Source organism: Hippopotamus amphibius, chromosome 2 (genome assembly GCF_030028045.1).
Source record: "Hippopotamus amphibius kiboko isolate mHipAmp2 chromosome 2, mHipAmp2.hap2, whole genome shotgun sequence".
Taxonomy (NCBI): domain Eukaryota; kingdom Metazoa; phylum Chordata; class Mammalia; order Artiodactyla; family Hippopotamidae; genus Hippopotamus; species Hippopotamus amphibius.
In genome coordinates, this window is record NC_080187.1 from 79,954,007 (window position 1) to 80,098,185 (window position 144,179).

Sequence of the window (144,179 nt, forward strand, 5' to 3'; positions counted from 1 at the left end):
ATATAAATGATAAGAAAGTGAAACAGCCTTACTGCTGACAGGGAGATAGTTTTAGTGGTCTAGCTAGACGGTCAAACCAGCCACAACATTCCCTTAAGCCGAAGCCTAATCCAGAGCAAGGCCCTAACTCACTTCAATTCTCTGAAGGCTGAGAGAGTAGAGGAAGCTGCGGAAGAAAAGTCTGAAATGAGCAGAGGTTGGGTCATGAGGTTTAAGGAAAGAAGTCATTTCCAGAACATTAAAGTGCAAGGTGAAACGGCAAGTGCTGATGTAGAAGCTACAGCAAGTTATCCAAAAGATCTTGCTAAGATCATTAACGAAGGTGGCTACACTAAACAACAGATTTCCAGTGTCGATAAAACAGTCTTGGGACTTCCCCAGTGGCACAGTGGTTAAGAATCCGCTGGCCAATGCAGGGGACACAGGTTCGATCCTTGGTCTGGGAAGACCCCACATGCCTTGGAGCACCTAAGTCCATGCACCACAACTACTAAGCCTGTGCTATAGAGCCCAAGAGCCACAACTACTGAGCCCGTATGCTGTAACTACTGAAGCCCGTACACCTAGAGCCTGTGCTCCACAAGAGAAGCCACCACAATGAGAAGCCTGCACACCGAAACGAAGAGTAGCCCCCACTCTCCGCAATCACAGAAAGCCCATGCATAGCAATGAAGGCCCAACGCAGCCAAAAAATTAACTAATTAATTAAAAAAGAAAAGTCTTCTATCAGAAGAAGATGCCTGCTAAGACTCTCACACCTAAAGAGGAGAAGTCAATGTCTGGCTCCAAGGCTTCAAAGGACAAGCCAACTTTCTTGTCAGAGGCTAATGTGGCTGGTGACTTTAAGTTGAAGCCAATGTTCATTTACCATCCTGAAAATCCTAGGGCCCTTGAGAATTAATACTAAATCTACTCTGCCTGTGCTCCTTAAATGCAACAACAAAGCCTGGTGACAGCACATCTGTTTACATCATGGTTTTCTGAATATTTCCAGCCCACCATTGAGACCTATTGCTCAGAAAAAGATTCTTCTCAAAATATGACTACTGCTCATTGACAATGCACCTGGTCACCCAAGAGCTCTGATAGAGGTGTACAATGAGATTAATGTTGTTTTTATACCTGCTAACACAACATTCATTCTGCAGGCCATGAAACAAGGAGTAATGTAGTCTTTTGAATCTTATTATTTCATAAATACATATCATAAGGCTATAGCTGCCATAGATAGTGGTTCCTCTGATGGATCTGGGCAAAGTCCACTGAAAACCTTCTGGGAAGGATTCACCATTCCAGATGCCATTAAGAACATTCATGATTCATGAGAAGAGGTCAAAATGTCAACACTAACAGGAATTTAGAAGAGGTTGATTCCAACCTTCACAGATGACTTTGAAGGGTTCAAGACTGCAGTGGAGGAAGTAAATGCAGATGTGGTAGAAACAGCAAGAGAGCTAGAATTAGAAGTGGAGCCCGACGATGTGACTGAATTGTAATCTCATGAGGAGTTGCTTCTTATGGATGAACAAAGAAAGTGGTTTCTTGAGATAGAATTTACTCCTGGTGAAGGTGCTGTAAAGACTGTTGAAATAACAATGAAAGATGTATAATATTACATAAACGTAGTTGATAAAGCAGCAGCAGGGTTTGAGAGGATTGGCTTCCATTTTAAAAGAAGTTCTACTGTGGGTAAAAAGCGATCAAACCGAACTGCATGTTGCAGAGAAATCACCTGTGAAAGGAAGAGTCAGTCAATGTGGCAAACTTCATTGTAGTCTTATTTTAAGAAACTGTCACAGCCACCCCAACCTTCAGCAACGACCACCCTGATCAGTCCAGTCGCCATCAACACTGAGACAAGACCCTCTACCAGCAAAAAGAATATGACTTGCTGAAGCTTCAGATGATGATTGGCATTGTTTAGCAATAAAGTATTTTTAATGAAAGTATGAACATTGCTTTTTTAGACATAATTCTATTTCCTTTGAGGTATTCCTATATAAGAAAATTAATCATACGTCAGAAAAAAAAAGATAACAGTAGATTCTTCACAGATGATTCTAAAATATCTTCACTGAGAAAGCACAAGGAGTTCATTTCAGATGTGTAATTGTAAATGTCCGTCTCCCTGAAACAACTCACTCCTTCACATTACCGCATATATAATTTTTTTTCCCTGAGTACCAATTACAGGATTTCCCAAAGTATGTTTTCCAGATCACTCGCTCAACAGAATGGTTATAAAATTTTCTTGATAAAGAACATCAGTTTAAAATGAGGGAGTGGTTGAACCATTCCCTAATTAATTAGCTTTTTTCACTGCAGGACTTCTCGGAGTTTTTTATATGCTATTATATACTGTGTTACTCTGCATTTCCAGGCTTATTTGATGATGGAAGCCCTTTCTTTTTTTTTTTTTTTCATGGAATGCCTTTGACTACTATTATAAGGAGTGTGTATAATAATTTTGCAGGTTTGGGGTTGAGATTATTAGCATAGAAAGTCACTGGCTGTTTTTCCAAAGACCAACATCACCAGATACTTGACTTTCAGGGAAATGTACAGCAGGATAAAAATCTATTGTCTTGGTGACTGCAATGTTATCCCCATCTTTCCACACCAGCACTCTCCACACTAGTGAGCCACATTAGCAGGCTGACTATCTGTCAAGTAATCACAGCATATTCATATAATCACAGATATTCATGCTGGCCACTCACACCAACATGTTCCCCTGAAAACATACCCTAGATGTGAAAAGTAACATCCTTTTCAATTTTTATAATGGCTTCTCTTATGTTTGCTTGCAACATACTATTACTGTGCTGAAAGATTGTTGCTTATGTCCTATAAATCTTCCTGCCTTCTCTCAGTGGTTACTTTTCCTACAATGACCAGAAAACTTTTGCCAAATTCTGTTCTACTGAGAAAAAAATTCTCTCATAGATTCTCTTTAAAAAAAAAAAGTCTAGTTTGGGGTTAAACTTTTGTTGTTGCTGTTTAACAAACAAAAGAGTGAGAGTTGAAATACCACCTATTTGGAAAAAAGACTTTATTCCTACAAGATGTTATGTGACAGTCATTTGCTTGGAAACTGGAACCATCACTGAAGTGACCAACACTTTTTATTTGCCACTTTGTACTCAGTTTTTATTTCTATGATGCTGCCATTTAACGAGCATGATCTTTATGCAAAAGGTATCACTGAGAACTTTATGTTTACTGTCTCAATTTATCCTCACAACATCCCACATGGAAGTTATTATTAGCCTCATCCGAGGAAACCAAGTCTCAGAGAAAAGAAGCTTATAACTGAAAGTCCCAGTTATTAAGTCGTCTTTGAACATGTATCTGTCTGATCTGAAAGACTGTGATCTTCCCAGGATACTAAGCAGACGCCGATGTCGTTGTTTCTAACAACCCCTTAGAACAGCAACATTTACTAAGGGGTTGTTAGAAACATATCACATGTTATCACAGCATTTGATAAGAAATGGAAGGATCTTTCCCATTCCAGTCAGAGATGCCCTTCCTCAAATCTTCTAACAAAAAATAGGGAATTTAAGCTTCTTAAACTGGGCCTGAACCAATGGACAAAGAGAATGAAATAAAAACAGAACGTCCCCAGGAAGAACAGAGGCAGAGTGACATCCACCTTAGATCTTAGAGACTCTGCATCCAGCTTATTTTAGAGCCAACGGACCTATACTGCTTGTTATAATATTATTTATGAAACTAACTTTCTGCAAATGTAGTACAGTATGTCCTTATAAAAGCACCCAGGTTTTCACAAGAAGACTCATACCAACAAACTCTGTTTAATAAATCTTGGCTGTGAAATGAAATGCAAGAGAATCACTATGTAAGAAATGCTCCTTTATCAGCAAATGTGCTAACTAGTCAGGTTGCATGGTATCAGTGTTAATAATCAGGCACAGCTGAAAGGTCATGCGAACTAGAAAAGCAGCAAGGCTACTACGGCATGAGTTTGTTAAATGTGACTTTCTCTTTTAGAAAAAACACTGCTATCAAATATCAAATATCTTGGCTCTGTGACGCCTTAATCCATTTCTCTGCTTCACTTGATCTACCATGTCTTGGTCATGGAATGGGCAAGACAATCTATGAGTCTGAGAATAATCGGACTTTAACACCTGAATATTTGAGGCTCCCTATAAAAGAGATTGACTTGCTTCTACTCATCAGAACAAAAGATGGAAACAAGAATTAACATTTAAGCATGTAGTGTATGCCAGGACCTCTGCAGGCATTTTGATCATGTTATTGTATTAATCTTCACAATGTTATAAAATAGGTGTTCTGCAAATGAGAATTACTAATGAAGTGATACCCTTGCTCCCTAGATTCCTCAATCTGCCGGAGTTCAAGCAGGGTTCAACCTGAGATTTGCTGGCTTCAAGGACTGTGCTCCCTCCACTACTCACTCTGCATCCCTTGGATTATCATCACTGTCCTGACCATCCTGTAGAATCAGAGAATGCTTTAAAAGTTAGAGGGGACCCCAAAGATTTCCTAGATAACAACCCCCACCCCCATTTACACACGAGAAATTTTAAACCCTTAGAGGATATATAACATGACCCAAATCAAAAGCTTCTTGGTGCCAGAATGGGAAATTAAGCAACTTCTTGATGCATACCCATCTTGTACTTTTACTATTTCCCACGGATTTCCTTGCTGTCTTTTTAAATGGTGGTTAGAACCAGGTTTACCGCATTTCACGAATCCAGAGGAAATTGTTCATGTTACAGTACAGCATCCCAAGTCAAAGCCATTTGTCTTTTGGTTTATGCATTTGTTTTTAATATAATTGTAGTAAAATACTCATTTTTTAAAAAATAGCTAAAGTGAAAAAGTGTTTGCATGAAAACTGCTGAGATCATTATTGTATGCATAAGACCCTATCCAAGGTCACAGGGATTAGACTAGGGTATTCAACGGTCTTCCCTCTGTCTAAACTTGACCCCACCCAGACATCTTGGGCATCTTTCAAAATCCTGTTTGTGTATCACTCTTTTCAGGAAGTATTGTAAAGAATCACTTCACCACAGTTTCCTCGACTCCAAAATTAATTATGTCATACTCTGGTTACTTCAGCATTGTGTGTATAATTTCATTATTCTACTTATTGAACAACACTGCAATTTATTTTGTTTGTGTGCTTACTCTCATTGTCAGAATGTACACAGTGAGTGTATTTTATCTATCTCTGTGTACTCGGAACCTAATACAGTATTTAGCTGTATAGGTGCTCAACAGATGTGTTTAAAACGAGTTGAACTAAATTGAACTGGCCTGCCTTGAATGGAACTGTACAGAATTTAATTAAATTTAATTGGCAGTTGTTACCATCTGATTAATCTGGTTATATCACTAACATCCCAAGTCTTGCTGAATTCATAAAACACTTTAAGTTTTTAGAACTACTTTACTGAGAAAAGAATTTGTTGACTTCTGTTTGCAATGTTAGAAATGCATGAGTGAAAAGAAGGATGAGAGGGACCCAGGACAGAGGGTCCTCATACTGCTGTAAGTTGGCTTACTCAGGTAAGAACCTAAGGTTTTCTTCACACTTTAGCCTGACACTCTAGCTGGATTATGATAAGCACTAGAAGCACAGTGAGGCACAGAAGCAGAAAATTAGACATGCCACACATCTAAATAGAGCACAAGAGAGAAAACCTAAAGTTCCAAAGAAAGCAATGTAGAGGAACTCTTCACTTTGGTCTCTCACTGGGTAGACTGCCAAACATTCTTGTCAAACATCTTCCTGAAATTATTCTAAACTCAGTTTTAATACATTTTAATGGTTTTGTTTCAAAATATAATACTTTAAAAATATATATGTGACAGGTAAAGTCTGTAAGTTATTCACCTAAACCATAGGCAAGTTTTATAAGTTTCTGGTGGTTGTGAGGGTCAAACTACATGGCAAGACATTCTCATTCTACATAGCTGCAATGCAAATGCCTCACTGAGAGATGACAGAGGACATGTTGCATGAAGAAATAGAATATGTGATCAACCATAGTGAAGCAGAAAGGAACCATGCAATTAGACAAAAACAAATCCAGAACCTTGGATGCTTATGGTATAGAGATGGTGATGGAGATATCCTTTATATGGCTGTAGGAGAGGAAATGCACTTCTAGAATTTTTAAGGCTAAAAAGGCAAATTCATGGCCTCCCTTTGCCAGTATTATTATGAAGCTAATGGAGGATTAATAGATGTGGTGGAGATAAGCAGCTTGTAAATGAGAAAGTCCTGTTCAGAAGAACAATAATCCCTGTAGGAGTAAAGATCCAGCACCATGAATCATACATCATTTTAAATTTATAAATTATAGATGGACAGATGAAATTTTATTTCAAATCTGGGATTTGGGTTAGTCACAAAGATATATCTCAGTAAGTGCTGATATAAGACTAGAATGACTAAGTTGTAGTTTATAAAACTTAAGAATTTCAGACACAAATTTTTAAGATTTTCTGAGATATCTAAATAGTGCCTAGACATACTTAATCAAAAACATGCTCTTTTGAATATAAACTTTAAGTGTATTACTTAACTGTCTTAATACAGAGCTACTCTTTTGCATTCTTTAATTTTTTTTTCTATTGCAATCACTTCTACGTCTTAAATTTGACTGTGGGAACCATGAGATTACAAAGACAAGGATGCAAAGTTCCTGATGCTAGTAGAAGTTATTTTCAGAGTCAAATTCGAGGAGAGAATAAATCTCTTAAATTTTACTCTGCAGTCTCAACATTAAAGTGATATACACGCCACACTTACTTGGTGCTTTTATTCAAGAAATAAAAAAGGAAGCCAGCAAATGGCTCTGACATTCCCTACTCCTAAAAAAAGTGTTTCAGTCCCTGCAGCATATCTGCTAAGAAGAAAAATATAAAAGTCCAGTCCATAAGGTTTAATGATTTGATTTTTGAGGAGAAAGCAAAATAAAACATGGTGATTCTGACTCTCTTAAAACACACGACTATAATATGAAAATTGGCTAAATTAAGAAATAAAGCGTGTTTTATTGGGAGGCAGGATGGTATTGTAGCAAGGGCTGGGGGAGATGGGACCTGCAATACAGACTTGGGGAGATATCTGCACAGAGGTGATAGCTGAAGGCAAGAGTGACGATGAGAACTCCAAGGGCGAGATCTGAGAGACATGGCCTTCGATTCTCAGAGCAACGAAGGGTGAGAAGCGGAGCACACAGACTCAGAATGAAATGCTGTAGCTGCTGTTTTCCACAATGGCAGGGGGCAGAGAAGGCGCTTCACGAGGCAGCTGATCTCCTCTTTATCCCTGTTGAGTCAGAATGCTGAGCCGATTCCCGTTCTGCTGATGGCTCCTACATAGCTTCTCAGTGACGTCGGGCTCCTACGTCCCAGAAAGCGTGCACCAAACTCAGACACGCAGAGAAATGCTGCAGGAATGACCTAGGAGAGAAGAGCAACGCTAAGCTACCTGCCAGTGTCTGAGGCAAACCACACGACCAGACAGTTTTGTTGTCTCTAACTCCTTCTTGCCGTATCGCTAATATTTAGAATGTTCGCTCTTTTTAAATCAATAAGGCTTTTCAAAAGAATGGCTACACATGTCAACATTTTTAATTTTGTCTTTTTTCACGCATAAAAATCTTCCCTTGAACTTGACCAAGAAAATCATCAGGCATACAGAGCTTTTATGTTTTGTTAAAACAGATGTATTGGTGTATTTCTCTTGACATTTCATAAATATAAATACATACATATATACATGCATACAGGCATGCCTCACTCCCCTCTTTCCAGGCTACCTTTCCCCACTACTAATGAATAGTGAGCCAAATATCATGACTTTTATAACCACTTACCATGGTTATAAATTTCAGCATTCATTCATTCATTCAACAAATACTTTTGTGTCAGCCCTGGCTGCACAGGAGCACCATCTGGGGAGCTTTCAGGCTTCTAAACACCCAGGCACATCCCAAGGCAGTTACATTAAACCCTCTGGGGTGGGACCCAGGCATCAGCATTTTTAAAGCTCCCCAGCTGAGGCTAAGGGGAAGAAACCGAGGCCATGAAAGTTGCTCAAGGTCACAGAGCCAGGAGGTGGTAGAGGTCAGGAGTGATGCCACTCCAGGACCCCTCCCTGCAGCTCCATTCAGGCCTTCCATGGGACACTCCTCAGCCACGTCTCTCTGATCCACAGCTTCCATCCTGACCACGACCCCAGCCCCTAGACTGGCGCCCTCCCTGCAGCTCACACTCTTCCTGCCTCGGCTGACAGCCTCCATGAGCTCCACACTCAAAGGTAGTGGAGCTGCCCCAGGGAGCTTCCTGAAGCCCTATCCTAAAAAAATAAATAAATAAAACAAAAATAAATAAATAAATACTTTTGTGAGTCTTTATTGCTAGGTCCATGAAAAACAGGCAGACAGTACCCCTGCCCTCAAGTAAACTCATTCTGGAGTTTACATTCAGAAAATACATCTTTCTTCTAATAACAGTATATATATTATGATAAAAAAAATAAGAACAAAAAAACAAAAAGGAAGGATAAAACAAAGTTTATTATTTTTCGATGTGAGAAGAAAACAAAACATTCCTTAAAATTTTGCTGCTGTTTCAGATCATTTTGTTTAGTTTAGCAGCAACATGTGATTATGTTTAAGTCTCTAGTCCTCTAATTATGTCTAATAATTGAGTAGACATATGTCAACATGACCCTGATTGGACAGGTTACCCTATAAGACATCACACAGATTCAAAACAGCACTGGAAACATTAATCCTTCTTCCAACAAGTATTTTGACTGTCTTCTATGTTGCAGGCATTCTTCTAGATCTGGAGATTCAACAGTGAATAGCACCCTGGCATCTTGAAGCATAAGGCTCAGTGTTGGAGCTCAAAAGCTAGTCAATGTCCCATGGCAGAGACTGTCTTTAGGAGACTAGCAGAACTAGTATAAACAGTAGCCTCCCTAAGTGACATCACTTTCATCCCCTCCCATTTTTCCATATCTCCAGATACAAAAGTCACAGAATGCTAGAAACGAAATGTTCTAGAATGTTAGAGTTTTTCCAGATTATCTATTCTAATGCCTTTTATCTGCAGGTGTGTGAATGAGGGTCAGAGGTTTTAACATCCAAAGATTATTCAGCAGATTATGATAGTGACAAGACATCAGAAGAATATTCCTTCTGTGTATGCATGTGTGCATACATGTATGTGCTAAGGGAACACACAAAGACCATGTTGGCTCAAAAACAAGTAGCCCTCTCCACTTCCTTAAAACCTATTTTCTGCGTTTTTCCCAGTAATAAGCTTGCTATCTTACTGTTCAGAGGATTTCTCATTTATCACTAAATTCTCCTTTGAGCCCTTAGACTTGGCAAACATTGAAAACCCTGCAAAATTTTTTCATCTCTTGATGTCCCTTCCATAAATTAATTAAGATAATTCATTTTCTCCCACATTTCCCGTAATCCAGAAAATGAGAATCAAATGTAATTTTTTAAACTCAGTAAAAAAAACCCTTTGACTTCCTCTTTTACGATTGCCTGTTTTTGATCCTCTGAAAAACACAAGGCAAACTTCCAACACAGACAAGTTAATGTTATATCCTAACTATATCTAAAATAACTCAATCATACTCATTAATACAAAGATAGTAAGAAGCCCCCACATTTAGTCTCAAACAACATGAGGTCATGAGCATATGAGGGAATCATGTACTACTAGTCATTAATCTTAATTTCAGAAATTACATTGGAAGATTTCATTCTCTCTTCCTATGTCTAGACAGGCAACGAGGAATAATCTTTTCAGCTTTAATTGCATTCACTCCTATGACTTCATAAAAAGGACAATTCTAGTCACTATTTGCAAAAGAGAAAAAAGATCATATGTAACCCTCATTATCACATTACAGTTCTCAGCAACCTTAATATCTGGGCCTCCATGGGAGATATCAGAGAAATATAAAACAAACAAAAATCATATTCTTAATGAAAATCATAGTGTTGATCAAGAAACTGTTGATCACCTGCTCTGACTACAAAGGTGTGCAATGCAGTTTCCCTCAAGCAGCTTAGCTGCTTTTTAAAGATGGAAGGTGTATTACTCTGTGAGGGCTGCCATAAGAAAATATCTCAAATTGCAGGCTTAGGACTTCCCTGCTGGAGCAGTGGTTAAGAACCAGCCTGCTAATGCAGGGGACACAGGTTCCATCCCTGGTCCAAGAAGATCCCACATGCCGCGGAGCAACTAAGCCCATGTGCCACAACTACTGAATTTGTGCTCTGGAGCCTGCATGCCACAACTACTGAGCCCACGTGCCACAACTACTGAGCCCGCATGCTGCAACTACTGAAGCCCCAGCGCCTAGAGCCCATGTTCCACAACAAGAGAAGCCACTGCACTGAGAAGCCTGCACATAGCAACAAACAGTAGCCCCCTCTTGCCAGAACTAGAGAAAGCCCGTGTGCAGCAATGAAGACCCAACGCAGCCAAAACAAACAAACAAACAAAATAATAAAAAATTGCAAGCTTAAACAATAGAAACTTATTTTCTCACAGTTCTGGAGGCTGGAAGTTCAAGATCAAGGAGTCAGCAGGTTGGGGTTTTCTTGAGGCCTCTCTTCTTTGCTTGCAGGTGGCGACCTTCTCACTGTTTCCTTGAAGTGTCTTCCTTCTGTGCACATGCATCCTTGGTCTCTCTCCATGTATCCAAATGTCCCCATCTTATAGAGACACCAGTCAGACTGGATTAAGGCCCACCCTAAAGACCTCATTTTAACTTTACTTCTTCAAAGGCCCTATCTCCAAATAGTCACATTCTGAGGTACTAGCAGTTAGGAGTGAACAATACATGGCATTGTATGTAAGTGTAATAAAGCATAATACACTACAGTGACTCAAGAGAAGATGCTGGCTAGTACACTGGTCAGGCTCTGCACCAGGTAACAGAGTAACTGGAAAGGAAGGGAAATAACATTTATTGATTACCCATTATGTGACAGTATCTGTGCTACATACTTTTTTTTCCCCACATATGCATTTTTTTTTTAATAAATAGAGCATATTCATGGCTTAGATCTTAAATCATATTACAGACAAACACTTCTAGGCCCAAACAGGTAACAGTGAAGCTGCTACTGCTGGAAGGAATGTGGCCCCACATGCACATAAAGCCCAAAGAGTGGAGACCTGACCCCAGAGCCCAGCAGACACCACCCCCCTCTAGGCTGGACGCTGGACCAGAGGAGAGCAGGAGACTCGGGGACATTCATGCACCCAGCACTTGACCCCTCACCTTCACGCTGCAGAAGCCGTGGCAAGTTGTGTTACTGTCAGATAAACTAGAGGAAGGTTTCCTGATCATATTAAGTGAAACTCTCCCATTGTTACCAATCATCCCTGGGCATTAGCTACAAAACAGTATCCACTGATAAATACAGAATATGAGAACAGCAAAGAGGAAGCTACACAGGTCATCTTGTTTCTTCAAACATCAGAAGTGTTCACGTCACAGCAGTGGATGGACGCCACCTCCCGCAGGCATAGCCCAAAAACTTCCTGTTGGCTTTTGCACCAAACAAGGCTCCCCACACTGCTGGCGTCATCTGCTGGGCTGTGAGGTCCAGCCGGCTTTTGAGGGTATTGGAAACCTTGATTTTGCGATCCCCATTATGTATCTCAACCCTGCCAGCTATTTCCTCAGGTAGGTAGGCCTCCTGATCAATCTGGACATCAGCATCTCTTTCAGTGGTGATTTTATACATGGGGATTTGCACTGCAGCCTTCACCAGAGGGAAATCCTGTTTCCTGCAATGAACGATTGTTCCAGGTGCCAATAGCTGGTACAAACCCTGGAGGACAAGCCCATCCAGCAGCACTTGGTACCTGATTGTATCTTTTACCATTTTGCTCAGTCTATATTTTGCTTCATTTAGTAGGTCTGTGATAAGGTCATCCATCTCTCACTCTGAGGTCTTTGAGCCTCGTTTGATTTATCAAACTGGGCACCTGAATCTTCTTCTGTTGCTCAATCTGCTTTTCTTTCTTCTCATAGTATTCCATAATCTTCAGTCTTTGGGTTTGCACAAGATGACCTTTTCTCAATGTTGAACTCTTCTTCTGCCTTCGTACCTCTTTATTCTCCTTCCTCACTGGCTTCTTGTTCAATAAAAGCCATCATGTGCTCAATCTGCTTCTGCACGTCAGCACCACTGAGAGCCACGGGTCTAGTAACGTGAGGCAGCAGGTGACCAGCCAGAGCTCAGGCCTGATACGGACAGTGAGTGACCGGGAGAGGAAAGCTGGTGCAGCTGCAGGCCTCCTCCGTTTTGTTGTGCTACATACTTAACATGTGCGATCATGTGTAAAGCCCATGGAAATCACAATCCAACCAGTTATCCCCATTTTATAAATGAGGACACTGAGGCTCAAAGAGAGCAAAAGACTTCCCTAGGTAATGCAGCTAGAAGATGGTGGGCATTTTAAGAATTTAGGTATGTCATCAGTGCTTATCTGCCTGCCACAAGAATATAGTTCCTCCCTGGTGTTAGTCCTGGTTTTGCTACTCACTAGTTTTTCTTGGACTCCTCACTTACCTGACCTGGAATTCAACTTCCTAATCAATAAAATAAGAAGTGTCTTCATCTACTGTTTTCATACTTTCTTATTATATTGTAAAAGTATTATAACCCATTATATGCACTTCAGAAATTAGGGAAAAAAAGGAAAAAACTAAATGCAATATGCCACCCTAATAAAAGCACCATAAATCTTCTGGTAAGATTCCTTTCTGGTCCCATCCTCCTAAACAACATAGGAAGGTAGAGTTTCCTTCTTGCGTCATTTCATTTTTGAAGCAAAGCAAGTGGATATATCATTATGGCACCCAGATCAGATTAGCAAAATAGAAGAAGAGAGACAAAGAGAACAATGACATTTTATGAGCCCCTTCATCTTAGCTATTTAGAAGCTTTCTTTGTCTTGTGGATGCCTATCCGTGAGACAGGACTAACCTGTGTCATTTACACACACACACACACAAACACACACACACACACACACCAGACTTTATGAAAACACAAAATGAATGGATTCTAAGGGACAAGAGGAAAGAGCCTAACTATGAAGGAATAGCCAAATGGTAAAGACAAAGGGACATCAAGGGAGGGGGAGAAGAGAGCAGCCGGGACAGAATGGACTCCTTGGTCTCCATCCAAGTGAACTCATAATGGACCTAAAAGTGACTTGAGGCAAAAAGCAAAGAATTGTATTGCACCGTACTCTGGCCACTGCATGTGCATTTGATCATCTAAGACTTTCCAGCAATGAACTGTACGCCCTTCCAAAAATTAAGGGCATGGCAAAGTGGTCATGTAACATACCTTGGAGACTAGGAGTAGATATATACCTATATATCAAACGTATAAATATATATACAAGTTTGTGACTTGCCTCTGCTTTTGTCATTTAGCAACTCATAAGCATATTTAATATAATTATAGTCTTCATAACCCTGATTTTAATGCCTGCATAATGTCCAACTGAATAAGCACACCAACCAGTTTATTTAGTCATTATTCTATTTTTAGATCTTTGACTATTTCTACCTTGTATGCTGGTGTAGCAGTGTGCTCGGGGAGGTAGCCTATAATTTTTAAGAGAGGAAAATATCCTGTAAAAGTTGTTAGCAGCTCCTGGGTGAAAATGTCAGTTATCTTAGAGAGAACCTCAGTGTGGGGAGGGTAAAATGAATGACACTTCAGTTTACAGTATAAAGCAGCAAGCATCCCAGCCAAGAATATGGCAGATTTTTTTAAAATGTATGAGCTTCTAGGATTTAAAATACAAGTAATTGCTGGAACTAGGGAGCACGTCTCTCCCACAAAGCTCTAAAATTTTACGTAGGAACAGCAAGTCTTTTAAAAGAAGAATCTATTCCCTAGGACGGTTAATGTTAATGGAATCTATCTAAAGGCAGATCATGGGAAAGTATAGAGAAAATCTCCAAGAAAAAAAATGTGATACTCCATACTGGTAAACGAGGCTAACCTCAGGCTCTAGAATGTAGTAAGGAAGGGCTGGTTCTGCAGCATTTGGCTGATACTGGCACAGCCACTATAATGTGCCTTGAGAATAACTGCTGGGTATATGCACTGAATAAGCCGGTCACTAAGAATTGAAACATCTGGGAACCAATATCTACTTTGATGTGAAGCAAACACATTACAGGAAAAAGTGTCTTCTCTCCCTGCAGCAAAGAAAGAATTGCCAAATTGACAACAACTGGGTTCCTTCTTTGTCATGATGATTCCAGTAGTGCTCAAGACCATGATTTTGGACTTCGTATTTTCAGAAGTAACTCCATGTCACAGGGACAGCAGTTATCAGCCACAGAGAACAGGTCCTTTGATGAGTCGAATAGATTTTTTTTACAGGTCTTTTTCAGTGAAGTTATAATAACAAATTCTTTGGACTAAATAAATATTCCTGGAGACCTTGAACTTGAGAGAGGAACTCTGAGAAAGCAGCACAGGAGCTCAGGTTCACCGGATGTGAATGTTTAAAGGAAATCTGACCTTATTTTGTACTCAAACTGGCAAAGCAGGACATGGTAGTTTTCACTCTTAAAAATGGCAATGCAATGAGCATCTTCCAAAAGAGTTTGCCTAATGTGTTTTAATTTGCCTTCATGATAAATTCCCAGAAGCTGATAAAAGTAAATTACTGTGTCTAACTCTAGGTGTCTAAAAAAATGTAAATCCAAATAAGTTGCAAAGATAGTACGTGTGAAGGTTCAAGGAAAGAGAACCACTGAGATAAAGAATCAGAAGAAACATGCCTTTATAGAAAATGGGGAACCTGAATATAGATAATAAGCGAGGATTTAGAAATGGTGAAGATGTCCCATCTCACTAGAACATTCATTCAGTCATATAAGTAATTAGCACTTTTACATGCCAGCAGTTGTTCAAGGTACTGGGGGGACAAGGAATCATGCTGATTTCAATTAATTAAAAAGTTAGCAAACAAAGAGAACTACAATCACTGTGTTCATTGGTCTTTATTCTTGCAGGAAAATATGTGTTTGTATATACATATATATGTATATATACACATGTATATATATAAAATTTTATTCACATATGGAATTTAGAGGGGCTTAAATCAAAGCAGACTTCATTCATTTTTTTCATTTAATCATTCAACATTTACTCAGTACCCTGGGCCAGGCACTCTGACAAGTGCTGGAGACCAAGAGAGAAATGACAAAGTTCCTTTCTTCACCATTTGGAGATACATACACTATTTGTGTAAATGTATAAATAAATATTCGTGTAATATATTTTATAGTGGGCTCATAAACTCACAAATTTCTACAGACTTATAACATTTTAAAATTCCTCTCCCTTTTATCCAAGTAATTAGCTCTTTTATAGTTTAAACTTCTACACAAAAGTTGTTGGATTTCCTTTTTTTTTCCTTGGGATCCAGCCTTCTAGGATTGTCATTTGAATACATCATTAGCCAAAAAGTTGATCAATATGAAAAAACTGCCTGAAGGCAGCTTTGAGAAGCACTTGCTATCAACCTATATTAGTTGACCCTGAAGGGTAAGACCAACATACTGACCTTTCTCATTTTAGTATCCAGATGATTAGATATGTTTCATATTATTTAATGTTGTTATCTAAAGCATTAAGAAAACCCAAAATCAAAAGAACAGCTAAACAGATTAGGTAGCTTCAAATTATCAGTTGACTCCTTCCTCCAGAAACTGAGAAAACAAACACCTTTCTGTCTGTATTTTGAAAAAAAGCATTTATTTACCCCTCACATTTAGACACTGCTAGACAGGATTTAGTATGCTATATCTTGTAACTGCCAGGCTATGTTGGCCCAAAGGAAAAGATAACAATGGTTCAGAGAAGATGAAACCTTCAAATCAAGCCAAAGGACCTCTTTATAATACTACTACTTATTAAGTTGATCAGAATACACCACCCAGTATTTCTCAGGCAGCCTAACGTCATATGATGTTAGCTTACTCAAACCTAACTCACCTACCACAGGAAAACTGGGCAAAATCTCCACTTATTTTTCTCCTTTCTGACAGCCATATAGCCAATAATAGTCTCTTTATAAGCTTGATCCTATCTCTGAATCTCCTATTTTTAAAAAACCATAAGGCTTACCTAGAATTCTCTCCTTCAAGTAAGATTTATCCAGCTTGTGTTCTTTAATAATGCCTAAGGTCAAGCACCAAGTTTTCTTTATTTCAATTACCCTCAATGTGCCTGGCATACAGCAAGTGCTCAATAACTATTTGTTGAATTGATTTATATAGCTTAAAACTAATCTGTATTGGTGATTGAATTTGCCCGTTATATGCAGATTTTTAATCACATCTAGGGAGATATCTGACCTAAAGTAATTGATTCCTAAAGGTCACCTGAACTGATTCAGCTCTTAATACAAGTTGTTTCATGTTTATGTTTTTTGAGCGCCTTTTAAGTAATCTGAGTGTCAGCAATGAAAAAGTTCTAGAATTGTTTGTTGACATACCTTTTACTCTAAATTAATAAACCACCAATCTAAGATAATGCATCTATCCACTTCATTTTCCTCCCTTCTGAAAGAGTTAACCAATACTATATCCTTAATATTCATGTTAATAGAGGAATGAAAGGTCATTTAGCCAAGAATTCGCTGAGATCAAACATAATTTAGATAAGAGATCAAAACAATAGAGGACTTCTGACGCACAAGTTATTGCTTTTCAATAATGAGCCCAAATCCTCCCCCACATCACTCTCAGGGATTACTATAAACACTAGGAATTCATCACAAGCATAATGTTTAGGGGACTGCCACCAGGTTCTGGAGAATGGCACCTCCACTATCCTCTAAAAAAGTTTCCACTGCTATGATCAGAATGAATTAAGATGTAGACGCACGGGGAGAATTACAATTATTCACTTCTTCTGTACCAGTGTTGGGAATGAATATCACTTTTTCTGGAAATTTTATTGCATGTTAATTTACCTATATGACATTAAGTGACAGGCATTCTGGAAGGCCAGCAGAGAAGTCAAATGGTCTTGCTTATCTCTTGGGGGATCCTATCACTCTGCTTGGAAAAATTACCAATTCTGCCCTTCAAATGTATTATTTAGCATAAAAGTAGAGCTATAAGCAGTAAAGAAAAACACTTGTTTATAAGCATATTGTAAGCAGTTCCATGACCTGCACTTTATTTCATAATAACATCTTTGATTCTAAAGTAGTGATGTCCTCAAGGCTACAAGTAGAAGAAAGTGACTTATTAACATACAATCTTAGATACTGAAAGAGAAAGAACATATCGTTGTAACAGGAAAGATATTCTGCTGTCTAGTCATCTTACATCTTACACATTGTTTTCATAGTTTTCAAAAAGTTTCCAGTATTTTAAGACTAATTTCACCTTTGACACAGAGTGTGATTAATAATGTGTCACCACTAGAATTATTTTAGGGTATCTTCCAATCTCTCCCACCCCAGTATACACAGATGTACAAAAAATATATTTACCTATGCTTCTACTACTTTAGAATGCTAGCTCAGGAAGTCACATCCCAAACTTGGTAGAGCCCAGGTGACTGTCTCCTTTTAGAATGCATCTAATTTCAACATAAGTGAACATTAATTATCTTCCGCCTCCAATTGACACAGGCCAATTCGTACTGAGAGGCAAGGGTGGCAAGGCAGAAAGGGTGATCAATAGCCTGTTATACAGGGCCGCAGGAAATCTGATCCCCAGAGAGCTCAGAAAGCCAAAGAGAGCAAGAAGTTAATGGGGGCAAGATAGCAAATCTACACTATAATTTAATTTGCAAGTTGAAAAACTGTGAGTATTTTGCCAAGAAGTCTTTTATCCCATTTTCTCCAATAGCAGATATCCGTGATTACGTCTTTCATCCAGTATGAACTGGACACACATACAGAACACAGCGCTAAAACCCAAGGGGGATTTTAATTTGACAAATATTTTTGTGATTTAATAAAATAAATTATTGTTCCAGAAATGTGCGGGTTGCATGATAAGAGTCAAAGTATCATTTTATTCAAAAATGATCATATCAGAGCCACATCTAGAAATGAGATCAACCTAGATTCAAACAAGATTAATCAAAATATTCTGGGTATGGCCATATTTACTGGTCCCTATTCTTACTGCCAAGGATGCAGAGATATAAGATAAAAGAGATTGTCTAAGCCCTCAATAAACTCTCAGTTTAAAGAGGAAAACAAGTCAAAAAGGTTATAAATAATAGACTATGTGCACGTCTAAATTTGTAATACTTATAACTGTGTCACCTGTTTCATCATAAGAATCACAGGAGATAATCCATGTAAATTATTTAGCAAAATTTCTGGCACATAGTAATTTTAGAAAATATGAGCATCAGATGAGGATGCCAGCTATGATGACGATGATGACGATGATGATATGGTGGTGCCACCATCCCAAGAATCTATGGGAAAACTGAGGACACTAGATGGAGATCAGGAACGGATTGCATGATGTTTTCCCCATACAGCTTGACTTAACAATTCCATTTCCAGGATCTATCCTACAGAAATACACATCAGTACAAAGATATAGTTTAGACAGATAAAAGGGAAGAAGGGAGGGAGGAGGGAGAGAGAAAACAAGATGTTAGGGGACTACATGAGAAGACTATGGATACAGATACTCTTTGCAGCATTTTTTGTAATGTAGAAAAATTATAAATAGCCTATATATAGTAATGGTTAAATAAATTATGGTTAAGTTCATACTAGACTGATAGGTAGCTCTTAAAATAAACAGGGTAGACCAAAGTGCAATAACATGAAAGGGTCTGTAAGACATATTAAATGATCCAATTATATAACAATGAAGCTAATCTCTCTCTCTCTCTCACACACACACACACACACACACACACACACACACACACTTAAATGGTAAATGCACAGGAAAAGCTTTCAAAGAATTGGCATCAAACATACAGAGGGAGGTATGGAGAGAGGCCGGGGATAGGAAGGAAGAACATGGAATGGATATTTGCTTTTTACTTTACATATTTTTGAATTGTTTCAGTTTTGTAAAGTATACGTGTTTCTTTGAAATTAAAATAAAAATTTACTCTGGGATTTCACTGGTGGCACAGTGGTTGAGAATCTGCCTGCCAATGAGGGGGACATGGGTTCAATCCCTGGTCCAGGAAGATCTCACATGCCGCGGAGCAACTAAGCTCTTGCGCCACAACTACTGAGCCTGTGCTCTAGAGCCCGCGAGCCACAACTACTGAAGCCTGCCCGCTCTAGGGCCTGTGTGCCACAACTACTGAGCCCACATGCTGCAACTACTGAAGCCCACCGCTCTAAGAAGCTCACACACCACAACAAAGAGTAGCCCCCACTAACCGCAACTAGAGAAAGCCCACACACGCAACAATGAAGACCCAAAGCAGCCAAAAACAAAAAACAAAAACAAAAATGTACTCTAACTGGAAAAAAAGATAATAATCTAGATTAATGCTCCTGACTCTCTGCTCTGGTTGCACAGCCTTCTCCCTTCTTCTGTGGTAAGTGCAATCCTCCTCACTTTTCAGGGCCCAACTCAGTCATCAGCATACTTCTTGATGTTTAAGTCATAGCTACTCTAAATTTTAAATAATAATTCTAAACTACTTTGAGTATGGGGCACGTGGATGCTTTAAACTTCCCACCCGTTCCACAAACACCCAACACCAGCATCTCATCTGTGCTTCTGCAGGACTATGAAATTAGAGCACTTTATATTGTATCACAGTCATTTCTCAGACCAACCAGTAAACTTATTCATCTGAGTCCTCAGTATTTATTAAAGAGGATATTAAAGAGAAATGTGCCTGCCAAATGCAACTGAGAACAAAACAGAACTAAGAGGAGTCATCTCTGACTTTCACCCTCGCTTCACCTAATAAGTGGTGTGGGAATGTGAGCTATTTCCATAATTCATAGGCATCCTGTGATGTGCAAGGTTATTTTTGAATTTGTTTCTTCTGTAAGAAAAGATTTCATTCCTAAAATTAGATTGTGAATCTACTTCCAAAGCCACTAATCAAACATAAGTTAAAGCTACTTAAATAAGGGAGAGAAAATTCTAGAGCTCTAAAACCATTAGAAATAGGTCACCGAAAGCTTCAATAAAACTTCAGAAAAGGTTCCGATAAAAAAAGGTATTCTCATTAAGAAGCTGTAAAGTAATCCCGCCATCAAACAGGAAAAAAAAATCACATATGCAAAAGCAGCAAAATACAGTCTATAAAGTCATTTAACGAAGCAGAAATTTGTATCTGTGCCGTATCTAATGCACTTCTGGAAAAACCTCGGCATATTCACTAATTATGAACCATATATTACACAGTTATTATGGGTATTATTCAGCAATAGAAGATTTAAAGTTGGTTGTCTCCCTCACCATAGTTAGCAAAGAAATATTGGCACATACATGATCTACTTAAATAGGTTAGAAAATAGGAGGGAATTTACTAACTAGCCCTTTAATTATGCAAACAGAGTTTCCATAAATCTGAAACTGAATTCCATGACACCCACAGATTTCCCTATAATCTAGCTGTAAATAGTAATTACAGTGTTCAGAGTAGAAACTGCTGTATTTGAGGTTGCAAAGCAGTCTCTATTATTATCTCCTGTATTAAGTCATTTGATAACTGTCTAAAACTTTCCTAGTAGGGTGATTTTTATTTTCTTTGAAAGTCAAATTTTTCTTTATTTTCAGGAAAAGTGTAAGAAAAATTGGTTCAGCCATTTTCAAATTAAAGGACAATGGGGAAGGAAATTTGCCATTGAACTTTAAAGCTTTATATTTAGCAGGTCCTCCGTGGGTTGCATAATCAGTCCAAGACCATGGATTAACAATCAAAGGGAGCTCAGACACTGACCTACATTAGAGAAACCCTACACATGCAACCAAGAATGCATCACCCCCAGAGAACTGAAAGCCTTTTGGGTAACCTGCTAGCTAAGCAGCACATGCCCCAGTATTATAGTGCTAGGAACCAGGAAAAAACTCATCCTGAAAGGCACCACATTAAACGTGAGAAAAACAGCAGGAGTCCTACCTAAACCAGCATTAGTTTTCAGACCTAGTGCTGCAAGGCAACGATCATTTAACAATTGTTATGCAAGTTTAAATCTATGGCTACTTTAGGAACCACATTTGATAAGGCATTATGTTCATCCTCAGAATGTTGAACACACAAGTTGCCAAAACTGGACTGAGCCACATCAGAGGAGGATAATTTCAACTATCTTGGAGCTTTACACCCAAATGTTTCAGTCCCTTCAGCCTGACATAGGAACAAAACAATTTATGTTGCCACCAAAATCCACTCCTCCTCCTGTGTTTCCTATCTCAGTGAAGAGACCCTTTATTTACCCAATTGATTGCTCAAGCCAGAAAATTAAGCATCATCTTTGATAGTTCCCTCTTCACATCTTGCATATCTAATCACAAATCTTCTGAATTTCCTCATTCATTCATTTCTCTTCATCCCCACTATCACCAGCATATTTTGGACCACCAAAATCACTTCTCTGGATCTAGAGAATCTAGAGGAAGGCTCTTGAGTCTTAAGACCCCATCTAAAGCCTTATATCTAATATTATACTCAAAATTTTGTATTTTTTTTCTTAAAGAAAATCCCAGAATATATAATCTGTGGACCCTATAAAACCTATATCCTCTGCTATCTGAATTACTGCAAAAGCCTCCAATCTCCTTAGCAATGTAGATGAAGTGGTCTTTCTAAAACACAAATATGACCAGGTACTTCCAATGCTTAAAAGCCTCCAGTGGTGGCATGTTTCTCTTAGGATTTTGTCTCAACTCCTTAAACTTAAATTTTATGTAGTCTACATTCATCTTATGATCTACACACAACTTCTCCAGCTACTATACAGCCCTACTCTCTAGCATACCAGAATGTGTCCCCTCACGACTTCCCATTCTCTCTTCTTGAGAGAACAGAAACCAGACTTGCTTCCTGTTAAACCAGCTGCACCCAGCACTACTGTGTCACTTAGTAGGCATTTCATAAGTATTTATTGATGGAATACATAAATGAATGATGAATGCATACCACATCACTGGTCCAAATCCACACACAGGGATCAGAAACCTATGAGGGATCTAGCAAGAAAAGCACTGACTGATTCCTGGGAATAAATTGCAGTTGACGTCCCATATTTGTGAGCAATTACACTGGAAAGAATTTTTGATGAATCATATATCAGAGGAACAGTCATTAAATCTCACTCTAAGTTTCTCTTTCCCTTAGAAATCTGCTTTTTTTCCCAGTTTCCTATTGCTTTGAATGTAATGCCTGATATACCAGATTTTTCCTAGCTGATATTGCCCTATCTACCAAACAGTGACAACACACAAAAAGTATCTAATCCAAGGCCTGAACACAGATGATGCAAGCTACTATTTTCTTACAGATTTTTTCCTACTCATTCACCAACACGTAATGTGGCTAATTCAAAGGTTTTTCTCATCCATATTTCCCTACCTCCTCCAAATACATTTTTCCCTACCTCCTCCAAATGTCATCATCTTGACAATTATTTTCTATATATTAATACTTATTTAGATTATATCTCATGATGATATAAGAATTCCAACAGCTGACTACAAAATACCACAAACTTTTTAATATTCATTCCTATAAAAAACATTCATTAAATACTCACGTTAAGTGCCAGGCAGTGTAAAACAAGGTACATAAAAGAAATGTATATTGTCCTACAAGCCTTTTCCCATGTAGGGACATAATTTCATCATGTTTTATGCCACTCAATAAAATTCTTAAATCCTTTTATATGGTTCCTGCACATCTTCTTGGTAAATGTTCCAAATATACATTGAGTATACATAGATGGATAGAGATTGATTTGAATGTTAGAATTAGGATTTAGGTGGAATATAGGTAGGTAAGTTGGCAGATAGACAGATAGACATCTAAATATTATATTCATTACATGATTATTAAAATTTCACATACTTATACATAAATTAGATTTGACTTACAATACAGTTTTTAACCATTGAATTAATATAGTTCTTAATAGCTCATGGGTCAAGGCTTCTCTGCAATTTTTTTTTTTTTTGGTCAATATTTTCTTAACTCTTCTTGCTTTTTTCCTCTTCTAGGTGAAGTTTAATATGATTTCATCAAGTTCCAGATAATGATATTGAGATTTTAGGGTAATTACATCAAGTCCGTAAATTAACTTATGAAGAACTGGCATCTCTGACCTTACATAGTATTGATGAGACTTAATAAAAATGATCAGGGACGTTCCACCATTATCTATGCTTTTTAGTAGTGTATTGAAATCTCCAGATTCTACAAAATATTAACATGAACAATCTATCCATTTGATTGTTGATTAGCCAAAAAATAAAGAAAAGGGAAAAAATTACACTGTCAAAATAACACACAAGTTAATTTGATATCCCTACATGAAAAGCCCTGCCAAGTATACAAAGGTACCAAATATTTAATACAGTTCACTGGCTAGAAGAAGCCACACTTACACAGAATTCCATGGAAGCAGGAACTTTCTACCTGGCCTTCTCTTCATAGAAGAGTGAATGCTTACAAGCACTTCACTCCCAATCCCAATAAAGGTGGTCTAGTTCCTTAATACCAGAATAGAAAATAGTTAAAATCTCAGATACAAGTGTGTTTTAACTCTGAGGGTTTGAAGGAGAAGAATAAATCAAACCAGTGAGAATAAGCAGAGTCAGATAAGAATTAAAATTACCTGCTCTGTTTTAGTAGCCTTATGATTTTGAATATATGCAAAGTGAGAAACAGTAGCATATTGGCTTGTAAGTACTTTGAGAACAGAGATATTCTCTTTATTCTACCACAAACTTACATCCAGAACGTGCCCACACAGAGTCAGAACTCAGAGATTTTTCTGAATAGCCTGGAGGTAGTTTTTAGATCCTAAATCGTATTTTCTGAATATTCAAAGTGAAAATATTGTAGGTGGCAGCTTACCTTTTGATTGGCATACATATTCCACCAGATAAGAATCTCTTTAAGGTCAAGATCCCTGTCCTACTTATCTTTTCACCACCAGCATTTAACACTGACCAATCTTGCACACATTAAATTAAAGTAGTGAGAACAACGGCATCATCCCTAGAAATGAAGGTAATGAGTAAATGTGTGCATGCGTATATGTCTGTATATATGCGTACTTACATGTTTTTTATTGTATCCCAATGTAGAGATACATGTGACCAGTGTGAGTTTATGCTTTGAAAAGTGTGAAAATAGTTGGTTTGGAATTAACAAAGTTACTGACATTTAAAAAGGCCAGTGCTAGAGAAAAAGCACATTATTTTTGACTAAGTTGTAGGGTGAGCCGTTAACAATTATGTCTGTGCACATACCCACACAATTGTAGATGTCAGAATTTTTTTAAAACTAGTTAAGAAGTACTAGTTGACCTTTCCCTATCTTCCTTAGAGTGCACCTTTATTAACATGCCCTTCGAAAACTGCAAACTACACAGAGATATGAAAACAGTGCTCTCCCAAAGAGTTAGAAAGGGATGTAAATCATGGATGGCTCTAGCCTCTGGCAGATTCACTCACACCTTGCTCTTTGCATAGCTCTTCCTTTATTGTCAACTCTAGAAAGAAAAGTTAAAAAAAAAAAAAAGATATTTGTAATTTTGACCTACAATTTTTAAAAAACAATAAACTGCCACTGTTCAGAGAAACATAAAAATGATAGCATTGACATCACCATATCACCACAGCACAGGCACAGAAGATGGCAGAAATGACAATACGGCCTAGGAAAAATGGGTGCAAGGCCTCTGGGCAAGCCACCATTGTGCATTCTGTACACGTTATCATCATTGAACAAAAGGTTTGAGTTCATAACAGTGTTTAATTTGGAAAGCAAAGTAGCAACACCAAAAAAAAAAAAAAATCTAAAAGATGACTATTCCATGATGGAGTATCTGATGGTAATATGACCTTTGTTGTAATTATGTTTTAGCTAGCCATGGAAAAGCTCTTCACAAAACAAAAGATTCCAACAAGCACCGAAGTGGCCATGTTCTTCTACAGACTTGAGAAGCATCGTGTTTTTACAATGCCAAAATTGCTGCTATAAAATAAGGGAAGCCTCCTTCTTTCTTCCATATTCCATCAAATGGAAGAGATGTCATTGCTAGTTAAGTCCAGGTACTGAGAATGATACTGGGCTCAAGAGAGAATAGTGGGAGGAATATTGAAAAGAAAAAATGACCTACATCTCTGTGAATAAATCACTCTATATATCTGCTATAACTACTCTCTTCTCTTCAAAACTGCTGTAGAATGTTCTTGTCCTAACCTCCTTAAGAAGCTAGAGTACTACAAAGTTATTTAAGAAAAGTCATCCTACATATCAAATATGCTCAAGAAAAATGGCAGGTAAGTTGGGGGAAATGCGGTGATGTATAAAAGGGCAGTCATAGAGAGCACAGGTGTGTGAAGAAAGAGTCATATCCTCCTCAGGCCATGGTCTCATTTGTTTTCCATAAAGCAGAGAGACATGGGATCAAAAAAGCATAAAAAGGTAGTATACTCCTATCTCACAGCACACACAAAAATCCATTCCAGGAGGACTGCAGTGGTATATATGAAAGTAAAAACAATAAGGCTTCCAGAAGATAATGCAAGTGAGTATCTTCCCGATGATTTTGAGGTTAAGAAATATTTCCCAAACAGAGGACAAAAGGTACTAACAACAACAAAAATTTAATAAATCTGACTACATTAAAATTAAGAACTTCTTTTCATTAAAAAATACTATTAAGAAAGTGAAAATCAAGCCACTGGCTGGGAGAAAATATCTACAACACATATAATCAACAAAGGACTATTACTGAGAATAAATAAAGAAATCCAAACTATCAATAAGAAAAAGAAAACTAAATAGAAAAGGTGGGCAAGAGGTTAAGAACAAGAATTTAACAGGAAAGGATATCTGAATGTCCACTAAACACAGGCAAGGAGGCTTAACCACATGAGCAGTCAAGGAAAGGTAAAAACATACCTCTATAAACTCATCACAATTCGAATGAAAATAGTAAGAGTTGGCTAGTCTTAGGAGCAACATGCAGTCACACACTACTGGCAGAAACAGAAAACCATTTTGGATATCTGCTTTGTATTATCTACTCAGGTTAAAGATATTATACCTAGTGACCAAGTAACTTAACATGTTCACATATTAGGCAAAAGACATGGGCAAGAACACTCTTGCAACATTATCCATAATGGCTGAAAACTGGAAACAACCCAGATGCCCATTAACTTTAAAATAAACTGTGATACATTCATAGAATGAAACATACTACAAAATGAACAAACTATACCCACATGCAATAACATAATGAATCTTACAAACATAATTTAACAGAAGCCAGTTACAAAAGAATACATTATAACTTCATTTACACAAAATTAAAAAAAAAAAAGTAGGCAAATCCAATCTATGGTGTTAGAAGTCAAAATAGTGGTTACTTGTGGGAAAGAGGGAGTGTTCAGTTACTGGGAGGGACCTGAGTGGAGCTTCTAGGGTGCTGGCAGTGTTCTATTTCTTGAGCAGGGAGGAGGTTTCACAAGTGAGTTCATTCTGAGATATTAATTCCGCTGAACACATTATTTCTGCACTTTCCTATGTGTGTTATACTTCAATTAAGATGCCGAGACCAGCTCAGCGACTCGAGGTGAGTGACGGGTGCCGCAAGCTTGAAGAAGACACAGACACAGACTGAAGAGAAAAGTGGGACCGGGGGGCTCAAGACCTCTCAGATCAACAGCCCTGCTGACTCATCCCAGGTTGCTTTTATTGAGTTCGTGGGCTAACATTCTCAGGTTACACTCATAAACAATCAAAGGCCTCACATGACTGAGGCAATTATCTTTGTTTACTTCCTGGGTCCGAGTTGAGCAGGTGTGGATTTGAGCTGGGTGTGGAGAGCAAAACAGCCCTGGGGGCAGGAGACCTCTCTCAGATATTAGGGGTCTGTGCCCCACCCCTGTTGGCCCCTCTGCGGCTGTGCCTGTCTTAGGTTGTTCCTCCTCTGAGGAATCTTACCCGTCTTTGGCTAACCAGCCATCCCTCAGGACCAAACAGGGTGATATTAGTCTCCACGCCCCGCACCCTCAGCTCCTCCACTGCTCAAGCAGGACATTCTGAATCCCATCGCAAAAAGGTTCCAGAATGTCTTCCCACATTAAGAGGTTCTCTTTTATTTTTTTAAATGACCAGATACATTTTTTTTTTTTGGAGAAACAAGAAACAAGCCATTAATATACTCAAATCCTATCAAAAGGCCAGCTCTTTATCAAAATAATCTAATCTTTAAAAAAATTCAAGTCTGAGCAATGTCCTTTTAAAATCAAGATTGACTGGTTTTAAAGATGAATAAAGTTACAGATTGGGTGATCTGTCCAAAATGTAAAGGTCAGTAAGTTCCAGGACTGGGGTACAAGAACCAGGTTCTACTACTCCATGCCCAGCACCTTGTGTATCATTACACAATTGCTCTGAAGTTTAAGAGCAGGATTTTGCTTCACATCTTGAATCCACCAAAAAATTGTGTTTAACAGGATAGATATGCTCGTCTCCACTGTGCTGCCAGGGAAGTACGCATGTTGAAAGGTGCATGCTGATGAAAATGTCCCTCCCAAAAAGCCTCAGGGCATCTGCCATGCCCCTGGGGCCCTTCTGAGGACATCCATTTCTGGGCTTTGAATAACGTGACCCTGAGACCTGGCCTCTGCCATATTATAGTAGTTAAAGGAATGATTCTGAAGTTAGAGGGAGTTGAGTTTGAGTCTTAGCTCCTCAATATGTAACCTCTCTGAGTCTTATTTCCATATCTATAAAACAGGGATATGAATAAACCTGCCTCCTAGGACTGAGATGAGCAGTAATCTGAATCCTTGACATCAAGTAAATTAAAATACAAGTAAATAATGTCCTTGGTACTGTTTCTGGTTTTTTTTTGTTCTAATCCAGGTGACTACTTGATACAAAGACACACAAAGACCACTGGCCTTTAAGGTGGGCCTGGTATGAGAGCTGGGGGCGAAAGAGGCACTCTGTCCTGTGCGCTGATGGGTCAATCCAACCACACACTCTCTGTGGCAGGGATGAATGCAAGATGTGGGAGAGCTGGAATTCAGTAAGGGCAGAAGTTGAAAATCCACATGAAGCAAGAAAAATCCATAAAGTGATAGGAGCTAAGTAGGCAGAGGCCATGAAGGAAGGAAGTGAGCAGAGAAAACTTTGTTGACAGCACCAATCAGAGAAACTGAAAGAGAGATGATTTAGATAACAGGCATGGCAGGGCACAAAAGCAGTGAGCACCAGACACTGAGGGAAAAGTTCTCAGACTCACAATAATCGGAGCTGCTGTGTGGGGAGTGCAGCCTTCCCAGGGGCAGGGAGTGAAGCTTAAGTTCCCTGTGAGGTCTCCTCTGTAGCTACTGAGAGCAATCTCAGACCACTGCCCATTACACAACGAGGCTGAGCACATCTCTGCACCCAAAATCCCTTCAACACCTGAAACACCAATTAGGAGAGAAAGTTAAAGCATATGTCTTAAATCCAAGTAAGCCAGAGTTAAATTAAGCAGAAGGATAAAGGTCCAAGTTTATACAAGAAAACACTTAACTTTAACCTAGTGAATGTTATTTGTAATCTTCTTAAACTTGTCAATCAAAGACTGATTGGTCAGTGAGAAATTATTTTTAAAGCTAAAGAATAATTTATAGATCATCTTAGCTGTCCATACAGAGTAAACTTCTGGAATTGGTCCACTCAGCCACAAACTGAGGCATTGCCAGTAGGTCCTCAAGTGGAAAACACAACCACAGGAAGAAATATATAGTCTTTGAAATCTATCAAAGATAAGCCAATCTGAAAAGTAACAGTAAATACCTCACATGCTAAAAGATTTAGACTTAGACCAAGGCTTTGACTCCAAGTACAATAGAACTACCACATTAATTATTCATGCTTTGTTTATAACAGGAAAACTCATGAAAAAAATAGAGATAAGCAGTTTCATATATAATGAAAACACGAGAAAATCTAAAAGCTATTGCTACCAGATAGTGTAATGCTTGAATCACAGGGGCTCAAGTTTTTAATGTTATATAGATATTTCCTTAGGCTAATATTTCAAATAATATTTAAGCTATGTAAGTTCCTTTGGCTTTCATCCCCCACCAAGTAGGTAATGGAAATATGGCTGGACATCCAGAAAAAGTTGATCTGCAAGGTTATTTGAATAACTGGAGGTTAAATGTATTGTGTCATTGCTTTCAAAGTGAGTAATATAAATTCTCCTCTAGATTTTTCTTAGAAGCATTTTACTATTACAGACACCATTTGACTACTGATAATTCCAGGGTCACATAAAAAAATCATACGTGCTACAATTTGGAAAAAAAATAGCAGTAGATTGTGAACAAGGGCTGTGTTCATTTTGCTGCATTTAGAATAATGTAGGAGTGCCTGTAACAAGTAAACAAACAGTGGACAGGCTTTGTTCTGCTGGATTTAGATTAACCTTTACAAGTAATGCAGAATTAGATTATGAAAATAAATTGAAAATGGCATCTCCTTAGACTCACTTTGTACTCTGCATTTTCTTAAGCTTTTATGTGACTGTCAAATATTAGTTCAGGGCTCCATTTGTATTTGTAGCATTTTATCTTTTTTCTGAAAAGATAAGCACCAGTCTTCAGAGAAAGCTTCTGACTATTGGATACAGAAAACAACTCTTTCCTGAATGGTTAATGTTTCAAATATGAGCACAGATACCAGATGGCAAAAGGGGAAAAAAAGAATTCAAGTTGTTTCATTGTTCAGTGATAAGGATTTTTCCATCTGCTGGTTCAATACTAACTTGGTTTACATTCACTTAGAGCCAATACAATTAAAACTCTATTTGAAGTGAAATGTTTCAGAAAAATAAAACTAGAAACCTGAGAAGTCCTTCTCTGGGTTACATCTATCCCTCAAAAATAGCTAAGCTTTTATGTAGTGTACAAATGTGACCGAAGGAAAAAACAAAGATATCAAATACATTTTGAAACATTCTAAAGTCACATGCACTTAAATAACTCCAATGAGGGCTATAGGTGATTGAAATGTAAGTGGGCATCTGCCAGAATTAAGAGCCATGGTGAAATGAAAGGAATCTAAAGTAATAATATACCCGGGTAATCGTCGCAAAGGATGAAATGGGAGGCTACTGGTGAGTGAACAATATGGTAGCCGTTGACAAGGAAACAGATTTGAATGGTGAATCCACTGAGACCAAAGAGCAGGGGATGAGGCGAAATGGTACAGCAATCACTAGCAACAACACCTCAAAGGACAGCAGAGGTCTTACACATCAAGTGGGTGTAAAGCAGAAAGGAGTACCCTGAAACAACTTGAATTTGTGAGAACAAGCACCAAGTAAGCACCATAAGCAACGAGAGCGTTCTGGGATCCCTCCTAGCAAGCCCACCCACCATCCTTTGATTTGAGGACACTTTCCCCACAATCCTTTGATAGAAACAGCTCCTACTCAAAATACGATGTTCGTGATATTCAGAAGTGGTTTTCCAGGGTAACCTTCCCTTCTGTCCTGAAAGTACTGTTACACTCGGTGTCAGTCCTTTGGTGATCAAAACTCCTCAACGATGAGGGCCGTGAATTACTTCTGTACTCCCGATGCTTAGCACTTAGCATATGAGAGATGTTCCACAGATATTTGATAATCTTAATAGAACTGATCCAAGAATTCCACCTTCTAAACTGATATTGCTCTGTTAATGGGCATTCCCTTCAATCAGAGGAAGCTTATGAAGATCAAAGAAATATATATGTTTATCCCTATTTTGTGAACTGCTCACAACAGTGTTAAACCTAAATTTACTCTTAATAAATGAGGACAAATATCACAGATGAAAAAGAAAAGTTCCTCCAAGCCTGTAGCTTGATTCAATTTGTTTCCTTCTTTGCTCCTTTATCACTGGGATACTGTTCTCCAAAGAGAGGGGCACAAAAAAGGGGGGGGGGGGGGCCACAGTCCACACGTTAGCAAGGTCAGTCATGAAGTTCAGGAAGAAAATATTAGAATATCGACTTCTATTCATTTTTCATCTCATCTTTTTAAAACATTTTAATTCTGTGCATGATTTAGAATACATGATGTATAAATCCATTAATCCATGCATATAATTTATAAATAATTAAGCATATCTGACATGTGAAGAACTGAGGGCACAATAAAGAGAGTTTAAGACCATGGAACCCTGAATTCTGACAACCAAATGAGAATGAAAGAAATATTTACAGAATTTAATATATATTTTTGATAATATATTTAGATTTTGTAATTACTACTTTAATTGCTTTCTAAGTATTAAACTATAATTGTGTGATACATAATCTGGTTTGAAATGCTACTTAGACACAAAGCACTCAATCAATAATGTGGGCCAAATACATGCTTGTTGAACGAATGAATGATGAGTGAACAAATGAACATTCTGCCAAGACTGGAAAACATGGTGATAAAACGAGCTATCAGTAATGTGGTATTTTCCAAAGTAATGTCCATTGAGCATTAATTCTCGAGGAGCTTTATTTTAAAAAGATTCAAGTTCAATTAGTTACTTTGTAAATGCTGCACACTATAGTACACTCTTTCAGAATCACAGCATAGATGAGTATGCTAAAGGCTTTGGGAAATACTGCAAAGCAGAAACGACTGTTTATTTCATCATTTCCCATTTCCCTCAATTATGTGACCAAAACACTTCTCCATCCATAATATCCATCGATTACTCACAGGGAATAGTGTTCCTCAGAAGGCATATGGTGAAATCCTATTTTAATGGGATTCAACCTGGAGACTGGAGACTCGACTGAATATGGGGTCATTGGTTATTGGTTGTATATCAAGCTAAAGGACAAATCAAGCCATTGTACATGCAAGTCTGTACTATGTAATGTCATTAGCAACGACTTGGATTGTAGATATAAGCAAGGATGCTCACTAAATTCCCTACTGTCGTCTATAAGGATGACCTTCACAAGCATGTTCTTTAGAGGAATTTGTTTTTATCTCAGATATTTAGATAATTTAAATACACAGAATCCTTACAAAAAGGGGAGAAGGAAAAGGAAAGGACTTACTTAACTATTTACTATGTATCAGGTTTCATGGTAGAAACTTTAATTTTTTTAATATTTAAATTTCTGAACAACTGTATTGGCTAGATATTGTTTTCCCCTTTTTACCAATGAGAAAGCTGAGAATCAGAGAGGCACACACTAGTAACTGATAGAGCCCAAGGTGACCAGGTTTCCATCTAAATTAGGACACTTTTGAAAATGCCCCATAATTATTCTGGGACAACATTTTTAGCCTAACTTGCTCTCTTCCAACACATGGTACGGAGACATGGTTTGAACCCAGATCTCCCTAACCTATCTTCTTTCCATTACATCTTATTGATTGAGATGAGTGGAGTTTAAACAATGTGGGAAATTCTTTCACAATGTATACATATAGCAAATCATTGGGTTGTATACTCATAATTTTGTTTGTCAATTATACCTCAACAAAGCCTGAAAAAAAAGAACATAGTTTAAAAACTGCTAGATAAGTCATTCATAAACAACAAAAAAGAATATAACAGGACAGCTTTAAAAATATTTTAGCTGCATAAATAGAAAAGGAAAAAGGATAATAAGAACATCAAATAAAATTACATCTTCCACCAATGCAAAACTGCCTTTAAAAAATCCTAACATGAAACTAGGCATAACCTAATAGCAGTATAAGGTAAAATGGCTGAAAATAATCCTTTATACCAGGTTTCACATCACTTAGACTCTTTTAAAATTACTATGTTGCTTTTTTATTTTACCACATATAAGGAAGATGTCAAGAAACTGGAAAAGATCCAGAAAATAGCAATTAAAATGGCTTAAAGGGTTGTAGCATAGAAGTCATGAGAAAAAAAAGTAAATGAGATAGAATTATGTAGTCTAACATGGAAAGTCCAAGAGATAACTTTAAAATTGCCTTCAGGTGAATCAAAAGCTGCTGAAAAGAGATCTTCATCACCAAGAGAATAAAACAAAAGGGATGAGCTTTAATTACAAACTGTGAGATTTCACGTGAAGAATTATGTCATCGTGGTAAAGACTATGAAATGCCACAAGTTACAAGGAGGCATCTCCCAGACACTTCTACTTCAAAGAAACAGTCACCTGCAATGCCTTATTTGATTATTGCTTTTCTTAAAGGCAGAGAGGGAGAGACAACGATCACCTTGCCTCACATAGGACCTCACAAGGTCCTATGATTCCTTGCTGTGATTTTCCTGATGTTAAAGTCTATGTCTGATATAAATCATTGGTCATTCAACCTTCCCCACCAACTACAGTGCAAAGCTCAAATACCTTATGATGTTATACAACTGTTTATTCGTTAGGACTTCCCTGGTGGTCTGGTGGCTAAGACTCCGTGCTCCCAATGTAGGGCGCCTGGGTTCGATCCCTGGTCAGGGAACTAGATTCCACATGCCGTAACTAAGAGTTCACATGCTGCAACTAAAAGATCCCACGTGTCACAACTAGGACCCGGTGCAGCCAAATAAATAAATAAATATCTTCAAAAAAAGAAGTCTATTTGTGCCTCTACCTACTCTTTCAGCATAATAAGCTGCTACTCCTTCAACACCTCCTGTGCCTCTGCCACAGTACCCAGAAAACCACAAGGCGCACTCCAAACCACCAAGTCCTAACATGGTTCCTTGCCTTTACACGTTATTTCCTCTGTACAGGATATAATTCTTCCTCCCAACCTTTCCATCCTCCCACCCTGCCAAGCCTTCAATCCATCCTACAAACCATACTCCTTTTCTAAGATAAAAATCAAATGCCTTTTCTCTCTTGCTTTAGCAGGTGATAAAATTCCTCTTCTCTGCATCCAATTCCAACATGCAAATTTAGTTTCTTCTTTCTGTGCTCTCAAAGTACATTTTTTCCACATTTATCATGGTACATGTCACATTATTCTTAAAATTCTTTACTTGCCTGGCACCCTGAATAGACTGTAACCTATCTGATGGATAGGATAGGAGGGGCTGGGAACAGGATATAGTTTGGCCTCATTCTTTTTGCTTCTCATCTACCTAGCACACAGTAGGCTCCATTTTTGTTGTTGTTGTTGAAGCCATCAATTAACTACCTGTTGCCTGCAAAGAAATAGTCAACATTCAAATTGCTGCTCTGGATACCATACCTAGGGACTTCTATTGGTCTTTAAATCCAATTCACTTAGACTTGTTTTCCAAGTTTCTTCGAAAAGCATTTTTACCTTCAAACAATAGAATCAATAATGTATGTTTAAATGCTCTGGAGCAAACATGTGTGTCTGATCTACTCTATCAAAATCACAGAAATACCCAGAGCTCTGGGAGTAAAATAGTGAAGAACATATCTGTATAAAAAGGGTGGTTAGAAAGTGTAAATTTTCTTCTCATCAAATTAGTTCCAGAAAAAGCCTGTGGGAGGCACACAGGCATCCAGATCCCCCTTCAGCTTTATTTGTACATGAATAAGGACAGCAGGATTTTCCATGAGGAGAAATAGTGCATAAAAATATTTTATTATTAATACAGACATAAAGCAATATCAGACATCTTAAATACAACTGGTCTCTTGTTGCCATTTGTAAGATGTTTGCTCTTTGATGTAAAGTTAATTTATTTCTCAACATTTGCAACATTTGTTAAAGCATTTACATTTTGACGAAAATGAATAAATATATCAAGTGCAAGAATGTATACTTTAGTATTTACTTTCATAAGACAATATACTTTCAAAATATTTCCTTTTAATTTAAACATTTTTACTTCTATTGGATCTATTTTAGATTAAATTATTTTTAATTGGACACTTCAAAAGGCAAGGAGGAATTACATATTTATGCATTTTAATGCATTTGACTTCTTTTGACTCAATGTAAATTGTCTTTTAAAGAACTAAAAAGAGCTAAAACGTAATAGGTTTGTTCTGTGCAGCTAAAATGACTTCAAATTTCTAGCAGTAAACCAAGAAGTAGAACTCAGTTCCCTAATATTAGTCTCTTAAATGTCTTCAGTCTTTTCCTTTTGATTGCCACCTTGATATCAGCATTTAGACTGGCACAAATTCCTCCCTTATTTAATAACAGACTAACACAGAAACGTGTTGCATTCTGATTATTTCCCTAGTTCTCTCTGCCCTTTTACAGACAACCTTCCTGATCCCTGTTTTTCCTCCCCTCAACTCTCTTCAGCTTCTTCTGTTCCACTGAATTTCTTCCTGTCAAAGATGCCAACAACCTGCTCATTACTAAATCTGAAGTTGTTCCACTATTATTTTCTTAACTTGAACTCCCTCCTTCTGAAAGTGGAATCTTCTTCTAATTGTTACCATGCTATTCTTCTCCCTTATTTTTTTTTCTTCCAATCTTAATTGGAGTATAATTGCTTTACACTGTTGTGCCAGCTTTCTGCTGTACAACAAAGTGAATCAGCTGTATTTATACATGTTTCCCCATATCCCCCCCCCCTTCAGCCTCCCTCCCACCTTTCCTATCCCACCCCTCCAGGTTATCACCAATCATGGAGTTGTAACATAGGTGGCTGGTGGGAAGCTGCTGCATAGCTCAGGGAGATCAGATCTCCCTTACTTTTCACTCTTCAGTCACATACCTGGGCTTCTCTGTCCATGCTCATCCCTGAAATGTTGTGCCTTTCAGAGCTCCACACTCTTCCCACTCTCATATCTTCTGCAATTAATTATTGGAAAACTTCCCCAGTGAATTGCTGAATTCCCATCCCAGGCCCCTCCCACATGGAATGGGCTTGTAATTTGCTTGGACCAATAGAATTAAGTGGAAATTACACTGCAAATGCTAGGCCTGTGCTAGAGATCTTATAGCATCTGCTTTCCCTTTTTTGCTTCCCTGAGGTGCCATGTAAGGAATTTCGGGCTATCCTCCTTGAAGATGAACGACCATATAAAGAGAAAGGCCATGCAAGATGAAAGACCATGAGACAAGAGAAAGGTCTAGCCAGCTCACATCCATTCCAACTGTCCTAACCCACGTATCAGACATGTGAGTAAGGCTATATCGGATCATTGGTCCCATCTGCACCATTAGCTGACTGCAAATGCATAAATAAGACTGGTCAACACCATATGAAACAGACAAGCTGCCCAACCGAGCCCAACCCAGACTATGGAAATATGAGAAGAATTATGAATGCTTGTTTAAAACCAAGTTTTAAGATGGCTTGTTATGCCGCAATAGTTAACTGATACACCATCCACAGGCAATCACAGTCCCTTCCATGGCTTCACTTTCCGTCACTGCCCCAAGTCCTCCAAATCCAGACCTCTGGTTTGGCCTCTCCTGGAGTTCCAAATCCAAGTATAAAACTGCCTAGTAAATTTTCATGCTTGAACGTCTATAAAACTCTCAAACCCCACATTTCTAAAAACTAGTTTACCTTACCCCTCAAAATACCTGTTTATTCTCTTGCATTGTATTTCTCATCGAATGGCATTTTGGTTTACAGTGTTACCCAAACCAGAGACCTAAGATTACCCTTCACTCTTTTTACCGTCTTTTTCCTCATCCAATTAATTATTAAATATAATCATTTCTAACACTGGATATTCACTATCCTCTCTCTCTTAGAGATGTTAACTTCATCATCTGCATGACCTCAGAATCCTATCATCTCGCAACTAGATGATACGAACTTCTCTCAGAGCCTTCTGTTATCATTTCAATGCATCCTCTCAGTAAAACCAGACCCCACATTTTAAAATCTAATCAATCTAATCAACAATCTAGTCAATTATTTGCCCACTTAAAACCCTGCAACATCTTCCTCTCACCTATAGAATGAATGAAAGTTTCTTAACAGAGCTAAAAGTACCTCCACCGCCTGACACTCGTCTATCTCTCTACCTTCCTCCGCACCTCACCACTAGCATCCAATGCTTCTGCCCTCGAGGTCCATACACATTTCTGTACATATTTCCCTCAAGGTCCATACAGGATTTCCTTCTTCTTATGGATGATTAATAATTCCACTATATATCACATTTTCTTTATTCATGTATCCATTGGTGAACACTCAGGTTGTTTGCACATCTTGGCTATTGTGAATAATGCTGCAATGAAAATGAAAGTACTAATCTCTCTTCAAAATCCTGACTTCATTTATTTTGCATAAATACCCAGAAGTGGGATTGCTAGAACATATGGTAGTTTTATTTTTAATTTTTTGAGGAAACGTCATACAGTTTTCCATAGTGGCTTCATCAATTTACCTTACCACCAACAGTGCACAAGGGTTCCAATTTCTCCACATCCTAGCCAACACTTATCTTTTGTGTTTTTTTTTAATATAATAACCATCCTGACAGGTGTGAAGTGATAACGTCACTGTAGTTTTGATTTGCATTTCTCTGATGATTAGTAACATTGAGACTTTTTTCATATACCTGTTGACCATTTGCATAACTTCTTTGGAGAAATATCTGCTTAATCCTTAGCCCATTTTTTAATTGAGATATAGTTTTGGTTTTCGACTGTGTGTGTGTGTGTGTATGTGGGGGTTTTTGCTATTGAGTTGTAGGAGTTCCTTATATATTCTGGATATTAACCTTTATCAGATATATGATTTGAAAATATTTTCTCCCATTCCATGGGTTGCCCCTTCATTCTGCTAATCATTTCCTTTGTTGTGCAGAAGCTTTTTAGTTTGACATAGTCCCACTTGTTTGTTTATTTTTGTTTTTGTTGCCTGTGCTTTTGATGTTATTTCTATAAAATCATTGTCAAGAAGCTTTCCCCCTACATTTTCTTCTAGGAGTTTTATAGTCTCAGGTCTTATGCATCTGTATTTTTCCTTTAATGGTGACTCTCTTCCATTCAAACCATAAAGCTAGAGTTCCCCATTGTCCAGAGAAAGCATGTCATAAAAGAACCAGATAACAAAAACTGCATATTCTAGACTTTTACTCCTACTAGATGTCAGACAGAAAATTCAAGGATGGTTAATGATAGACCCAGGTTGTAGAGGCAAATATTATCTGTTTACCCAGACTAGATAGAAATCCCAGGAGTCTGAAACTGTAGGAAAATAAGAGTTGTGTAGAAATTTTAAGTAGGGATAGGGAAGGCTTAGAAAGAAGAGCAATAAGAGGACATACTGGTGTAGGAATCATGCATGAGATCCTGCCTCATGTCTTCACCCCTAGGTGAGCTCCAAGGCATAAGAGAATTATAGCTTACATACTCTTTAACCCCCTGGGTTTGGGGGATTCAGGAATAGAGACCACGTAAGTCCAGAGTCCTGTGTGGTTGTCCTGCAAGTTGCCAAGCACTACAGACTGCTTATGACAACCTGTCCCTGGAATAGTACAGAGAAGCTACATGAAGTCCTTTGGCAGATGGGCAGTCTGACAGGGCACAGGAAACAGTCACACATTTTCCCAAATGAGTAGAGTGGATATGGCTCTGAATGCAAGTGGACCACAGAAGCGGCATGAGTTTGGATGCTCTATTAGTTTCCTAAGGCTTCCATAACAAAGTTCCACAGCCCTGGTGGCTTAAAACAACAGAAATTTTATTTCTTCAAAAGTTCTGGAGGCTAAAAGTCCAAAATCAAGACGTCTTAGGGCTATCTTTCCTCAAAGCCTCCGTGGGAAAATCTGTTCCATGCCTTTCTTTTACCTTCTGGTGTCATCAGAAATCCTTGGCATTCCTTGTATAACTCCAGTCTCTTGCCATCATTGGCACATTGCCTTCTCCTCTCCTGTCTTCACAGATAAGAAGGCACTCACTAGTCATATTGGATTATGGGTTCACCCTACTCCAAGATGACTTCATCTTAACTAATTACACCTACAATGACCCTATTTCCAAACAAGGTCACACACAGAGCTACTGGGGGTTAGAACTTCAACATATCTTTTTGAAAGACACAATTCAACCTATAAGAGATGCCCCAGAAGATTCTAGTGAGGAAGTTTGGTCATGACCAAGGACCAAACAGGACTGCAGTACCTTGTGTATACCCACTTAAAAGAAAAATGGCCCTGAATCAAATATCTTTCCCAAATACTATGCTCCAAAGCCCCTAGAACTTAGACCAATTCTTGGAAAAAGGAGAGAAGTTAGAGAGGAAAATCCTTAATTAAATGAGTTTAACACTGAGATACCTGTGCTTATCTTGAATTAAGATTATTTTTTATTGTTGCAATCAGGCAATATAAGGGCTCCAAAAATGAAACTAAATGGAGGTAGTGAAAAAAATGTGTTAAAATTCTGGCACAATTAAATTTGTTAAAATAAATACCATAACATCATAAATCCATCCATTGTAATAATCCTTGGTGGGGGAGATATGTTAGTCTTCTTAAATCAAGAACTTTATAAAGACCACAAAGGGATTAATTAAGAGTGGCTAATGTAATAAAAACTACATACAAATAATTTACTTAAACAAACTAAAATTACAAAGCAGTTCTTATATTATTTTTTAATTCCACTTCATTAAAGAATTTATGACCTTTAATGCCTGGTGTGACTAAGAAAATTTCCCCTCTGCTCCTTTGCTTTCTTTGTTCAGTTTCTGCCTTATCAGCTTTCTCAGTATCTCTCACGGTTCACTTCCAACAACAATATATACCATCAAGATTCTACTTTGAAATGGTATAGTTTTTATATTTTCTCCATGAGAAATATAATTCTTATCAGACTTTAGACAAAAATATTTGTTTTCCAATATGCCCTGAAAAACGCCTGTCAGCAGCTTTTATGAACCTGGCAATGGCATATCTCTATGCTCAGCACATAGTGATTTACCTTCTGGTTGAGCAGCCCATAGTTCAGGGGTTGGAACATGACTTCATATAGAAGTGTGGCCTTCATCTGAACGCCAGCTCTGCCACTCACTAGCTGTGTCACCTAGAACACATATTTAACCTTTCTCTGGCCTAGTTTTCTTGCCTATAAATTGTGCCTACCTCATAATGTTGTTGTGAGAATTAATTATTTTGTTAACACTTATAAAGTACTAAGAATCAAAGCCAATTAAAGTAGTAAGCATTCGACGTTTGTTGTTATTAAGAATGTAAAGAGTTCTTTCAAATCATTAAGAAAGAGACAATCTAAACTGGGTCAAAATATCAATTCCTTATCATCAGTTAATGATATGGCATTATCTAATTAGAGACTCTTAGGAAAGAAATTAGCATTGGATAGTTATTAATTCATCTCTTGTCTCAAAGCAGAAATGTGACATGTTTCCACCTATTACCTACTCTAAAAGCTGGTGATATTTTGGTCATGTCTTCAATAATGAGCTGAATATGAAATTAATTAATTAATTAAAATATATCAAAGGTAGGAGTAGGCATATCACAAAAGAGGAAACTCAAATGACCAACAAACAATGAAAATATACTACCTCAATAGTGGTAAAATACCACTACTTAAGTAAAATATGCAAATTAAAACAAGATACCAAATTTTGCCTATTGGAGGACAATGTAAAACTCAGACAACGTTCAGTGCTAATGAAAACCTAGAAGAACTTGCACACTCATTGATTACTGGTGAAAGTGTATATTTTTATATTGTCACAAATTTAAATAGTGATATTAAATTTTGAATATGTAAATACCCTGAGTATTTTCATTTCTGGGATTCTAACTGACAGGGGGGAAAAGAAAGAAAAAGAAAATATCAGCAATGTCTAATAGTCACAAATCCTTACCCAAAAATAAGTCTAAAAGGTTTATAACAATCTCTGTAAACAACTAGAATGCCCATATGCAGGGAAATGGTTGCCTAAATCATGACATATTAATACTATGAAACACTAAGCAGCTATTAAAAGAACAATGTAGATCATTATGCATTAACTTAGAAATGGGCTTACAATATGCTATTAAGCAAGAACAGCAGCTCCACGTTAAGGAGCCATATTATATACATATATACATACACACATATACACACACACACACACATACACACACACACACATATACACACACACACATATATATTTGTTTGTATTAATAAATGAAATAGTAGATTACAGTTATTACATTAGAGAATGGGATTAGAAAGAGAAAGTAAGAGACTATCAACATCACTTTTGTCTATGTATTGTTTGGATTAGTACAGCAAGCAGGTATTACAATTACATTTCAAGAAACTGAAAAAATTATGAAGAATACAGAAAGAAAGAAAAAAATGAACGTGTAATAAAAATTAAAAATCAGCTACTATACAGACACTTTTCTCATGGCACAAAGGAAGTGTTCGTTAGTTACCTACAAAAATGTTTCCAAAATATTTAACAATGGAAACGAATTCATACATACAATTATACAGTTCTTTTAAAAGTGTAGTGCAGAGTTAAATCAATCCATGTGAAGTAAATCCCTTTATGCTCACTGCATCTATCCGCAAAGGGTTACGTATCACCATGGCGCAATGGAAATGGGGAACGTACACTGCCGCAAGTTGGAAATGTAGTTAGGTTTTTTTCTCCCTAAGAGGAAAAAGGAAAATTAAATTTTCTGAACATTTATAACAGGCCTTGGGGTAAATGCTAAAATACTGCCTAGAGTAGAGGAAGGAACCTATCACAGCGGATAGAGGCACAGCGCACGGCAATATTTCTTTGCAGGAGGAGAAGAACGGGAAAAGCCATGCCTCAAGAATAAAGGAGCTGAGATCGGATCAGGATTTGAGAAGCAGAAAACAGAGGTTATCAAAAAGCATATTCAATATTTCTTTACTTCACTGATGCTAAGAAGGACAGTTTTTCACCTTTTAATATCTCTGAAATTGAGTCTTAGTGGCATGTAGCCAGGGCTGGCCAGATGACAGTTTTGATGTGGTTGTCACTGCCTTGATTAAATTTATTCACATGGTCATCATTTCCATTGAGTTTTGCGCATTTTTGGTGCTACAAGTGTTGAGTTTAATTCCCATTTAAAATGTCTCCTATAGGATTACAGTATGATTCAGCATTGAAGCAGAAGTCATTACATACACAGAAATATACAGAAATAGAGCAGTAGGGAATAAATTTGATTTAGTGAAGCAAATATTCAACATATCAGGAATGACTTGAGCCCCATGTTTTCTTAAAAATAATAACCATGTGTTTACAGACCTAAAAAAGAAAATACTCAGAAACAGATGAAGCTGTATTGGGTTTTGTTATGGAGATGCACACAAAAGGGATTAGCTATCACATGCCAAGCAGAGGAACTGAAAACAAAATAAACTGCTAAATCCCTTGACACTGATGAAAGACAATGAGTAGCTGATGTAAATGATTCATGCACCATGCAGGACTGTCTTTAGGGCATGATGTCATAATTCAGTTGACAGTATTTTTTTCCTTAGTAGAACATAGTCCAATTTTGTGTCTCTCAATCAATGGCATCATAGATTTAATAAAATATGGATAAACATATATTTTTCAATATTGAAAATTAAAAGAAAAATTATTGGTTTCATGATAAGAAAGAAAAAGAGGAGGGAGAGAGGGAGGAAGGAAGGGTAGGAGGAAGGAAGAAAGCTGGCCAGAAAAAATCTTGTAGGATGACAGAAACAAAGAGTAGTATTTCATAACTAAGCAGAGAAAGAGAGGTGGGCATGTGGGCACTGCAATCTCTTGGGAAAAAAGAAAGAAAAAGTTTGAGAAGCATTAGTTTCAGATACTCATGTTACATTCCCGGTTCTTCTATTTATGTTTTACATGTCTCTGGGTAAGGCACTGAACCTTTCTCAGCCTCAATTTTCTCCTCTACAAAATAGATATAATAATGCCTACACCAGAGACTTGTGAGGATTAAAAGTTGTATAAATACATAGTCTATCAGGCACTTGGCTTGCAAGTGCTCATTAATGCTAGTCCCTGTGTTTTCTCAAAGGGAGGTGCCATCTTTAAGTGAAATCTTGTTTGGGAGGTTTATGTCATCTGTCAATAAGAAGCATAAAGTGTTAAAACTCCAACCTTGAAATGTGAGAATTTAACATTTTAAAACTGGGTAGTGTGCTGATTTGAGTAATATCTTGATTTGATATGATGCCTCTTTCTTGATGTGCTTTTTTAATCTCAAATATTTTCCTGAATATAATTCTTCTCTTGGAAGCTGCCACTAGGTGAGCAACAGTCACCCTCACCTGCTGTTTCTTCTAAAATAAGGAACTGGGAGGCAGCCTGGGGAAAAGACCTCCTCTGTCAAAAGTGATAAATCAGAGTGTATTTTTTCATTGATATCTTAATTTTCATCTCTAATTATAACTTAGAAAAGACTTTGGGAGGCAAAATCAAACCAAGAAAAAGTTTATTTTTATATATTTGAGAGGAAGAGATTAATGTCCAGGAAAAGTAGAGGACACCCATCCCTGTTTGGCCTGAGTCCTTTTAGTCTATGTTTAATTTCAGCCATTACCCAGAGGTGCTAATCACATAAATGTCAAAATGTCAGAACAAATAAAATGTCACAACAACACAATAAATTGGTTATGTTAAAGCACATAAAGTCATAAAGTTTTTTAACAGTTTTCTAACTGTCCAGATGAATGACTAAACTCTTCTTTCCAAATTCTTATTGCAGAGGGATATTTATGTAGGATTGTGGACAAGGATTACGACTCTCTCTAGGGACCGTTAGAGGCTATTGCCTCCATTCTCCTGTGATTCATCTTCCTCTGAGGGTTCTCCCACCAGGATTATTACAAGAGGAAAGGGGCATTCAAGGATGTGCTCTTTCTTTTACACACTGGACTAAGAATGAAAGAAGAGAGAGAGCTCATACTTTTGGTTCACTTACAATCACTAAAACACACTAAAACTTTGAAGAAACTTTACCAACAAAAATTAGAGCAAACAAAATGTAAATAAATTATAAAGTGAAAGAAGATAAAGTGCAACTCCTTTCTATTTAATTTTACAGACATACTATCTACTAAGTGCTGTATGCACGTTGTCCATAGCTCAAAGCTTAATGGGTAAAGCAAGTATATAAACATATATTTAACATCTAATATTGTTAGTACTAAAATAAATGTGTGAAAATGGTTATACTCCTGTGCAAGCATGTTTCAAGGGTCTCTGGCTCTACCTGATTCCTATTCTAACTTGAGACATGCATTTTAATTTAAAGGACTGCAAAGTTTTCAAGGCACATGCTTAACTCCATCACTTTCTGAATCCTAGTTCTCCTCCACATTTAAAGTATCATTTCATGTACAGCATCAACAATCCCACTCCTAGACATATTTCTTTGCAGTCAAAATGAAGGCTGTATTTCTATTCCAGTTTTCTCCCAACTTCATAGTGAGGAAGTAGAATATAACAGTTAAGAACACAGGCCTGGGATTGAATCCAGCTTTCATTATTTAACAGTGTGACCCCAGGCAAATTATCTCACTTCTCTGAGCTTCAGTTTTATCCTTTGTAAATGAGGCTAATAATACTTACCTCTTAGGTTTATTTGTGAGGATTAAATGAGATAATGGATAAAACTGATTTACTGAACCTATTGCATGATGAGCTTTCAGTAAGAGTTTGTAATTTATTATGTTACTTTTCCCCAGTTAATTAATCCAAAAACAAGCTCATCATACAAGTAAGGCCTTGTTCTCCCTTCTTAGAAAATGCTATTATCTTCCGTCTCATGCAATAGTACTACACATTAATCATACCATTTGCATAACAAGAGCTACATAACTACTATTTCCTGGTTGTTACTTAACCCATACCAGGCATTTACTGAAAATATTCATCAAGTTTTGGAGGAAACTACTTTGCTTGAAGACATTTAAACCCATTTATTAAGAATAATAGCAATCACCTATTGGGAAATCCTTTTGTGCCACTCCCATATGGTCTTTCAGAAATTTGCTATTTCCCCATTAAGAGGTGAATTCATTTCCCTTCCTTTTGTTGTGCTTTTGTGACTGATTCAACAAACAGAATGTAGCAAAAGATATGTCACATGACTTTTAAGGGTTGGTCACAGAAAACAATATGGTTTTTATCTGGCTATTTCTTGGGATGCTTGCTTTTGGAACCCAGCCATTATGTCAAGCAACTCCATGGAAAGACGATGTATAGGTATTCTCACCACAGCCCCAGTGAAGGTTTCAGTAACAGCCAATACTAATCCCCAAACAAATGACTAAATGAACCCTGAGTTGGCTACAGTACAAGCTTTCAAACTAATGCAGCAGATTCTACGTGGAACAGAGATACACTGTCACCACTGCCTCCACTGTCCACCCTTCCACTAACCTCTCCTTTTCACACTAGCTATTTCTTCTCTAAATCTAGTTCTTTATCACTTCACATCTACTGCTTTTCAAAAAGGTCATTATTACCTTCTCTGCTCCCCTCTACTCCCCTAAAACCACCCAACATATAACTAATAACAGGTCAATCCTCCTGAAATGTTCATTTTTATCCTGTCATTTACCTATTTCAAAAAATTCAAGAGCTCCTCACAGTTGGGTACAGTATGTCCAACTGCATACTCTCCAAACTCTGCCTTTATCTCTTGAATCTTGTCATCATCTCCTCCCTATATGAACCTCCTGTTGCAGCCATTTGGGATTGTTCTCTGTCCTTTAACGGGACCTCACAAATCTGAGCCCTTGCTCATAACATCACATGCTGTAAAGCCTTCATCCAGTGGTATGCAAGACCTAGCTCAAAGAGGCTCATGACAGCCAATTTTTAAATATTTAGAAATGTTTTCCAAGTCAGTTGTTACATCATTAACAGCTTGAAATTGGCCATGTAGGAAGAAGTATTTACACCAAGGAAAATGGAAAACACTACAAATCAGGACTTGGTAGAGGGGGAGTGGGAGCTAGTTTACCAGCACACCATTGACCTCAAATCTCCACATCATGTACTCAAATCTATCCATAGTTTGGATCCCTGATGAAGTGGAATCCAGACCGTCTCTGGTTGCCCAATGTGTACCTTTGCTAGACTCTGAAAGTCTCTGTAAACTTATTATTTGTCCTTAAAGTCCCACTATTTATAGAAGATACTTCCTCAACAATATGGCAAGACAACTGAGGAAGGTGTCTGGTTTTGGTTTGGTTTCGTTTAGACGTGACTTGCAGCATCTAGTGGCATGCCATGTATACTGTAAGTATCTGAAGACTCAGAATAGGGCTGATATATGGAATCCCTTAAGGATGCTGTAGAAATTCCAGAAGTAGGTCCCTAAAGACTTTACCACAACTTTCCCAAGTAAGAAAGACAGTTGTTCAGGGAAGTTAAGTCTATATAATATTGACTCTTTCAAAAATAAATTTGAGATTATTGGCTTACAAACACACATATATACACAAAACAACTTAATAAAATACAAATAGAAAACTCAGGTAAAGAAAAAATGTATTTGTACCAACTAAAATATTAAATGCTATATTTAACCATTGCATTTTGCCCTGAGCTTCCTGGCATCCAGGGCAAATAAATGAGAATATATTGAGTTACATTATTGGAAATGTGCATTTCTCATTATAGAAAGGGGAAAACATTCATAGAGAGAGGTAACATTTTTCCTCTGTTAAATTCTAATAGGCATGTATTCCTGAAGCTTTATATATGAGATAAGAAGTGATGTAATGGACAAGATTTTCAATGTTTTTATAAAACTATTCCAAAATAGGTTGTTCCTTATACTGGGCCTCAGCCACAACTGAGGGCATAACCTCAAAGCCTAACTCCTTCAAGGTGTCTTTGTAAGAGGCTAAGATAACTAATCCAAATGTTTAGACACCTAATGGTTTAATATAATCTAAGGGAAATGAAAGTAATGCATATATAGTAGTATAGTAAATAACAGAAGTAGATAATAGTGCAATCCTTATACAACATCCCTACATATCACTCCTTTCGAGAAGGCATTTGATAAGAAATGAAGAATTCCCAAGCCGGGAGTGTTGGCATTCTGTAATAGATTCATGTCCTATCTGTCAAATTCCTCTCTCTGGCAAGGGCAGTAAATAGACATGTGCCTTGTAACTGGTGATTCTAATCCAGAAAACCAGAGGTCAAATACCAGAATGGTCTTGGAGTCAGAGAGCTAAAGCAAAAACTTGCCCAAAAGAGGATAGAAGAATGAGGCCCAACACATCCCCAAAATGGATCAGTAATACAGAAAGGATGAGAGCAAGAAGAAGAAATCTGTCGTAAATTGTGACAAGGAGATAGCAGAGATGACATCAGAGTTGTAGGAGCTAACAGAGCTGCAATTTTGCATGCCACCACCATCTGAGTAGGTAAGGCAGACACATTTAAAGAGATTGGATGAGATGAACAACATCTACATTTTTTTTTTAAAATAAGAAGGTAGTATGGCTACTATCCTTCCTATTAAAAATAATGAGTCATTTAACCAGTAATTCCCTCTGGAATGAAAGGCCATTCCAGCTTTCCATCACTGCAGATAGAAAGAGCATATCTTTTAGATGTTTTTGCAAGAATTTTTCTCAGCTTCGGACTGTTTAAGCCAAGCATTTAAACAAGTGCTTGATAGAGTTCCAGGAGAATCCACCAAGACCATGAGATAGATGGACATTTTTATTTTGGTCTGAAATACTTTCTCATACGTATTATCAGTCACCTACTGTGGCAGGAATGCCTCCATTATGCTCCAACAGAACAGTTAGCTCTAAACAAAACACACACCACGGCACCTGCCAGGACGAGTTAACTGCAAAAGTGACCCCCAGGTGACTGAAGGACTTAACTTGTTCATTGATATTAATCAAGCAAATTGGTGAATGTCTGCCAAAGACAAGGATCTTAACCTAGTAAATATGGAGCCACATTTTTCCATCAAGAGGCAGACACCAGAACCTATGCCCTTTTAAGGTCACCCCTACTATGGGACAATAAAACCACATCAAATGTGTTTAGGAGAGTATTTCTCCTTCTAGGTACTATGGCAGAAGAAAATATTATTCCATGTCCCTTTCAACCATAAAATTCCCTACCTTAGTTATAACAAAGTTCATAAGATATCACAGAAAGAGATTAAGAGAAATATATTTCATTCAAAGCAGAAGAGTTATAGACATCCAAAGACAGAATGGACATAGTAAAGATGCAAAAAGTTAATACACAGTGAGGGTTTTGTCTTTGGAAATAGATGGATACTACATGGAGCTGATATTGTAAAGTGATAATACTGGGGACATGATTTAAATAATGAATGTGTGGACAGACTCTATGACATATGATATCTTCCAATCCTAAAGTTTTATGCTTCTTGGGAGTTCCCTGGTGGTACAGTGGTAAAGATGCAGAGGACCATGCACCACAACAAAGAGCCCGTGCACTGCAACTAAGACCCCACGCAGCCAAAAATAAAAATAAATGTATAATAATTAATAATAATAAAGTTCTGTGCTTCTTGATACTGGTACAGCCTTTTGTCCAAAATCCTCCCCTGGATCTCTGAACTCTTACTGCTAAGTTTTTTTGGTTGAATTATTGATTACTGAACCTACTTTACCTCTGTGTTTGTTCTCACCTTACCCTTTCCACTCACACAGACATTCTCATTCTTTACTTCTGCATTCAACCACTCATGGCTAATACTAACTATTCTGCTTACCTGGCTGTGGCCCTTGTTTCAGTCTAGCACTTATATCCTACCATGGCCCATATCCCAAAATGATAATTGTTCAGATATGAGTCTAATTTTTACAATGATGGCTGACTCTACATAACTCCGACTCACTGTTCTTTAGTAAGCAGAAGTAAACTTCTCAAAGTTTAATATATATTTAGATTGGGATTGCCATATATACATTACTAATAAGAAAAAAATATCTAATTGTACACTTTCTATGCAGTTCACTGTATGTCAATTATATCTCAATAAAAGTTCTTTAAAAATATACATACATATATATATATATTTAGAGTAGAGCTAAGATTCCTTCTAGCTCTCAAATTCTATGTGTTGAGCTATGAGTTTACCCAATAAAAACAGTCCTCCACCTGAGATGTAAAACAAATACAAAATAAAACAAAAGAGTTTGACAGTTGGGATAGCAACATATCTTTTATACTGATAAACCTATTATTGAAGAATGTGGTTTACATATTTGGTAAATTGGGATTTCTACTATTGGACATCAGATTTAGACACTTTTTCCCATCCAAGTCACAGGCACCATCAGACCACCACAGGCTTTAGGACACAGAGCAGCAGAATAGAATGCATGCCCCTGGTATAGCTATGCTCCAGAAGGCAAAAGAGGGCAAGGAGATGAACTATGCATGCTTAATTCCACTCCCAAACTCATCAATCAGCAACTCTTTCTTGTTCCAAAGGGAAGTATAAGGGATGAAACAAGAGCCCAGGATTAATTGGAAGAAATCCCTTCTCTTGGAAACCAGAGGAGAAGGAAAAAGAGCCTCCCTTTCCCAACACCAAGGATTATAATTAAGTCAAGAGATGGCATGCAAGGATTCAGATTATTTACCCCTAGTCAATTGAGAGTGATCATGTCAAGACTGGTGTAAGCGTGCAGTGAAAGAGATTCAGGGAAGAGATCTGTGAGAACAGATGTGTGTCACCAACCATGTTCTACATAAACACTCTCTTTTACTGACCGTCTACCAGGACTATTCATATGTTATTCTATTATCTAAAAGTCATGTCTTTTTATTATCTTATTCAAGAAACTCTCATTTAGTGCTTACTCTATGCCAGGCTCTCGGATACAAAACAAAATATATAATGGTCCCTGCCCTCAAGGAGTTTATGTTCTAGAAGCCAGGAGTACAATTGTCAAGAGACAACTCTAACAAATCATGAAAAGCACTATCACCAAAACAAGCACATGACACCAAGGAGCCCAAAGAAGGACTCTTAAATCAAACCAGTAAAGGCTTACAGTGAGGAGATGCTACATATCTTGGGGTTTAAAGGATGACTTAAAGGCACAAACGTACAAAATGCAGAGAGAGCAATATATAGAATGACAGAAGGGGCACAGCGAAGCATGGGGCATCTGAGAACAACACTCAGTTCAGAGAGACTTGGTAGATGTGCATTTTTTTTTTTAATTACGCTGAAGAATGGATTAGAGAACCTAAAACTGGAAGCTGGCACCTTCTAGTAATCTGGCCAATAATCTAGACAAGAAATAAAGGGAACCTAAGACAATGAAAATGCAAATAGAAAGGAAAGGATAGATTTGGATGATATTTAAGTGTTAGAATCAATGGGACTTGTGTCTCTTTGGAGGAAGCAATGTGGAGACAGGGGAGTCAAGTATTAAGTCTAAACTGCTAAATCCAGTTGCTGCACTGGACAACATTTTAATCTCCTGAGGTGAGGTCTTTCCTCCAAGGCTGCTTTATTCTGTTTGCAACCTATATTCCCTAAACATTTCAGACAGAGAGACTGGCATATGCAGAGTCATATGCCTGTGTTGTGCTAGTATCACGGCCCTAGATTTCCAAGATCAAGAGTTAACTACACTCACAAGGTTGGTATGTACTATACACATCCTCCTTCCTCTTCATGTCATATTATAATCATTCAGACCTTGGTAATTAACATGACAACCGACCCTTTGACAATCACATTAAACTACACGACTTCTACCTCCCGTACTACATGGTAATTACACGCATGATGGAGAGTGGGAGGCTTTCTCCTTTAATACAATAGCTGGGGTTAAAATATTCGGGGTGTCAAAACAGATGGCATCAGGCACTATATTCTATATACAGCTCAACCTATTCCATATCAGCAATGGAAAGGATGCCTGACAGAAAATCTATGGCTCAGGCTCCAGCATAGAAAACATTAATGCAAACATCCTCTGCCCAAAGGACTTGGCATTTACTACACTTTCTACTGGAAGCACAAGGTTCCTGTGCCAAAGGTCAGGGGCAGAGGGATTAACTTTTCCCACATATTTTAGCAAACTGTCCATCACACCAGAAGTGCAAGCACACACACATACACGTGCACTTCACTTACTGTAGCTGATTATGAAAAAGGTCAGCTGAGTGATTTGCTGCCAAATACACACACACACACACACACACACACACACATACACACACCTGCTAACACTAGGAAAATAGAAAAAGAATGACCAGCTTTTAGATTTCAAACAACAAAGGAAATCTAGTCATTCCTGTCAAGAGATTCTATTGCTTTCAAAGGTTGAAATTTAAGGATGTTCACTTTTTAGTTCAACAGGTCATTTATCCCCCAAAGACTCTGCAAAGCAAGAAAATAAACAACTGTGTGTTTGCCAAATGTCAACAGATGTTAATAAATGAACTACCTGGATAAATAATGCTTGAGGATCACTTCAACTCTCCAAATACAATATTACAATGTACTTATAAAAATCACTTAGGTAATCTATATATGCCACTTAGCAAAGAATATAGCACTTATCAAAAAATAAAATATTTTCTTTCCTGTTTTTTTTATTTGCCTGGGGATCTAGAACACAACATATATGATATGAAGTGAATATACTTACATATTGCGTATGTATTATATGTTACACATACATATATTTATATATGATATATCCCATGTTATAAATTATAAAGCACTTGAAATATGTTACAAATATATATACATTTATAAGTTTATATTTCTCCAAAGCAAATCTAAGGTTTTTATATTCTTCCATTTTGTATATTCATATTTTCCCAAAATTAAAATCTATCTAGAGTTGTAAAAACATGCACCCAGTAAAAAGTCCACCCAGGTGGAGTATATAAGCAAGCTAATCATCATTCCTTCTTTCCATTGTCTTTTGAGTGCATTTTGTGAGTCCCAGGGAAGTATTTAATCACCATCCATGAGTGATGTCATCCACTCATGTATCATCTTGCACATCCGTTACAGAGCACACACTGGGAATGTACAACATCTCCCTCAGGGTCAGATAAAAAGGAAAACCTTCTTTCCTCCACTGATAGGTTTGAATGATGCAAAGCAGGTCAGGTTGAAAAAAAAAAAAACACACTGCTCTGTAAAATTCAAAGCCAAGAAAGAGTTCAAATTGAATCTTTGACAGAGACTGCTTTTAAAGAGACCTCCTATCAGTAAAAAGTGCTGTTCTCCAGGTGATTTCCCGTATATTTTTTAATGCCAATTCACATCAGTATTGACACTATGTTTTGATGGAAAGAGGAATTAAAATGATTCTGAGTACCTGAGGTGGCTCTATTGACACATCAGATTACACTTAATGTTTTAACAGTAAAGCAAAGTGGAGCAAAGCAATCACCCTACCATGTCTGGCTGATTAAAGCCCTTTCCAGCCAGGATGCTGTACCTTGTGAGGAAGAGACATCTCAAATAGAATCAGTAGGCTTTGACTATTAAAACAAAACCAAAAAAAAATCAAAAAACAAAAAAACCTCAGAATAACAGATTCTCAACCCTTTAAGGGTTATGTTCATTCTTTTCAGTGAGACTATACGAAAACTGGCTCTTTATCAAGCACTCAGAATTTCATCCATCGGGAATTCCCTGTCTCAAGCAGGAGGAGAATACGCATAGCAGCTGCGGCAAGACCTAGCAGGCCTGAAGCCTCTAAAGGTCCACATGGGGACCAGCAAGGATCTTTGGGTCTGTACTTTCAACAAGGTATGTTAGAGCAAGGGGTCTAAGGTGTATCAGGCTTCACGAACTGTCACATTCACATGCAATTCTAAATCGTCTAATCATGCGAAAGGGGCCTGCTTATAGAAGGTCAGCTGTGCAATTTCTTAAGAATTATTCCCACAGCTGAAGTCTACATGGAGAAAGTACCAAGGACAATGAAGATTAAGCTCCCATCAGGCCAATGGGGATGACAATTCTAACAACCTCTTTCTTTCTTCAAAGACAAAAATATCACCAAATTAGACCCTATCCAGAGGGCTGGTTATGTTTGAACTCAGAAAGAACTCATAGTCCTTTCCTTAATATTTTCTCAAACCATATTTTCTCAAACCACCCCCCACCCCCGCCGCCAAAAAAAATCTGGCACTTTGGTAGGGAACACCTGATATTTCATACCAGTAGAATTACATCTTGGAATTCCTAGATTTAATAGGAATTACCACAGGACAGGAATTTGTTACCAAGAGGTTGTAACAATTCTTGTTTGTCTATTTACAACTGAATAGTTACTTGACCTTTTTGTTTTTCAAGGTTTTGTTTGTTTTGTTTTGTTTAATCTGATTCAATGCAACCTGGAATAGAAAGTATCTGTTCACACGGAGGACTATGGGATTTCCAAAACACTTTTTCGTTAGTGTGTTTATATATGAATCTAAGTGGAAGAAAGCAGATAATTCTCCCTAAAAGACATATTTTGCAGCTATCTGTGGAAAACAGGCAAGGCATTGCTCGCCTAGTGCTGGTAATCACAAAGCATTTTTTCTGAAAGCTTTGTAAATGCTTTTTGCCCTACAGATAAGAGATTTAAAGTAGACAGAAATAAATGACAAGGCCCACAGTGACTTACCTCTATGGCACTGTTGCTTGCCTAGCAGGCTGAAAACTCCAGGCTTTTCACGGTTCCTGTCAGTTTTGACTCTCCTGCTGCCAGCCAAGATGTGATGGCAAAGAAGGCAGTGGGGAGAAAAGGATGTGAACAGGATCTGAGTTAGCCAGACCCAGGGTTGAACTCAGCTCTACTACTTACTAGCTGGGAAGCCCAGCTTCCTCTATGGCAAAATCAAGATGATAAACCCATAACAGACTGTGGTTAGGAGGAGTAAATTAAAGTGCCTGGACTAGTGCTTAGAATACAGGAACTGTTTTGTTTTTGTTTTTGTTTTCCTTCTTGGAGCACAGGCGATGCTTTTTTGCCACATTGTGAAAACAACCAATATAACTTACGTTTACACACCAAAGTGAGAAGTAGCCCACAAAGAATAACCTACTCATCGCTTTATTTTAGGCCATATATGCCTTCAAATTCCCAGCAGTATCAGCCAGCTTTTTATCAACTCCCCATTGCAGAAGTCATTGGCTACATTTTCTTCCCTAAACGCATTCTCTTCAATTTAAGAGAGAGCCCAGAAGGTTGGACTCACGGTGGAATGGATATCTAACATTCTGACCGCTGATTCTCAGCACTGCTAAAGCTCCAGAGTATGAGGAGAGGATAACTGAACTAGAAAAAAAGCTTTTGGTAATCCTCATGTTCCTAATTAGTTCAGTATGATAAAAAAAAAAAAAAAAAGATGTGCCTGCTATTCCCCGGGTAGTTTCTTAGTATCCTCCCTAATTCAGAGGCATGCTGCCTTAGCTCTGTCCATGGTATCTACACAGCGAGCCTGTGGGAACCCAGTGCACCACTCACCCCTGACACCTTCACTTCTTGCATCTGCCACATTCCCCACTGACAGGCAGACAAATGAAGTTCTGAAGCCCCATGTGCTCTGTTTCTGCTTTTTCCTCTCCCCCCAAGGCCGGCTCTCAAAATATATATTCTGACTTTACCATTACTTGACTTCCCTTCTCCCTCCCCTGCCCCAAACTCCTTTTTTCTGGTCATTACTCACATCAACACAGAACTATTCAGCAAAAAAGGATTACATTGTATTGAAAAGGTTTTAAGCTTATATATGTATACACATATATACATACATATTAATATAGCCACCTTAAAAATTAAAATATATATTCTAACATTTATTTTACATCTCTTTTGGAAGAAGCTAGAAAGAAAGAGAGGAAGGTAGAAAGAGAGAGAGAGGCGTCTGTCTTTCTTCAGTTTTTCATGAGTGTTACTACTTCTCACCCTTATAGTAGTCTTCAATTATAAGTTGCTGCTGGTTTTCTTAGGATCAACACGCCCAGAAGTCCAAATCAAATCTGAATTAAGATCAAATTCTCTTTCATCTCTTATGTCTACATATTGCCAGATCCCCCAAAACAATAGCGATCATCTCTCCAAAGTGGTGCCTCCTCATCCACCAACCTGATCAAGTTCTGCTTTTTTATCGTTGCATCCATATGTTGACTCAACAAGTATACATTGAGCCCACAACATACATTAGGGACTGTACTGCACTGGGTGTACAAAAATATATAAAATACTCTTCCTGGCCCTAAAGAGCTCAGAATAAATAAGGGAGACAGAGAAACCAGCAGTTAAACTAACATGATGGATACAATATGAGGATTATGTACATGTTAACAGGAGGGCTAGAGAAAGAACATAATTCAAGCTAAGAAGTCATGGAGGACTTCCCAGATTCCAAACTGGGTTCCAAATGTAAAAAGGTGTTCCCAGCAGTGAAAATAGCACATGCAATGACATGGAAGTATGAAACAGCACTATACTTGTTGAAAACTGCTCTTCATCTACCGAAAGGGCCTCAGAGTACAGTGGTAGGAAATAGGATTAGAGAAGCAAGCACAGCTAGATCATAAAGAATTTGGGGTGCTAAATTTATCCTGTGGGCAATAAGGGCTGTTAAAGAATTTTAATCAAGGAAGTGATGTAATCACATTTGCATTTAAAAAGCTATGGCCACAGGCTAAAGGCTAAATTTAAGTACGATGGAGGGTAGAGCCACGGAGCTAGTAATCCAAGCAAGAAGTGCTCCAAAAGGGTAGACTTGGCTACAAAAGGGTAGGGAATTTGGGAGCTAAGACTTGACAACCCATTTATAGCTATTAAGTGAGAATGAAAATGGACAAATAATCTCAGATGACTCCTGAGTCTCTATCTTTTGTAGAATGATGGTGCCATTCCCTAAGACAAGGCCCAAGGAAGGATGAACAAATGTGGAGGAAAAATGAGCAGCTCAGCTTGGACACTGAATTGAGGTACCCATGAAACACAGGAGAAGAGTAGTCTCTGGACAGTTAGATGTGTAGTTCTGGAAATCAGGAGAGGATTTAGGCAGGAAAAAAGACCACTGACAAGACAGTTTATATTGAGTTTCCTCGATACTCACTACTAACAGAACATCTCTCTTCTGCTCTTCTTTCTCCCCTCTTTTTCACTTCAATGTTTCTTACTCTCTTTGACCCACAATCACTTTCAATCTTTGTACAATTAATCAAATACGGCTTTCTTTGGTCCATGCTATATACTAAGGCAAAAGAAAACAAGAAAACTAAACTGAGATCAACCAATTTTATTATAATCAATTTAGCAAAATTTTCTGTATGTAAGAGAGCAGATGCTCCACACAAATTAATGAGGCACTCTGAATATGAAGTTCTAAAAAACTGTTTTCATGCTTTCCACCTTGCAGTATTACTAAAAAGGACATTGCATTATTTTATTATTTACCAAATGCCCGCACACAATACTAAAAGAGGGCTGCATGTCCTACTTGCTCCTTCTTATCTTTTCTAGAATTACTATCAAGGATAATCCCTTATATTTGCAATACAGAAACAGTGAAGGCAGGACATTTGGGGTTCCTGAGACACCAGCTGTGATTCTGCATAATACCCATCTTCGGATGGGAATATGCACAGCTCTTTCCACTGTTTCAGGTTCAGAGCTGAAGGTGTGGAGAATCTACCCCAAACTACAAATTATTTTGAATTGGACACACATGCCACGCATTTGTGGACAGCCTAGCATTTGGTACCTGTCACGTGTCCCATCAACAAATGTAGGAGAAAATGACTTTTCCCCCTTCAAGCACTATGCTTCAGAGAAACCATGATGACCGTTCTTCTCTGGTATTATATTTTGTGGGAGGAGAGAGGTTCATTTCAAATTAATTTATGGTCTGTGAAAAGTGCTAGAAACATGCTTCACTGCACCTTCAAAGCATGGAATGCACCACTCCCTTGTAAAATCCATTTGAGGGGCTCTCAGGCCGCGATGATGCTCCCTGCTCCTGGGTCGAGCTGCCAACATTAGCTACTGGTATTCAGAACCATGGAATCAATTTAAGGAGTCAAAGAAGCCTGTCAGAAGGAGAGGCTTGGAGAGACAGCACTAAATGCCACTGCAGTATCTAAAGGCTGTACCTAGAGGAATTTCAGTCCACTAGAGGTATCACCTGGGCCAGTGCCACATATGTTTTTTGAAAACAAACAAAGTCCCTCTCTTTCACAAGAACCTCATTTCTCATAATTGGAGTCTGTGAGGGGCAAGAGCCAGTTTTTCATCCAGTTTCGCACTAATGTAATGCTTGTCAATAGTCAATTGGTCCCATTTGATCCAGGGCTTACACATACCAAGGGACTTGGTTACAATCACCCAACGTGTCAGGCCCTGATTAAAGTTGTTTTTCCTGTGGGGCTTATGGCTTCATATCTATTTTGCTGCTCTCCAGCTGTCTCATAACTCAACTATGAAGCTTTCCTTCAAAGCTAGACTTTCTGGTTGGCACCTGTTTTCACACAGCAATATTACTACTATACACAATTACAAAACAATTTTTTTCAGAGATATACAAACTTTTCTTCAGATTCAGAGCAATTCACACCCACCACATCTAAACCAAAGCTGTATTAATCAGCTGAGAAAGAATTAAACACTCTGGCATCAAACCCAAACATTTACCCTTCTATATTCCTTTTTATTATTATTATTATTATAAATATCACTGTATTGACAGTCAGACTTAGACCAACTACATGGTAAAGAAATATCTGTTCAGGGCTTCTCGATAAGGAGGGAAGCAGTGTTATTATGGAATCCAGAAGCCCTTTCCATAGGTTTTGGTAAATATTTGTGCTGAAACTGTGGGAGGCAAGTAGACATCAGAGACAAGAAACAAAGAACAGGTAACTTACAGTGAAGGCTAGAGCTCGGGACAAATTCCAGAGTGGAATAATTCCTGGAAATTATTAGTTAAGATAGAATCCAGGTACTACACAGGAGCTAGATAAATTGTATTCAGGGAGAAAAATAAAGTATGAAATACCCTTACCAGAAATCAGGACACATCTGCATCAGAGTTTAAGGTAAGTTATGGACTGAAACAGATAAGCGGTAATAACAAATAAGCATACACCCAGGCAAGGGGAGAAGCACCTGGGGATCGAGCACCCAGACCCAGCATTCCAAGGTCAAAGGATAAAGAGGGCAAGATTTTTTTTTTTTTTTAAATCACTGTGGTAGTCACATGCTGCTACCAGTAAAAAGATCTTCTAGAAAGGCAATCATCTGCCTCAGCCAGGAGCCTTAGCATTTTTGCGAGGGCCAAAACAATTCCATAGCAGAACAGCCTGTGAGAAGCAAATGGCTGCACCCGGACAAATGAAGGAACATGCTCAGCAAATCCAAACAAATGAGTTTCACATGAGGTGCTCCTTCCCCCTCAGCTTAGCCTTTTCCCTTTTGGAACTGAACTGATTTTAAATGGAATCTGTCCACTGATTTGTGGGTCCACTCTATGGATCCCATATGAGATTCTTCCATGTGTTTCTTTAACTCATACCATTTCCCCCAGCTTCTCTAAGTTCTATGGGGAATTAGGAGTGACAACAACATAGAACAGACAAGGAAAAGACTGGTCAAGGAGTCCAAGTTTCAACCTCTGCTGCACAATCCATGCAGAGTTTGAGTCTGGAGAGGTCTTTAAATTTGGAGAATTGCTTTAGAATCCTCATTTTAAAAGAGACCAGGTATGTCGTTATTCATGGGAATCATTCATGGAGATTTTGGATTTAATCAGGATATTAATATTTAAGAAAAGACTGCAGAACAAAATATATTCTTTTCTTAGGAGCCAATTGCTTTAATAATATATATGGCAACAGATCTTTTAAAAATATTCTACCAAGGATGCGAAACCAATTTTTAATAATATATTTTATACAATAGACATTGTCCAGGTGAAAAGCCTTGACTAACAGCCCTAACAAAATACTTTTTATTAATTTTGGTCTTAAATGCCTCTCTCGGATTATGAACAGCTTTAATTATTGCTACTACAATGACTCAAATTGGTAATAATGCTACAAAAGTACCTCACTTCTAAAAGCTTCCTGTTGGCTTAAGAGTTTTTTCCCTATCATTTTTTTTTTCAATTGTGATGAACAAACAAGTATCAAATGATTCTTTAGCACATTTGAAAGAACTATCAGAGACTTGAAGATTGACTTTAATATTCCTCTGAATACTGCAAAGGAGAATTTGATGTGAGGATCTATTTTCTGTGTTGAGTCTTTGGTGCTGAGAAATAAGATTTAGTATGTTTCAGAGCTATGTTTATGGTCAGATTAATATCAAGGAAAATAGCTACTTGGGGGGGAGGAGAAAGGGAAATTTGCTTTTATCATATGAATTTTCCACAGGAAAATAGTCATAAATGATTGAAGGTCAACATTATTGGGGTTCTAACTTTTTTATTAATAAATGAAAGCAAAAAATTATTTCTAAAGAAATATCTTGAAGGCACATAAAAATCATTTTTTAATTTTGTTTTAAACCAGTCAGATATGTTCATGAAAAATGGGATGTTGCCATCACTTCAAAACTCTGAATGCAGATTTATTTTTCAGTCACGTTATTGATAAACTCATGCCAAGAGAAGCCCCTCTCTTTGACTCACTAGGGATTTCTCTCTAGAGCCATAGTAGGCTTATAAAAAGATAAGTGCCACCCAATGACAGAAAGTAAGATAAATCCCTTGAATACTTCCCAGAAAATGTTCTAATATCTTCTTCTTTAGAAAATTAAAGAGGAAGCAAACTATATCCAAAGTTTAACTCTACTGTGGTCAAAACTACTACATATGGCACTGCAAGGTGGAACGTATGCCTCAAAGTAAAAACCTTCATGTATCACCTTAGGAACTGAGGTGAGACACGGAGCACACCTCTGTGCTGAGAAAAATTGTTTCTGCTCCTACTGCTGTGTTTACTATTCAGATATTACTAAGCACTTGGAGCTGCAAGAATGAAAGCCCGCTGTTTCTAGAGAGAACTAGAAACTATTTTATCAACAGAACAATCTCACAATCTGTTGACTGTTGTGGCAGTGATCCCTGGTGTTCTCATTTAAATAAATGAAAATTTTAATCCTGCTCCCATGGAAGAAAAAACTGGTCTATGAATGGCAGTGTTTAGTCAGTGACATCTACTGCTGATGTTACATTCAACTGAGAACAAGCAATGGGTATATATAAGGAGTAAGAATTCTGTAAAATTTGTTTGACCCTATAAATGTATACATTAGTGACCAGGATTCTCAAATGTTTCATAAAATATAGATAAGAGACAAATGTCACCAATTAAAAATATCTTTCCTAGAAAGAAAAATCCCTTTCAAGCCAAAAGTAGGACAAAAGATTTTAGGATATGACCACATATTCAGACATAAATTCCCTTTTCCTCTTGTGTTTCTCTTTATTTGAATCCCTTTCTGTTTCCATTTCCCCTTATATATTTTTCCAGTTTTTGCACCATTTTATCTTTACCACACTGCTTCTTTTACTCCCTCCTCATTTCTTCACATGTTAAAGTCTCATCTCTTTGTCTTTTCCTCATTTTTATTATAGATTTTTGGTGTGCAGTTACCATGAGGCTTTTGTATAGCAGTGTATAAATACACGAGTATTTTTAGTTGCTGATCTCTTAATTTTTAATGCATTTTTAAAAACCCTGCATTTATACTCTCTTCCCCTCATGATTACTGTTTCTGATATCATAATTTACATCTAATTGTTTTGTATATCCCTTAACTGCTTATTGTGGATACAGACGATTTTACTACTTTTATCTTTTAACCTCCCTACCAGCTTTATGTGTGGATGATTTCCTACCTTTATTGTATGTCTGCCTTTACCAGGGAGCTTTTTCATTTTGTAATTTTCTTGTTTCTAGTTGTGGACTTTTTTCACCTAGAGAAGTTCCTTTAATATTTGTTGTAAAGCTGGTTTCATGGTGCTGAATTCTTTTAGCTTTTGCTTGTCTATAAAGTTTTTTAATTCTCCATCAAATCTGAACAAGAGCCTTGCTAGGTAGTGTATTCTTGGTTGTAGGTTTTTCTCTTTTATCACTTCAAATATATCATGCCATTCCCTTTTAGCTTGGAGAGTTTCGACTGAAAAATCAGCTGACAGCCTTATGGGCATTCCCTTTTAATGTTATTTGTTGCTTTTCCCTTGCTGCTTTAATATTCTTTTTCTTTAATTTTTGTCATTCTAATTACTATGTGTCTTGGCGTGTTCCTCCTTGGGTTAACTCTGTATGGGAGTCTCTGTGCTTTCTGGACTTGGGTGATTTGTTTCCTTTCCCAGTTAGGGAGGTTTTCAGCTGTTACATCTTCAAACATTTTCTCAGGCCCGTTCTCTCACTCTTCTCTTTCTGGGACTCCTATTATGCAAATAATAGTGTGATACTGATATTGTCCCAGAGGTCTCTTAAACTGTTCTCATTTCATTCTTTTTCTGTTCAGCAGCAGTGATTTCCACTACTCTTCCAGCTCACTGATCCATTCCTCTGTATCGTTTATTCTACTATTGATTCCTTCTAGTGTACTTTTCATTTCAGTCATTGTACTCCTCATCTCTGTTTTGCTGTTTTTTATGTTTTCTAACTCTTTTTAATGGTTAAAAATTTCCAGCTTCTTGCTTTGTTCATCCATTTTTCTCCCGAGTTCTTTGATCATCTTTACAATCTCTACTCTGAACTTTCTTGGCTAGGTTGCCTATGTTCACTTCACTTACTTCTTATTCTGGGGTTTTATCTCATTCCTTTGTTTGGGACATGTTCCTCTGTCACCTCATTTTGTCTAAGTCGCTACTTGTATTTTTATGTGTGTGGTAGGTTAGTTACATTTCTTGACCTTGGAGAAGCGGCCTTCTGTAGAAGACATCCTATGCATTCCAGCATGCATTCCCCTCTCATCACCCAAGCTATATGTTCTAGGGATTCTCCCTAAGAGGGCTGCATGGGTCCTTCTGTTGTGCTGGGCTGTGTGAGCGGTCTGGTAGGACTGGTTGGCATCTAGCCCAGTTGGTTGCCAGGCCCTACTTTGTGCAGATGCTGCTGGCTGCTGTTTAGTGGGGACTGGAAATGAGGCTGCTGCCTGCAGAACTCTAGGAGTCCCCAGGGTAGTGCTGGCTCCCTGGTGGGCAGAGTCAGGGTCCTAAAGACTCCAGGGCTGTTGCATGCCAACTGTTGGGGGAAGCCAGGTTCTGGGGTTAATGCCAGACTACTGGCAGGCACAGCCAGTTCCTGGAGTCTGGCTGCAGGGCCCAGGGATCTCAGAGCTCATTTCAGATTATTGGGTGGAGGGGAAGGGAGGGAAAGTCAGCTCCTGACACAGTTGGGTATGGGCTCTGGGGTGTCCTGAAGCGTGTGCTGGCCTACTAGTGGAGGGGGTCAGGGCCCAGCAGGGCCCAGGGTAGGGCCTGGCCTGCTGTGGGTGGGCTGGATCCACAGGCTTAGGATCGTGGTTTTCTTGAGCCTGGTGCCTGCCCCCTGGGAGGCGAGACTGGTCTAGAGGCTAGTGCAGGCTTCCTGGAAGGCAGGGCTGGTGCCTGCCCACTGGTGAGCGGAGCTAGGTCTTGGTCCTCTGGTGGGCAGCACCATGGCACCATGTCTAGGGGCATGTCTAGAAGTGGTTGTGGGCGGAGGAAGTCTTTAGGCAGCCTGACTGCTGATGGGTGGGGCTGTGTCTTCACCCAGTTAGTTGTTTGGCTTGAGGCTTCCCAGCATTGATGCTTACAGGCTGTTGGGTAGGGCCAGGTTTTGGCACTAATGAGTAGAAGGAGGGTCCCAAGATGGCAACCACCAGCAGGAGTGTTCATGTGGTAGAATGTTCCCAAATATGACTGCTACTAGTCTCCATGTCCCCAGAGAGAGCCACAGCCACCCCCTCCCCCAGCCTCACTGGGAGACTCTCTAAGACCAGCAGGTAGGTCTGGCCCAGGCTCCTATCAAATTACTGTTTTCATCCTGGGTCCCAGCGCGTGTGAATTTGGTGTGTGCCCTTTAAGAGTGAAGTCTCTATTTCCCCTAGTCCTGTGGGACTCCTGAAATTAAGCTCCTCTGGCCTTCAAAGCCAAATGCTCTGGGGGCTCATCTTCCCTGTGCAGGACCCCTAAGTTATGGAGCCCAACAGGGCTCTCACTGCTGTGCAAGAACTTCTGCAATGTAATTATTCTCCAGTTTGTGGGTTGAGTACCCATGGGTATGGAACTTGATTACATTGTGAGTCTATCCCTCTTACCCATCTCACTGTGGTTCCTTCTTTATGTCTTTAGGTGTAAAAGATCTTTTCTGGTAGGTTCCAATCTTTTCCATCGATGGTTGTTCTGCAGATAGCTGTGATTTTGGTTTGCTTGTGGGATGAGGTGAGCTCAAGGTCTTTCTACTCCACCATCTTGGCTGATCACCTGTCTTTTCCTCATTTTTACTCACACCTGCTGTGAGTCTTCTTTTCATATAGCACCAGACGAGGTTCCATACTCTTGTGATTTCATTTAGAAATAGTATAAAGCATCAAGAAGGAGATATCTCAAATCACAGGTAGGAATATGTGATAGATTTTTTAAGATGAGCGCTCAACTAGACAGACCTAGCATCCAAAAAGAAAATCATAACAAAAAATATTTTATGGAGAAATGGGGTATTGACCATTCTACCAACTTTTGAATTCAGGGTTTGTCTTTGGACCTCTATCTCTGAGCATAGTGACTTTTTCACAATCAGCACTTAATAAATGTGTACTGAATTATATTAAAGTAATATCTAACTTGATCCAAGTTTTCTACCACCATCAATACTCTCTGGTTAATTAGGTGCCTGTATTTCTTGAGTTTCTTATATTCATGCACAGGTAAGAATAATGAAAAACAATTATCTTAACACTGTCTAAGTGTAATACCTAGATTACTGATCATCTACTATATTCAGGTATCTCCTATGAAGATCATTAGATTACTCTCAAATTTTCCAACAATACTTGGATGCCCATTTATTTATTTATTTATTTTTATTCTCATACACAGTATTAATCTGTATATGAGTTTGTGCCAGAAGGATGCCCATTTTATAATTGAGGAAACAATCTGAAGGTTTTGACTAGCCCATATAATTCATCTAGTAAGTAAAGGAGTGAGGATCTGAACATAAGCCTCTCTGGTGCTAAACTCATGTTTTTTTCGTTACCACACACTACAATTGTAGCCTTAGGAACAACAGACAGACTTGGGGTGATGCTACAAAGAGAGATCCTGAGCCTTAAAACAATTGATACAACTTGTAAAAATTAACAATTTTATTTTTTCAAATTTCCCTTCCAACAAGTCAGGCATTCTTGTCATTTGTTTCTGCATGTAGAAGGCCACATTGCTTGAAGTTGCTTTCAGTCAGAGGTATGTTCCCCATGTGCTTGCTGTCATCTCTTACTTGATTATAGGAAAACTAAAACATGCAACAAAGTGTGTAATCTAACCAGCACTGGTTACACTTCCTCCTTATTTACTGAGTGAAACGATGCCCCTTTCTTTGGCAAACAATACACTTAGCTAAGAACAACTCTATTATCCTTCTGTACACAGGACTACTGCAAAGGTGACACTCAATTTCTGCAGCAGGGACAAGCAGATGGCTCTTCATGGCTCCCCACTGGCCGGGCCACAGAGTGGCCGTGATGGCAGCCAGCTGCCTGCCCTCTCAGGGTGAGACATACGAATACAGCTGCTCTTTGGGGAGAGAACTGGACAGGAGAGGCAGAAAAATGACTGTCTAAAGGAGAAAAAGTGAAGCAGGAGAGAGGAGTCCAGAACAACGGGCTCACTTAGAATTTGTTCATTTTACCAAATAATTGCTGCAGAGGAATTAAGACCATTGATATACAGTCTCAGTTATGTCATGGGACGAAGCATAACATTCAATCTGACGCCTGGGCTTCTTGCCCATAATAAAACGTTATTGCATAATGAGACTGATTTCCTGCATAAAAGAGAGGTGAAAAATATTTATTTCTGGTGTAAATTATCACCATTAGTTCACAAAATGCTTTCCTTGTTTAGGAATTACAGGAAGGAGGAGATGTCAAAATAGAACATAAAGGAGAAGCAATTTAAATATATTAGTAAATCATAATCCTGTTATGAAATCCTATAGTTTACCAAACACTTTCACCATTATTTGGCTAAACTGGACCAAAGCCAAACCTTGTAAGACAGGGTCTGTAATCCTTCTTTTACAGGTGAGAAATCTGAGACTAACTGGGTTACATAACTGGCCCTAGGTATCACTGGTTGTGATGGTTAATTTGAGTGGCCACAGGGTGCCCAGAGTAAACATTATTTCTGGGTGTGTCTGTGATGGTATTTCCAGAGGAGATTTTCATTTGAATGGGTGGATCAGTAAAGGAGATTGTGAACCCAATGTGGTGAAAATCATCTGACTTAATGAGGACAAGGACAGAACAGAAGGCAGAGGAAGGAGAAATTCAGCTCTTTATTTTTTCTGCCTCACTGTTTGAACTAGGAAGTCTCATCTCACCTTCACTTGCCCTCAGACTGGGATTTACACCATCAGCTGCCCTGGTTCTCAGGCCTTTCAACTTGATGAAATTACACTACAGGCTTTGCTGGGTCTCCAGTTTGCAGATGACAGATTGTGGGACATCTCAGTCTCCATAATTACATGAGTCAAGTCCTCATGATGAATTTATATATATAAAATCTCCTCCTGGTTCTGTTTCTTGGAGAACGCTGGCTAACAGAAAACAAAGACTCCAGGACTTTACCACGGACTTCAAATCCAAACTCCAGGAACACACTTCCCATAAGACTACACAATATCCAACTGTGTATCTTACTTTTGAAAAACGATGTGTTGAGTCAGCTACTTCTCTCATATCTTTCCACAGCCAGGGCACGTGACCTGTACAGCTGCTCAAGGTCCTGCAACTAGAAGGACCCTGCCCTTGGTTTAATACCTTATTGTCACCATCTTTACAACTGAACAAGGTGCCCCATGTTTTCATTTTGCGCTGGACCCCACACATTATGTAGCCAGAGCTGTCCACAACACCTTGTACAAGCCTACCAGTATAGATCACACTGAGTCTTAACTGTGGGTGTAGTAACGTATTGTTGCCCGCACGTGCTCACCCCTTCTGAGTAGGCCTCTGGGACCTTCCATGACGGGCCCCAGGTACCTCTGATCTCATCTGGGCCCTTTGCACACTCCACTCCAGCCACATTGCCTCTTGCTACTTCTCCTCCTACATGAAGCACCATCTCCTCTGCCTTAAACATTTCTTCCCCAGATATTCCTGGGCCTCACTCCTTCTCTTCATTTCTCTGTTCAGATGCTATTTCAACAGAGAGGACGTCTCTGACCATCATGTTTACAGTGCTTCCCCTTTCTCACCCCATCATTTATTCTGCTTAACTTTCCCTTATAGCACTGGGATACCATCTTAAAGAATACATCGTCATTGGCTTAATTTTCATTGTTCTGAGCTGAACGGTGTCCCCGAAAAGTTCATATGTTGAAGACTTAACCCCCAGTACCCCAAAATGTGACTGTATTGGGAGATAAGGACTTTAAAGAGGTGATTAAGGCAAAAGGAGGCCACTGGGGTGGGGCCTAATCAAATCTGTCCTTATAAGAGGAGGAAGTTTACACAGAGACACCAGGGGCACACACAGAGGAAACATCACGTGAGGACACAGCAAGAGGGTGGCCACCGGCAAGTCAAGGAGAGGGTCTTCAGGAGAAACCGAACTTGCGGACACCTTGATCTTGGATTTCAAGCCTCCAGAACGGTGAGAAAATAAATTTCCATTGTTAAAGCCTCCAGTCTGTGGTATTTTGTTATGACAGCCCTAGCAAACTAATACAATTATCTTTGCCATTCACTATAATGTGATGTCTCTGAGAGAAGGGATTTGGTTTTGTCCACTGCTAAAGGCTCGATGCCAAGCAATAGACACAGCAGATATTTTTAAATTGTTGAATAAACAATGAATGATTTCATAATTACTTAAGAGAAATTTGAAGAGAATCTCCAAATACTTTCTGATTTCAATGTGTTGTATTTTATGCTACCTGAATTAATTATGCCATAGAAAGAGACTTGGGAACCATTTTATTAAACAAAGGTTTTCATTGTACTGGGACTTGACCAGCTCTGTGTTTTTACCCAGGCTTGAATGCAGCCACTAATGGATTATGTCAAGACCAAGAGACTGAAGATCACGATACATGCTAGAAGGAAGGCTATTGTCACACGGTGTTTGTTTTTAGAAAAATTACAAAAAACAACCTACAGCAAAAATCAATCGAGAACTAAAAGGATACTCCACAACCTCCCTCCCATGCATTTCTTTGATAGCCAAGATCAGTTGAAACGAATTACTTTTAGCACTTCAAAAGCTACATAACCACAGCTTCATTCCAACAAACAACACATTCAAATTTCTGCATGTTCCTCAGATTGTGTCAATATTACCACAGCTTTTGTCCTCACATTAATAGGACAAAACAGGAGAGTAGCAAATTACCAATCAGCACACTGACTGACAGTCTCACAGTTCTCGACTCCTATGCCCAGGGTGGCTAATATTCTCTAGGAGGTGACAGATATTGAGCTTTTCAGGGATTTCTGCCTCTGATGATGTTTTTGACATGAGCGATTAGGCTCTGACAGCTTCCACTGGGTAGGTAACTGGAGCTACCTGAGTGTCACAAGGTCCTAAGAGAACATAAGAGCTGAAGTTATCCTCTTGGGCACAGGATAAGTCTGCTTGCTGCCTAAAGTAGTACATACCTATAGAAAATGTTACACAGATGTTCATGATTTCCATTTATAAATGTATAAGATCAAAAGGAAAGTGAAATTGTGGCAGAAATTTCAGAGTGACTCCTATTTTACACTTGGCTTCCTCGTAAATCTTATTCCCAAGTTACTGAAAGCAGGGAAAGAATTAGATGTAGTAAAGGTACCCAATGCCAGCTACTCTAGGAAGCTTGTTAGTACCTTAAGTCATTCAATTATCAACCTAAACCTCTGGAGTAACTATTTCCATCAATAACAGGTGATGAATCTAAGATTCAGAAAATTCAAGAACTTACCCAAGATCATGCACTTAGAAGTGACAATAATGACATCTTCCTATCATTCCAATTTCTGGTGAAAGAAGCTATCTCCTTCTTCTGGAACGCCAGCTCTTATCCTATCCTCAGCCTTTGAGATTTAGTTGGGGCAAACCTAACAAGTAGTTCTGAGGAATGGACATGTAACCTAGGTCCACGTATCCATGGCAATAAGAATGAGGGTGACATCTGGGGCTTTTGTAAGAACTGCTAAACAGATAAGATGTTATACTGAACCTACCACATGTCATCATAGGAAGAAAACCTGGCTAGGAATGAAGCTACAAGAGAAAAAAGCACAGCAAAAAAAATGGAAAGAGATGATCCAGAGAGGGACTGTGAGAAAGAGAGAGGGGTATTACAGAAACATAATTTGACCCCTGCATGTAGCCATGCCAGAGAGGTCTCACAGATCCACACTTTAGGCTTTTCATTTTGTCTGCTATTGACTTTTTTTTTCCTTACGGCAAATTTAACTATTTTTTGTTTTCGTTTTTCGCCACATGCAATCAAGAGTCCTGTAGAATACCTAGGGCAGGGCTGTATACTATTTTTGACCAATCATTACTCATTTTATGATGTTCTTTTCCCATGACTGACTCAATAGTTTAGGCTTTAATTGTTTATTCAGTTTGTTATTGAAAACTGAATCAATATAGACAGGATCAAGATGGTGGAGTAGGAGGACATGTGCTCACTCCCTCTTGCAAGAGCACTGGAATTACAACTAAATGCTGAACAATCATCGACAGAAAGACACTGGAACTCACCAAAAAAGACACCCCACATCCAGAGACAAAGGAGAAGCCACAATGAGACAGCAGGAGGGGTGCAATCTTGTTAAAATCAAATGCCATAAATGCTGGGTGAGTGACTCACAAACTGGAGAAGAGTTATACTGCATAAGTCCACCCACCAAAGTGAGGAATCTGAGCCCCACGTCAGGCTTCCAAACCTGGGAGTCCAGCAACGGGAGGAGGAATCCCCAGAGAATCAGACTTTGAAAGCCAGTGGGATTTGATTGCAGGACCTCACAGGCCTGGTGGAAACAGAGACTCCACTCTTGAAGGGCACACAAAAAACTGTGCTCACCAGGACCCAGGGGGAAGGAGCAGTGACCCCATAGGAGACTGAACTAGACCTACCTGCTGGTGTTGGAGGGTTGCCTGCAGAGGTGGGGGGCAGCTGTGGCTCACGTAGGAGACAAGGGCACTGGTGGCAGGGGTTCTGGGAAGTGTTCATTGGCATGAGCCCTCCCAGAGTCCGCCATTAGCCCCACCAAAGAGCCTATAAGCTCCAGTGCTGGGTAGCCTCAGGCCAAACAACTAACAAGGTGGGAACACAGCCCCACCCATTAGCAGACAAGCAGATTAAAGTTTTACTGAGCTCCGCCCACCAAATCGGATTAAAGTCTTACTGAGCTCTGCCCACCCAGCCCTACCCACCATCAGTCCCTGCCATCAGGAAGCACACATGAGCCTCCTAGATAGCTTCCTCCACAAGAGAGCAGACAGCAGTATCAAGCAGTATCAGCAGTATTTCATCTTGTGGAACTGAAAACCACAGCCACAGAAAGATACAGAAAATGGAAAAGCAGAGGACTTTGTACCAGATGAAGGGACAGGATAAAAACCCAGAAAAACAACTAACTAAAGAGGAGATAGGCATCCTTCCAGAAAAAGAATTCAGAATAATGATGGTGAAGATGATCCAGGACTTTGAAAAAAGACTGGATGCAAAGATTGAAAAGTTTACCAAAGACCTAAAAGAAGTAAAGAGCAAACAAACAGAGATATGCAACACAATAACTGAAATGAAAAATACACTAGAAGGAACCAATAGCAGATTAACTGAGGCAGAAGGGCAAATAAGTGACCTAGAAGACAGAATGGTGATAATCACTAATGTGGAAAAGAATAAAGAAAAAAGAATGAAAATAAATGAAGACAGCCTAAGAGACCTCTGGGACAATGTTAAATGCACCAACATTCACATTATAGGGGTCCCAGAAGGAGAAGAGAGAGACAAAGGACCCAAGAAAATATTGGAAGAGATTATAGTTGAAAACGTCCCTAACATGGGAAAGGAAATAGCTACCCAAGTGCAGGAAGCACAGAGAGTCCCAGGCAGGATAAACCCAAGGAGAAACACACCAAGACATATAGTAGTCAAATTGACAAAAATTAAAGACAGAGAAAAGTTATTAAAAGCAACAAGGGAAAAAGGACAAATAACATACAAGGGAACTCCCATCAGGTTAACAGCTGATTTCTCAGCAGAAACTCTGCAAGCCAGAAGGGAGTGGCATGATATATTTCAAGTGATGAAAGGGAAGAACCTAAAACCAAGAATACTCTACCCAGCAAGGATCTCATTCAGATTCGATGGAGAAATCAAAAGCTTTACAGACAAGCAACAGCTAAGAGAATTCAGCACCACCAAATCAGCCCTACAACAAATGCTAAAGGAACTTCTATAAGCGGGAAACAAAAGAGAAGAAAAGGACCTACAAAAACATAAACAAAACAATTAAGAAAATGGTAATAGGAACATACATATCGATAATTACCTTGAATGTAAGTGGACTAAATGCACCAACCAAAAGACACAGACTGGCTGAATGGATACAGAAACAAGACCCATATATATGCTGTCTACAAGAGACCCACTTCAGACCTAGGGACACATACAGATGGAAAGTGAGGGGATGGAAAAAGATATTCCATGCAAATGAAAATCAAAAGAAAGCTGGAGTAGCAATACTCATATCAGATAAAATAAGCTTTAAAATAAAAAATATTACAAGAGACAAGAAAGGACATTACATAAAGATCAAGGGATCCATCCAAGAAGAAAAGATAACTATTATAAATATCTATGCACCCAACATAGGAGCACCTCAATACATAAGGCAAATGCTAACAACTATGAAAGAGGAAATGCAAGGCAGAAATAGAGACACTGGTGTAAAGAACAAACATATGGACACAAACTGGGAAAGCGAGGAGGGTAGGTGGGGAATGAATTGGGATACTGGGATACCAAATTGTATACTCTAAATATATGCTGTTTATTGTCTGTTAACTGTTTCTCAATAAAAGTTCTAAAAAAAAAAAAAAAAAGGAACCAACAAGGACAATTTGACTCTACTATCTTCATTCTAATAATAACCATCATCAGAATCTCTACATGCATTACACATCATAATGTAGTGTCAACCCTACTATGAAATGAGATAATAAGTATTTACCAAGATATCAATATCTTCCAATCCTTGCTCTACCTCCTGAGATTATTGTCAGAGGAAACCAAGGCTTGGAGACCTTAAGGGACTTGACCAAGATAACTCAGCTAGCTAGTGGCAGAGATAAGTTGACCACTCATCACTCTCCTGTTATAAATACCTTTTGGTATTACAAAGACAAATAACCAGAATGATACACACCCTTTCTTGTAACTTGTAAAGCACTTCAATCAATTTAAGATGGGTGAGGGACTTCCTAGGAGGCGCAGCAGTTAAGAATCCAGCTGCCAGTGCAAGGGACAAGGGTTCGATCCCCGCTCCAGGAAGATCCCACATGCCGCAGAGCAACTAAGCCCGTGCGCCACAACTACTGAGCCTGTGTGCCGCAACTAGAGCACCTAGAGCCTATGCTCCACAACAAGAGAAGTCACCGCAATGAGGAGTCCACGCACCACAATGCGGAGTAGCACCCCCCCCACCCCCCACTCACTGCAACTAGAGAAAGCTCGTGTGCAGCACTGAAGCAGCCATAAATAAATAAATAAATAAATAAATAAATTTATTTTAAAAAATTTAAGATGGGTGAAAAAGCTTCAGTAAATATCTTAAGAATGAGGGCCTCATTTCTAAGCTAAATAGCCAATTAAAATTTTTCCTATATCCATGGTTTTCAACTCTATTTTGAGAAACCATAGGGCTAACACTTAGGGTAGGCTTGTTTAATGATCAAAATATTTTTAAAGAATATTGTATCACATTTAAACATGGAATTCTTAAAACATCTCCACAGATTCTGGGGAAAACTGTTTGAAAATCACTATTCTAGAGTACACAGAAAATACTGTTGTCTGTTTATTTTTGGAACCAGAGAATAGTCTGCAAATGGACAGAACAAGTCAAAAGAGGCTAAGAACCAGCAATAAGATCTATCTATCTATCTGCATGAAATGGGAGTGAATCTCCCAGGAAGCAGAGTACAGAGTAGGGTCGCACCTGGAGGCAGCTGTTACAGAGATAGCTGGATTGCCCAAGAGGCCCTGCTGCAGACAGCACAGCAAGAGAAAGGATTTGAGTTCTAGGTAGGCATAAGTTCAGAGTCCCAGTCTCAACAAACAAGAATACTAAATGAATTATCAAAGCAGGGGTTAAAACAAAGGACAGGGGTTAAAACGTGTTACTGAAACGGGGATGCAAGGTAGGGCTTAGTCTTGGTATTCTAATTAATAAATGAAAAAAACATCAGATCAGAGTAAGATCTATCCATAGGCCTTAAAATAGGTCCTCTCAATCGATCTGTCTGAGGCTTCTTCATTTTCCAGAACAGGAACAGGATTACCTCTAGAACCTGAAGCTAGACAAAGTTTTCAGTTGGGAAACTTAACTGATTCAGGTGAAGAACTGCTATAGGGACAGAGGCTTTCCCATATAATATGGCACATATTCCAAAATTTGTTGAGTGAATGTTTACATTTTGAATCACATTGTGACACTGAAAATATAGCCCTATTTATGTAATAAAACAACAACCTTAAGAACCTTGACACTTACATAAATTCTGTCAAAGGCAGCCGATCTGAATCCTTTTACTCAACCTTTTCAAAAGTTAATCGCCTCTGCATACTCAAAGTCGTGCTATCTTAAAATACAGTAGACTATTAACTCCTTTTCATAGTCATGATCTTCATGAAATTTGAAGTAGGCCCATAGCAAACCCCAAACAGAAAGGACTGCTACTTGGTAAACATTCAGCCACCACCTACCAAGACAATTTGCAATGAAAGACTTAACTAGTTTCTCCTCCCTCATCTTGACCATCTACAGTCCTCCAAAATGATGCCACAGTAATCTTTCTGAGACAAAGATAAAATTATGCCACTCTTTTGTTTAAATCTTTTCATGGCTCCTAGTGTCTCCCAAGATAAGTACTTTGTGCTCCAGACCAAAAACTATTCACTTTTCCCAAACATGGGGTTATTTTGTGTGTGTGCATTACTGTTTCCTCTTCCTTGAATGGTCTCTTCCCATCATCCCTGCAATCCAGTGAATTTCAACTCATCTTTCAAAGCCAAATTCAAATGTCTTCATCTGTGAAGTTGTTTTCTCTTTATCGCCTGTATTACACTTTAAACATACTTTTATCGGAGCCCACTATTCTGTAATCTCGTCGTATTCTTTCTCTCTTGGGCCTAGCACAGTGTAAGTTAAGCTCCCTTACTTTCCTTAGTGTATCTGAGAATAGAGCAGTTTAAAGAAAACTATATTTGACCATCTTCTGTGTAGGATCCCAGACAAAGTCAAACATCTGTGACATGATATCCCAGAAGATCCGTTAGGTAATTATGGTCATCTTTTAAATTGCAGATTATGTAATCAGTGTTTTTGAGAAACAACGGTGGCTTATTCTAAAGTGCCCCTGGATGTTACTATAGGCTTAAAATTTATCAGTTTAAAATTCAGACTTTTAAAAAGTGCACTCTTTTTTATTCTGGTCTACTCCACAGCCCCTTGTATTGAAGAAGAACAAATAGTATATCCCAATAGTACTGACAACTATCAATTTACTACTACTATTTACTACTATTTACTATTTACTACTACTATGTGCTCCTAGTATTTGATTACACCAAACTATGTGCAATGCAAATGTCCCCTCACTTGCAAAAACTCATATTTGTATGAGTCTGACCTTCACTTTCCTGCTGTAAAAAATATTCCCAGGTATTCTTGGAGGTACCCAGAGAATATCAAACACAAGCTCATAAATAAACATGCTCCCATCAGTCTGAACTTATGCCTGCTGGAATTATTGTTAGGAAATATTATTTCCTGCCATATCTGAGACACTGCAATATTTAAGATATGAAAGCTACTCAGTTATTCAGCTGCAAAGTAGGAGAATGTTACTCTTTCCTTCGGGTTTCCCTCTGCTGGAGGAGGATGCAATGCAGTGCTACTTGTCTTACAGCAACTTCAATATTGACTTCCAATCACACTGCTTTCTTGGGGTTCATATATAATTCGGGATGGGGGGTACTTAGGGAACTGATCTGAATGGGAGGCACTATGCTACACTTGCCTCTCTCCTCCAATTGTAAACGCTTTCACTTTCCTTCAAACTTACCTCTTCTCAGCTTGAAACTTTTGTAAAGGCTCTGAGGTCCTCCCACAGTTTTCTACCAGTCTCACCCCACATATCTGCCAGGCCTACCCAGGGAAGTCTAATTCTTACTTAGACTCAAGCTGCACTACTAGCTAAATATATAAAATTCCATTCCTGGCACATATTAGATGTTCAATAACTATGTATCAAATAAATCCATAAGAAATAAGTCAGATGGGTACATAACTCATTAACTCAATCAACAGGCTCCAGCTCTTGATTTCTTCCTTGGGTATTTCAGTCTTTTCTTGATGGCCTCCAAAGTCATCCCCTCTAACAGTGCTGGAAAATGTTCTCTCCACAGGCACACAGTGTCTGTATCAGTACTGTATTCCTACTATTCCTGTTAAAGGCCAGTTCAAGGTGGACTATGGCTCTCAATTCATGAGATTTGGATGCGGCCAACCATAACCTCTATCTTTATGGATGTGTACATGATTCAAGCTTTGCTAATGTGAGCCATAACCACCGAGAGGTGATGCATGGTCTTTTTTTCAGAGTCCAGCCCAATGAGTCTCAGTACTCTGAACGATGGCTGAGACTACTGGGAAAGAGACACTCTAATTCAAAAGGAGTTGCTAAGCTGAAAGGATATAAGCCTAGAATTACTGCTGACTTCTTTTTCCAGGACTTGAGGAAAGCCTGCCTGAGAAATAAAAATCGAAAAACAAAGCTGAAAGATGGAGAGACAATGATTCCTGGCAGCACCATTTGAGGCCTTTATCCACTTGTACTTACAATAAGCATTATCCCCCCAAATTTTTCAGTTGCATGAGTCAATAAATTCCTTCTGATGAATCCGATTTGAGTTCAGTTTGTCATGTGCAATAAAAATGCACCACCAATATAACAAAAAATTATTGCTCATGTTTTCTGAATTCTTTGAAAAATATTCTAATTAATTCCCTCGCCCTGGAACCAACATTCTGGGTTCTGTCCAACACTATTAATCATGTTCATTATGCAGGCCACAAGTCAAAAAAATTCCATATTAGTATATATTTTTAAAAAATCTAACAGGTCTAAAATACAATGTGATCATGATTACTTCTGTTCCATGGTGGCAAATCACATTTTCCAAAATTGGCCACAGCAATATTTCTGGTTTCACACATGCTTCAAGCACTTCATCAGTCCCCATTTAAGAGACTGATCCTGTTTCCCCACCCCAAGACACTGGGCTGTACTTTGTGAACGCTGGCATGAACAGAGGCAGTGGAAGTGACAATGCATGCCTTCCAAAGCTGGGTCATGAACAGCAATATAGCTTTCTCTTTCTCCTTCTCTTTCTCTCTCTCTCACTCTCTCTCTCTTCTGTGACTCTATCTCTATCTTTTGTCTTTATCCTTTTGTCTTTATCCTTGGAATCCAACTGCCACTTTGTGAAGAAAGATCGGGCCACCTGTATGGATGTTCTAACCAACAATCCCAACTAGGCTCCCTGGCATCAACCATGTGAGTGAACAAGGCTTCAAAGTACTCCAGCCCCTACTCTCAATTCTTCCAGCTGAGGCTCCAGGCGTGGTTACAGAGCAGAGATAAGGCATCCTATTATGCTTGTCTAAATTCCTGACTCATGAGAGAAAACAATTATTGTTGTTTCCAGCAACTACATTTTGGAATACTTTTTTTATACAGCAATAGGTAAGTAATATATCCATTCCTATCGTAACTGTCTTAATTCACATAATTTTCATGAGACCTACTTTTTATAACTATATTAGCTGCCCCATATTTTAAGGCACTTAACCCAGCCCTCAATCTTTCAACTTTCACCATAGGACCTCTTTTACTTTTTTTTTTTTCCCATGGACCTCATGCTATGAAAGTTTATCTGCTTAATAAGCTATAATATATACACATCAATTTGCTTTTATTTTTCTCATTAATCAGATATAAGTTAATACTTGTTATTTTAATAACTAATTCACTGGTGAAATGAAGTTGTTAACCACCCAATACACTTTTGGAACATGTCAACAGTAATCTTCGAAAAGTCGTCTAATGTGAACCAGCAATAAGAAAGTATTGTCAAACCAAAATTGACTGGCACACTATACTTTTATTTTGCCTACATACCCACAACTTGTCCCACCTTTTTGACCAAACAGCTGCTCAGCTCAGACAAACAATTAATAACCTAGCTTTTAAAAATCAAATGGTTTTGTTTGCCTGGATTGAGCAGCTGTTTAAATAACTAATCTAGTCAAAATTGTCAATAGAACATGAGTCTTTCAATTTCATTCTACACTTGCCCTTTCCATAATCTCTTTTCCCTAAAAGCGTTTTTATATTCAATTCAGTTCAATGAATACTTATGTAACAATGGAAAAGGTGCTGGGGATACAGAAAAATATAAGCCAGCCAAGGTCCTTGGCCTCAGGGAGCTTATAGCTTAGAGGGTGATACAGATAAGGAAAGGCTGTTCCAAAGGACAAAGGAAAATTTTGGCAGACTGCACAGATGATCGTAATAATTCTTCCCATCCCATATCACTCCCACTTACAATGTGATTTTGCCAATCCTCCCATCAGGAAGTGACATCAGTTTCTCAATCACCTGAATCTGATTTACCCATGTGACTTCCTTTAACCCCTCCCCCCCCCCCCCCCCCCGGAATATTTGCAAATATAATACCAGAAGCAGAGAAATGAAAGTGCTTACACCCTCTGCCTCTGTGGTTTCAACTCTGAAATCTCTGTATGAATGAGCCCAAGCTAGTCTACTGGAGAGGCCACATAGAGAAGAATCAAGGATTTCACAACCTGCCAAACACCAGACCTGTGAGTAAGGTCCTTAGACCACTCAGCCCCATATGAGCTGTCAGATGACTTGGCTTAGTGACCCCAGGGAAGACAGAAACAAAAACAAAAACAAAAACCCGGTACCGCCCAGTGTAGCCCAGCCCAAGCCGCTGATCCACATGCTGGTAAGTGAACAAGTGGTTGTTGTTTTAAACCACTAGGGTTTGGTGTGGTTTGTTCTGCAGTAACAATTAATAGAGCCACCCAATTCAGACCCAGCGTGAACAGATAGACAGGGGTCATAAAGAAAAGGTTTCTTAAAACCTATTCACTAAAGAAAGAGAAAATAAATGACAGGACATAGGCAGCAAAGGAACTTAGATTCTGAAAGAGGAGTCAGACCGCCCTCATTACAACAGTGGATTTTGATCATTGCCGTGATTCCAGGAGGATAAAGCAGGAGAATGTGGTAACCAGCCTCTAAAATGGCCCCTCATGAATCTTGCCCCTTACAACCCTACGTGACCTCAACAGAATATGGTAGAAAGGACAGGGTGTAACTTCTGAGGCCAGGCCACGGTGTTGCAGCTTCTGCCTTTCGGTTTCTTGGATCCCTCAGTCTGGTAGAAGCCAACCACAATGCCACAAGGACACTCAAGCAATCTCACAGAGAAGCCCACGTGGAGAGGAACTGAGGCCTCCAACCCACAAGCAGCACCAAATGGCCAGTCATGTGAGGGAGCCACCTTGTGAGGGGATTCTCCAGCCTCAGCCAACCCCTCAACGGCCTACAGCCCCAACCAACATCTGACTGCAACTTCATGAAAATCCCTGAGCCAGCACCTCCCAGGTAAGCCACAGAAACCTTGACCCACAAAACCCACAAGAAATAGTAAATAAGTATTACTATTATAAGGCACTAAGTTGTGAGTTGATTTTTTTATGCAGCCATAGTAAACAATACAAGGAACCCAGCCATTACACTGGCAAATCCTGAGGCAAGGGATACAGCAATTACTCCCTTGTTCACCACAACCCTGCCTCAGTTCTCCAGAAAATATGATCATAGATCACTCTCTAGGAAATCCTCCAGGAAAGCTCATATTCCTATTACTTCAACAAATAGAAACTAGTTAAATGAATTATTTTTCAAATGATTTTAATAACCAAGTCTAAAACACAATGTCTTTTTTTCACTTATGAATAACGTGGAAAGTGTCAATTAAAGAGTTGAGAGAAGACAGCACGAAGTAGAGAAGTTCTGGGACTTACATCTTCAACAATATTGTCATGTCATTATAAGTCATTTCTGTTCTTTCTTACTGCTTAAAAGCTCTACATCTTAGAAGTAGTGTATATTGGTAGAGTCTCTAAGGAAAATAAAATTCCTGTAACAATGGTAATTGTTATGTGATATGATGAAATATCTTTCCCTAGAGTTTTTGAAAATCAAATAGGTTAATATCTATCTGAGAAAAGGGAAATTCTTTCTGAGGGCAGGAAATATAGCGGGGGACCTTTCAAGGTTGGCCTCAGTCCAATAGCTTTCCATAGGGTTTCCTGGCATATGATTCCTAACCCTCAAATTTATCATCCTTGGCAACAGTAAAGGACAAAGCACAGGGCATGGAGACCCACAGAGCTATACCCTAGGTCTAGCTTTACAACTTTGTCTTAGCTCTGCCATATACTAGATTATAGGATCTAGGATATGAGCCTGCACCTCAGTTTTCTCAGCTGTAAACAGGATAACAGAGAAGAAATGCTGCTATTGGGCATCATTATGTAATCATAAAATGATGAGTACATACTTAAATGTTTTATTTTAATCTGACATGTATAAATATCCACTTATTGGCCAATCTTTTGATTTAGAACCAAGGTCTTTTCTTTGAGAGCTTGGGGTTTCTTTAAAGTGAAGTGAAAATTCAAGCACAATTGCAAAGCATCTGATAGTGAAGAATTTTTCCAGTATTTTATTATCTTCCTCAATTCTTTACAATGGCATCACTCACACCTAATTTAGGTAAAAAAAATTTTCAACTTGCCTTTATTAAGCCTTCCCATCCAGTGTAGTGTTCATGGAAATAACAATTCTATTTCCACATTCATATTATATTGGTTCATACAGTCATTAAAATAACTATGTAACTACATAACATGGTCAACTGGCATAAAGAGGTTTGGAAATCGTACAACTGTAAACACACAACTAAACAATGACGAGCAGAAATGTGCACACACACTAGGAAATGGCCCACTAGTCATGAGCACTGAAGATGAAGTGGGTGTATGTTTCATAGCCGGGGTGAAGAACAGCAGTTCCTTCGCTAGGGCGTCTGAAGCCACGTGTGTGGAGAGAGCTTCTGCCACATCTAGTGTGGTCATAGGGAGCCCTGACTTTTCACGTCCCCTCTGCCTCTTGACAGAAGTGTAACTTTGGTCAGATGCAATATCTCTGAATTTCAGTGTTCTTACAATATAGTAGGCATAATAATAATACCTGGAAAAGTTATTTAGAACTTGTGCCTTGGAGTTAGAGCATCCTGGGTTCCAGTCTAGGTCTTCCAGTTACCAGGTATATGATCTTGCAAGTTATTTAATCACTCTAAACATCAGTTTTCTCACTTATAAAATGACACGAGGAATTATGCCTACATTCTTTAAGGATTTAATGAGAAGACATACATAAAGCAATAAACTCAGCAATTGGTAATTTGTAAACACTAAATAAATATAAGTTGCTGTTGCTTTTGCCAGAATTGGGAAAATTAAATTAGGCATGGATTTAAAGTGCCTCATCAAGTTTCTAGCCCATAGTAGCCACTCAATAACTGGGGGTTATTAATATTAAATTAATATTAATAAATGTTAACTTGATAATAGTTGAAGAGTAACTATTATTATCATTCTTTTCATGGATGACATATCATAGAAGCTTAGTAACTTATTAGGAACACAAATTTAGCCTTAGAAATAACCTCTATGTTTGGAATACCAATTAAACTCTCTATTTTATACCGTAAGCCAGCTAGAGAATTCATTTTACCACAAAGAAAAAAGTCACTATGTCTTAGCAACTGAAATCACAGTTCATCCTGAAAGTCATACATGACAATAGAAAGAATATTAAGGCCATGGGTATATTTCAATGTCCTTAACAGAAAAAAACTCAGAGTCTGTTTGCTTTAAATTAGTTTTAAAAATTTAGGATTCTATGTATAAATCTAATACACTTTACTGGTACATTATACTATCATTATCTGCAACAGAACTAACAGTGCCTACCCATTGCCAGCTTATTGGCAAGGAGTAACTACTACTCTAATGTTCTTTCTAAAATATGCAGCCCTGTAAAATGGCTAATAAACATTTTGTTAAACTACTTTTGAAAACAGCAATATAAAAAGACTCTCTCCATCCCTTGCGCTTAAGGTATTTACAGTAACTCCGCAAATGCTCATCCACCTGCACTCATACACCACACTAAACAAAGAAAGAAAAAGGAGTGTGCTGTCAATGCTTCCTGTGGGTTTAGTAGAGCCTTTTTAGGGGTCCAGCATATTTAGATAATGGCATCTCCTTGGCCTCAACTTTCAACGATAACCCTTAAAACAGAAAAGGAATCAAAACTGTCTCTGTAATCTGGCCAGAGCTGAGAATGCTCGTGCACATACAAACCACTCACCTTGCAGCTCTCTGCTGAGTATAAGAGTGATCCATCTGTGCAACTTGCCTTATTAGTCCTCATAAATTGCTTACATTCAAGTTAGCCAAACAGACACTGTACCTAAAACCATTAGGCACTGAAAGTAAAATCTGTAACTAAGGTCCACCCTCCCCACCTCTGTTTCCACTGTGAAAGCACCAGCATTTGGTGAAACTGTTGCTTTTAAGTTTGCTTTCTGAAGAAGGATTTGGTGACTCCTGACCCTCGAGGGCTGTTCTTTGACCCATTACTTTTCTCCACCATCTGGCATGTTTACTTGAAGCAAACGCCTTGGGTCAGAGGGCAGAGCAGACATGTGGAGGGACAGCTTTGTCATAAAAGCAATAAAGAATGAGTAGGCGCTTCAGAATATAGCACTGTGCATTTTGTTCAGCTGTTGGGCAGAATGAGGTAAGGTTAGTCATATGGCTAAAAACAAAATAAATAAAAAGTCAGTTAGCACACAGCCCAGAAGACGGATAAAATGCAAGATGCTTAAGTTCAAAATCTGAGTGCTGCTTCCTTTTCCATTTCTGGGAGTTACTTTCTATGCTTTACTGGGCGCATTACTAAACAATATGTTACACCAGACACAAGGGGGAAAGTGGTTTATAGGCTAAATTAACCAGATTGATTATTCAGGAAGAGGGTTGATAGTCCAATAATTTCCAAGCAACAAAATTAGAGATACATAGAATAGAGTAAGGAATTAAAGATCAGGTAATCAATTTTTTCATATCCAGGGCCCATGTTATAATGAGATAATAATGATGATTTTATTTTTGATAAATTGAGGCTTTTCTGAAAAGAACAATTCAGAAGTGAAAACTGATATCAACTGTATACACCCACTTTAGAGCCCAAGACAAAGCTCTGTGCAATAATCCCACCCCCCCTTATTTTGGCATTCTGTCCTGAAAATTAGGACACAGCAGTGAAGCTTGTAAAATCTTTAGCACAGAAGCCCCTTACTGAAAACCTTAAGTTTCATTTATAAATAACTACCTCTGGCTCCCTTTACACAACTTCCTTGGACTCTGAAGATCTTTCAAAAGTCTATTTCTTCTCTCTAGTTCATAAAGATTATAAATGATCTCTGATTCAGACTGCTTTCCTGTTGCCACAAGACACACTGTTCTTCACGACTCTAGGATGTGCAGAGAGAACACAGGAGAAGGGACTCTGCTGAATCTGTTCAAGTGTCGGTGCTTAGTGCTCACTTCAGCTTTCTCTTGCTGGCCTTTGAACGGTTCAGCAGGAAAACAGTGCCCTGACACAGAAACTCAAAAAAGATTGGTCTTTATATTCATTCTTAATGTAAAGCAGGGAAATTGCTATGAGTCATGAGATAAAAATGATGAAAGGGAGGAGTTAGTCAGCAAAAGAACATGAAAAAGGAATTTCACCCGCAGGAAAAAAAATAAATAAAACAAAGTAAAAAAAGATTAAAGGAAACCTCCCTCTTCCAGTCTGATTGTCAGGGGATAGTTCTTCACATTGTGAATACACTTTGATCCTAGAAACTCTGCATTTTTAGTCTTTGCCAACGTGGCAAAAGGGATGTCCCTTGTGGAAGATTTTCTCACGTGGAGCTTTTCAAAAAAAATTCATATCTATCAAGACTTCCATCCCCTGCAACATTTCTCTTGAAAAATTCATGGTACACAGCATAGCCATTCTCTTTCCAATTCCAGACTCTCTGTAAAGAGCAGCTATTTGCCCAAGTTTGTCCTTGCCAGTTTCAGAACTGATCACACCATAGAAAATTGATAGACGACACGGAGATCATACTAATGTGTCCACTTACACACAGAGAAGGGATTCCCAGACTCGCTTTGAGCAAAAGCCTTCTAGACTGAACTCTCCCTCATTCATATTTAATAAATAGTTTATGCAAGAAAGAGTGAAAGGAGAAGGGGCTTTGAAAACAGCCAGACTAGGACCTAAGAACAAGCGCCTGCACTTACTAGAGAGGTGACCCTGGGCAAAATATTCAGTCACTTTGAGGCCCAGTTTCCTTTTTGTAAAGGCAAATATACTAATTTTCACCTTTCAGAATAATCATGAATATGAACTGAGATAATGTGGGTCAAAATACCTAGCACAGTGTACTCAACAAATGTTGCTTTCATTTTCAATTAGCTTTATAAAATAATCTGTACCTGTTTCAAATGATGAGTAAAGTCAAGTTTGTCCCTTGAGAAAACAGCCTCTTCCTTAAAAAAGACAACCATAAGCACAATACACTTTGTTCTATAAAGTGTCTTTTGGTCTGATTCCCTAATGGGGCAGGGTTGGGGTTTTTTTCCCTCAAATCCCTTACTTTTATGCAGCCTCTCTGTGGCTCTCAGAGCAGATGCATTACCAAAATTTCCCCTAAGCCATGTGTAATCCTTTTTACACATTACTCTTCCTTGGGCAGTAACCTCATTGCTTTCAAGGTTGAGAATGAAAGAGGACAGTCATAGAGGGGATTAATGGGGACCAAGAAAGCTGATATGGTGCAGGAAGAGATGACCTCTAGTTGGATGAAGGAGGATTTGTACTGAAAAAATAAAACACAGTAGTGGAATTCTGAACGGTGAGAACATGATCACAAGCTGTACAATATTAAGAAACCAGTATTGGGCTTCCCTGGTAGCAGAGTGGTAAAGAATCCGCCTGCCAATGCAGGGGACACAGGTTCAAGCCCTGGTCCGGGAAGATCCCATATGCTGCGTAGCAACTTACCCACTCACCATAACTACTGAGCCTGCGCTCTAGAGCCTGCAAGCCACAACTAATGATGAGCCCACGTTCCACAACTACTGAAAGCCCGTGTGCCTAGAGCCTGTGCTCTGCAACAAGAGAAGCCACCACAATAAGCCTGTGCACCACAACGAAGAGTAGCCCCTGCTCTCCGCAACTATAGAAAACCCAGGCGCAGCAATGAAGACACAACACAGCCAATAAATAAAAATAAATAAAATTTATAAATAAAATTTTTTAAAATTTCTTTATAAAAAAAAGAAACCAGTATTTTAATATATTTATTTATTTATTTATTTATTTATTTATTATTAATTATTTTTGCCTGTGTTGGGTCTTCATTGCTGTGCGCAGGCTCCTTCTAGTGTGGCAAGCAGGCACCACTCTTCATTGCGCTGTGTGGGCCTCTCAGTGCAGTGGCTTCTTTTGTTGCCAGGCATGGGCTCTAGATGTATGGGCTTCAGTAGTTGCAGCACATGGGCCCAGTAGTTGTGGCACACGGGCCCAGTTGCTCCGTGGCATGTGGGATCTTTCTGGACCAGGCCTCAAACCCATGTCGCCTGCATGAGCAGGCAGATTCTTAATCACTGCACCACCAGGGAAGTCCAGAAACCAGTATTTTAAAATCTGAACTTTAAACATGGGAAAGTGATATATGGATAGAAAATCATTCTCTCTAAAAACCATAGCATCCTCATGCCAACTTGTCAACCTTTACTCCTGCAACCTGTGTGAGGGCTCTTATCACTTGGTGCATTTAGTGATCTCCTTCACAATGGCCCACACTCACAGGAAACCTGAGTATCTCATTCTGTGCTCACCACCCCAGGTCCTGGTACAATCATCAGAACTGTGTCCTGGAAGGAACATGGACTTCAGACCTGGTATAGAATACCAGCCTGTCTTCTTGCCAGCTGTGTGACCCTGCACAGGTTGTTTAACCTCTCTAAGCCTCAGTGTTCACACCATAAAATAGTGAAAATAATGCATATATTACAGTGTTTTATGAGGATGAGATGAAGTTACACAATCTATGCTCAGGTCTGGGTCCATGAGGGCTGGGTCAGGGGGTAATTGGAATGACAAGTACTCTACGTACCCAAAGTCACCTCTGCCTTCTAACCTTAGCCCACCAAACTAAAACCAAACTTCTGCATCTTGATTTTTCCTCCTTTCTTTTCCAAAAAAAATCTTCTCAGTGCTTTTATACATATTAACTCATTTAAGCCTAGGGAGGAAAAAAAGACTATGAGGAAGGAAAAATTATGTCGTGTGTTATAACTGAAGATTCTGAGGCATGGAGTGGTGAATTAACTTGCCCATGGTTTCACATAAACAAAGACACTGATGACTAGAAAAGTACCTTAGTCTATCTTCTAAGAGTTATGGAAGGTTAATAAACAATCCTTCCTTATGTGCCTAAGTCTGTAACAAACTGAGAGATGTGCATCAGAGTCAGAAGGATGGATTCCTGACAAAGAGCTAAACAGGAGAAGGCAACTCAAATACAAAGAAACAGGCTGACTTAAGCATTTCTGAGTTGAATCTACCTGCGCCTGTCCATAAAAAACTATTGGCTGTACCCGCAAAGACAGAACCTGCACTGCCAAGGAACAGCTGAGAAAGCATGTTCTTTCCACATAAGTAGATCCCAAGTAAAAAGACAAGATGAAAGGGTTAAAGAAATGATGACTAGTTTAAACCTCCTTACAAATGGGACGTCAATCTCCTTAACATGAGGAGAAGAGAATGAAGGGACAGAAAGTGATCAGAAGTAAGTCTCTCTCCACGTGAAAGGACACACAAGGTGTGGGGAAAAAGTATACCTTCCCAACATATCTGATTCCAAAATCTGGGCTCCTACCACTACATTAAAGAAAAGAGAATAAAAACTACTAGGTGTAAAATAAATAAGTAACTTTTGTTATACGTAATGTACATATAACGTTATAGCACAGGGAACATAATCAATATTTTATAAAAATTTTGGATGGAATAGAACCTATAAAGATGATGAATCACTAAACCTGAAACTAACACAAATACAGTTGAAAATCAACTGTACTTCAGTTGAGAATATAATAATACTGAAGTTATAAAAATATTCAGTTGCTAGAAAAAAAAAGAAAGAAGCAGAATAGCTCAGTACACCTTATAGAATCAGATCTCCTAAGTTTTAACTTAATCCTAACTCTACCACTCTACCATGAGCTCTTGGGTGTATTCCTTAATACTGAATGCTCTGATTTCCTCATTTATAAATAATAGTGCCAAATATGTAGTGTTGTTCTGAAGTTTAAATGGCGATACATATATACTACCTGTTATATAATAATAGCTCAATAAATGTGATTATTAATATTAATACTGCCTCAATGAAAAAGAATATTCAGAGTGTGAGATTAGAATCTGTAATTACAAATCTACTCTTTGTATATAGATTCATTACTCAACATAAGTTTTATGAGCAGAGAAAAAATATTAATAAATTAATCTTATTACCAGTGCTTTCTCAATGTGGTCATATAAGACACAGTTTTAAAAACTGTGTCTAAGAGTTTTGGAATTGCAAGCTAATTTTTTATTTCTTCCTCATGTTTTTATGTTTCCAAATTTTCTACAATGAATAAATATTACTTTTAAAGCAAAGAAAGGAAAGAAAATGAAATACGAGTCAGCCAGTGGTCAATAAATATCTATTGATCATCTACTCAATACCAGGCACTACGTTAATGACATTCAACTCAATAGGACTTTCTTCCTGGAACTATTATAAATAGTTATGGGAAAGCCATCTTTACAATCGCATAAAAATGAAAGCCTATTGGTATTTTATTCATAATTATAAAGAATACCTCTTTTCTCTCATTTTTGAGGTTTCTTACTCCTGAATATAGGCACACCTGACGTTTTCAATGTTTTATGAATGGATATGTATCTCAAAATGGGAATTTTCATACATAATAAAATGCATTCTCATTTACTAAACATCTACAAGACTTGAGCTTTTGAACACAGTTTACTGAAACTATCTCTAATGTTCACAACAGACCTGAACAACTGAATAACAATGTGGGCATTATCCTTCCCTTTTTGTGGAGAGGGAAACTGAGGTGCAGAGAGGTTGGGACTCGCTCAGGAGTCTTTGAATATCAAGTGTTTCAGGTGTATTTTAAAGCGTCTTTTAACTTATGAAAACAAAGGTGAAGGCACCCACCTATTTCACAAAGCAAGGTACACCTATAAAACCACACATACTGTTTGGTAGACCACAACATTTTTTAACAACATCCCATATTTCTGTTTTGAGTCTCTTGCCGCTTGGGTAAACATTGTACTTTTCATTGGATATACTGTAAGTCATTAAAGTCAGTAAATAGCAGAAATGAATAAAACAGCAACTTAGATATTTTTAACACCTCTGAGTTAAAACCACTTTGCAGTGGGGAAGAAGAACAGATGCCCGCTTCTAAATGTGAGAGCCACCAACTGGGAATTTGCTAGTTGTAACTGCTGCCATCTGTTTTCCACTGTTCTTTTTTACCTGCCTCTCTTAGATTTAGTATTTGAATTCTGGGCCACGGATTCTTAGTATAAGCAGGGGAGGGGTGGGAGGGACTCCAATTTGAAATTTTCCCAGGTGCTCTCTCCTGCATTAAATCAAAGGTAACTTCTCTGGGAAAAAAATATCATGAGGGCAATTATTTAACAACTGCATTTTATTCTTCCATGCACACTTTGTACTCATTTCCATGTGCATTTTTTCTATTTAATCAACTTCCTGCTTTTCCTAAGGGCATTACGGAAATGCCTCTCTGACGCCAATTAGGGCACTGCTGTGTGAATTAGTTTCTTCCCTGACTGAATAAATAATTTTTGTCAAGCCATACATACATTCAGAATTCACTTAATCAGCACTTAACTAGCATTCAGCACTAGTGTGGTGGGCTTTTCCCCTTAAAGTCAACGTGTTGAGGGAGTTATTATTTGTGCCAAAGGGAAGCAAATGAAATAGACAGGTTAATAGGACTATAAAGAATAATAAGAGATTGTTCCAGTTCACTCTTCTGCCTTCAAGTAGAATTGCTCCTAAACCACACTAGAAAGAGAAAATCTGCCCTTTTCTTTTAGGAACATCTGTAAGGGAGGTTTCTTAACGTTTGATTGTAATTCTGAATGACATATGTGCATGTGTCTATAACTTCTGGCTAAAGGCCAACAAAGAATAAGAATACTCATCCAAGCTGTAAAAGAGCTTCCTCTTTAAATCTACATGATAAAGGTGTACTTCCCATTTTCATAGAAGAAGAACAGGTTATGATCCTCTCCCTACTTTCAGAGAAGTTATGTGTTTTGGTCAGAGTAACACAGCTAGTTAGTGATATAAGATTTAATGCCAACTCTACCTATCTCTGTCTTTCACTCAAGCTGAGAGAGAAACATGTCAGAAAGCAGGGCATGCTTTAGGATTTTATTCTTCTGCCTTCTTTTCACATCTTGAGTTAGTCTGGAAACATGTAAGAAATAGAGAAGGTGGAAGGATCTATCAACTTATCTGCTCAATTGAAATGCCTGACCAGGACTCTCCAAACCAAACCACAACACTAATCCCCATACTCCAGTATTAGAGACAGAGAAGCCTATTTAGGAAAAAACACAGTCAAGAACACAACTTTGGTTTATTTGGATATTTCTTCAACAAACTGAATAACGGGTGTATCATACAGACAGTCAACAGGCAAATGAAAAGATGCTCAACATCACCAATTATTAGAGAAATGCAAATCAAAACTACAATGAGACCACCTCACACCAGTCAGAATGACTATCATTAAAAAGTCTGCAAATAACAAGTGCTGGAGAGGGTGTGGAGAAAAGGAGCCCTCTATACTGTTAGTGGGAATGTAAGTTGGTTCAACAACTATGGAAAACAGCATGGAGGTTCCTCAAAAAAAACTAAAAATAGAGTTGCCATATCATCCAGCAATCCCACTCCTGGGCACATGTCTAGACGAAACTATAATTCAAAAAGATATATGCACCCTTATGTTCATAGCAGCACTATTCACAATAGCCAAGACATGGAAACAACCTAAATGTTCATCAACAGATGAATGAATAAAGATGTGGTACATATATACAATGGAATACTACTCAGCCATAAAAAGAAATGAAATAATGCCATTTGCAGCAACATGGATGGACCCAGAGATTATCATACCAAGTGAAGTAAGTCAGAAAAAGAAAGACAAATACAATATGATATCACTTATATGTGGAATCTAACAGAAACAGACTACAAAACAGAAGCAGACTCATAGGCATAGAGAATAGATATGTGGCTGCCAAGCAGAAAGGGTGGTAGGGGAGGGAAGGAGGGGGAGTTTAGGGTTAGCAGATGCAAACTATTATATACAGAATGGATAAATAACAAGGTCCTACTTTATGGCACAGGGAACTATATTCAATATCCTGTGATAAACCATAACGGAAAAGAATATTAAAAAGAATGTGTGTGTGGGTGCCCTAGTGCTGCCCGGACACCGCGCGGGCTGCCGGCCCCATGGAGATCTGGACTTCGGAGCATGTCTTCGACCATCCATGGGAAACTGTCACAACAGCTGCAATGCAGAAATACCCAAACCCTATGAACCCCAGTGTGGTTGGAGCTGATGCATTGGACAGACACATAGATCCCTCTGGAAAGTTGCACAGCCCACAGACTTCTTAGCACAGAGTGGGGACTGCTTTCCATTGTGAAATCTCTTATTGGTGCAGCAAGAACCAAAACATATGTGCAAGAACATTCTGTACTGGATCCCGTAGAGAAGACAATGGAGCTTAAATCTACTAATATTTCATTTACAAATATGGTTTTAGTAGATGAGATACTTACACACAAACCACACCCTCAAGACCCAGAAAAAACTGTTTTGACTAAAGAAGCCATAATTACCATGAAAGGAGTCAGTCTCGGCAGTTACCTGGAAGGACTGATGGCAAGTACAATATCGTCAAATACTAATAAAGGCCGAGAAGCAATGGAGTGGGTCATACACAAGTTAAATGCTGAAATAGAGGAACTGACGGCTTCAGCAAGAGGGAGCATAAGGACACCAATGGCGGCGGCGGCATTTGTGGAGAAATGATAATGAAAGTTGATAAACAACACCCCGTTCCGCAGATCTCTATAAGCTGGCAGTATATTTATTTGTTACTTAAAAAATACAACTATATTTTAGGTAGAATTTTTTTTTTTTAATAAGCTGAAGAAAGACTGTGTGACTTGATCAAAACAAAGAGGTGCAGGGTTTCTAAATAAAAGGGATCAGCTAAAATTAGCGTTGTCTGAAATGACTACCTGATCTTGAGGATTCCAGTATTTATGTGAAAATTTAACAATTTTTGAAAAGTACTTGGAAATTGGTATTGGCCGATTTAACCTCCTTAAGGTAGAATTTTAAAGCTTTCCACACACTGGAACTCTACCTGGCTTTGGACCAACCCCAGAACCAAGCAGAGCCATCTCTTACATAGGCACAACTGTCCTGCTGCAATAAACTTGGAGAACTTGCATATGGGAACTCACTTTTAAAGGAGAAATCGTATAGTTTTAAAAAGACATTAATAATTTGCTCAGCTATAAACTGCCATTAAAAATCACAATGTTTTAATTTGGTACTCAACATTTTTGAAGTAAAAATTATCAAGAAAGCAATAAATGACCCCCACAAAAATATATTTTATTGTGTTAAAGAGTACTGTATTGATTTGCCAAAGTTTTGTAACTTAGTAGAGGTATTACCTTCCTTGAATTTGTACTTTATGACTTAGTATGCTGTATCGTGGGCTGGTTAGGTTAACTGAAAAAATAAAGTCATTACCGGAAAAGAAAAAAAAAAAGAATGTGTGTGTGTGTGTTTGTATATGAATCATTTTGCTGTACAGCAGAAATTAACACAACATTATGAATCAATTATACTTCAATAATTTTAAAAAAAGGTATGTCAAAATCCTATAGGAAAATAAGGGGTATCAAAATGATGAAAGGTTAGAGAAGACTATTACCTACTGGAGATTGTTTGAGGTTTATTGGGATGGGCCATTTGATTCCCAATCCAGAATAGCAAAGTTTATGTCTAATACAGAGGCTCTTCATTTAAGAGACAAATACCACTGGGAGATTTAGGTGAGTGGTCCAGAGCCAACTCTTTTCAACAAATATTCATTGTTCATGTATTTGTGCTAATATGTCCTGTTAGGCACCATGGTTCCTGAGCTAACATCCAGGACTGGATTGTCAAATCAGGCCCACACAAATCTGAGATCGCACTTGGAATCAAGCTTTACTGAAGACTTCAAGGCAATCAAAATGAGACAGAGGCAGAGGGAGATCTGGGACTGCAAGGATGGTTCCTCAGGCCCTTCCTCCCTCCCTCAACAATGGTTGAATCCTCTAAGCAAGGCTTGCAGGTTTACCCCACACAGCAGAGAGCATTTAAGTTCCAAATTATCTGTTTTAGACCCTAGATCAGAGGATGGCAAACTACAGCCCATAAGCCAATCATCTGTTTTGTTTTGTTTGTTTTGGTTTTTATTGAGATATAATTGACATATACAAGTTTCAGGTGTACTATGTAATAACTTGATATAAGTATATACTGCAAAATGATCACCACAATAAGTCTAAGTTAACATCCATCACCACACATAGTTAAAACTTTTTCTTTCCTGTGATGAGAACTTTCAAGGTCTACTCTCTTAGCAACTTTCAAGGTCCACTCTCTTAGCAACTTTCAAGGTCTACTGTCTTAGCAACTTTCAAATATATAATACAGTATTATTAACTAGAGTCATCATGCTGTAGATTAAATCCCCAGAACTTCTTTATTTTGTAACTGAAAGTTTGGACCCCCTTCACCCATTTCTCAAGCATCCTTTCCCCCGCCTCTGGCAACCACTAATCTGTTCTCTGTACCTATGAATTCAGGGGATTTGTTTTTATTATTTTTAGATTCCACATATAAGTGAGATCATACTTTGTCACTCTCTGTATGATTTATTTCACTTAGCATAATGCCCTCAAGGTCCATCCACGTTATCACAATTGGCAACATTTCCTTCCTCTTATGGCTAAACAACATTACACCATGTGTGTGCGTGTGTTTGTGTATTTGTACACCATATTTTCTTTATCCGTTCTTCCATGCTTTGGCTATTATAAATAATGCTGCAATGAACATGGGGGGGTGCACATATCTTTTTGAGTTAGCATCTTCATTTCCTTGAGACACAACCACCTGTTTTCATAAATAAAGTTTCACAGGAACACTGCCATGCCTAATGTTACATACTATCTACGGCTGCTTTCCCATTACAAAGCAGAATCGAGACGTTGAAACATAGACCATGTGACCCATATGCCTAAAATATTTACTATCTGACCCTTTAAGAAAAAGTTCATCAACCCCTGCCCTTGATTATTCTATAGTTCATGTGACATTCTCCAGGGAGCCAAGCCTCCTATTTCCTGGATTATATTTATTACAGATAATCTTTGGCCAGAAACATCATACCATAAGCAATCTGCAGATAATGTCTCTTCCTCCCAGCAAATATCACTATCCTATTTATCTGGAGGTCAAGTTAACAAAGAGATTAGAGCAGGACAACTACCTTCTTTTCTTTCCTGTGGGGGCATCTCTTGCCCCACCCTTACCTTCCTCCCCAGTGCTGAAATGTCAAAAAAAAACCTGGTGCCTTCAAGGAAAGGAAGAATAAAAACAGACAAATTACAAATGCTAATAACATGGAGTAAATATCATAACACAGATGTACACTAAGTGTATGAGAAAAAAGAAGGACTCCATAATTCCAAATTGAGAGAAGGAAGATAATAAAGAGAAAGTAGGGATTTGGAGAATAAAAGTGAGCTTAAAGAATAAGGAAAATTTGATAAGTGGATCCAAGAAAGGAACAGTAGAGGGAGTAGAATGAGTTAAATATCTATATACATATGCATTCGATGGGTAAGGAGGAGAGAGTAAATCTGAAAAGCCATCTGCAGAACACAAGGTCCCTGGGCTCTGAAGTTTGGGGATAGGAGCCAAGAAGGCAATGATAAAGAACCACCTGAGGCCATGAGTTCTGAGTATACGCAGAGAAGAAAATTTCCTGATTATAAACTTAGGTTGAGGAGTTTTTGCCTTTTAAAAAAAAAAAAACTTTTCTTACATTTAGTTACTCTTGGTCACTGCATGAATCCAGTGAAAACTGATATAATACTTAAAGGTTAAGCACCACAAACAAATTTGCCTCATGATGGGAGAAATGTCAGGAAAAGGAATTAATTAAAAGAGAAAACGATGTCCCTCAGTAACCAAAGTCCTCCTCTGCAGTTAAATCAAGATCTTACCATTCTAAAATGTCAAATCTATCTCTTTTGATTCACTCCATTTTTTTTAAAGAAACCGTTATTTCCTCAACACAAATTAATAACAAAATTCCCATGAGAAATTATTTTGGCCTTTTAAGTAAAGGAAAGGGTTTCTACCATAAGCTGAATATCACAAGGAATAATTGGATTCATTTCTTTACACACATATATTTATAAACATATAAAGCAAAAAATTATACTCCAAAAGCTTCTGTCTATGAACAGAAACCAAACAACAGGCATTTTTTTTTTCTTTTTAGCTCCATAACATCTTCCAAGGGGAAAAAAAAAAATTAAGTCCAAATTCAGTCAGCATTTTTTGATTTAAAAATGACCTGCTGTATGTCATTAAGTTCAAAAAGAAGGTTTTTTTAATCCAAAAGTATTTTGACTCTAAAGTGGCAAAAAACATAAAGCTTCTCAGTCAACAAAGAGAATATATTCCAAGGACACACACTCTATTGGCAGAGAAAGATATAATGAAATCCTAAGAACTGTTAAGGGATTCCTATCAAACAGTATATTCCACTAATCAAGGCCCCACCTACTCTAGGTGTTGGGTCTCCTTTCTGTCCACCAGGAATACTCAGGTTCCTCAGGGCATCCCTCCCTATTCTCTACTTCCAACATGATTCCCTTAGGGAAAAGCTTTTCTCCAGTCTCCCAGACCCTATTTCAATAAGAAAAGGTTGTCAAAGGCCAAAAGCAAACCAGAAGTCTCCCTTAAGATTCTACAACAATCATTTCAACGCACATCAAACAGATACCACTTTTAGGGGGAAACAACATTTAGCTGATAAAAGCATATTACAGGACATGTTACTCCCTTTACAGTGTACGGCGTTTGAAGCTTTGTGACCTAAATCAAAAATGCCTCTACCTCATCCACTAAAATGCCAGCTGGGATCCAGAGGCCCAAGATGACTACATCAGAAGCAGTCGAATTTCTGTGATGTTTTATATGGTGGTCAGAAAAACCATAGAAAGCCTCTTGATAAATTCCTCCTGAACTTACAGAGAAATGAATTCCCAAACCCTAGTACTGAAATAACCATGGGAAAAAGGATAACATAGAGCCTTCTTAAATGGTTTTTCTCCATTCAAAGGGGAACTAAAGTGAACTTTATTTGTTATAAAAGATAGTTTGGCAATAAGAACAAAGTCAGTAAATACAGGGTCTCCAGATATATCATTTGGAACCCAAAAAATGCTATCTTTGGCATAAATATTACAGGTCTGTCATTTCTTACCTTGGCAGCAAGATTTTCTGTAGGTGGCAGGAGGTTGTTCTTGCTCACTGATTTGGAAGGTCTCTGTTTTAATCTTTTCAAGGCAGAAGATTCTTACATAACCCCGAAAGGTGTTAATAAATTGATAGAGATCTTTTTCTAAAACACAGAAAATCAGTATTTAACAGAATAATTTAAGTCTGGGAAAATATTACAACAGTATAGCATGACATCTTTTTTTGTGAGGCATTCTGCTTGACTTGCCATTTTGTTGTTGCTGTTGTTGGGGTTGGGGGTAGGGGGTGTTTGTTTGTCTTACCTTGCATGGTTCTTTTATCCAGAAGCAGGCAAGATAAACTTGGCAGTCCCGCTTCAGCCACATTCCCATTACGAATAAATATCTAAAAGGGGAATTCTAAGACCTTAAGGCAAGTTGGTGGGAAGATATTGAAGAAGCCATAGTTTCATACATCATGTGTTTCCTTACAACCCTAAATTTATTTACCACTCTAGTGACTGCTTCATTTCCAAGAGCAAGTGTGGAACTTACTCCCTAATAAGACTCAATTGGGACTCTTTCTTTTCTTCTTTTCATATATTTATTTATTCATTCATTCACCAAATACTGGCCTTATTCAATTCTGTGGTGAGCTCTGGAGCTGGAATGGCCTATCAGAATTATTCTAAATTAAGGCAAAGAGGACCAAGTTTTTATACCTCCACTGGAGTAGGTACTGGGTGCAGGCTGCTCACGAAGATGGGATGTGATTGTGGTAAAGATGACACTCTTTAGCTGAAGGCAGTTCTCAGAGAGGGACTCAGCTGAGACCTTTCAGTCACCAACATTCCTAACAGCTTCGGAATGAGTGTCCTGGCCCTAAAGGGGGATCTCGGAAGTGCACCACAGCACCCACTATAAGTTACCTAAAATTTTCACCAGCAAATAAGCTCATATAATATAGCACTATTCAGCTCAAGGGGAAAATCACTTTCAATTACAGAAAATATGCTGATATAGTCTTTTATTTTAAACAGATTCTCATCTAAGGTAGAAATAAGAATTTTCAGACTTAAAGATGTTTCAAAATTTGGTGTATGTGCCTGTGTGTTTGAGCACGCACGTGTGTTATCTGCATGTGTAAATCCTACAATCTTAATTATGCTTATTTCCCTGGTAAATTTCTTTTTAGTTATAGCATATTCAAACTTCAGCTCAGTGCAGGTAAAATTATTACAAATTCAGCCTTACTGGAGACTATTTCATAAAATTGCACTGTTTTCTCATTATAGAAAAAGTACAAGTACCTTGCCTGCAATGAGAGAAAGGAGAACATTTCCTCCCTAGTTGATAGAAGAAAACTTCTTGGAGAAAGTCACATTTTAGCAGTGGGAAAAGTAGAACTTGCAGAGGTACAGAAGTTCTTAACATAGATGTAAAATGAGTGAATTTCAAAAATTCTAAGGATGGATGATAATCAGGCACATGGGAGAGTGAGTCAGTTTGCCTCAGTGGCTATTTTAAGAAAGCCTGATTAAGAGATTTAAACCAAGAGTTTTGTTCTTGTGTCTAAGGTAATTAGAGTTTCCCACAGAAACGTAAAAAAAATCTTATTATGGTGGAAGTAGTGTTCAGACAAAAGACATGTGACTATAGTATTCAATACTAACTACAGAAGAATATGCTGGGACTTGGAAATTGATGAGGATAGAAGCATTCTATTAGAAAGTGACCAATAGATGGGCTATAGATATATTCAAAAGAAATTTTTAAAAGACAAGATATAAGGAAGGATGTTACATATTTAAATTTAGTCTAAGTGTGAAGGATATTAAATTAAGATATTAAACTTAACTTCTCTGAAAAAAAATGTAGTTGAGACCGAAACATTCTGATTTCAAAAGAGAAATAAAGCTGAGAGAAGAGATTAAAGGAAGAAATAGCTCATTTATTTATGTTACTTTTTTATCTGAATAACTGCATTTATTTTTGCATTAAATGGAGAGAAAAAAATGGAGCCATAATTGTAATTCAAATACTGGAAAATCGAGCAATTCAAAAGGATGCACAAAATCATAAGTCACAAAATTTTGGAAGTAGAAGTGACTTTAGATGATACATATAAGCAAAGGGATTTTAAACTAGTTTTAATTGTCAAACCTTTTTTTTTTTCCGCAAATAAAATCTTTTAGTACTTCTCATATAAAAAAAAGACAAACGCTCAGCTTTCTTCCCTGAAGTATGGGCAGGGATTTCAAAGCACCACCCATCAGGGTCATCTTCTCATCTTTGAAATAAAGTTTAATAACCCCTGCTCTAGTTCAACAGTCTTCGGTTTATGTATAAAGATACAAAGAACTAAGAAAGTCAACTAACTTATCTAAAGTGAAAGCAAATTCATGGCAGAGCCAAGACTAGGACCCAGTTACAAAACTTCTGTACAACTTGCCTTTTTACAAAATGTTCCATATAGACAGGGCTTTGTTGTGATTGAAGGGGAAATATGGACATTATAAGAAATAGCATAACATAATTTTAAATAGGTAAATATTAGTAAAATATGAAAGTCTAGAAACAATCTTTATATTTTCTAATAACATTTAAATTTGTCAGAAAATATTTACAAAAAACTTTCAAAATGCCTTTCACCCAGCAATACCACTTTTATTAATGTATCCTACAAGTATATACTGATACAAGTTTATAGAGATTTAAGCACAATGATACTCACTGCACACCAAGTGAAATAGCTAACAACTGGGAATAGTCTTTATGCCTCTAAGCAAGGGTATGAATTTAAAATATGTTACATCTTTAAAATCTAATACTATGCAAACATTAGAAAGATGGAGGTATATCTATGTGGGTGGTTATGAAAAGATTACAAAATACATTATTGAAGACTTGTGCTCTTTGAGATTTGATGTGCTAAATATTCTGAAAGGTCCCACTGTTATCAAACAACTAGATGCCGCATAAAATATATTATATTGATAGACTCCCAAGAAGTAAGAAATCTCCAAGGGGAAGAAAAAAATCCTATGAGCTGAAACAGATTAGTGAATGGTAAACACACACACAAAAGGCCAGCATACATTAATACCACAATTAAAAGACAAATGCCTTAACCGGAAGGTCATAGGTATGAACTAGAGACTGTTAGATTAAGCAGGAAATCCTGTAAGGGGGTAAAGTAAAACCAGGTTAGTAGTAGCTCTTGGCTTCTGAAGGAAATAAATGCAAACCATTTATGAAGCACAGCACTTATAATTTCAAACTTTAGATCATCCACAAATTAAAAACAATCCAATATGACATCACAAAGATCACAAGTATACATTTTTTAAAATGTATTATAAACAAGGCAGATCTGAATAAAAAAAGATTAGAACATTTTTTTGTAAAATTTTACTCATCTCCTGTCCCTCTAAAATTGGATGAAGGGTAGAAAAACATCCTAGGTTCCAATTAACTTGGGGTTAAATTGTATCCCCTGTTGTAGGCTGAATTTTGTCCTCCCCAAATTGAAATATTGAAGCCCTAACCCCAGCACCTCAGAATGTGACTTTATTTGGAGATAGGGCCTATAAAGAGGTGATTAAGTTAAAATAAGGCTGTTAGGATGGGCCCTAATCCAATCTGACTGGTATCCTTGAAGGAAGAGATTAGGACATACAGAGAGACACCAGGGATGTGTGTACACAGAGGGACAACCATGTGAAGGGGCAGCAAGAGGGCAGCCACCTGCAAGCCAAGAAGAGAGGCCTCAGAAGAAATCAATTCTGCCAACACCTTGACCTTGGACTTCCAGCCTCCAGAACTGTGAGAAAATTTCTGTTGTTTAAGCCACCTACCTGTATTATTTTGTTATGGCAGCTCTAGCAAACTAACATGTCCCCCTCAAAAAGATATGCTGAGGTCTTAATTCCTGGCACCTGTGAGTGTGACCTTATTTGGAAATAAGGTCTTAATAAATGTAATCAACTTAAGATAAGGTCATATTGGATTAGACTAGGTACTAAATCCAATCCCTTGTATCCTTGTAAGAAAACCATGTGAAGAGAGAAACACAAAGAGGAGTATGTCACATGAAGATGGATGCAGAGATTGAACTGATTCAACTATAAGCTAAAGAAGGCCAATGATTTCTGACTATCACCAGAAACTAGAAGAGAGACATGAAACTGAGTCTCCAAAAGGAACCAAGCCTCCCAACACCTTGATTACCAATTTTTAGCCTGCAAAACTGTTAGAGAATAAACTTCTATTGTTTTAAGCCACCCAGATTGTGGAAATTTGTTACAGCAGCCCTAGGAAAGTAAGACACTTACTCTCCTAGGAACAATGGGAACACTCCACAATCAAGACCTAGGAACACAATACACATCCAGAACCTGAGAAAGCCTCCCATCCCCCTTCCTTCCCCCTCACACACACAACCAAGAAAGCAAGAACCAAGAGGAAAACAACAGTAGTCTATTGATGGAGGAGAGGCAAGAGCACAGAAAGAGAGCCTTTCTGAGGTACGTTTTGACAGAGAATGGCAGAAGTTGAGTGTTGGAAGGATTTTAAAACTTTGGAGCAGTAGGGAAATTATAGCCTAAAGAAAACACAAACCTAGCTCAACTCCTGAACAGGCTGACTCAAGGTCTAGCAAAAAGAAGAGGCATGCCCATTAACTAACATTAATACTATTAACCTTAGTCTAGTATCCTACACAATATGTCCAGTTTTCAACCAAAAGTACAAAACACATAAAGAAGGGGAAAAAAAGGAAATACAATGTCAAGAGTAAAAGCATTTAATTCAGCACCAGATTCAGATATGACACATGTTGGAACTATCAGACAAGGAATATGATATAACTATGATTAATATTTTAAAGGCCCTGTGGAAAAAGTGGACAACTTGCATAACAGAGAATTTCAGCACAGAGATGAAAACATTAAGAAAAAAACCAAATCGAAAAGATATAAATGAAAAAGATGATAGCAGAGATGAACAATGTTTTTGAAAAGCTCATAAATAGATTTGAACAAGCTGAGGAATGAACTGATGAACCTGAATTAAAGTCAACAGAAATTACCCAAGCTGAATCAAATTTAAAAAGGAAAGAAATAAGAGTAGTTGGGGGGAAAACTATCACTCAAGAACTGTGAGACAATAAAAATGGTCTAACATATGTTTAATTGTAATACAAGAAGGAAAAATGAGGGGAAAAAATTGGCAGAAGAAAGAATTGAAGAGATAATGACCAAGAAAATTCTGCAATTAATGAAAGATGGCAAGCCCCAGGTACAAGACAATCCCAAGGTGAATAAATACTAAATAAAATCACATACATACATACTAGATTTAAGCTTAAACACCAAAATAAAGAGAAAAATTTGAAGGAAATGGGGAAAATACAAGTTACACATTATACTATAGCAGACTCTTGTCAGAAATTATGCAAGCCGGAAGACAATGGAATAATATCTTTCAATTACTGATGCAAAAAAAAAAAAATGTAAACTCAGAACTCTATACCTAATGAAAGATCTTTCAAAAACAAAGGCAGAAATATAGATATTTTTAGATACCCAAAAGCTGAGAGAATTTATTATCAGCACACTTGCACTATAAGAAACGTTAAAAGTTCCCTAGTTAGAAGGAATATAACACCAGACAGAACTTGGAGCTATACAAATAAATGAATAATTATGGAAGAAATAACATTAATGACTGTAAACATAATTTTTAATTAATCTAAAAAAATAGTGGACTGTCAAAGCAAAAAACAGTAGCAACTTATTGTTTGTGTTATTATAGCATATGTGAAATTAAAATTATAACAACATCTCAAAGGATGGGAGGGAAGATTTGGAGGTATAGCATTATAGGGTTTTTATGCTACATATGAAGCAGTACAATATTATGTGAACACAGAATATGATTGCTTAAAAATGTAAAGCCAAGAACAACTATGGAAAAAAAAATTAGGAGGTAAAAACAATAAGCCAATTGTGTAGATAAATGGAATCATACAAAAAAATACAACACAAAAGAAAGAGAAGAATCAAAAACAGATGGAACAATAAAAAATAACAAAATGGTAGATAAATCAAAAAAATCAACTGTTACATAGAATGCCAAAATACATATGAATTTAAATACTAACATTGTTGAAGTGAGAGAGTAGCATTGTCATATATACACTATCAAATGTAAAACAGATAGCTAGTGGGAAGCTGCTGTATAACACAGGGAGATCAACTCTATGACTGGTGATGACTTAGAGGGGTGGGATAGGGAGGGTGGGAAGGAGTGGGGGGGTCGGGGATATATGTATAATACAGCTGATTCACTCTTGTACAGCAGAAACTGGCACAACAGTGTAAAGCAGTTATATTCCAATAAAGAGCTTAAAAAATAAAAAATAAAAATAAATAAATAAATAAATAAAAAGCAACACCCAACTGTACTGTCTGCAAGAAACTCACATTAAACATAAATACATACGTAAGTTAAAAATAAAAGGAAGGGAATATATACACCATGCAAACATTAACAAAAGAAAGTTGTAGTGGCTATATAAATAGGAGAAAAAATAGACTTCAGAAAAACAAATATTATCAGAATAAACAGGAACAATTCACTAGGAAAACTTAATCCAAAATGTGTATGCATTTAATAATAGAGCATCAAAATATACAAATCAAAAACTTACAGAATTGAAGGGACAAACAGACAAACCCAATTATCATCGGAGACTTTAGTACTCCATTCTCAGTAATCAATAAAACAAAGGAACAGATACTCAGAAGGAATACAGGAGACATTAGCAATGCCATCAATCAACTTAACCTGACATTTATAAAACACTCCACCCAACAATGACAGAATATACTGTTCTTTTCAAGTGCATATGGAACATACCCTAAGACAGACTGTATTCAGATCATACAACAAAATATTAACAAATTCAAAGCAAGTTAAATCACACAAAATATATTCTCTAGCTATAATGGAATTAAACCAGAAATCAATAATGGAAAGATATCCGGAAAATTCAAAACTATTTAACTAACAAACAATACACTTCTAAATAACTTAAAAGTAAAAGAAGTCACAAAGAGAAATAAGAAAATATGTTTAATTTAAAGAAAATGAAAAACACCCTGTCAAAATTTGTGAGATTCAGCTAAATCAACACTTAAAGCAATATTTATAGCATTAAAATTCTTATATTTAAAAAGAAGTAAAATTTCAAATAAATGATTTAAGAATATACCTTAAGAAACCAGAAAAAGAAGGTCAAATTATACCCAAAGTATGCTGAAGGACTAAGATAATAAAGATTAAAAACAGAAATCAATTAAACAGAGAACACAAAATAGAGAGAAAAATCAATGAAACCATAGCTGTTTCTCTGAAAAAAAAATGTAATCTTTCAGCCAAATTGACCAACACAGTAAGAGAAAATACAGGACCTGCAAATATTAAGAATTCAAAAGAGGAGACATCACTACAGATACAACAGATATTTAAAGACACAAACTCACTCAAGTAGCAGGTCACGTGAATAATCTTATATCTATTAATTAAAGTATATTCCTAGATTAAAAATTTAAAAAAAAGAACACTCCAGACCCAGAGAGTTACATGGGGAAATTCTACCAAACATTTCAGGAAGAAATAATACAAATCTGACACAATCTCTTCTAGAATAGAAAAGAACAAGGAACAGCTTCCAACTCATTTTTTGAGGCCAAAAATACTCTAACATCAAAGCCAGAGAAAGACAACATGGGTGTGGGGATGGAGGGTGGACTGCAGGCTAATATTCTTCATGACTACACAGACAAAAAATCTGCAACAAAATACCAGCAAATTAAATAAAGAAATGTGTAAAAAAAATAAAATAATGAGTCAGGACCAAGCGGTATTCAAAAACTGCTGGATTTCAACATTTGAAAAGCAATGTGTTCACCATATCAATGGAATAAAGAAGAAAAACCCATCATCATCTCAGTAGATGCATAAAACTTGGCAAAATTCAACACATTCATAATTAAAAAAAAACTTTCAGCACACTAGGAATAGAAGGGCATCTACAAAAAAATCTATAGCTAACATCATACTTATTAATGAAAAAACAAACAAACAAACAAACAAAACCAAATGCTTTCTCCCTAAGGTCAAAATAAGACAAGGATGTCTGCTTTCCTATTCATCATCATACGAGACATCCAAGACAATACAACAGAGACAGTGTCTCTATTTATGGAAAACAAGATTGTGTAGATTTTTTTAACCCCAAAATCTATTTTTAAACACCTACTAAAACTATTAAGTGACTTAAGTTTCACATACAAAGGCTATATATAAAAATCAACAGTATTTCTATATACCAGCAATGAATAATTAGAAACTCAAAAGTACCACTTATAATAGCACCAAAGATCTAACAAAATATGTGAGAGATCTGTATGCTGAAAACTACATAACACTGATGAAATAAATCAAAAAGATGTCAATAAATGAAGAAATAAGCCACTTTTAATAGACTGGAGGACTAAAAATGGTTAAGGTGTCACTTCTCATTTTGTTCTATATTCAATTTAATTTCAATGAAAATCCCAACAAGACAACCTGATTCTAAAATTTATGAGGAAAGACAAATAAATAGCCAAGATGATTTTTTAAATTAACCACTCAAATTCACATTGCCTGATTTCAAGACTTACTTTAAAGCTACACCATCAATGGGCTTCCCTGGTGGCACAGTGGTTAGGAATCCACCTGCCAATGCAGGGGATGTGGGTTCAAGCCCTGGTCTGGGAAGATCCCACATGCAGCAGAGCTACTAAGCCTGTATGCCACAACTACTAAGCCTGCGCCCTAGAGCCTGTGAGCCACAACTATTTTTTTTAAGAACTTTTATTGAGATAGAGTTAACATAAAATAAACTGCATATATTTAGAGTGTACTATTTGCTATCCCAATCTCCCAATTCATTCACCCCCAACCCTCCCCGCTTTCCCCACTTGGTGTCCATATGTTTGTTCTCTACATCTGTCTCTATTTCTGCCTTGCAAACCAGTTGATTTGTATCATTATTCTATAGTCCACATATATGTGTTAATATAAGATATTTGTTTTTCTCTTTCTGACTCACTTCACTCTGTAGGACAGTCTCTAGGTCTATCCATGTCTCTACGAATGTCCCAGTTTCACTGCTTTTTATGGCTGTGTAATATTCCATTGTATATATGTACCACAACTTTTTTATTCATTCATCTGTTGATGGACATTTAGGTTGCTTCCATGTCCTGGCTATTGTAAATAGTGCTGCAATGAACACTGGAGTGCACATGTCTTTTTAAATTATGGTGTTCTCTGGGTATATGCCCAGCAGTGGGACTGCTGGGTCATAGGGTAGTTCTATTTTTAGTTTTGCAAGGAACCTCCATACTGTTCTCCATAGTGGCTGTATCAATTTACACTCCCACCAACAGTGCAAGAGCGTTCCCTTTTCTCCACACCCTCTCCAGCATTTACTGTTTGTAGACTTTATGATGGAGCCACAACTACTGAAGCCCGCATGCTCTGCAGCAAGAGAGGCCACTGCAATGAGAAGCCCACACACCACAATGAAGAGTAACCCCCACTCTTCGCAACTAGAGAAAGCCCACGTGCAGCAATGAAGACTAAACACAGCCAATAAATAAACTGTATAAATAAATAAATAAATAAATAAAATAACGCTACACCATCAAGACAATTTTGCCAAATTGGTCAAAGAATGGACACATAAATCATTTTTTTCAAAAATAGTTCAGAAATAGATCACACATATGTATTCACTTGATTTTCAACAAAGATGCAAAGGCAATTCAATTGAGAAAGAACAGTCTTTTCAACAAATGATGCTGAAGCAATTAGCTATGCATATAGAAAAAAATGAATCACAATATACTAAAATTAACTGAAAATGGATCACTGATTTAAAATAAAATCTACAACAATAAAACTCCTAGAAGAGGAGAAAGAATCTTTGTGACTCTAGGTTACAAAAAATTCTTAGATACAACACCAAAAGCATGATACATAAAATAAAAAAATTGGTAAATTGGTCATAAACATTAAGAACTTCTGCTCTTTGAAAGACTATCAAAAGAATGAAGAATAAATAAATCACAGACTGAAAGAAAATATTCTCAAATCACATATTTGTTAAATGACTTGTGCCTGTGCATAAAAATTCTCAAAACTCAGTAAGAAAATGAGCAACCCATTTTTTAAAAAGGCAAATAATTTGGACACTTCAGCAAAGAAGGTATATAGATGGCAAATAAGCACACGAAAGATGCTCAAGTCATTAGTCATTCAAGAAGTGTGCATTAAAACACAATGAGATACCACTAACAAAACAATGACTAAATTTGAAATAAAAAATAAAACAACTGACAATATTAAGTGCTGAGCAGGATGCACAGCACCTGAAACTTTGATAAATTGCTTGTGAAAATACAAAATGATAAGGCCTCTTTTGAAATATTTCTTATATCTTGTAAAGTTTCTCATAAAGTTAAACATACACTTCCATATGACCCAGAAATCTCACTTCTAGGTATTTACTCAGGTGAAATCAAAATTTATGTTGACACAAAAACGTATATAAATGTTTACAGCTGATACATTTGTAATTGCCCAAAACTGGAAACTCAAAATATTTTTCATCTGGTAAATCAATAAACTATAGTAAATATATCCCTATAACAGGATACTACTCAGTCATAAAAAGAAATTAACTTCTGATACATACAAAAACATGGATGAATCTCAAATGTATTATGCAGAGTGAAAGAAGACAGACTTAAAAGACCACATGACATACGATCCTGCTTACAAGACATTCTGGAAAAGGTGAAGCTCTTGAGACAAAAAACAGCTCAATGAGTGCCAAGGGCTGAGGAAAGGTGAGGGATTGACTACAAAGGGCCATGGGAGGATTTTGAGAGGTGACAGAACTGTTCTATATCTTTTTTTTTTTTTTTTTGGCTGCCTTGGGTCCTAGTTGTAAGCAGGGACTACTCTTTGTTGTGGTGTGAGGGCTTCTCATTGGGGTGGCCTCCCTTGTTGCAGAGCACAGGCTCTAGGCGTGCTGGCTCTATGCGCATGCGGGCTTCAGTAGTTGCAGCGGTTGAGCTCAGTAGTTGTGGCACATGGGCTCAGCTGCTCCACAGCATGTGGGATCTTTCTGGACCAGGGATCAAACTTGTGTCCCCTGCATTGGTAAGCCGATTCTTAACCACTGCGTTATCAGGGAAGTTCCTGTTCTACATCTTGATTATAGTAGTGTACATGTTTGTCAAAACCCACAGAACTGGGCTTCCTAGGTGGTACAGTGGTTAAGAATCCACCTGCCAATGCAGGGGACACGGGTTCGATCCCTGCTCCAGGAAGATCCCACATGCCATGGAGCAACTAAGCCTGTGTGCCACAACTATTGAGCCTGTGCTTTAGAGCCTGTGAGCCACAACTACTGAGCCCACGTGCTGCAACTACTGAAGCCCACACACCTAGAGCCCGTGCTCCGCAACAAGAGAAGCCACGGCAATGAGGAGCCTGTGCGCCACAACAAAGAGTAGCCCCCACTCACCACAACTAAAAGAAAGCCCGCGCACAGCAAAAAAGACCCAACACAGCCAATAAAATAAATAAATAAATAAATACATACATTTATTAAAAAAAAAACCCACAGAACTGTACACCACAATGGGTGTAATTTACTGTATGTAAATTATACCTTAATTTTGAAAAACAAAAGAAAAATAACATACACGTATGTGATAAAAACCATTGTAGGAAAAGAAATGATAAAATTCAGATTACTGGGTATCCACTAAAAGGAGAAAATGAGACAAGATAGGAAAGAAACATAATCATAGAAGTAATGGTCGAGGTCCTAATTGAATGGTGGATTTGCTATTCTCAGTTATTATTACGCTTCATTACTTACATATCTGTAATACATATTCTTTTATATTTGTCAAACATTACATAATCTTAATAGAAGACAAAAGGAAGTAACTGTTAATTGAAAAACCAAACAGCAAAGAAGATATATTATTTAAGTTGTTGTATAACAAAGGGAGTTCAACTCGAGGATGGAAGATGCCTTAGAGGACCGGGGCGGGGAGGGTGGGGGGGACTCGAGGGAGGGTGGGGGGGGAGTCAAGGGAGGGAGGGAATACGGGGATACGTGTATAAAAACAGATGATTGGACTTGGTGTACCCCCCCAAAAATAATAAATAAATAAATAAAATTAATTTTAAAAATTAAAAAAAAAAAAAAAAAACAAGCAGGTGAATATCACCTGATCCTTGATATGAAAATATCAGGTCAAAGGACCTGCACATTTTAAAGGTTTGGGATACATATCAGCAGGTTTATTTATCTAATCAGTTTCCTTTCTATGAAAATTAATATATGTATACATTTTATTCTTTTAATGACATAATACTTTGTTCCAACTCACTAATTTAGAAAGCTTTAATCCTTCAAAACGTTCCTTCTTGCTTCTTTTCTATCACTTTCAATTTGAATTTTAACAAACCTAGCCCAATTTCAATAACACGCACTACTACAACATTCCTACAACTTGACAGTCTTCCTCTGAGGTGTACGTACGTAAACTGCATATATAATGTTCACTATCTTTACACAGACACAACCAACCCCAAAATGATGATTATCCACTGATTGTGCGTATATTTTAAAAGAAGAACCCTGCCCAATCATGCAAGAATTCACACTGGGACCTCTAAACCCTCCAAGTCTGACTAAATATTTCATACACTATTTAGTAAGGGTAATACAAATGTGAATCATTTTCTCCTTAATTGTCAATATATGACTGCTAAAGATATACATCCAATTGACATTCTGCTCTGCCACTTGCTGCTCAGAGGGTTCGAATAGCAGCTGTCACCCTGATACTAGTGATCAGATCAGAGAAGCAATCAGGCCAGGCATGCAGATTCCATTATCATCTCAGCCTCAACCCTAATCCTGCCATCCCACTGAGAAGGGCTGTTAGAAGACGATCCAGCAAGCACCCCAGCTGCAAGTTTTCCGTTAGTTCTCCATTAGCTGCCACCAGCATCACTCCTCCATGGGGTCTCATGAGAAATGCTCGTCCACAGCTTTCATCTACAGACATTAAATCAAGCAGTTACCTTTTTAAGTCTTTGTATATCTTCTCTCCCTCCCCTTCCCACCCCTATATCCCTAATTTGACTTATTTATATTTTTAAAAGCTTTGTAGACCGTCTTTCCGGTTTTTATCATGGACTGAAATCCATCTGAATTAAAATCGTTCAAGACTTTATGCACAATGGGGGAAAGGGACTGTGCAAATTAATGTATTCATTCCAGACTGTATTTAGCTAACATCTTTCTTCACTTGAACCTAACAGCTCAAGGGACTGCAAAATTATTGCATCAGCTTGACTGTGATGCTTTGTTCATTTAAAAAAAAATAAATCTTTAGGCTGTGGTATCATCCTACCTTAAAATGCTATTATAGTTTCCTAGTGGCTACACAGTCAAAGGGACTGTGTAGTTTCATTTAATCTCTGACTCTTCCGAGATCTGCATACCCTACCCATCTCCATTACCTCAGGAATTATGATTGGATTTAATCTTCTGCTCATTGAATTAGTGTCAGCTATCATTCTTAGTGTACATTTGTTAAATTCAATCTCTCCTATAGGGGAATGCCAGGCAGAGAAATGATAAGTGTATTAAATAGTAAGAGAGAGAAGACTGCAGAAACTGAGACTTAGAATCACTGTGCAGATAAAGAGAACTAAGTTCATGTTGCTGCTTCGTTTTTTTCAAGGAGGATACAATCGCAGCAGGAAGTGTAAGCTTTTATAGTCAGACTTCCAGGGTGTAAGGAATACTAAGTAACTCAAGACTTTCTTTTCCCTAAAGTGAAGAGGTTTTGTTTTTTTTTTTTTCTCAAGTCAATGCTAGTGCAACAGGGAAAGCAACCATATGGAAAACCCCCAAAATTCAGGTCTTCTGTTAATCCTCAAAAACAACAACAACAACAACAACAACAACACAGGCAGTCGCTGTGAACATTTCCCTCCAGCAAAACACAGCATCTTCAACTGCTGGGTCAAAAATGAGGCAATTATATTCTGCTTAGCCACATGGCTCCCAATATGAGACCACTCCTGATCTGCAGAGGTCCACAACACAGCATAGAGCATGTATTCATCACACTTTCACGGGAAATCTCCATGTCTATTACAGGACTGTATCCAAAATAAATAAATACACAAAATACTAACAAAATATGGGGAAACAATCTAAGTACAAGAGAATAATCAAAATTTTAAAAATTGGTCAACAGAAGTAAGACATCATATTATTAAAGTCAAAAAGGAGAAAGCTAAACAAGTTTTAATGGAAAAAATCTAAGCCAACACACCTGCTAAAAAATATCCCACTTGACCTATCAAACTTCTGAAAAAGTGAAAGCTAGCTGATTTAAGAAGACTCCAGAACAGAAACTTCCAGAAGGCCCAAAGATAGGATGAAATACAAAGGAGTGACCAAATACACAGAAATATTATCCTGCATGCCTAGGGCCTAAAAGGAATCAAGGGGTCCAGAACATAAATTAAACAATAGGCTTAAATGAAATTTAATGTAGGCTGCCTTTCATTTCATTTCTCTTTTAGCTTGGTTTTCTAAAGAATTGGTTCCTCGGGGTAAAACTGTATGTGTTTTAGCTTCAGGGAGAGAAAGAGATTTCTGGCATCCTAATACAATGTTTCTCTAACATTTTTCTCCCCAGCATTTCTTAATACAACTAAACAGCCTGAACCTTTAAAAAATAAAATAAATTAAGGGAAAAGAAAAAACTCAAAAACCTGGGAAGGGCTTCAAAATCAAACTGCTAGACAAATGTAAAATCACATTACCAACATGCAAATGCAGAAAACAACTCTCTGGGGACTACTGGGAGAGTAAGGAAGGGAGGATGCAGAAAGGTTTCATGAAGGGGAAGAAGCAAAGGATGGGGCAGGGATAAGCCAGTCCTGCTCATACCATTATGACAGGAAATCAGGGTTTTTTCCTGACATTTTTATGAAGGGAGGGGTGTTAAAGAAATGGGAACATCAAAAATAATAGAGGCTCTGCAGAAATTTTTCAGTGTTTTCTGCTCCCATTCTCCTGTCAGGAGAGCATGACTATTAAGAATGTGTGGTTTACCAAATGACCTGAAGGAAATACTGTATTTCATGATGGAAGAATCAAAATTAGAAAACAAACATACAGATATAGCTATGTTTGTTTTCTAACTCTAATATATAGCAGCTATATTATATATTTATATATTAATCATATACCCATCTTTATTAATAAAAATAGTCTATATTGAACAAAGTGCCATCACTTTTCAGTTATCAAAACAGCAAAGATTATTACAAAAACAGAGATTAGCACTGTTATAAATCCCTGTCAAGAGTAAAAAATGGTATGACTCCTCTGGAAAGCAATTTGTCAACAAGTATTAAGAGACTTAAAATGTGCAAGATGCTTTAACCCAGTAATGTTCTTCTGGGACTCCATCCTAAGGGCATAGCTTTGAAAATGGAAAAAGTTTTATGTTAAAAGATGTTCAACACAGTATTTACTATGAATGAAATTATATCAGAAAATAGACGATTCATTAAATAAATCCATGTTGTAGTATATTCTGCAGTCATGAGAATGTTCATGCAGAGTATAATATAAAAAATACTTTACAATACAATGTTATCTAAAAGAGCAGAATATAAAATTTTATATATGGTACCATCCCAACAGTGTTTTTACAATTTTACATTAAGAAAGACCAAAAGAAAAAACATATTTACATTGTCTATCTTCAATGTACGCAATTTTCATTTTCTTTTGTTAGTATTTTAAATTTTCTCTAATAACCATAAATTTTATACTAAAAAAACACTGAGTTAATAAGCAATGTAAGGGTAAAACCACACAGACCATATTTTTCTGCCTGATTTTTAAAATTTTAACCTGCACACCTGATGCAAACATAATTGATGGCAGATAAAGATTTTTTTTATATTAGCATTCTACTGTGAAGCAAGCAGGCAAGTACCCACCTTTCTATATAAAACCCACTAACACACCTAAGGTGCCAATCTTTAGGATGAGTAAGAACACAGTAAATTAAGGAAATAAGATTAAGTGGTTATGGGAATAATAAAGTTTTTAAACTCACATAAAGATTGAGGGCCAACTGTGGTGCAAATAGAGATTTATTTCCTACATTAACTTACTATCAGAAAAGATTTAGTAGAGCACATGTGATAGAACTACTGTTAGGCACTTTTATAATTTCATTAAACCTTAAATTATATCTGTAAAATAGGTATTATCCCCTTTTAACAAATGAAATAAACTAAGACAGACAGATTCTAAAATTTGCCCAAGGTCACAATGAATTCATAGGTTCGAGAACCCTTGTCATTTTTCTCTGAAGTCAAAGCCAGAGAGATAAGGGTAGAGGAGCAGGGCTTGAATGCCATCTCCAGAATCTGAGGTACAAACAATTAAAAACAGGATAACAAACGCTGGTAACCCCTCAGGTCCCAAATTAGACAAAAACTGAAAATACTTTTAAGTCCTGCATGCAAGATGCAAGACCTCAAAAAGTATGTAGAGGATATCCTATAACTTTAAAAAAATTATGTAATTCAGCGTATATTTTATGCCTAAACCTGACATAGCTGCATATTTAAATATCGGAGTTTCAGAAGTAGTCCTTTTTTGTGGCAATTCCTTTCCCAGCCTAGTCAAGGAAGTTCTTGCTTCTTGGCTTACAGAGGTAAAATGAACCCAGAATCTTGCAGGAAGATGGGATCACCTATCTGTTGTGGACAAGGTCAGAGAAAGGGGACCATGAGCATGAGCATGGCAGGCAGAGAAAGTATATGAAGACCCTACATCAGATCCAGCTTCACGCGTGTGTAGCCTGTGCAAGAGCACTGGCCCCTGAGCTTGGTTTAATGCTCTTCTGTCATCACCTTAAAATCTGTAATAATTTTATCTTTAAACTTGTGTATTGTAAGTGAAGTCCAATGGGACATTCAAGCATTTACCTGAACAGAGGAGACAGGTGCCATATGGTGTCTGCATTCCTTACCACCCCTTCACACATGAAGTTCAGATGTCTCAGGAGCACAGAAAACTAGTGGATCCAGAATGCATGAGAGTTCATCAAGATTCAAAGTGAGTACTAAGTAAGAGTATTATATCTATGACTGAGCGAGCAGAGGCACAGAAAGCCTTGAGAAGCCAAACTTTCTACTCAAATCAGAATTTGATTCAAACACAGAGAGAAGGTAACAGTATTCTAAAAAACACAAATGACCACGGAACCCTATTTATCCTTTCCTACCAGTATTACCTGCCTGTATTAGCCAATCTCTTACACTGAAAATGATGACATTGAAGAAAACGGAAATACAGAGCAACCCATAAGTTTTTCCTTTTCAGTCCTTTCTTACTCATCAATAACTCAAAGACCGGGAGTATTAGTAGAATGTGTGCATATCAAGAAGTGAAATAAAAATAGCCGAGTTAGTTTTGTGCAGTTTACACTCTTCTGGTAAGAAAGAAATACATATGCATGTATGAACTACAAAATATAACTTGCGTAGTTTTGGTGATTCTACATACAAGTTAAATATTCTCAAATTTTATTTAAAACTGGCACTACACAATATAAAGGTGAACAATAAAATTTATGCTAATAACTTAAATTTTCATTTTTTTCTTAAAATGACATTAAATAGCAAATAAAAAACACCATACAAGTCCACAGAGAGACCATGGAAGAATGGAAATAGCTTCACATCTTAGTATCTTTAACTACATTTTTTTCCTTGTTTATGAATAAAGGACTCCACATTTTCTTTTTTGCAGTGGGCCTCGCAAATTATGTACCTGACCCCCCCTTACACCAATGCAGCATTGCTTAGAAATTCCAGGAAAGAGCAACATGCAGGGAAAGAAGAAAAACATGAGATGCACCTATAAGAAATGGATGATTCTATTCAAAACAAAACTGCTCCAGACCTGATGCCCTGTGATCTAGCAAACAGAATATACAGATTCAGAGTAGCAAGAGCTCACTTCATTTTCTTAGACATGCCTACAGGGATTGTTCAAAACACAAATAGCCTTTGAGAATCTGAATTCAAAGGACAAGTGCTTTATCACAGCAAAGGTCACTTAAAATTCATACCCTGCCCTACAATGTGCAAGCCTCCCCTTGAAGTCTGTTTTTCCTAAACTTAATTAACAGACTTAGTATTTCTCTTCCATTATCTTGGTCATTGAGGAAGATGTTAAATAGATTGGTTCTTGGACTGACCTCTTGAAGATGAGCACCAGTGATGTCAACCCAAGGTAATGCAGCTTAGAAGTTATTTTTAAGCACAATATTCTAATAACCTGAGAAATTACTTAACAGGGTGTCTCTCCATTTGTAGGCAGCATGTCATGCAAAAAGGAAAAGTCTTACTAAGTCAAGACAAATTACAACTGATGTCTCCCCTCAGTTACCATTCCTCCTCTTCACCCACTCCCACACTATCTATTATGCCCACCTGCCTTGTCTCAGAAAGAAATTAGATCCATCTGCCTTAGCTCAGAAAGAAAACAAATGAGTCTCAAGGGTCTGGCTTATTTCGGTCTTGATTATAATCTGAAAAATAAAGCTAAGGCAAGAAGATATTTACCTTTGCAAAAGGGAGAGTGTTAAGAAAGGGGAAAAAAGCCACATCACCTACTTCTGCTATTCTGATCCATTCTCCATTCTCCTTGGATTATCTAAGGTTTCCCTCTAGGGTCCTTCTGCTCTTATTCTTTATGCATGTGTCCTTACCCTGGGAAGGTTGAAATTTTACATTGGCACTTAGGATAAAGGGATCCCATTTCCAAGATAGTTTGGAACATCAGTATCCTTTATTCATAGAAAATACTCATTCTCTGACATGGTTGGTATCTGAAGTATCAGGCATCTAGAACAAGGGAAATAACATTGTTTCTCTTACTTTATTTTTAATAGGAAACTATATTTCTCAGGCAAACCTGTATTTATTATAAATAAACTCTTGTGTTTTCTCCTTGTGAGACAGGTAACATAAGGCAGAATTCTCTAGGAGAAATAAAAAGAAGTAGAAATTATTTATGAACAATCTAGAATAATGGCAGTAAAGTTAAAACAGGACACCCAAACTGCTACAGTCCTGATTATTTTTTAAAGTCATCATTAGGCTAACTTGCTAAGACTTTGAAGGATCCAGTTTATAAAAATTTCTAATACCCAGTATACTTCAGAATTCTAACTGCACATCAGAATGGGAAACTTTACTAATTCACCTTTGACCAATATATTGAACAATTCCCTTCTTCATACTGCTATAAATATGGCTGTTAATATTGTAGCAATGGCATCCTTTAATCTACCTGCTCCTCTAACACCACCCTTCCCTCCAAGCATTCTACTTTAGAAAGATCTAACTTGCATTGGAAGAATTATCCAGGAAATAAATAAGGAACTGTTTTTCAATTATAAAATTGACAGGCAAAAACAACATGGACTCACTGCCTGTTGAATTCTTTCAAAATGTTTCATTTTTGCATATCAGTTACAGATGTTCTTGGGTATATGGTAACAATAACTAGTCATTTCTAGACCTGACATGAACTCCTGAACAAAAATTTAATAAGAAACTTGCTTTCTGCCTTCCAAAGATTTTCACTATAAGCACAGAAGATACCATCTTTCCTTTGGCTGTTATAAGCTGAGAAAATAGCAGATTACTAAAATAGTATCCACATAGTCCCTGTGATAATGGCTCAAAATGAAATTAAACCTGTCAACAATTGCAGCATATATAGTGACCCTTTTCCCATCTGCCAAAATCCCTAAACTTTTTCTTTAGCTAGGTCATCATTAATAGAACAATGTATAGGACAATATTTCAAACTGATAACAGGTACAAGTATCCTCTTTCTATTCGAATATTCTGATACGTTAGCAGACTTCCCCTCTGGGATATTAGGGAAATATTTGTATATCCTCATCTTCTAAATAGGGTTATGGGCTTTCTGCTTGTGCAGGCTTGCACAGTTGTTAATTATTTAAAAAAAGGCTGAGGGAGCACAGAACCCCATAACTGATATTTATGCCTCTTCCTATAAAGTAGAAATCAAGGTATAAGAAACAACACCAAATTATCATCTGCTTTGCAAAGAAAAACAGCTATCAATCAAAACTCTAATACCTTTTATTTTTTTCTTTTTCTTTAGGGTTCACTATTGTTTCCCAATTAAATCTTTTGATTTTTATTATTACAGAAAAATACTATATTTTAATATAAAAATATTAAACTTAGAGATTAAAATGTGGTCTAAACCAGTCCTGTCCAATAGAACTTTGTACGATAATGGAAATGTTCTGTCTATATAAGCTGCCCAATAATGACAGGTAGCCACCATCCACATGAGACTATTAAACAATTGAAATGTGGCTAGTACAACTCAGGAACTGAATTTTTAACTTTAATTAGTTTTAATTAATTTGAATTTAAATAGCCTCAAGTGGCTAGTAGCTACCAAATGAGATAGCACTGATTTAGATCTATCAACCTTCAGATGGTTGAGACACTTTGCAATATCCCTCTAAAGCTCCTGTCTCCAAATGGCCACTAACTATTCTGAATTCCATTTTGAACTGTATTAAATAATTCTTTCAAAAAACCAAAGCTCAGGCTTGACCACTCTAAAACGTCAATGGTGTATGGGTGTATGTGTGGTGCAGGGGGTGTTGAAAGCTTTCTATTTGCTCAGATTTGTATTTCAGATAATGGGGACTATGAGAAGATTAAGCATGTGCCTATTCCTTACCAAACAGCTTAAGATAAACACATACAAATACAACTCGAAGCAATACAGAGCAATATATGATTGCATATCTACATCTTTAAGTGCTAAAAGACAAAAGACCTAGAAGGAAGAGCGAAAAGGCTTTTTTCACTAACTCTAACCACTATGGCTTCCTAAAGAGAATGCTAAGACACTTAAGTTATACTATGTGCAAAATTAGTCATCTATTCTCTGAAGAAGTCCTGGTTTTCATTAAAAAAAATAATTGGATGGCCATTTTAAAAGCAATATATCAAGAAAAATGCCACCAATAACCAGGTGGTTAATTAACAGCAAATCATTAACTTCTGAGCACAGCATTTCAAATGTTTTATTGGTCAAATGATGATAAAAATATCATCTTTTTAATTTAACCTCAAGTACTATCATAAGGGTAAACATCTCTAAAAATGCTTTTGAAATTAACTGTGTAAAATAAGTACAGTGCACTGTTTTAGGGATTAAGACTCAGCAAGAAAATGGTACAAGAAACTACAAAGTAAAAATATTTGGCTACTGACTAAATTTTTAGAATTCAGAAAAAGAAATATAACTCAAAAGAAGAAAGTTACCCAAGACATGAAAGTACACAACTCTGGATGATCTACCAGACAAACATCACTTTCTCTTAACAATAAAAAAGCAACCCAGGTATTAACGAAGATCTGGCAGCTTGTCTGTACAGGCTACGCAAAAAGGCAGACAACCTTCAGGGAGAAGACACAAGCTGTCAGGTTCACCCAGCTATAATTGGAGTATATATTGACTTTGGTCAGTTTAGCAAAGAGAATATCAACTTACAAAGTGCTAGCTATGATGGAGCTGTGATAACTGAAGATCACTGTTAATATATCTGCCACTTTCAAAAAGATTTGTCATCAGAAGTTAATAGGAATTTTAAATTGCAGCAACAATTACATGTCAACATGAGCTATTTCTTGACTATTAAACATAAATTTATGATATATTAATTTGAGCATATTTTCTGTCAATTAATTCAATTAAAATAGAATAATTGTAAATGAATCATTTGAGCCTAAAGCAGCTAATTTTCAAGTAAAAATAAACTGATAAAAATTATTCATATTCAATCACATTTTGCCATTGAGCTTATTTTTCTGATGAAATATTTTCAACAAATAAAAACTTAAAATGGGGTGTTGTAATAAGAATCATTAACAGATCCTTAACTTTATAAAAGATGATTAATACTTCAGTTATGCATATTATACATTGTTTGGGTTAAATATATCATTGTATTTAGTTAAGAGTTCAACTGGTCTGCTTTTTCTTAAATGAAAGCAAATTGTTTCACGAAGAAATATATATTTCAGAAGTATATAGGACCATAAATAATGGATATATTTGGAAGCATGAAATTGACAATGCTTTGGTTTGATAGACCGCAGAAATGAAAATGAGATTAGTCAGTCTGGATAAGCTACCTATTGTTTTATATAGTTTTGTTCCAAGCTTAAACTTTAAGAGAAATAAAAATAAAACTAATTAAATTATTTTCACTAAAGCAGCAAAATATTACATCATAACCTGAAATCCAAAGTTTACAGTGGCCTGATCAGGCTTCTTAGCTCAAAGGGCATTCCTAGACCACCAACTTTTGCTAATTTAGTAACAGGAAAACTGGGTTTAAAAATTCTGTTCTTCATTTCATTTAAATTCAAAATATGATTTTTTTAAGGAATTCAGAAAACAGTAAAGAAAACTCAGTTGTCCTGATCACATAATAAAAACTATCTTTAGTCCAGCATTCAGAACCGTCCCTTTCCCCTCAATCTAGTTCCTAGTTCATGAAATGACATTTCATATACTAGAATAAATGAAAACAATCCACTTCTGCCCTACTGAATTTGACTATTATCCTTACTAGGATTCCATGAAATAGTTTCAATAACATAATACAATAAAGTATTTTGAGTTATATTAACATGATCACCTTAGTCTCATATAGTCTCACACTGAGAATGTTTAATTTTTTACAATTTAAGTATTTTAGCTTAGTAAATCCTACCATGTTTGCCATTAAAGTACCACTAATGCTAAAAGGTGCACAATACTTCTTCACTTTAGGCTCCATATGACTAGAGACTTGGCACTTGATGGCTCCAGGGGAATCACTAATGAGCTACAAAGCCTTTACACCTCTGGGTCAGGAGTTTGGATTAGACCTAGGTTGGGAGTGACAGAAAGTCGTTACAATCTCATGATAGTTCAATGGTTTATGTGAAAGGAATTCATTGTTTCAGGCCACTTTCTAATGAACAAGCATCCACCTTACAAAAAGTCACCACTGCTTTTGACAGTAATTGGCAGAGATCTAAAGAATGAAAAATTCAACGAAGAGTGTGTTCCCTTCATGCTATGACTACCATATCCAAGTTAGGAAATTTTTTTAATGGGAAAAGACACAATGCTTGGCACATATGTCTACAGAAAGTACACCTAGGAGAGAAAAAGAGAAGGAGAAAAAGGGAAAAGAGAGTCATCCAGAACAGTGTCAATCAAAATGCATAAGACTCATCATCAAAAGGTGTACTTAGTACTATACAACAAAGATATTTAATTCAGAAAAGGCATTTATCTGTTAACCTGTTTCTCTCCTGGTAAGAAGGCAGTAAAATTTTAATAAATGTTACTTGAGGCCTATAGATTAGTAAGTCAAAAAGATGATAAATGTCTTGCAATAAATAGTGTTCCCTTAGTAGAAAGCTGTCACTACACATGTCACTATTATCCTCTTTAGGAAGCCATATTGGTTAGAGTTACTCAAAGAAGCCTGCCCAATCTTTCTCCTTCCAAGTCTTTTAGCAACTTAGAGATACAGATACATAATCACACATTGCTCTGTATTATGCAGGGTTGTTTTATATGTGTTTGTCTTAAGCTATTTGGCAAGAATAGGCACATGCTTATTTTTCTTACAGCCCCCATTAGATGAAATACAAATCCAAGTAAACAAAAAACATTTAATACACACAAAGACACACACACGCAACTTACATTTTAATCAAATATGAGCTTTCTTTTGTTTTAAAATTATGTGATAAATTCTAAATAGAATTCAAAATAGTTATTAGTGATCACTTGGATACAGAGCTTTAGAGGGATGTTACAGAGTGTTCTAAACCATCTGAAGAATGACTGCTCTAGATCTGTGCTACCTCATATGGTAGCCACTAGCCACATGAGGCTATTTAAATCCAAATTAATTGAAACTAAACAAAGTTTAAAATTCAGTTCCTGAGTTGTTCTCCTTACATTTCAATTGCTCAATAGTTGCATGTGAATAGTGGTTACCTTACTGGGCAGCACTTAGAACATTCCCATCATCGCACAAAGTGCTATTGGACAGTACTGGCCTAAATCACATTTTCATCCCTAAGGAAAACATTAATTTTATTTTATTTTTAAGCTCTTTATTGGAATATAATTGCTTTATACTCTTGTACCAGATTATGGGGTACATCAAAAGTGAATCAGCTGTATTTATATACATATCCCCACATCTGCTTCCTCCTGCAACACCCCCCCACCCTCCCTGTCCTGGCCCTCTAAGGCATCACCCATCATCGAGTTCATCTGCCTTGTTATACAGCAACTTCCCACTAGCTATCTATTTTACAGTTGGCAGTGTATATATCTCTATGCTACTCTCTCACTTCGTCCCCCATGCCCCCAACCTCGTGTCCTCCAATCCATTCTCTGCATCTGCATCCTTCTTCTTGTCCTGTCACTAGGTTCATCAGTACCATTTTTTTTTTTTTAGATTCCATATATATGAGTAAGCATACGATATTTGTTTTTCTCTTTCTGGCTTACTTTACTCTGTATGACAGACTCTAGGTCTATCCACCTCATTACATATAGCTCCATTTCATTCCTTTTTATAGCTGAGTAATATTCCATTGTACATATATGCCACATATTCTTTATCCATTCATTTGTTGATGGGCATTTAGGTTGCTTCCATGTCCTGGCTATTATAAGTAGTGTTGCAATAAACATTATGGTACATGTTTCAATTTTGGATTATGATTTTCTCTGGATATATGCCCAGAAGTGGGATTACGGGATCACATGGTAGTTCTATTTTTAGTTTTTTAAGGAACCTCCAAACTGTTCTCCATAGTGGCTGTACCAACTTACATTCCCACCAACAGTGCAGGAGAGTTCCCTTTTCTCCACACCCTCTCCAGCATTTATTGTTTCTAGATTTTTTGATGATGGCTGTTCTGACCAGTGTGAGGGGATACCTCATTGTGGCTTGGACTTGCATTTCTCTGATGATGAGTGATGTTCAGCATCTTTTCATGTGTTTGTTGGCCATCTGTATGTCTTCTTTGGAGAAATGTCTACTTAGGTCTTCCGTCCATTTGTGGATTGGGTTATTTGCTTTTTTGGAATTAAGCTACATGAGCTGCTTGTATATTTTGGAGATTAATCCTTTGTCCGTTGCTTCGTTGGCAAGTATTTTCTCCCATTCTGAGGGTTGTCTTATTGTCTTGTTTAGGGTTTCTTTCACTGTGCAAAAGCTTTTAAGTTTCATGAGGTCCCATTTGTTTATTCTTGATTTTATTTCCATGATTCTAGGAGGTGGGTCCAAAAGGATCTTGCTTTGATGGATGTCATAGAGTGTTCTGCTTATGTTTTCCTCTAGGAGTTTGATAGTGTCTGGCCTTCCATGTAGGTCTTTAATCCATTTGGAGTTTATTTTTGTGTATGGTGTTAGGAAGTGTTCTAATTTCATTCTTTGACATGTTGCTGTCCAGTTTTCCCAGCACCACTTATTGAAGAGGCTGTCTTTTTTCCATTGTATATTCTTGCCTCCTTTGTCAAAGATAAGGTGTCCATATATGCTTGGGTTTACTTCTGGGTTCTCTATTCTGTTCCATTGATCTTCCTTTCTGTTTTTGTGCCAGTACCACACTGTCTTGACCACTGTGGCCTTGTAGTATATTTAGGAGTCAGGAAGCCTAATTCCACCAACTCCGTCTTTCCTTCTCAAGATTGCTTTGGCTATTCGGGGTCTTTTGCATTTCCATACAAATCATAAGATTTCTTGTGCTAGTTCTGTGAAAAATGCCATTGGTAACTTGATAGGGATTGTGTTGAATCTGTAAATTGCTTTGGGTAGTACAGTCATTTTCACAATGTTGATTCTTCCAGTGGTATGAACAGAGTATGTCCCTCCATCTGTTTGTGTTGTCTTTGATTTCTTTCATCAGTGTCTTATAGTTTTCTGCATACAGGTCTTTTGCCTCCTTAGGCAGATTTATTCCTAGGTATTTTATTCTTTTTGTTGCAGTGGTAAATGGGAGAGTTTCCTTAATTTCTCTTTCTGCTCTTTCGTTGTTAGTGTATAGGAATGCAAGAGATTTCTGCCCTTTAATTTTGTATCCTGCTACTTTACTGAGTTCATTGATTACTGCTAGCAGTTTTCTGGTAGAGTCTTTAGGGTTTTCTATGTATAATATCATGTCATCTGCAAAGAGTGACAATTTTACTTCTTCTTTTCCAATTTGGATTCCTTTTATTTCATTGTCTTCTCTGATTGCTGTGGCTAAAACGTCCAAAACTATGTTGAATAATAACGGTGAGAGTGGACCCCCTTGTCTTGTTCCTGTTCTTAGAGGGAATTCTTTCCTTTTTTCACCATTTAGGACGGTGTTGGCTTTTGTTTTATCATATATGACTTTTATTATGTCGAGATAATTTCCTTCTGTGCCCAATTTCTGGAGAGTTTTTATCATAAGTGGACGTTGAATTCTGTCAGAAGCTTTTTCCGCTTCTACTGAGATGATCGTATGGTTTTTACCCTTCAGTTTGTTGATATGATGTATCACACAGAGTGATTTGCATATACTGAAGAATCCTTGCATCCCAGGAATAAACCCCACTTGATCATGGTGTGTGCTTTTTTTAATGTGCTGTTGGATTCTGTTAGCTAGTATTTTGTTGAGGATTTTTGCATCAATATTCATCAGTGATATTGGCCTGTAATTTTCTTTTTTTGTGACATCTTTGCCTGGTTTTGGTATCTGGGTGATGGTGGCCTCATAGAGTGAGTTTGGGAGTGTTCCTCCTTCTGCTATATTTTGGAAGAGTTTGAGAAGGATAGGTGTTAGCTCTTCTCTAAATATTTGATAGAATTCGCCTGTGAAGCCATCTGGGCCTGGGCTTTTGTGTGTTGGGAGATTGTTAATCACAGTCTCAATTTCCGTACTTGTGATTGGTCTGTTCATAGTTTCTATTTCTTCCTGGTTCAGTCTTGGAAGATTGTATTTTTCTAAGAATTTATCCATTTCTTCCACGTTATCCAATTTATTGGCATATAGTTGCTTGTAGTCGTCTTTCATGATCTTTTGTATTTCTGCAATGTCTGTTGTTACGTCTCCTTTTTCATTTCTAATTCTGTTGATTTGCGTCTTCTCCCCTTTTTTCCTGATGAGTCTGGCTAATAGTTTATCAATTATGTTTATCTTCTCAAAGAACCAACTTTTAGTTTCATTAATCTTTACTATTGTTTCCTTCATTTCTTTTTCATTTATTTCTGATCTGATCTTTATGATTTCTTCTGCTCGCTTTGGGGTTTTTTTGTTCTTCTTTCTCTAATTGTTTTAGGTGTAAGGTTAGGTTGTTTATTCAATATTTTTCTTGTTTCTTGAGATAGGATTGTATTGCTATAAACTTTCCTCTTAGAGCTGCTTTTGCTGCATCCCATAGGTTTTGGGTTGTTGTGTTTTCATTGTCATTTGTTTCTAGGTATTTTTTGATGTCCTCTTTGATTTCTTCAGTGATTTCTTGGTTGTTTAATAGCGTATTGTTTAGCCTCCATGTGTTTGTATTTTTTACAGTCTTTTTTTCCCTGTAATTGATATCTAGTCTCATGATGTTTTGGTCAGAGAAGATGCTTGATACGATTTCTGTTTTTTTGAATTTACCGAGGCTTGATTTGTGACCCAAGATGTGATCTATGCTGGAGAATGTTCCGTGTGCACTTGAGAAGAATGCGTACTCTGTCATTTTTGGATGGAATGTCCTGTAAGTATCAATTAAGTTGAGATGGTCTAATGTGTCATTTAAAGCTTGTGTGTCCTTATTTATTTTCTGTTTGGATGATCTGTCCATTGATATAAGTGGGGTGTTCAAGTCTCCTACTATTATTGTATTCCTGTCTATTTCCCCTTTTATGGCTGTTAGCATTTGCCTTATGTATTGAGGTGCTCCTATGTTGGGGGCATAGATATTTACCATTGTGATATGTTCTTCTTGAATGGACCCCTTGCTCATTATGTAGTGTCCTTCCTTGTCTCTTGTAATAGTCTTTACTTTAAAGTCTAATGTGTCTGATATGAATATTGCTACTCCAGCTTTCTTTTGACTTCCATTTGCATGGAATACCTTTTTCCATCTCTTTACTTTCAGTCTATATGTATCCCTTGGCCTGATGTGGGTTTCTTGTAGGCAGCATATAGAAGGGTCTTGTTTTTATATCCATTCAGCCAGTCTGTGTCTTTTGGTTGGAGCATTTAATCCATTTACATTTAAGGTGATTATTGACATGTATGTTACTATTACCATTTTCTTAATTGTTTTGGGTTTGTTTTTGTAGGTGTTTTCCTTCTCTTGTGTTTCCTACTTAGAAAAGTTCCTTAAGCAATTGTTATAAGGCTGGTTTGGTGATGTTGAATGCTCTTAACTATTGCTTGTCTGTATAGCTTTTGATTTCTCCATCAAATCTGAATGAGATTCTTGCTGGGTAGTGTATTCTTGGCTGTAGGTTTTTCTCTTTCAGGACTTTCAGTATATCCTTCCATTCCCTTCTGGCCTGCAGAGTTTCTGCAGAAAGATCAGCTGTTATCTTTATGGGTTTTCCCTTATATGTCATTTGTTACTTTTCTCTTGCTGCTTTTAATAGTTTTTCTTTGTGTTTAATTTTCATTAGTTTGATTAATATGTGCCTTGGTGTATTTCTCCTTGGGTTTATTCTGTGTGGGACTCTGCTTCTTGGACTTGATGAATTATTTCCTTTCCCATGTTGGGGAAGTTTTCCACTATAACCTCTTCAAATATTTTCTCAGACCCTTTCTTGTTTTCTTCTTCTTCTGGGATGCCTATGATTCGAATGTTGGTATGCTTAATGTTATTCCTGAAGTCTCTGAGGCTGTCTTCCATTCTTTTTTTTCTTTTTTCTTTTTGCTGCTCTATGGCAGTTATTTCCCCATTCTATCTTCCAACTCCCTTATTCATTCTTCTGCCTCAGTTATTCTGTTGTTTATACCATCTAGATTATTTTTAAGTTTGGTTATTTTGTTGTCCATTACTTTTTGTTTGCTCTTTAGTTGTTCTGAGTCCTTATTAATTGTTTTTGTATTTTCTCTATTTTGTTGTCGAGATTTTGTATCATCTTTACTATCATTACTCTGAATTTTTTTTCAGGCAGTTTTCCTATTTTCTCTTCATTTATTTGGTCTTGTTGGTTTTTTTTCCTACTCCTTTGCCTGCAGGGTGTTTCTTTGTCTTCTCATTTTGTCTAATTTATAGGATTTGCTGCTTCCTTTCCTTATGCTGCCTAGTAGTAATTCCTCTTGTTTCTGCCCTCTGCCCCCTGTGGTGGGGTTTGTCCAGTGTCTTGAGTAGCCCTCCTGATGGGGGGGGGTCTGGTGTCTATTTTCTGGTGTGTGGCTCTGTGTCTTTTCTCTCTGATGAGCAGGGCCATGTCTGGTGGTGTGTTTTAGGGTATCTGTGAGGTTAATATGGCTTTAGTTAGTTTGTGTGCTAATGGGTGCGTTTGTGTTCCTGCCTTGTCTGTAGTTTGGTGTGAGGTGTCCAGCACTGGCAGTTGCAGACAATAGGATGAAGCTGGGTGTTAGACTCTGATACAGGGCTTCATGAGAGTTCTCTGCAGTTAATCTTCCCTGTGTCTGAGGACTCTCTAGTAGTCTAGCATCCTGGATTCAGTATTCCCTCCCCAGAGCCTTCTACTTGACTTCTGATGGAGTAGTCCAGACTTCAGGTGTTGCTTGTCCCGGCAATAAAGGGTTTTAAATAAGACTGTCCAAGCCCCAGACTAATGGCAGAGTGCTGAGTCAAACAAATACTAAATCAAGTAAACACATGCATGTATAAGACACACAAATACTGAATCCAATAGAACATAAGGCAGTAGAAAGGCCACACAGAAGAACCCTAGTATGCAATCACATAATCAAAGAGAAAACCAACAGAAATTCAAAACCAAAAACAAAAGAAAACAAAACCACAAAACACCACACACATACAAACACAAATCCAGGGAGATATTGAAAGCTAGGATCAAATGTAATAAAGAGCAAGAGTACCACCACACAGACTGAAGATTCTCAGAACGAAATCAGACAGTTATTCTTAGAACTAAGATAAATAATAAGTTATACTTAGAACTAAGATAAATAATAGCAACCAAATAATAACAACCTAATAATAACAACCAAAGCAGTGTGTCATCTGGAGAATAAAGCAAGGAAACTGAGCAGACCGATAATATTGCTTATAAGTATATTAGGAGAAACTAAACAAAAAAAGGATAGAAGACAGGTCAACAGAAGAGCATAGTGTGCCTGGAAATATGAAAAGAAAAAGAAAAGAGAGAAAAAAATAGAAATGTATAAAAGATAGAGTAGGAAAGGAGGTAGGAGAGATAAAGTTAGCACTACAAAAAACTTATCTAGAAATAGAAATATGTAAAAAGTCTAAAAATAAAAATAGAAAAAATAGATTAAAAGAATAAAAAATTATGTTATAATACGTGTAGATCCCTTAGGACTAAGATCGTAATTAATTTAAAAAACACACACACAAAAAAACCCACACACCCACAAACACATATCCAGGGAAATTTTGAAAGCTAGGATCAAATATAATAAAGAGTGAGAGTACAATCAGACCGACTGAAGATTTCCAAAACAAAATGAGACAGTTATAATCAGAACTAAGGTAAAGACCAAACCTAATAATAGAAACCAAACAGTGTGTCATTTGGAGAGTAAAGTATGGAAACAGAGCAGACCGATAATATTGCTTATAAATATATTAAGATAAAAGAAACTAAAAAAGGATAGAAGACAGGGCAATTGAAGAGCGTAGTGTGACTGGAAATATGAAAAGAAAAACAAAAAAACAGAAATGTATAAAACATAGAGATGAAAAGAGGGTAGGAGAGGTACAGGCCACACTTCAAAAAACATAGCTAGAAATAGAAATATATAAACAGGCTAAAAATAAAAATAGAATAAAAAATAGAATTAAAAAATATGTTATAAAACTTGTAGATCCCTTAGGACTAGGATTGTAATTAATTATAAAAAAAAAAAAAAAAAAAAGCTAGAACTGACCCCAGAATGGACTGGATCAATAGAATTAATAATAATATTTCCGTTTCCTTGAGGTCTCAACTGTAAGTATCCTTCTACCTGCCTTGGGCTTTTTATATCATTCTGCGACCAGCAGAGCTTCCTTTATTGTTCGTCTATAAGCACCAGTGTGTGGGGAGAGAGAGGGTACAATAGTGACTCCTTCCCCTGGGAGTGAGTGAGCAGTGGCACCCTGCCTGGGTCACAGAGGCTCAGGCGGTACCTGTTGCAGAGGGATGCCGGCAGCTCAGGTGTGAACAGAATGTTTCCAGAGCTGGGCCACTCTGCGGGCTTTTGGCTTTCGGCTGCAGGCACTCTAGGCCATCCCTGCCCGGGGGCCTGTGTTATCCCTGAGTGCATTAGCCAGGCCCAGAGCGGTCCTTCCTTTGTCTGTCACAGGCACCAAGAGAGAGGTTACACCCACAGCTCCTCCCCCCTGCTTCTGAGTCTGCAGTATTGAGCTGCTGCCATAGCTGCCCAGCTTTGCGCAGTAGGCTTTCTCCACTGCAGATTTCTTCTCTCCTGTCCTCTCAGTCCGTCTCCCCACTGCCAACAATGTGTCTCACCCTGAACCAGTTCTCCGGTTCCCACGTTCCTGCTCCCAGATCCCCTATTCAGCTGTGAACTGACGTCTCAGTCCAGAAACACTGAGCTGTGGTGCAGACCTTCTGTGTGTTTCTCACTCTTTCCCATCTGCCCCAGACCAGCCACTTCACCCTCTTTGAACAGCCCCAAATGCCTCCCTTCTGACCTAGGGAAATTCCCTGTTAGAGAAGGGGTTTCCCCATCAGATGAGGGACGTTTCCCTGAATTCAGCAATCTCCCCTCTGTTTCAGATCCCCCTGCCCCACGGTGCGGGACCCATCCCTTTCCCTTCTTCTCCTTCTCTTTCTCCTTTTTTTACCCTCCCTCTGTCCTACCCAGTTATGTCGGGATCTTTGCAGTCCTTTCTGGTGTCTGAGGTCGTCTGCTGGTGTTCAGCCAGTTCTCTGTGGGAATTATTGCATCTTTTGTTGTATTCCTGATGCATCTGTGGAGAGGGATGCATTCCACGTCCTTCTACTTTGCTGCCATCTTTCCGCTTGTATCATATTTTAATTAACTTCCATGGTAGCACAACCCTTGTCACTTCCCTCACTTTTTTCTACCCGCTCAAATGTAAGAGCCTCATATAATTTAAAAATATTGATGTTTCTGCTATTTATTTTTGTGCTTGGGTGTTTTGGGGCAAGTGGGTGGGAATACTGACTCCTAAATTGTCACATTCCAAAGGAATTCTTAGTAAATGTATAAAAATTATAAAACAAATGCTTTAATCTGCCTTTGGTAGCCACTATTGTTTTCCTACCCTTCCTTTCATTTCGCCCTTTCTTTCTGATAAGAATTTTCATGTAGCTGCCCTTGCGCTGTGTTGTCTAAGTGCTTCAGAGAAAGGTGACCACACCCTGTCTCCAAGGAGTAAGTCCTGGTTGGTCTAAGGCTCCTCAGTCTTACCCTTTTTTCACAGTTACTGTTCAGGAATATGGCCCTAAGCTAGGAGGCCTAAGTCAGTGTCCTATTCAGGAAGGCCCATGGAACCCAATTTGTGTCAATGAAATGAAAGAAGACAAGGTTGTTTGGAGCTTCAAGAAATGAAATTTTCTGACCCAGAAGAGATCGAATGAGATCTTCTCTCTTCTTTTAGATTTCAGGATGTGTGGATGTGAAACTGGGAATTGCCACATGGCATGAAAGAAGATATGTTGAACATGAAACCAATTCAGAGGAAAGAAGAGTAAAGGGGATCCCGAAGAAATAGAACTTAAATACTAGATCAAGCATAACCTGAGGACCAGCCTACCTCTTGACTCGCAGTTATGAGTCCAAACCTTATTGTTTAAGTTGATCTCAGTAACATTTTGTGTTGCATGCATCTGAAGTCATCTTTAAGTGATATACCATTTTAAAATTAATGTTTTCAGATGCAAAAATCCTCAACAAAATACTAGCTAACAGAATCCAACAGCACATTAAAAAAAGCACACACCATGATCAAGTGGGGTTTATTCCTGGGATGCAAGGATTCTTCAGTATATGCAAATCACTCTGTGTGATACATCATATCAACAAACTGAAGGGTAAAAACCATACGATCATCTCAGTAGAAGCGGAAAAAGCTTCTGACAGAATTCAACGTCCACTTATGATAAAAACTCTCCAGAAATTGGGCACAGAAGGAAATTATCTCAACATAATAAAAGTCATATATGATAAAACAAAAGCCAACACCGTCCTAAATGGTGAAAAAAGGAAAGAATTCCCTCTAAGAACAGGAACAAGACAAGGGGGTCCACTCTCACCGTTATTATTCAACATAGTTTTGGACGTTTTAGCCACAGCAATCAGAGAAGACAATGAAATAAAAGGAATCCAAATTGGAAAAGAAGAAGTAAAATTGTCACTCTTTGCAGATGACATGATATTATACATAGAAAACCCTAAAGACTCTACCAGAAAACTGCTAGCAGTAATCAATGAACTCAGTAAAGTAGCAGGATACAAAATTAAAGGGCAGAAATCTCTTGCATTCCTATACACTAACAACGAAAGAGCAGAAAGAGAAATTAAGGAAACTCTCCCATTTACCACTGCAACAAAAAGAATAAAATACCTAGGAATAAATCTGCCTAAGGAGGCAAAAGACCTGTATGCAGAAAACTATAAGACACTGATGAAAGAAATCAAAGACAACACAAACAGATGGAGGGACATACTCTGTTCATACCACTGGAAGAATCAACATTGTGAAAATGACTGTACTACCCAAAGCAATTTACAGATTCAACACAATCCCTATCAAGTTACCAATGGCATTTTTCACAGAACTAGCACAAGAAATCTTATGATTTGTATGGAAATGCAAAAGACCCCGAATAGCCAAAGCAATCTTGAGAAGGAAAGACGGAGTTGGTGGAATTAGGCTTCCTGACTCCTAAATATACTACAAGGCCACAGTGGTCAAGACAGTGTGGTACTGGCACAAAAACAGAAAGGAAGATCAATGGAACAGAATAGAGAACCCAGAAGTAAACCCAAGCATATATGGACACCTTATCTTTGACAAAGGAGGCAAGAATATACAATGGAAAAAAGACAGCCTCTTCAATAAGTGGTGCTGGGAAAACTGGACAGCAACATGTCAAAGAATGAAATTAGAACACTTCCTAACACCATACACAAAAATAAACTCCAAATGGATTAAAGACCTACATGGAAGGCCAGACACTATCAAACTCCTAGAGGAAAACATAAGCAGAACACTCTATGACATCCATCAAAGCAAGATCCTTTTGGACCCACCTCCTAGAATCATGGAAATAAAATCAAGAATAAACAAATGGGACCTCAGGAAACTTAAAAGCTTTTGCACAGTGAAAGAAACCCTAAACAAGACAATAAGACAACCCTCAGAATGGGAGAAAATACTTGCCAACGAAGCAACGGACAAAGGATTAATCTCCAAAATATACAAGCAGCTCATGTAGCTTAATTCCAAAAAAGCAAATAACCCAATCCACAAATGGACGGAAAACCTAAGTAGACATTTCTCCAAAGAAGACATACAGATGGCCAACAAACACATGAAAAGATGCTCAACATCACTCATCATCAGAGAAATGCAAGTCCAAGCCACAATGAGGTATCCCCTCACACTGGTCAGAACGGCCATCATCAAAAAATCTAGAAACAATAAATGCTGGAGAGGGTGTGGAGAAAAGGGAACTCTCCTGCACTGTTGGTGGGAATGTAAGTTGGTACAGCCACTATGGAGAACAGTTTGGAGGTTCCTTAAAAAACTAAAAATAGAACTACCATGTGATCCTGTAATCCCACTACTGGGCATATATCCAGAGAAAATCATAATCCAAAATTGAAACATGTACCATAATGTTTATTGCAACACTACTTATAATAGCCAGGACATGGAAGCAACCTAAATGCCCATCAACAAATGAATGGATAAAGAATATGTGGCATATATATACAATGGAATCTTATTCATCCATAAAAAGGAATGAAATGGAGCTATATGTAATGAGGTGGATAGACCTAGAGTCTGTCATACAGAGTAAAGTAAGCCAGAAAGAGAAAGACAAATACGGTATGCTAACTCACATATACGGAATCTAAAAAAAATGGTACTGATGAACCTAGTGACAGGACAAGAAGAAGGATGCAGAGAATGGACTGGAGGACACGGGGTTAGGGAGGCAGGGGGCAAAGGGGAGGTTTGGACGAAGTGAGAGAGTAGCATTGACATATATATACTACCAACTGTAAAATAGATAGCTAGTGGGAAATTGCTGTATAACAAGGGAGATCAACTCCACGTGTGATGCCTTAGAGGGCCAGGACAGCGAGGGTGGGAGGGAATCGTGGGAGGGAGGGAGGGGATATGGGGATGTGTACAAATACAGCTGATTCACTTTGGTGTACCTCAAAAGCTGGTACAAGAGTGTAAAGCAATTATATTCCATCAAAGAGCTTAAAAGAATATATATATATGTATACATATATAAAATACAAAACGGATACATGAAAGAAGCCACACTCAAAGTACTACCTGCTATATGATTTCATTTATGTGACATTCTGGAAAATGCAAAAGGATGGGGACAAAAAAAAAATATATATATATATATATATATATATATAATATGAAAAGGAAACATTTCTCATCTGGGCAGGAGGCTAGAGAGAGCAATCCAAATTAATGTATCTGAAAAAAAAAAAGGTTTTGTCCAAGGCAGATCTTTAACCATTCTCCCAAGCATAATCTAATTTGGTTGCTCTAAAGTTAAGAAAACAAAAACAAATGTGAGATATTAAGCAAATATCTAGAGATGGTCAGAGACAGAGCCAGAACTCAAATAGGATCTAACTCTAAAGCTCATTCCAGATTCCCTTCACCAAAAGCCAATGTATCTAAGCCAAAGCCTTTATGCCACATATTTTCCATTAAATCCCCAGGTCACATATACTCAGGAGGAAGGCATGACAGGCAAAGCACTGCGCTAAGTGCTGTTTGGGGAGACAAGACATAAACTTAAAACATATACATCAGTGCTTGAAAGCATATGCTAAGTGTTCAATCAGGCAAGAAGCTCCACCTGAGCACAGATGGAGAGACAGGAAGAGAAGAAACCAGTAACTACAGTCCCAAAATGAAGGGAAAGCGCGTGACGGATCTAGGGTGAAATTAGGGCATTATGAAAGCCATATGCATTTGAGGAGGATTAACATGAAAACTTTTCAGAAAAAAGAAAACACTAATTCTTCATTTATAAAGCACTTTGTAAATTTTAAAATACCTTCACATCCATAAATTTCAGTAACAGCTACCATATATCAGCTACTCTACAATAGTATATCAATCCTAATTGTAGCTGGTATAGACAGGTCATATGATTTGACTGTAGTCACACAGTGAAAAAACAGATAGGGAACTCAAATGCAGATGTGTCTGATTGTGAACACTATACTCTTCTCACTACATTGAGATTTTTCTGTTTATTTTACCTTCAAGTTGATATTTATAGGTAGGGTATGAAATTTTATTTTATTTTAACTGAGTTGGGTTGAGAGTGGAAAGATGGATAATTGGAGAGAGCATATTCAATAAAATTTTACATGTAGGAAATAGAAAAAAATTGATTTTATTTTTGTAACTCACAGGCAGTCAAGGTAGACTATTCATTCCTGAGTGATGAAATACCAAAAAATCAACACTGATCCTCTATGGGATTTCCAGAATCCCCTTCCTTCTGGAAAGGATGGAAGACAGATAATTTTATGACTGCTTTTGATTGCTTCTCCTTCACCCAGCATGAGATTCATCCATATAAGTGGATACACCACCACAAAAGAAAATGTAGATGAACAAAGTACAGAAGGAATTATATTAGGATTCCAGAGGCACAGGGTTGAATCTTAAAAGACAGGAGAAGAAAGAGGAAGAAAACAATCAGGGAAATAAAACGCATTTGTAAGTGTTAGGTTACCTAAACTAGACTAGCAACACCTAGGCATGGACAGAAAGCAAGGGTTTAGTGTTTGGAAAAAGAAACTTGCTATGAACACCAGAACTCTCCACTGAGGTGTGGTAGCATACATTAGCCCTAGCATTACGGCTTGCATTTCCCCATGTATGTGTCCTGGAGCAACCACATCCCTGCAAATATGAACAAAACTAAGGGAAGGCACTAACAGGAAACCCCTTTCGAAAAGAGTTCTATTGGTTTGACTACCACAGTTGATAGTTCTAACCCCCCAAAACCAAAACTACCAAACACTGTGTATCTTGGACTTTGAAGGGAGTTGAAAGCAGGAAAATACAAGCAAAAGAGGTTCAACCTAGAATCACCACTTCAAAGATAAGAGTAAACAAATCAAAATCTCTGTAAGTAAACATGTTAATATCAAAGTCTAGCAGAATGTTATTTTAAGGACTATTTTAAGTACATTTATCTTTTCTACTATTAAAATTATTTTGCTCATTGAAAAGAAATCAGAAAAGATATAAATACATACATAAGACATCTAGATCTTTTTTATATCTTTATATATATTTATGTATTTATATATATATATCACAAAGAGAACTGTTAATACTTTACTCCGTACCCTTCGAAAATATTTGGAATATTCTGGGAGATTTATATCATAATTTATAATGACTGACAAAAAAAAGGTTTATCTCTTTATAAGTTTGGGAATCACTGGAGTAAATCGTTTTAACTAAAATAAAAGTCAGGTACAAGTTTCATCTGTCATAAACGTTAAAAAGAATACTACATGAGTTTTAAGAAAGTCTAAAGGAAGAAACTGATGATAAGAAGGGTAAAATCAAAGATCCATTAGGAAAAGAATGTGGCAAAAATGTTTTTATGTTTGTATTTACAAACTAAATTTTTAAATTTTCATCACTAATCTTAACATATTTTTTAATTTAATGACAAATTTAAACCCTTTTAAGATAATATTTTAACTTTCAAGATATTTTTTCAAGAACATTAATAAAATCAATTTTCTTTTAAAATGGAAAATATAATGCTACATTAGCTCTGTGAGATAACCTAAAGTGATATTTTCTTTATTCTAGACTCCTATGTGTTTATTTTCTATCTAGCTAGTTTTTACTGAATCACTGCCATATATCATTAGATATATCTTCAGTGGCTGAACTGAAATTTTAATGAGTTAAATAACCACACTTGATTTAAAGCATAAAATAATATTGCTTTCTTCAAAATCCTTTTTTTTTCCATCTCCTTGATACATTCGCAAAGTTCTTAAAGGCACAGACGTTTCTTACCTGAGATGCCCCAAACTGGGTAAAATGAACCCAAAAAAGACAGGGAGTCTACAGTATGTACACAAAACCATGGCGTAAATATTGTTCAACTTTCTTGTCAATTTTACTCAAACTTTTTGGAGAACCAGTTAAGCTTTAATACTAAAAAGAATACTTTAATACTAACCTTTAATACTAAAAAGAATCTTAAAATGTGTTTACATTATTTAAAATCCAATGCAAAAATCACACATAAAATTAAAAACAAAAGAAACCCTTAAAGAAATGTGCTGGGGTTTGTTATGGGCTGTTTTCCTAGAACCCTGAGGGTAAGAGATTTTACACTCTGCATTTAGGATTTGGGGTAGAAAAGTCTGAGAACCAGTGCTTCACAACAGGCACAAAGTACCTTTCATATAATGGAAGTTCAGTAAACAACTGTTGATTTGATTTGAGTTGCCATCAGATGTAACTTAGAAATCTTGGAAAGTTTACTTTTTGACACTTCAGGCAGCACATCAGAGGGAAGAGAAAGAGGGAAAAAATAGGAAAAAAAAGAATAAATTCTGCTAAATGACTTCTTAACATCTTTCACAAGACAACTGGAATTCTCTGTAAAACACTGAATTCTCCAAAGGCTGTGTTAGAGCCAACTGATTTCTCAAATGTCTACGGGATAAAATTCAAATTCCTTAACTTGTCATGCATCCAGAATCTCAACACATCCTGTCCCATTTTGTTTCCCCATTTTATTACTCTGCCTCAAGCCAAAAGGTACCACTCCCAGTTCTCCATACACAACCAAAATGTTCCTATCTATGTCTTTGCCCAATCTATTTCCTCTCCCTTGGATGCCTTTCCCTGTCCTGTCATTATCATCTTTTAGGCATAGTCCAAATGCCACCTCTTCTAGAAAGCCTTCCATGATCTTTGACCCTGATAAGTTATGCTTCTTTCTAATTTGAATAAGAAATTTATATATGCCTTTCACTGAATTTATTTTCTGCCTTATATTATATTTAAATATGTCTTACTTTCCCTATTAAATTAAAAACTCTTTGATAGAAGATAAAATATATGTCTATTCTGTGAACCCACTGCCAAGTTTCTTTTGGATTCCGTCAGCAGATTTTCAATCATTTTAATTTAAATGAATCATCCAAAAAGTTTATAGCATTTAATACACCCACTTCTCAGAGATGTGAAATTCAGTTTTTCTTTATGTAATTTAATTGATAGTACCAGACAATGTAAAACAAAAACAAAAAAACAAAAAAAATGAATGATTAATAGTTGTTTTGGGTTTGGTGGAAATCACCAACAGAAAAGTTGAATAAATTACTTTTTATAGAGATGTATGGTCTAAGTACAGAACTAGACTCGGTAGATAATTGCAAGCCCTTCTCAGGACTGCTTATAACTAGTTATCATAGAATATAAGATACACTTTGAACTGGTTTAAGTGAGGGCATGATTATAGCAAAAAATATATTTGTAATTCTCCCAATAACACACAAACATAAAAACATGTTTGTTGTTGCTTCAGAAAGGGTTGGAGGCATCTGTGAAAACAACATAAAAATAAAAAATAAAAGCATCACAACATTTTTTTGTATAGAGACTGCCAACAGGAAAACCTAAAATTCAGCTTAATCTTTGGAAACTAATCAAATGCTGAGAAATCTACAGAACCTATCTAATGAAATCTATTTTTTCCTATTTGTTGAAGTGAGTATAATATAATATTTAAAAAAAAAGGATGTTAATGTGTATGATTTCAATACCTTTCTCTTTATTTCCAGTTTTACTGAGATATAACTAAGGAGTTCCTTTTGGAGTTACTTCCAGAAGGTAACTCCAGAAAGAACTCCTCAGTCTGATTGGCTTAGATTTATGCAAAACCGATTTTTGTTGGAGGTAGCTCTTTGAATTGCTTATTTTCCTTAATTGGAAATTATCATTCTCAAGGACCCTTGACTCTAGTCTTTCCTCCTCTCAGAATTCCTCAGCTACTTCATCCTTATCCACCATTCATAATATGCACAAGTATTTCTGTTGCACAAGAGCAAATAAGTAAGATTTTTTTCAAAAGAAATAAATTATATTCGCTTACTCTACTTTTCCAATAACATGCCATTCAGAAGTATAAATAATCTTCTATCCTTTAGAGCTGGAAATTCCAAATAAAGTGAATTACACTGAAATATACCCAATATCAAAATATATCAATAATTTCAGAGAATAACTGAATATCCATCTATTGTGAAGAAGTATATTTTGCTAAATTCTGTTTTTCCTTCTTCTTAAAGTCAGCTTTATTGAAATGCAATTAGATACAATAAAGCACACTCTTTCAAATGTAGTTTGATGAGTTTTGAGAAATGTACACAGTCATGTAAACATCACCACAATCAAAAATCAGAACATTTCCATAAAGCTCCTTTATTCCCCGTGGGGTCAATCACACCACCAACCCCCATCCCCAGGCAACCACTGATTTTGTTTTCTATCCCAATAGTTTTCCTTTTCTAGAATGTAATATAAATAGAATCCTACAATATTTAGTCTTTTGTTTCTGACTTTATTCTCTTAGCATAATGCTTTTGAGATTCATCCATGTTGTCTCGTGTATTCGTAGTTCGTTCCTTTTTACAGCTAAATAGCATTCTACTGTATGAATATAACACAGTTTATCTAACCAGTTATCATTTGATGGACATCAGGCTTGTTTTCAGTTTTTAGTTATTATGAATAAAGCTTCTATGAACACTTGATTACAGGTGGGCCTTTGTGTGGACCTGTTTATATTTCTTTCGGTTAAATACCGAGAAGTGAGATGGCTAAATCAGAGGATGTGTGTTTATCTTTAAAAAATACAGCTAAAGCTGTTTTCCAAAGTGGCTGTATTATTTTGTATTCCCATCAGCAATTATGAGATTTCCAGTTGTACCACAACCCCATCATTACTTGTTATTATCAATCTTTTTAATTTTAGTCACTGTAATGAGTCTATAGTAGCATCCCAATGTGATTTTAACTTGCATTTCCCTACTAATGATGCTGAGCATCTTTTCATGTTCCTATTTGGTTAAATGTCTATTTAAGACTTTTGTCCACTTTTAAAATTGGATGTTTATCTTCTTCTTACTACAAAAGTTCTTTATAAACTTCAAGTCCTTTATCAGATTCAACAAATGTGGATTTGCTGAATATTGTAGCATTTACATATCTTTTTGAACACTCATCCAACGACTTTAAGGTCAAATTAGACAGGACTATGTCACTCAAGATCAAATTCCCTAAGAACTGCACCATCCAAAGGTCAGTTTCCATTAATTCTGTATCACCCAGTGGTCAACTTCCAAAAGACTAGACCACTTGAAAATCAAACTCTATAAGGGCACCCAAACGGCAAATTCTATGAGTAGTATACCATTCAATGTCTTAGGGAGAGATTAGCTTTCATTTATCATATTCTGAAATCAATCACTGTGTGTTTATATCAAAGATGGTCCAAATCTGTCATTCCATCAGATCATGTCTTATACCTTGAAAACAAAAATGCTTAGAATTTATACTGAGGGCAATTTTAAAAAAATGTTTAGCAGTACTCTACCAAACTTACACTTTTAAAGATTCAATAACCGTTACTAACTCCAGTTTCTCTTTTCCATGCCCACACTCATCTTGAGGTGCTTTGTTATGTTAATTTGTATTTGTTTACTTCATTGCATATGTTCTGGTGTCTGTTTTTTGCTTCTTCGAATGACCTTTAAGTTAAGAATCACCCTCTGTACTGCCTTGACTACAAAGGCTAGCATACAGCTCAGTATTTAGCTATGTGTCATTTGGCTCCCTGGAGGAAGCAGATTTCACACTCAAAGTGGAAAATAAGAGACTACTGAAGAAATTGTAGACAAGCATAAAGGAAACTAGCAAGCCACAATTGCTATTACTCCTAGGTCTGAACAAAAATGGAGAGGAAGAAGTTGCTGGAACCTGAACAGAGTAACTACAGTTACAGGAACAGTGGTATTTTCTAGGCAGATTCAAGCAACCTTATAGAATCAGGAGGAAAAAATACTTCAATATTATTTTCCTTCCATTCTCCAATCTGCCAACGGGGACTACCACTGGCAAAACCCAACAGGTACAGTGACAGTAGGAGATCACATCGACGCACTCCATAAATGTCAGCCTCCCAGGACACATAACAAGAGAGAGAAGAGTGAAGAGTAGATTTGGGTGGGCCACAGAAATTATTAAACATAAGATGATAAATATGCCCTAATCACTGAATAGTTACTTCAAGTACAACTCTAAATGTACAGAGGACATAAAATATAAAATAACAAGATTTATCAGTGTCCCCATGAAAAAATTAATGACTCTTATCAAGTCAGATGTTCAACAGACCCTTTATGTTTGGAAACATGGCCATTCCATACAGCAGAAATAGGACATATATTTAGGGGGTTTTGTTTTGTTTTGTTTTGTTTTTTGGCTGCATCGAGGTCTCAGTTGTGGCACGCAGGCTCTTCGTTGGGGTGCACAGGCTTCTCTCTAGTTTCAGCATGAGGACTCCAGAGTGTGCGGGCTCTGTAGTTTGCAACTTGGTGGGCTCTCTAGTTGGGGCATGTAGGCTCAGTAGTTGCGGTGTGTGGGCTTAGTTGCCCCATGGTATGTGGGATCCTAGTTCCCTGACCAGGGATCAAACCCATGTCCCCTCCATTGGAAGGTGGATTCTCAACCACTGGATCACCAGGGAAATCCCTATTTAGGATTTTTTTGTTTTTGTTTTATGACTAAAAATTAAATTAAATTCTTAAAAGAGGCTGGAGTGTTGGGAGAAGAAGGATGAGGGAAAGTAGCAGTGCTTGACTTTTATTTCCTTACCTATCAACATCTGGGAAAGATATTGCTGATGTTATTCTTGAACCACCTACTGCTATCTTAAAAGCTACATAAATGTTCTCTTTAACATTTTTCATTCCATAAAAATGTTTAATTTACCTCCTTAACTAAGCCTTTACATCACTCTCAAGAAAGTATATTGAAAATGGCACGGAATTAGGTACTTGGTAGACTTAAAGGTGGTATTTTGGCTCTATCTCTATTAGTGGTAAGACCTACGGCAAAATATTTAACCTTTCTAAGCAAAAATTTCCTCACCTGAAAAGAAAAAAACCAAAATAGTAATGACTGTTCCTCAGGACTGGGGTAAATCTTAAGTAACGTGTGAAGAACCTCGCAGCACCACATCTGGATAACTGTAATCTCTCTATAAATAGTAACCTTCCTCCAATTTTTACTTGGGGGCAGAATTTCTTTGGATGCTAAAAAAAGCATTATAGATTCCACTTGTCAAATAATTCTAGATCCATTTTGCCTGTAAAAAAAGGGACAGACAAATGATGTAGATGATTATGGGAATAGTGTTACCTATAATGTTTACGTTCAGTTCTCTATTCCAACTACCTTTTTTGTCTACACATACTCTGGGTTCACTCTCTAATTTTATTCAGGCTTGAAAAAAAAAGTAACATTTTGGACTTCACAAAACTCTTCAAATCACCTATGAAATATGCTGGAAATAAATTATTTCCTTAAACCTCTAACTGAATGAAAGCAGGAAGTAAAGAAAGAACATAAAGAAGCTGATAATCTCTGAAAATGGTCAGCGAACTGGGTGAGGAAGTCACACACATGAATAGCATAAATGGTCATCACCAAAACCCAACAAGAGGCACAGGACTAAAGAGATGCCTTGATCCTTCAGAAGAACAAACACATTTGGACTGACAAAATTCACACACTCTCTAAAGCAACTGATATTTCCTACATATTTTACTTCTAATAAACTCCGTATGCAGCAACTCAAAGTTAAGGATTAGTAAAAATAATTATAATTTTATCATAAATATTGGCTCATCAAGTACTCATGTTCTCAAATACACCTTAACAAAATACTTGGACAATTATTTATTGTGAGTCTCAAAAGCAAGATCATGTGAACTGTCTTCTATTCTATTTATTGAGAAAACTATTTAAATAAATGTTTACATATGCATTTACTTAATTTAAATTTTTGTTATTCATTATTTGTATGAATATACTGAATTTAATTTTTTGTTATTCATTATCTGTGTAAGTGCTACTGAAAATTATAAAAGTGGTATCTTTTCATTTTATCTATTGGATAAATTTCATGCCTATTATTGTGTAATGGCATAATCTGATATTGGGAAATACAAAAGCAAGTAATATTTTGACATCTGGATGCTACTGCCATCTAGGATTGGTTATATATACTTAACTAATAAGACAGATAACATTCTGTGAAACATCTGTGTTTATCATTGGCATGCCAGTTACATACCTAAAATTATTATGTTACATGAAGTGTTAAGCCTACTACTGCTCAACTTACTGCTCAGTCTGGATAAAAAGTAATCTGTAGCAGGTTTCCTAGCCCTCAGATGGAAGCAGATAAGTGCAACTGAGTCCTTCCTCTTTGTGCTTTGGAACTAAAATATATAAATGAGAGACTTCCCTGATGGCATGGTGGTTGAGAATCTGCCTGCCAATGCAGGGAACATGGGTTCAATCCCTGGTCCAGGAAGATCCCACATGCCGTGGAACAACTAAGCCCATGGGCCACAACTACTGAGCCCACATGCCACAACTACTGAAGCCCGTATGCTCTAGGGCCCGTGCTCTGCAACAAGAGAAGCCACCACAATGAGAAGCCTGTGTACTGCAACAAAGAATAGCCCCCGCTTGCCACAACTAGAGAAAGCCCACATGCAGCAACAAAGGCCCAACACAGCTAAAAATAAAATAAATAAATAAATATTATAAAAAATAAAATATATAAATGAGACCCCAAAAAAATCACAGCAGAAAAATTAGTATGGAAATTTCGAACTCACCAAATGAAAGAGGTGGGAGGATGTTAAATTTCTGTCAATGAATAAACCATCCCACCTGCCAATTTCCTCAACTGAAATTATATCTAAACCACCAGCTTCAATTTTAAATAATAATAGGTACCGTTTATTGAAGAAAGAGCTTTACATACATTGTGTCATTCAATCTTCAACATAACCCTATGAGGTATATATTATGGTTTCTATTTTATAAGTGAGAAGATTGAGAGTCAGAGACATTAACAATATGTCTAAAGTCATACACTTAAAAAACACAAAGATTAAACCTATGTTTTTCAGAAGACAAAGCCTGTGCTCATAGCCATGATTCTAGGTTGTCAATTACATCAAGTGCTTCTTAAGGTAGAAAATTCTTTAGGACAGAAACAGGCAAATAATCAAACCATGACATCTTTACAATTGATAGATTCCAAAAGATCACAACAATGATAAAAAAAAAAAGGTTATGAAAGCTAGGTATATTGTTAATCTCTTATGTTTATTTATGGCAATCTCTGTATTACTCTGTATTAGTGTAACAAAATCACCAAATTAGAAAATAGATCGACATTCAGTACATCAGAGGACTTCTAGAATGGCAGATTTATTGAGGACCTCTGAAAATCTGCTTCTTTTTAAAAGGAATGAAGAAGAACACTGGCAAAAATCATCAAAATCAACGTTTTCAGAACTCTGAAATTAACTAAACATGTGCAACAATCCAGTAAATGTTAATTCAAGAAAAACAGATGAAAATTGTCAAGAACAGCAAATATAGTAGCATTTTAACTTGCCCTAATTCTCTCTTTCCAACCTTGCAATAGCCTTGAAAACCAACAGCTTCACAACAATGGCAGCTGTGAAACCCTTGAGCCTAGAGAGGGCAGAAAGGCTTTGGAACTCCCTGCAAAAGCCACAAAAGCCCTAAGCCCCCAGAATGGCACTATGTGACCTAACAGCTCCCATAAAAGCACCATACTCAAGGTATGTCTTTATGTGACCTGATGCAGAGGGCACCCTAAGAAAATTGCTCTACTCCCTGGGCATTTGTCAAAAACAATAAACAATGTTTAATGTCAATTAACACAGCAATTGTTTAATGCAGCAGCTGCCTGAAATGGTATTTCAGTTAGGACTAATATGAGGACAACCAAAAAAGCTTAAAAGGAAAAACTGAATAGTGAAGTATCCATAGGGAGCTTTGAAAAGCTCTCACATATTACTGGAATCTAGAAGGCCACAGCATGTTGAGGGTTGTGTGCATGCCCAGGAAGGCCTAAGAACATACTAATCTATCACCTCTGACTGACCCTGAGGCTCTGCGCAAGCATAAAGTTAAAGCTAAGGCAAAGTTATAAGTTACCCATTAGAGCACTCAAGACACGCACATAGAGCCCCTCAGCAAAGTTGGGAGACATCCATACAAAGCATGTAAGGAAATCTCCATCCAATCAGGAGCTGACCACTAGGCTAACCAAGTAGAGACAGTGTTCAGACACAACAAAGAACACAGACTTTATAATTATTCCAGGAAAGTCACAAACAAAACAAATGTCAACAAATAGCAACAACAATCACCCCTGGAGGTGATGGGAATCTAATATCCAAAATTATTGCACTGTATTATTTTAAATGTCCACTTTTCAACAAAAAAGTATGACACTCAAAGAACCAGGGGAAAATGGCGAAAACATGGGGGGGGGGTAGCAATCAATAAAAACAGTTCCTGGGGAACACAGATTATGGACTTACTAAATACAGACTTCAAATCAGCTAATATAATTACATTAAAAGAACTGTTAAAAACCATATCCAAAGAATCAAAGGAAATTATTAGAAAAATGCTGCTACCTCACACCATATACAGAAATTAACCCAATATACATCATTTATATATATTGGGTTTAAGAATTTAAGAACCAAAATTATAAAACCTTTCGAAGAAAACATAGAAAATCTTTGTGACCTTGGATCAGGCAATGATTTCTTATACAAGATATGAAAGGCACAAGCAACTAAAATAGATAGATAGATAGATACACAGATAGATGGATAGATAAGTAGACGTCATGAATATTAAAAATGCTTATGCTCAAAAGAACATCTCAAGAAAATGAAAAGACAACTCACAAAAGAGAAGAAAATATTTGCAAATCATATATATAACAAGAGATTCCTATCTAGAATACATAAAAGAACACTTACAAGCCAATAATAAAAAGATAAGTTCCCAAATTAAAAATGGGCAATATTCTAAACAGACATTTCTTCAAAGATATATAAGTGACCAACAGGCACATGAAAAAGTACTTAATAAAATTAGTTAGCAGATGAACACAAATTAAAAACAGAATGAGGTACCACTTCATGTCCACTAGAATGGCTATAATCAAACAAGATGCACAATAACAAGTGTTGGCAAGTTTGCAGAGAAACTGGAAGCGTCATACATACCTAGTGGGAATGGAAAATGGTGTAGCCACTTTGTAAAACAATTTGCAGTTCCTCAAAAATTAAATATAGAGTTGACATATGAACCAACAATTCCTCTCCTAGGTATATTCCCAAGAGAAGTGAAAACATATGTCCACACAAAAACTTGTATGTGAATATTTACAGCAGCACTATTCATAAGAGTCAAAAGGTTAAAATAGTCCAAATGTCCATCAACTGCTGAATAGATAAACAAATTAATATATCCATGTAACAGAATATTATTCAGCCATAAAAAGGAAAGAAGTACTGACCTATGGTACGACATGAACGAACCTTGAACACACCCTAAACATAAGAAGCCAAACATAAAATACGACCTATTGTATGATTTCTTTTATATGAAATGTCCAAAATAGACGACTCCATCAAGGGAGAAACTACATCAGTAGTTGCCAGAGGCTGAGGAGAGGGACGAATGGAAAGTGATCGCCAATACACCGGGTTTCTTTTTGGAGTGATAAAATGTGAAAAATCTTCCGGGATTAGATAGTGACAATGGCTGCGCAACTTTTGAGTATACCAGAAACTACTGAATTTGTACCGCTTACATGGATGAATCGTATGCTATGTGAATTATACTCCAAAAAAATCTGTTATTTTTTAAAAGTATACAACGCATTCAGGTTACTGTGGCCTTGAACCTTGGCAGAGGACATATTGGGGCCCCAGGGTTCCGAGCCAGAACCTGGTGTCGCTGCCCCCGCCCCCGCCCCTTGGGACTCTTGGAAAGCTATAGTTCAGGGGCCCACCCACGTGCAGTTCACTCCCATGCACAGCATTTGGGCCAGAGCGCCTTGCCCCTACCTGTTCGGACCTCAGGGGTGAAGCGCCACTGCTCTGTGACTTTGACTACAGGGGGTTAAGGAGCCTCCAGCACATTAGGGACGGCGTAATAGGCGGTGTAAGCCAAACGCCTTACGCACCAGCCTGAAGCGAGGAACCTTCTGCACCAGGGCACCCGAGCGTCTCTCGTCCCAGGGCTCCCCTGAGTCGCCAGCGTGTATCTCCTGAGATCCCGCGAGATCGGGCTTCCTTTCAGAAGCGTGATGGCGGCCGCAGCAACTCGGAGCCTGATTCTGACATTCTCTGAGCCGCCCCTGATGCTCGTCGCATCCCAGCCCAAGCTGCCCTTCTGTGAGGACCCGTATTTACTTCCCCACACACACCCGAAGTCAGGTGCCTCACCTGCAGGCTCCAACTGTGCCATGTTTGCCTTCCTGGGAAACGCCACACTCCACCCACTCGTAATTGGCTCTGCCCCAGCCCTGGCCTCATCTCTCGGCCCTCGAGCATCCTACATGGTATTCAGACAAGATAATATTTTCCAGCTGAGGGACTGGGATGAAGGAGTCAGCTCTGCCATCACAGGTGCTGTTAAATGGTCTG

General features: G+C 37.5%; 2 pseudogenes; one reads left to right on the top strand and one right to left on the bottom strand.

Moving 5' to 3' along the window:
• Positions 1–11,543: 11,543 nt before the first annotated feature.
• On the bottom strand, positions 11,544–66,484 carry LOC130844384 (V-type proton ATPase subunit E 1-like; annotated as a pseudogene).
• A 23,029-nt stretch (positions 66,485–89,513) lies between these two features.
• LOC130846692 (PRELI domain containing protein 3B-like) lies at positions 89,514–90,099 on the top strand (annotated as a pseudogene).
• The last annotated feature ends 54,080 nt before the right edge of the window (positions 90,100–144,179 follow it).